Source organism: Lethenteron reissneri, chromosome 11 (genome assembly GCF_015708825.2).
Source record: "Lethenteron reissneri isolate LAM-NWPU_2019-01 chromosome 11, ASM1570882v1, whole genome shotgun sequence".
Lineage (NCBI taxonomy): Eukaryota > Metazoa > Chordata > Hyperoartia > Petromyzontiformes > Petromyzontidae > Lethenteron > Lethenteron reissneri.
The window spans coordinates 5,895,685-6,000,620 of record NC_083789.1 but is presented as its reverse complement, the minus strand read 5'-3'; the positions used below and the strand labels follow the sequence as shown (position 1 = coordinate 6,000,620).

At 49.4% G+C, this 104,936-nt stretch overlaps 2 protein-coding genes across 3 annotated transcripts; both read left to right on the top strand.

Annotated features, from left to right (window-relative positions):
• Positions 1–8,383: 8,383 nt before the first annotated feature.
• LOC133341336 (calpain-1 catalytic subunit-like) lies at positions 8,384–52,353 on the top strand. The gene is made up of 22 exons (XM_061549876.1): positions 8,384–8,970; positions 10,320–10,573; positions 12,541–12,610; positions 23,668–23,786; positions 25,621–25,754; positions 31,595–31,763; positions 33,344–33,427; positions 34,345–34,430; positions 37,840–37,914; positions 38,710–38,870; positions 39,344–39,513; positions 40,316–40,327; positions 41,802–42,013; positions 43,647–43,683; positions 43,932–43,994; positions 44,187–44,244; positions 45,096–45,160; positions 45,472–45,540; positions 46,766–46,844; positions 47,808–47,924; positions 48,312–48,370; positions 49,252–52,353. Exons 2-22 carry the CDS (start codon positions 10,331–10,333, stop codon positions 49,276–49,278), a joined length of 2,109 nt encoding a protein of 702 aa, XP_061405860.1. The 5' UTR covers positions 8,384–8,970; positions 10,320–10,330; the 3' UTR covers positions 49,279–52,353.
• A 9,827-nt stretch (positions 52,354–62,180) lies between these two features.
• Positions 62,181–103,930, top strand: LOC133341335 (tau-tubulin kinase 1-like). 2 transcript variants are annotated; one of them, XM_061549875.1, is made up of 18 exons: positions 62,181–62,683; positions 69,574–69,673; positions 70,300–70,917; positions 75,815–75,980; positions 76,703–76,850; positions 81,600–81,673; positions 82,517–82,657; positions 83,238–83,342; positions 87,328–87,393; positions 88,076–88,168; positions 88,980–89,105; positions 91,049–91,206; positions 91,944–92,205; positions 94,734–94,945; positions 95,396–95,625; positions 95,869–96,497; positions 96,947–98,418; positions 101,310–103,930. In XM_061549875.1, the coding sequence occupies exons 4-18, from the start codon at positions 75,876–75,878 to the stop codon at positions 102,136–102,138; spliced, it is 4,650 nt and encodes a 1,549-aa protein (XP_061405859.1). In that variant the 5' UTR covers positions 62,181–62,683; positions 69,574–69,673; positions 70,300–70,917; positions 75,815–75,875; the 3' UTR covers positions 102,139–103,930. The 2 variants fall into 2 exon arrangements, with proteins under 2 accessions (XP_061405859.1, XP_061405858.1); XM_061549874.1 differs by lacking the exon at positions 69,574–69,673.
• The last annotated feature ends 1,006 nt before the right edge of the window (positions 103,931–104,936 follow it).

Genomic DNA, 104,936 nt, shown 5'->3' with positions numbered 1-104,936 from the left:
ATCAAACTTAGTAACGACGCCCCCATTCGTTCGCCCCGCGCAAGCCATGCGAGAGCGTAGCCAGTGGACAAATCGTCAGCGATGTAGGGACGACCAATTCATTTCGGCAGGATTCAAAGGGGGGGATGTTGATGAATGTTAGAACTCAAAGGGGACAGTGGCCGTAGCTCAATCGATCAAGCGCCCCCCCCCCCCCCACAATATTTGATTTGTCTCGCACGGTGGCACCGAGACACTTGGTTACATCTTCGCGGACTCCTCTTGCCGAATGACGCCGTTACGCTCACGGTCTCGAACATTTTAAACCGCGTTTTGTATCGTTGTTGTTGTTGTTCTTATTCTTTTACGCTGTTGTTGTTGTTCTTCTTCTTTTACATTGTTGTTGTTGTTCTTATTCTTTCACGCTGTTGTTGAAGGTGGTTGTAAAAGGGGCCCCAACTCGGAGCTTTGGCCACCAAAGCCACGCGAACAACGCGACTGCATAGGGGCTTTAAAACATTGTTTTATTCCAGTAGCTTGCAAGCAGGATATATACATTTACATGAGACGAAACAATATCCATCACACTCTTCACCCATCATCATCACCACCACCGCGATCGTTCGTTATGCTGATGACAAAATAAAAGGCGTCCCTTACCCTTTCCGGCAATAATACAGGAGGTGTTCTTGGTTCTTTCGGTAAAGTCACGTAGAAGGGAAATAATAAAATAATAAAAATATAACGCAATAAAATTCTCACGACGTTTCGACTACAACACAAGCATGATGATTGCTTGTGTTGCAGTCGAAACGTCGTGAGAATTTACCGAAAGAACCTTCTTCCTAGCGTTGTTCCCGCTGTGGCGCAGGGTCCGCTTTTCGGCATTGTCTTCTCCATTTGGCTCGGTCCAGGGCATCTTCAGGGGATGCGTTGACCGTCTTCATGTCTTCCTTTATTCGGTCCATCCATCGCTTCTTCGGACGTCCGCGTGGACGGCGGCCCTCTGGCTCAATACGCACGGCAGTCTTGGCCACTGATGACTCTTCACTTCGCATCACATGGCCGTACCACCGAAGCCTTGCCTCAAGCATCTTGTCCGCAATGGGGGCCACACCAAGTCGCTTCCGAACGTCTTCGTTCCTGACACAATCCCATCGAGTGAGCCCGAGGCTCCATCTGAGCATCCTCATCTCCATGGTGTGGAGAGCTTGTTCGTGTACAGTTGTGGCTGGCCAGCACTCGGATCCATAGAGTGCCACCGGTCGGACGATGGTCTTGTATATTTTTCCCTTCAGCCTATCCGGCATTTTCCGATCACAGAGGACTCCGGTGACTTGCCTCCATTTCATCCACGCCGCATTGACTCGTGACCTCACATCAGTCCTGATGCTACCATCTGAGCTGATGGTGGAGCCCAGGTACTTAAAGTCCGTCACTTTCTTCAGATCTTCTCCGTCAATACTGATGGTGCCGTCGGTTTGGGGGCCACACTCCATATACTCCGTCTTTTTGATGTTGAACCTCATCCCGTTTTCGTCCAAACGTTCCTTCCACAGGCGCGTTTGTCTTTCCACTTCTCCTCTCTCTTCATCTGAGAGGAGGACGTCATCCGCGTAGAGAATTGACCATGGGAGGGGCGTGTGCAGGTCGGCAGTGATCGTGTCCATGCACAGGATAAACAGGAGTGGTGACAGGGCCGATCCTTGGTGCACTCCAACGCTGATGGGAAATGGCGGTGATATGCCCACTGCACACCTGACTGCACTGGTGACGTTCTTGTATAGGAGTTGCACCCAATGCACGTAGGTTTCAGGGACTCCATGGGATCGAAGCGAGTGCCAGATGAGGTCGTGGGGGACCCTGTCAAATGCCTTTTCAAGGTCGAGGAACGACACGTGCACAGCTTTGTTCTTCTCTCTGTGCCTCTCCAGCAGGAGCCTCGCCGCGAATATGGCGTCCGTAGTGCCACATCCTTTGACGAAGCCGCATTGGTTGGGTGATAGGGTGATGATGTTTCTAATCCTCGTGTCCAAAACTCGCTCAAAGATCTTCATCGCATGACACAGGAGCCTGATTGGCCTGTAATTCGAGCATTCTGCCACGTCCCCTTTACCCTTCCAAATTGGAACCGTCGTGCTGGTCGACCAGGCTTCTGGGACCTCACTGGTGCTCGTGATGGTGCTGAAGAGCTGGGTAAGGAGGGCAGCACCCTGCCCGCCAAGGATCTTCCAGGCCTCAGCAGGGATATCGTCCGGGCCAGTCGCTTTCCCATTCTTCATTCTCTTGATAGCTTGTTCCACTTCGGTGATGGTGATAGGTGAAACCGGACCGAGGACGTGTTCAGCACTAATAATAGGTGGGTGGGGAAATTCCTGGTTGCAGATTCCAGAGAAGTAGTCGCTCCAGCGTTGAAGGATGGCGGGCGGGTCTCTGAGAGCGCTGTGATTCTCATCCTTTATGCATTTGACCTGACCAATATCCTGAGTCGAACGATGGCGCGCCTCTGCCAGTCGATAGATCTTATTGGCACCTTCTGGGGTGTCCAGTTCGACATACAGTTGGTCGTATTGAGCTAATTTCACCGCTGCAACTACTCGCTTCGCTGCCGATTTGCAGTTTCTGTAATGTTGGTAATCCAGATCTGCGAGCGTTTGGCGCCACTTCTTGAAAGCTAGCTTCTTCTCTTTCACTGCTAGCTGAACCTCTTCGTTCCACCACCATATTTGCTTGTCAATGAAGTGTTTTCCCGGCTTAGTTAGCCCCAGTGCTTCCGTTGCTGCTGTGCACAGTTGGCCGGCGAGATCTTCCCAAATCGCATTCGCCGGTCGGTTGGTGTTCACGTCAATCTGATTAAAGGCAACTCTCAGCTGATCCTTGCATTCCTTCATCCGCCACCACTTAATTCGCTGCTGTCCAGTTGTTGGTGGGCGATGTCGCTGGCCAATGTCCATTTTTATGTCCATGACCAGGATGCGATGTTGTGGGGCGATGTTGTCCGATGGTATGACTTTAGTGTTTGTCACCGTTTTCAGCTTATCCCGCTTGACAAGCCAGTAATCAATCCCTGCAGTCACGAAAGCTTTAAATAAAAAAATAATACAGGAGGTGTTAAGATGTTCAAACACCAAATATACATAATAATCCAAAATAGATCGCGCAGATATATAAATGTGTCGTTAAAACCCGTCACCACCCGACACAGCCAACTAGTAAGGGTTGTCACGTAAACAGAACGTGGCCAATTCGTCACTAGTACAGCACTAACTGGTGTGTTGGAGAGCCAAGCCACAACATTTACAATCTGAGTACGACGTTTCGCCAGTAATTACAACTAGCTTCATCAGGCGACAGCCAAATTTGTGGAAAAGTCTTACTGTTTCGTTCCTTATATAGAGGCCTAGATGTGTTGACCACGCTTCTGCGCTCTTGCGCCAAATATATTACCTATCGCAAAGAATGCTGACGACTTGCGCTTGCCACAAATGAACCACCTTGCTGATCTTGCCAAGGAGCATAAACCGTCACCACGTGATCTCCTTTCATCCTCGCAGCAGCAGCAGCGCCTTTTGGCTAACCATCGAACAAAGGCGGTCACCGCATCGCACGGTTTCAGATGCGTTTCTGCGGCCGTCTGGAACGCTCTTCCTTCCAAAATTAGGAAGCCAGCAGAGCTATACACTTTAAAATCTCATTTCTTTAGAACAGCTTTTTTGTTTTTAGTTTATTGTCTTTCGCCCGTACCTCCGATTAGCACGGTTGGCGACGTACGGTGCGAAAGAAGTTCAACATGCAGTAATACATAATTTTTGCCGGGCAAGGGAAAAGCCATTTACTTTTCATCATCTTGATACCGGCAAAAAGGGGGATCCCATCGATGTGCATTATGCTGTCGAGTACTCTGGAACATCTAACGGACTCAATGCCTGATTTACAAATGCGAAAGAGGCATCAAAGCGACACGCGCCGCGATTCCTCACACGAAGAAGATGCTGTGGAGTGGGGCTGAGGCTTTCGAGATTACTACTGTACTCGAAAATAAATAACATAATACAGGTAGTTTGGGTTAGGATCGCCTCTTTGCGCGATCTAACAAAAAAATGTGTATTATGGATATTGGTTGCGAAAGCCTACGTGTTAAACTGGTTAACTTAAACCAGTTTAACACGTAGGAAATCGCGACTAATATCCATAAAATACAGGTATTTTTGGCTTTTTTCGGTTACATCAAGTAAATATAAATGTGTCATTAAACCCGCCACCACCCGACAATAGCCTATTTAATTTCGATTTAAAGCTTTCGTGACTGCAGGGATTCATCTTCTTGATTCTTTCGGTAAAGTCACGTCGAAGGGAAATAATAAAAGAATAAAAATAAAACAGAATTTTTTTATTTTTTTATTTCCCTTCTACGTAACTTTACCGAATGACCCAAGAAGAATAGCCAATTAGTAAGGTTTGTCACGTAAACAGAAACATGCCAATTCGTTACCAAGTACAGCAACACCGGTGTGTTGGAGAGCAAATCCACAACATACTTAAACCACTTTAGAACATTTTACATATTTACAAAATCCACACCGGGGCGCTATCGGCACACGGCGCGATACTGCGAAAGAGCTGAACTTTCTTTGTGTCAGCCCGCCGCGGTCCAGCAAACTTTGATGATATAAAGCAGACTTTGATGACAACAACAAACGAAATACAGCAGTGACGTGCCTGAAAAGGGGCGTTTTAAATCAGCGGGCATTAGGCCTCGTGACGTGCATCAAAAGCGTGAACGGCGACGAAGAAGAGGGAAAGAAAATAGAAAAAGTTCACAAAGACGCGCCGGCAATAATTGTCTAGGCATTGCGCATTCGGGGAACGCGCGTCCACCATTCATGGCCTTGGAGCATTGCATCTCTTCATGGGCAGAGTTTTTTTTGGGGGGGGGGGCACGGAGGGCAATGCCCCCCCCCCCCAAACTGGGCACTTTTATTAATTTAATTTCAGTACTTAATTTGGAGCTTTCGTGACTGCAGGAATTACTCTTTGGTTCTTTCGGTAAAGTCACGTATAAAGAGAAAGTAATAAATAAAATACTAGCATACGACGTTTCGATTGCAACACAAGCAATCATCATCAGGTATACATGAAATAGAAATACAAATCTAGTATACTTAGAAATGTAATGTGATACAACAGAGAGTCGGATAATATAAGTCAACACCTTACCTGGTTGATTACGTTCTTCCTGAGAATGCTAAATTTGGAGATGGTGGTGGGGCAAGGGCCAACCATTATATACACGGAGTGGTAGCTCCTGCAATCTCTCATTTACTTGATACAGCTGTCGTGGCTGTGACGGTACCACCTGAAGACGGAAGCTTGTGTTGCCTCCGAAACGTCGTGATTTTTATTTTATTTTACTTTTTAATGTTTTTACCTACGTGACTTTACCGAAAAAACCTAAAAATATGAATCATTGCAGTCACGAAAGCTTCAAATCTAGAATACATTCATTATATGCTCCCGCGATTCCTAATGTAAGGGACAAAGCGAACGCCCTCCCCCACACCAAATGTAGAAATCAAACTCCGCCTATGCATCTCTTACATAACAGTCTGGGAATGCGCATTCCTGAATGGTAAGTTGTGAGCCACTGTGGATTCATCTTCATCTATAATTTACTCGCCTTTCAGTACGTACGGTACCGTAACGCATCGCTATTAATAAACCTCACCCTCTCGTCGCCATCATTAGATTTTTGAGGGGTTTTATTGTTTCGATTTAAAGCTTTCGTGACTGCAGGGATTCATCTTCTTGGTTCTGTCGGTAAAGTCACGTAGAATGTAAATAATAGACAGACCTGTTCTCCACCTGAGGACGTCGTGAGAATTATTTTATTATGTTTATTTTTATTATTTTATTATTTCCATTCTACGTGACTTTACCGAAAGAACCAAGAAGAAACGTCGTGAGAATTGTTTTATTATGTTTTATTTTTATTATTTTATTACTTCCCTTCTACGTGACTTTACCGAAAGAAACAAGAAGAAGGGTTTTATTGTTGTTTTGCCCGTGAGTGGCTTCACGCACCAGCTTATTTGCCCGAAATTAGCCGTCGGCCGTCTTCTACCTGATAATTGTTTTTTTACCCTTTTATCTGGCAACAAAACTGACACCTTTTTTTTTACAAGGAGTCATGTTTGCATAAACCACAATACCTGCAGTCGGAATGCAAACAAAAAACATAACTCTGATAATGTATGCACTGTCCTTGAAGTTGATTGGTCCACACCCGAGACAGCTTTCCTTAGAGCCTAGTCTCACATGGTGTTGGACCAGATGACGCCAAAAGGCGCACAACTCAAAGACAATGCACCATCAGAGTATGAGAGCTCTCATACTCTAATTGTGCATTGTCTTTGAGTGCATATATTATCAGAGTTATGTTTTTTGTTTGCATTATGGCTGCAGGTATTGTGGTCTATGCAAACATGACTCCTTGTAAAAAAAAAGGTGTCAGTTTTGTTGCCAGATAAAAGGGTAAAAAAACAATTATCATATTTTTTTACTGGCATATGAGGTTCCAATGGTGTAAACGTCTTCTACCTCTCCACCCCCCACCTCCATCCGCCGTCAGGGACCTCTCACGTTGGAGGCTGAAGAAGCCCCCCTTCCCGTCTATGCCCACCCCGCAGCCCCACTCGCCTCCCCGCAGGCGATGTGGCCCTGCAGTGCGGCGGCCGTGGCATTAATCGTATTTGTAAATGGATATGAGAGAGAAATAAAACCCCATCATAACAGAAAAACAATTGTGCTGGCCGGACAACCATCAGTTTGCATAGTGCAGGCCGGAAATAAGAATCTAATTTTTCCATTATAGGGTTTTCTCGTTATTTACATTTGTGATTGCAGTGTTGGGTGGCATTAACCAAGTTAATTCGCATCATAAGACGTAAGTACTGAAGTTGGGGGGGGGGGGGGTTAAAATTTGGTTCTCATAGTCCAGTGGCAGACTTTGCAGCAGTGAGACTTGGTAATTATACTTTGCTGATGAGGCCTAAACGAAAAAAGAGAGATTAAATCGGTTCCACAGTTGTCTATCTTTGACCGCTGTCAGTCAGTCACTTTCTTCAGCAACCGCTGATGGCTTTTGCATCACGAACAACGGCTGTGTTTTTTCTTCTATAATTAGTTTAAAAGACAATACATATATTACCAGACAATGTTTTTTTTTGCATGTTCACCACAAGTATATATGGTTAATGAAGACAGAATTCCGTGAAAAAGGTTTCTGTTTGGTGTTTTAACATCTTAACGCAATGAAAGGGTAAAACCTATACTAATTTATTGATACTGTCAAGAAAGGTCCAATATTGTAGCTGCTCACCCCGAGATATAAATGCCCTGATAGTGGCATTGCCGATGTGCTGTTCGCCCTTTGGAGTTCTCTGTTCTCTGGTGTAACACTCTTTGAGACTAGAGGGCCGTCCATAAATGACGTCACGCACCTAGGGGGGGGGGGGTCAGACATTTGTGACGATGTGTGACGGGGGGGGGGTTGAGAAATGTGACGTCACATCAAAATGCGAAACTTTAAATACATATAGACAACACGTTCTACTTAATTAAGTAGACTTTTTAATACACGTTTTCTCCTACAACATCAGAGTGCAGCGCCACATTAAATACGCACTACAATGACAATAGTCTAAATCGATTTGAAGCATGTTTTATTTTTTGGGGAGGGGGGCAGAGCTTTGTGACGTCATATTTGAGGAGGGTCTGACTTTTTGTGACGCCGTGTGACCAGGGGGGGGAGGGGGGGTCCAAAATCGTCCAAAATCGCGTGACGTCATTTATGGACGCCCCCTAGGCCCTAAACAAAGCTGTCTCTGGTGTGGACCAGTTCCAAAGACAATGCATATACTACCAGAGCATGTGTTCTTTGGCTTGCATGTTCACCACAAGAATATGTGGTTAATGCAGACAGGATTCCTTGAAAAAGGGTTTCAGTTTGGTGTTTTAACATCTTAACACAACTGTTTTATTGCCAGAAATGGTAAACCCTATTCTCATTTGTTTATTTTTCTCTCTTTCAACTCCTTTTTAATCGGCCGTGGCATTTCGAGCAGAATAGAAATGTTTTTATTATGGAGAACTTCGTTCAGCCACGTCCCACTTTACAGAAGTTGGCAACACTGACTGCAGTTGTCGTTTATTAAACACGCTCTTGCCAACACACACGCACACACATCTGAAGGTTTCTATGTCCCCCAGATCTGGCAACGCTTGAACGTGGCACGCTGATGAGGAAGTCAGTGGGAGCGGGGGAGGCAAGGGGGGTGGACGGGAGGAGATATTCGCGGAGGAAAGGGCGGGTTCCTGCGGTGACGCAAGCCACGTCGTATTGCAGCAGAGACCTCTACTCTGCAGTGAGAGCAGCAGTAGCAGTGGCTACAACACACATCAGCAGCAGTGGCTACAACACACATCAGCAGCAGTAGCAGCAGCAGCATCAGTGGCCACATCACACATCAGCAGCAGCATCAGTGGCTACAACACACATCAGCAGCAGAATCAGTGGCTACATCAGCAGCAGCAGATCATCTCCTGCTGTTCCGCAGCAGCATCAGAATCGGGCAGCAGTAGAAACAACAACAGCAGCAGCAACGAACGACGTTCAACGTCTGTGCCAAGTTGAAAGAGCAGTTTTTGGGGGGCAAGGAACAGCGTTAACAAAAAATAATTGAAACAGCAGCAGCAGCAGCACAACAACAAAAACGACGAGTACAAGCAAGCAAGCATCAGCTGCTGCTGCTGCTGTTTGCTCATGCTGATCTCTCTAAGCAGACGCTGCTGCTGCTGCTACTAACATCACGCGCGTCTCTTCCCAGCTGATGCTGCTTCACTCTTGACAAGTTGCCGAGTCGACAGACAGCGGACAGAGAGAGAGCAGAGAGACGCGTCGGTTGTTGAGAGCATCACAGAGAGTCTGAAACTGTGAGTAAAAAAAACTAAGTCGGGCGTGTGTTGTTGGCACATGTTTGCGATTAATGAATACAATGCAGCGTGTAAAAAAAAAAATTAGTCGTACATTCCATCGTGTTATTTCTTTTTTAAGCGTTACAATTCATGGTAAAGTCGAGCCAACCGTGAGTGGCTTCATTCGTTAAAAGGAAACACTTTTTACAGAAGTGCGGAGGATGGAGACCATTGTAACAAATGTCTGCGTGTAAAATGAGTGTATCTCTTAGAGTCTCATACCCGTTTCTAAATGTTCTTATGTGTACGTATCAGGATGGCTACACTAAAAACACGCTTAGCTGGCCTGGTCCGTGTTATTCCGTGACCCGTTATGTAATCGCTGTCAATCCACTGCTAGATGATGATGATGATGAAGAACCTCCCCCCCATGTCTTTATGGGTCGTGTGAGACTTTGCTGCTGTAAATGTCCACGTGATAAGCCACTTTGTTGAGCGATCATTTGTGGCCAGGTCGCTTCTGAAATAGAAGCTAATAGTTCGGTGGGCTTTACCTGGGAAGATAACAAAATATAGTTTTGTAGTTGTATTTCATGTATATATTTGAAAGTGATTTGTTTACCTTTCCAATAGTGTGTACTCCTATCGTGTTTTTGTTTTCTTGTAACGTTTTGAATCCCACCTACTGGTACGTACGTGTGAAAAAGATCTTTATAGCTCATCGGATTTCTCCGGTATAAATACATTCTGTATTCTGATTCAACGCGAGTTGGTTCAGGGCCGTGGGGCGAGGTTATGTAACAGATAACGATTTAGAGGTCAGGTTATGTCACTTAAATTTCAACCCGTGGACGGGAATCAAACCCAGGATGCTGATTGATCTTCTAAAAACGCGCTAACCACCACACCACCACTCCTACACTCCAATCGCTACCCGTTTGTATAAGACAACACCTTCTGCCAACACGGATCCATCCATGGTCGTAATAAAACACTGAGAGATAGAAAGAGGGACAGACGCATGGATTAGAGAACTCACTCACGTTCATGACATCATCCAACCTGAATATTAAAGTGAGTGGGCTTGGGGCAGGGCATGCACGTGGCTGGAAAGGGATGGCGGATGATGGATGCAGGTCAAGAATAACTACGGAATGTCAGCCGAGGAATGGAGTGCGTCGGATTCGAAGTCCACCGAGGAGACGAAAGCGATGAAATAAACCGGTGGCGTGCCGTTGCTCGGTATAAAGTGTTATTTGCATTTCAGGATGCCGAGGGACGGCGGCGGTGGTGGCTTCGATCCAGCGCCGGATTGAGCACGGCCTCCGATGGTAACGACCGCGACGAATGCCTTCGGTCAATTTCAGAGGGAGACACCATGGTGTACGGCATCACAGCGCGGCTGCAGAGGCAGCTGGACAAGGCGGAAGGCGTAGGCACCACGAGCGAGAGGTCCAGCAAACACCTGGGCCAGGACTTCGAGAAGATCCGGGGCTGGTGCCTGCAGAACGGCACCCTCTTTGAGGACGACCGCTTCCCCGCCACGGCCAGCTCCCTCGGCTTCAAGGAGCTGGGACCCGGCTCGTCCAAGACACGTGGAGTGCAGTGGCGTCGGCCTACGGTGCGTGGTGGTGGTGATGTTGGTGGATGGTTGTGCTTGTTATGGTGGTCTTATTGATATCGATGTGGTTAGTTAGTGGAGGCATAGATGATGATGATAACAGTGTTGGTCGTGGTGTTATGGTTGGTGGATGTTGTAGGATTGTTCTGGTATTGATGTTAATATTGCTGCTGCTGCTGCTGATGGTCTTGGTGGTTGTTTGTGATTGTAATGGTGTTGTTATTGATGGCTTTGTTGTTTGTGGTGGTCGTGTGGTTAGTCATTGGTGACAATGGAGTTAGGCATGAAGATGATGATGGATGTTTGGTAGTTATTGTAATTGTGTTTGTTGATGGTGTTGGTAGGGGTGGTGGTGGTAATCATTGTGTTGATGTTCATGGTAGTGATGAGAATTCAAATTTGAAAGTGATGGCAGTTGTGATGTGTTCATATTCATGGCTGCGGTGGTGAACTTGTGATTATTGTGATCGTGATGTTGATAGTATTAATGGTTGTGGTGTTGATAGTATTGTGGTTATTGGGTATAGTGATTATTGCATGTTTTGACAGATGCCATGGCAATAGTAGCAGTCGTGGCGATTATAGCATCGATGGTGGTAATTTAATTTCTGATGGTAACGCTGAGCTGCATTGGCTTTCGATTGCTTAACATACGCATTAAAAGGTCGCACTCATTACACACTAACCGCTTGCCACAAATAAACCTGCAATACCTTGCTGATGTTGTCAAGGAGCATAAGCCATCACGCGAAATCCGGTCATCGGCTTTTGGCTAGGCCATCGAACAAAGACGGTCACTGCATCGCGCGCTTTTAGATGCGCTTCCGCGTCCGTCTGGAAAAACTCTTCCTTACGATATCAGGAAGTCACTGGAGCTATGCACTTTGAAACCTCGATTGAACACTCATTTCTTTAGAACTGCGTTTTTGTGTTTAGTTTATTATACTTCCCCCCCCCGCGCACCTCCGATTAGCACGGTTGGCTACGTATGGTGTGAAAGAAGTTCATCACACGTATTACGAAGTTTGGTGATTTAATCGTCAATATAGGTAAAAATGTAACACGTCGGCTTTCGCGACCAATATTATTCATAATATAGGTTTTTGGGTCAGATCGCGTTATTTATAAATGTGTCGTAACCCTCCACCACCCGACATGGCCAATCAGTAAAAAATGTGTCACGTTTTCAAAATATCGACCCGGTCTTCATCCTCATGCATTGATTTACAACATGATTTGAATTCTTGGCAATGTCTACATTCCCACCTCAAGGGCCTCTACTCTTGCAATGTGCACGTTGTTTAGCATGGCATTCACTAAAATTATGGATTATGCCTCACGAGGGTTGGATTATATGTGGTTACAGGCTCTCAACTTGAAAAAAAAGATCCATTCTTGGGCGTTGTCATTTTAGTGTGTACAGTGTTGCACAACTACCGGGCATGGTGTGACTCCTAACACTGTATTATGACCGCATAACTTCGTGTCCGTGTGAATGTGCACGTGTGTTTTACATGCATTCATGACTAGAATTGAAACATGCCTTTACCTTGTGTGTGTTTGCATGCTTTTGTCGGCAGCCATAGTGCAGCGGTTAGCAACCGGAGTTCAATCCCCACTCACGGCCAACACCAGTGACGATGATCTGAACAGGTCCTGGACCTCCCCTGTGTCGACTCCGCCTCAAATGAGTACACAGAGTGGCGTGTAAACATCTCCACTGGGGAGACAAAGGCGGCCGGGTCGTGGTGCTGGCCTCCCACCTCCTCATGTGCCGTACCGGCCTACATCGGTGCTAATGGCTAACAGCACTTGCCCTAAAAGTCTGTTCAGGCTATACGGGGGTTCTCTCTCTTTGCCTTGCATGCTTTTGCACGTGTGGGTGTGTGTATAATCTGACCACCCCCCTCCTCTTTTTTTTCTCTTACCTGCTGTGCTGCCCCCTTCACCGCTTCCCTCACTAACAGGAGATATGCTCAAACCCGCAATTCATTGTGGGAGGAGCGACGCGCACGGACATCTGCCAAGGCAGCTTGGGTGAGTTCCAGCGAGCCGCAACCCCATTTGGCATTCCCTTGCCTGCGGCGAGCCTTGCCTTGTCGCGCGAGATATACGCTGTAAAGACAAGCGGGATGCGCTAAGGTGCCTGGTGTAGTTTCTGCCCGGTGCTTGAGACCACGGTGGTTGTGCTGAACGCAATGATTACCGCTCGGCTCCCGCGGTGTGTTCTCAAGTTGTGCCGCGTGTCGTCTCGTCACGTTTATCCTGCAAGACATTGCACCACCATTGAGCATGTTGGGCCTCTGAAGGCCGTCGTGCTCTGTCTCCAGTAGAAATGGAGGTCCACTGCTCGTACAGTTCATGACAAGGCTTGCAAGCTCCACCTTCCGAATGATCGGTTTGCTCTGCATAGTGCCAAATTTTATTTGCAGTCCTCGCTTATTCAGATTAAGAAGCGTAGCCACACGTTGTCTTTTTTTTAATTGTCGAGCGCCTTCTTAAACCTGCCGTGCAGTCGCCCCCCTATCACCGACTATTGAGCTCTGCAAGGCCTTCCTCCGTTTCATCGAAGGTTGAAAATATCCGATCCAATGATTCCTCCACATTGTTTGAATCTGGTCTGGCCGAGTCTCCAGGAACTTTTATGGGTTGCCCATTGGCTCATTTTTCAGGTGTCTCATCGACGGAAATTGCTAGCTCGAAGCCAATCACTTGTTTGTTCGATCCAAATCCCACGGCCCTTCCTGCGCAAGCTACAACACAACCAAACCTAGTTCCCCAGCGTATTTAACAAACTTTCGACCAATCTCGAATCTTCTCTTTCTGTTTCAAGATTCAGGAGTGTGCAGGTTGCAACACACTTGCAAGACCACTGGACATTAAATGGGCTTTTAGAGCCCCTTCCATCGGGTTTCCGGGTTGCGCATTGTACGGAGACTGCCCTGGTCAAGGTCGCAAATGATTTTCTCATGGCTGCTGACTCTGGCGCATCGTGGTGTCCTTTTGCCATGGCCTTGAGGCAACTGTTGGGGTGACCGGCATGGCACGTCTGTGGCTTCGGTCGTATTCGACAGGCCAGAGACATTTTGTGGCCCTAGGCCCATCCTTTTTCTGATACTGGCCATGTCACTGTTGGTGTCCCTCAGGGCATGGAGCGTGGTCCGGCCTTGTTTGGAATCTACGTGCCACCACTCGGTCAGATCGTTCAGCGGTATAGTAGTAAATACCATTGCTTTAGAGATGACACTTTAAAATGTATCAAAGTTGGATATTGCCCTGGCCCTTTCGTCTTTGATGTCATGCTGACCGCTATTCAAGATTTGGTTTCAGTCTGATTTTCTGCAGTTAAGCAGTTGCGAAAATAGAGATACTGCTGAAAGTGGATTCTCAGCATCTACAATTTTGTTTTCGCACTTCCGGTTGTTAAAATCTCCGTGTTATTTTCCACTCGGCCCTATAATTTAAGGCTCGTTAAAAAAACCATCACCATCGCAGCTTTTTTCATCTTAGAAAGATCGCTCGTCTGAGACCTTGTTTTGTCCACTTCTCATGCGAAAAGGCTGACGCAATCCTTTGTGTTTGCAAGGCTCAGTTATTGCAATGAGTTATGTTTGGTGCCTCTGCCCAAGTCCTGGATAAATTGAAATTCGTCCAAAACTCGGGTGCCGGAATCTTTTCAAGAGTCCCGACGTTTGAACACACATTAGTCCGGTCCTAGCCGATCTTCGCTGGCTTGCTATGAAGTTCAGAGTGAAGTTAATGATTCTCCTCTTGACTTTGTAAGGCTCTCAAAAGCGGACAACCAAGTTAGCTCGCATATTTGCTGGCCCCATATGCGTGGCCAATCCCGCAGACTTCGCGCTTCGATAGCCGGTGCCCTAAAATTTCCATTTAAAGCTTTCGTGACTGCAGGGATTCATCTTCTTGGTTCTTTCGGTAAAGTCACGTAGAATGGAAATAATAAAATAATAAAATAAAACATAATAAGATAATTCTCGCGACGTTTCGTCCACAACGCAAGCAGCCGTCCTCAGGTGAAGACCAGGCCTGTCGGGGAGACAGCGTCATTCATTCAGACGCTGTCTCCCCGACAGACCTGGTCTTCACCTGAGGACGGCTGCTTGCGTTGTGGCCGAAACGTCGTGAGAATTATCTTATAATGTTTTATTTTATTATTTCCATTCTACGTGACTTTACCGAAAGAACCAAGAAGCTGGTGCCCTGTGCTTTCCCCGGATTTGGCTCCACACAATGGGTGCTCCTGTTGTGCTGTTTCTGGGTGGCTCTACAATGCCTTGCCCCCAGTGGTGTTTATAACCCTGAAGTGGAAATATTTTCTCTTTCTTTCAGTTCTATAAATTAGCTTCTATTTGTCTCCTTAGTTTTTCTTCCCATTTCTTCGTGATGTATACAGTGCCTTGAGTACCTAGCTTGCACTCAGAAGGTTGTGAGTTCAAATCCTGGTTGAGGGTTTACTCGGCCTATAATTGCTCTGGGGGTCGATACAATGAATTCCACTTTGTGGGGAAGTCAACCATGGTTCTCCTATGGATAGACTCGCCCCCGCTGTAGGAATGTGGAATTTCCACCACCGACTCAGGGCTTTGAACAATAGATGAGGACCGCCTCAATGCTGCTCGTTGAACGGCAAATCACTTTGACTTTGGCTATAAATATACAAATGGGGCATTTAGGTCAATGGAACAAGCAACATTTGGCAAAATAGATATAAAAATCCTAAATAAATACAAACTTTAGATAATTTTTTATTGAATCGTCACTCCAAAATTAATTGCATCGACTCAATTGAGAGACCGATTCAGCAAACTATCAATACATTACCCCTCCGTCAGCTTGGGCCGAACAAAGTCCTCCGCTGTCACGGTCCTGTTGCCGCGATTCGCCAGACTACTTCGGGGAAGTTATTCTCTTAATTCCTTCCCGTCACTCATCTCAGCCCACCCCCTCACTGTGACCTGGTGCCATCTGACTTGCCCCGGCTGTCGCCATTTGCCAGGTGGCGCTTTTGAAATCCAATGACTCCCAGCGATCGGATGGAGTACACTCTCTTTTGGGCACGTCCCCCTGCACCCTCCGTGCATACACTGGGATAGCAACTGGAAGAATGCCGGGTGAACATCGAGGCGCTGCTGGCAAGGGGTGGACAGCGACGGTGGAATGTGACCGCGGAATCGTGAGCCGGAGATGGCACCAGAAGATGAAATCCCGACACTACAAACGGAGCTTCGATTTACTTAGCGTCTATCCCAAGCTGCCGTACAAAAACAGTGTGACGATTATATAAGATGGACACAAGCATGACCTTATAAATATGCACAGGTCTCCTATAAGCAAGACGTCTTTGCCCGTTGCACTGGTGGGTGTAAGTGTGAAACTTCTGATACAAGCACACATCGGATATAAGCACACTTAGGATATGAGGGGTGTGCTCATAGCTTTCTTCAACAGGATGTATATCCTGTATGTTCTGGACAAGAGATGGTTAGAGGCAGAAGCGAAGAGGAAGGTCTGGAGCGTGTTTATGAACAGGGGCATGGTTGTACATGACCCCGGTTCCTGCCGATAGGCACTGATGGAAACCCTTGGCAGGGCAGTGAAAGGATATACAAGTGTTCCCCTTTGCGTAGGCTCAATTGTGTTCACTCGTTTGATTTGTAAAGCTCAGGTTTCACTTATTCACACTTTGTTTATTTGTATGTAAACAGTTGAACAGAGTCGGCGAGTGATTGCATTCGGACGTGAGTGTGCCACCGATGTGGTCGGTCAGAGGAAACTTCGTTTTCATAATGTCGGACCGTTCATGAAAACGGATGCCTTTTGCACGGACGGTCACTCTGCTGCACGCTTTGAGTTACGGTGGAGAAAAAATCCCTGCGGAGAAGCAAGTCGCGGGCGCAAGCGTATATGTCGATGCTTTGGAGAAAAAACGGCACACGCAGCAAGCAGCTTTGGCCGTGTTTTGGCCAAGGTATCGTGCTTTCGGCATCAAGCGCCGTTGATTCTTCCGGCTATCCAACCGACTCGGCAGCACGAATACAAATGAGTCTCTGTCTTCATCTGCTGAGTCCATTAAAAAGCACTTTCATCGGAGGAGTCCCGCTGGTGCCTGTCACTGACGGCGGGTTGTTGTCTTTGGTTCGGGCCCGGTGGCGATGCTCGGCTAGAGGGGCACGGTGGTGGTAGAAAGGCACTGGACAAGAAATACAACCATTATAATGGCAGCATTTTATCCGGGCCTTTCACCGAGTTACCCGGAATGCTGCCCCGGATACCATCGTAAGCAGAGGAGTTGAGCGGGGTTGCGACTGGATAGTGCCTCTGTGGGTGACCACCATTCACAACAAAGATGCCATCGGGCTGAGGTGGCGACTATGTGGGCAGCAGAGGGCAGCGCAGAAGAGTCCGTTGTACTGTACTTGTACGCCCCCCACATCTGTGCTCGCCGCCTGCACCCCCTGCACTGACCGGCGTGGTGAATCGTGGGACATCCCTTATTACAACTGTTTTATTGCCAGAAAGGGTAAAACATATTCCTATATTTTTTATACTGGCAAGGGAGGTCCCATGATGTAGCTGCTCATCCCGAGCTCTCATTACTCTGATAGTGGCATTGTCTTTGTGCTGTTCGCCTTTTGGCATCCTCTGGTCGAACACTGTTTGAGACCTAGGCTCTAAAAAAAGCTGTCTCTGGTGTGGACCAATCAGTTTAAAAGACAATGCATATATTACCAGAGCGTGTTTGTTTGTTTGCATGTTCACCACAAGTATGTGTGGTTAATGCAGACACGGTTCCTTGCAAAAGGTTTCTGTTTGGCGTTTTAACATCTTAACACCTGTTTTGTTGCAGAAAGGGTTAAACATTCTTATACGGCGTGGTGGGGAAAGCTATAAAAAACCCCCAAACTTACACGCAAGGTGTGTGTGTGGGGAGTGCTGTGGATGGACGTTTGTCGAGACATGTTTTTGTTAGGGAGATCCTGCAAGTAGTGGGGCTGGGGGGGTGATGCTTTAGCAACTTCCTTACCGAGAGTATTGCACTTGTTTGGGCCAGGATCCCTAGGAGTGGGCGGGGAATCGGCACAGCAAGCACAGATGGCAAAAAGGTTTACGGTCATTTTAAAAAACCTTTTTGATAGTACAAAATATAAATAAACACGAAATCGTGCGAATAGCCATCATCGATAGCCACCACATAAGTTACTGTAATGGATAAGCAAACGACAGTTTAAAACAAGCAAACGCAGAGCGATTTAAAGCTTTCGTGACTGCAGGGATTCATCTTCTTGGTTCTTTCGGTAAAGTTTTGTTTTTATTATTTTATTACTTCCCTTCTACGTGACTTTACCGAAAGAACCAAGAAGATGAAACGCAGAGCGGTTAATAGTGCCGCGTTCAACTCTTTTGAGTCATTGGCCCATGGCCAGAGTTGCAGGCGATTTGTTTTAAGGTGGAGAAAACCGGTCTGGCTGGCAAGAGTAAACATTCACCAAGCTGATTATTGCTGTTGTTGTTGCTGTGTCTTCTCGAGTGGAGTTGAGCTTGTGAGCGGTGGTGCAGCGGTTAGCGCGCTGCGCTACGAACCCGAGCACCCGAGTTCGACTCCCGCTCACGGCCACACACCCAGTGACGATAATTATCTGAACTGGTCCTGGGCCGCACCTAGGTCGACTCGGCCACAAATGAGTGACCTGGTGCGGTGTGTAAACAACGCCCCCGGGGAGACGAAGGCGGCCGGGCGTGGTGTTGGCCACCCACCCCCTCGTGTGCCACGGTGCCGGCCTTCATAGGTGCTCGCTAACAGCACTTGCCCCGACAGTTTGTTACAGGCTACACGGGGGAGATCTTTGTTTGGAGTTGAGCTCAGCTCGTCACGTGCCCAAGGCAGTGAGCCACACTTTGACACCAAAAGTTGTAGTTGGGGGCGTTTTCTTGATCCGTTATTTAATTATTGTAAATGTTGGTTTATTATCTAACACACCTGTGTGTGCTGTACTAGTAACGAAATTGCACGTTCTATCATATTTTTGTAATGACTCACATTTGACATATTACACAAATTGTCACTTGCGATTACTGTCATAATATTTTATTACACACGGTTTACATGATTTCTCAAGGAACGGTGAATCCCAACTTTTATTTCGTTGACATGTAGCAAGTGGGCATCTAGCGTTTGATGTAGTGATTCAATGACACATCAATGCACATCGATACTTAACATTCACGTAACTGCGCATAGGAAACAAACATTTAAACATTGTAAATGTTGTGGGTTTACTCTTCAACACACCGGTGTGCTCACGTAGTAACTAATTTACGTGACAAACCTTACTAATTGGCTGTGTCAGGTTTGCGGCGGATTTAACGACGCATTTATATTTACGGGATCTAATCCAACAAAAAACCTATTATAGATAATATGGGTTGCGAAAGCCTACTACGTGTTAAACATGATTTAATTATTTGATTGCAACACCTTGGTGGGTTGTCAATGGCGGCTTACTCAAGTGACATTTCATGTGTTTGTGGAGAGATTGTGAAATATCTTTTTTATTTACATTCTTTGAAGGTTTATTTTGTATTTTTGCGAAGAAGTCAAGTTTTATTTATGAGACGAAGTGCCATGTCCAGTCATGGTTAGGGATACTATTGTGACATTTGTGTGTGGTAATATTATTTTTCATGATGCCCCTTACCTCTTTTATGATGAATGACTTTCAAAGTTGTTTGTGCACCATTTCCACCACGTGGCCCTGAGGCCATTTGGGTCAACTCTGCCTTGCCTTTTGGTCCGGATTGGGGAATGGCTTTTCAGCGCTTGTGGGTTTTTTTTTTTGGTAACTATCACCATAACCACGATTGCTTTTGATGCACCTGCTGCCTTTGCCATCAACCAAGTCACACAAGGGATTTTGTTGTTTATTTTTGTCTTCTCCCCCAAATTAATCTGGGGTACGCGTCACGAGCCCCAGAATATACTCGCAACTCTCGCAATAGCAGTTAGAGCGTGGTCCCGCAGAAGCGGATATCACACAACTAAATTTCGATTTAAAGCTTTCGTGACTGCAGGGATTCATCTTCTTGGTTCTTTCGGTAAAGTCACGTAGAAGGGAAATAATAAAATAATAAAAAAAACATGATAAAATAATTCTCACGACGTTTCGGCCACAACGCAAGCAGCCGTCCTCAGGTGAAGAACAGGTCTGTTTTATTATTATTTTATTATTTCCCTTCTACGTGGCTTTACCAAAAGAACCAAGAAGATCACACAACTATTTATGAGATCCCTTCGAGTGACCTTTGATCCACGCACTAACAGGCAACACTTTTCCCACCTGCCCCACCGCAGAGAGTAATGTTTATCACATGACAGTCTCACCAATATTTTTAATTTTTCAGATGGAATATTGCCAAATGAGGTGCAGAACCAAATTTATTTTTATGGGTTTTTTTGTTGTTGTTTGTTATGGGCTGAGACGATCAACTCTTTAAACTTGAGAGCCTGGTTTTATTCCCCGGTGGCTGCCAGGATTCGAACACAGAATTTCAACAGTGCCACAGATCAACGCCCTGACCTCTGTACCGCCGGTTATATTTCACAACCGCTGATTGATTTCGTACCGGGGATATCCCTAACGTCATTAAATTGGGATTATAAACAGGATGGCAATTGTCTTCTCGAATTGTTTGGGGGCCATATATGTTTTTATGGTCATCATTGCCTATCAGGTTTTATAATATTACATGTACATTTCAGTTTATAATCAATATCAGCTCCCAAAGTTTAAAACTATCTTCCTCCTTTAGCTGTGTATCTGTGTGTGAATGTATGCGTTAGGTTTTAATTATTATAATTCTATTACTGGCTTATTTATTGTCGGCATTTTCACGTGATGAAACAAGAGAGACGGTGTGACTTATGTGTCTCCGCATGCACACAAACTCACATCGCTGCATCAAAATGGGCACGTGTGTAGCTGCTATTTAATAGGGCGTTACATCACAAGTCCGCGAGAGATGGCGATGCAGTGGATAGATCGTGACCGACCCGTGTGCATCAATGTTGCACATTCCAAGTTACATTTCTACAACGTTTTTAGTCACAAGCGGGCTTTGCAATTCTCCAGAACCGTTGTATACGACTTTACACATTTAGTTTCACCCACATAGAGACGAAAAAAAAACCAAAGAATCCCCCGTGTAGCCTTAACAGACTTTTTGGGGCAAGTGCTGTTATCGAGTTAGTGTCACCCTATAAAGTTCGGCACGGCACACAAGAGGAGAGGGCTGGGTGGCCACCACCACCACCACACCAGACTGCTTTTATCTCCCTAGTGGCGATGTTTACGCCCCACACCAGCCACTCATTCGAGACCGAGTCGACACAAACACACACACACACGTTTGGGTTGTTTCCTGTTTGGAGAAGTTGAGATAGGTGTTGTTCTTCTTCTAATTGAAACAAGCCCTTCACGAATGCCCGTTCCGTTCGCCACTCCGCCTCGACATTGCGGTGCCCCCAGTCCACGGCCTCCCCCATGCCGCCAACGCCACCACCCAGCCCCCCTCGCTGGGGCCTTCGACTGTACAGGACGCTGTCTTTATTTAGAAACTCGGGGGGGTGCGGCTGCTGCTGCTGCCAAGGGTACAACAACAGCAGCAGCAGCTGGTGGTGAGAGTGGGTGGGGGAGTGGTGGCGCAGCGGTTAGCGCTACGCTGCCACCACGAACCTGGCCGGCCCGAGTTCGACTCCCGCTGACGGCCAAACAACGGTGACGATTATCTGAGCCGGTGAGAAATGTGACGTCACATAAAAATGCGCAACTTTAAATAAATATAGACAACACGTTCTACTTAATTAAATAGACTTTTTAATAAATGTTTTCTCCTACAACATCAGAGTGCAGCGCCACATTAAATACGCACTACAATGACAATAGTTTAAAACGATTTGAAGCTTGTTTTATTTGGGGGGGGGGGGGGGCAGAGCTTTGTGACGTCATATTTGAGGGGGAGGGGGTCTGACTTTTTGTGACGCCGTGTGACCTGGCGAGGGGGGGGGGGGTCAAAAATCGTCCAAAATCGCGTGACGTCATTTATGGACGGCCCCTAAGGCGCTTGCGGCAGATCCGAATTCAACAAAACATATAATCCAGCAGGCAAGGACTCGGAACTGTTACTGAAAAAATAATGCAATCAGTTGTTGAAAGCAATGTTTTTTTTTAAGAATCGATACGTTCGTCAACAACAACTGTGACCTCACAAAAAAAGTACGGTAATAGGCGGACGTTTCAGACAATGGCCCTTTTCATAGCACGTTAAAAAAAAGGGAATGCGTTGAGTCTCGTTATGACAGTATTTGTGCTTTTGCGCACTCCTGCCAACGCAGCAACTTCACCAAGCAATTAGTTTCATGTTGAAAACTCCGCATGTTGGTGTGAAACCGCTATACATGGGGCTGTTTGCCAGTTGAGAAAGATAACAAGTGTAGCTTGTACACCATTGGAACCTCATTTGCCAGTAAAAAATATGATATTTGTTTTTTTACCCTTCTATCTGGCAACAAAACTGACACCTTTTTTTTACAAGGAGTCATGTTTGCATAGACCACAATACCTGCAGTCATAATGCAAAAAAAAACATAACTCTAACCCATGTGAGACTAGGCTCTAAGGAAAGCTGTCTCGGGTGTGGACCAATCAACTTCAAGGACAGTGCATACATTATCAGAGTTATGTTTTTTGTTTGCATTATGACTGCAGGTATTGTGGTCTATGCAAGCATGACTCCTTGTAAAAAAAAGGTGTCAGTTTTGTTGCCAGATAGAAGGGTAAAAAAACAATTATCAAGTGTAGCTTGGTTCGAAAAGCAGCAAGCACGCCGGTTCCCATGGGCACATTACATACACCTCTTGTGGCCTTGGGCTGCAGGTTTTCCCCACCCTTGATATTGAAGAACATTTCCGTAATTTCATGGTCGCATAAAATGATAACGCAGCCATGTGGATAGCACCGCCGCTTCCCGCCGATTGTCAACGACATATCTCATTTGATTTACGATATTGCATAGAATTCACCCACGCGATGTTGTAAACGAACGATGTAGTTTATACCAGCATGTAGGATTCGCTTACGATGTCTCTTGTTGCATTGAGTTTACGTAAGTGATGTTTATCGACAAGCGTTCAAGTATCTTTTCCCGCACCTCCGATTAGCATGGTTGGCTATGTACGATGCGAAAGAAGTTTAACAAGTTCAACATACACTTTCAAGGTATATATTACCTCCGCTCTTCACAAACTGCTGCAGTGCATGTTTACATTTTTTTTGTCTGTACTGTAGTTTAAAATAAGACCAGCCCAAATAAAATCAAACAGATGGTGTCTTGTACATGCGCACCTAGGCTGAGTGTCCCGTGCTGTCCAACACATTATTGATACATTCTTGATTAAATAAAAAATACTTTAAAGTCATGGGCAGGAGCGTCTTTATGGTACTTTAGTGATGTCACAGTCACGTGGCTATGGTATGTGTTAATGCAAAGTCAAAGCAACGACAATACTTACCATGATTTTGAAGTTTTTGGTTTTGTTTTCGTTATTGAAGCTGTAACCTTTTGTTGAATGGCCAGGGGTGGATTTGGCCAGCCACTTGGCAAGTAACAGTTCAGCCACCCAACCCTGGGTTCATGATTCATATCAATAATCAGTCCCTCTCCTGAACTCGTTTGTCCTGTCTTGGTTGTAGTGTACGTCTCGTTTGTTCTATTGATTTTTTTAACTGATGTGTTGATGATGATTGTTTTTGACGGATGCGTTGATCACACATTTTTGACGGATATGTTGATGATTTGGCGCATGGGTTAATGGTAACTTTTTCAACGGATGTGTCGATTTATTATTTTGACGGATGCATTGATGAATATTTTGGGAGGTTTTAGGGACGTGTTAACGATTTATGTATGCATGTAGAACTTCTTTCGCACCGTACGTAGCCAATCGTGCTCATCGGACAACCAGGTGCGGAAGGACAACCAACTTAACACACGTTTTGGCTGGTGCGTTGTCATTCCAGGCGACTGCTGGCTGCTGGCGGCTATCGCCTCCCTGACGCTGAACGAGAAACTGCTGGCGCGAGTCGTACCCTCGGGCCAAGAGTTCACCGGTGGCTACGCCGGTATCTTCCATTTCCAGGTGCGACAACTTCACAATCAGATTCTTATATTTGTGATAAAGAGCTTTCACTTTATCACAGATGGCCAGTAAGGGGTGCGGTGTCAAGACGTTACAGCAACGAACAATACAAAAAAACACGACAGTAGTGCAAAGTACAACAAAGGTGAACAAATCACCCAAAAATATACAAATAAAACTAAACCATCCCCACCCCACCAGGCAAAGCCCACTGAGGTATGAACTTATTTTTTATTTGCAAACTGGCCACAAATGATAGCTCAAAAAAGTGGCTTGTCAGTTGGACATTTATAGCAGCTAAAAAATCTAAATAATAAACGACACATTTATAAATAACGCGATCTAACCCAAAACCTTTATTATGAGCAACCTGTGTTTTACGTTTGTGCACGCAACGATCCACGCTGTAGCTACACTATCTCTCGCCTTGACCCAACCCCAGTGTTTGCACGCACACACCACAATTGTACAAACACAAGAACATGACAGCTGCAAACAGAATGGTGTTAGCCGAAGTGAAATATCAATTGATAAATTATTCTTTGCTCAATAGGACACTGTTACAATCCCTGCATTGATATGTGAGGTGGGCTGTACTGAGCAAACAAAGTGGCAGGGCCTGCTGTGCCCCAGCCGTGAACTGGAGCTCTTTGGCGATGTCCGGGACAACCGCGCTGAGCAAATACCAGTGAGCAGTGGCGGCAGGCGATTGCGTTACATCACCGTAGGCGAAATTGGCAATTGCCGCCATCCAACGATTTCTCAACTGGGGCCGGCGCCGTGGAAAGCCACGGGGAGGCGTTCCAACGCGAGTTGGCCCGAGGAACTGCACGGGGCGTTTTTATTTTCCTCGCCCGTCGTTGTGTCATCGCGTGCCGCGCCGCGCCGCCCTGACCCGCGCTGCGCGATCCCCGCGACCCGGTTTTTTCGAGCTCCCCGTGCGTGCATCACGCAGTCCGCGGTTGTTGCACGATGCCCACCTAACCCAGGCTCTTCATCCTTGGTCGGCTGAGCCAAACATTAAACGCCCATGACCCGCTGCCGTCTTCAGCGACCCGTGAATTAGTTTGTAATGTAGAGCAGCACAAATTTTGGTGAAAAAAAATCTCTTAACGTATGTACGTACGTCTGTATGTATGTATGTTGAACTTCTTTTGCACCGTATGTGGCCAACCGTGCTAATTGGAGGTGCAAACGTGCTGTGGTGTGGTCAACATCACAGCACCACAGTAGCCTCCTGTGCAGCGCCAGCCATGATGGGTGCTTGATAACAGCGCGACCCACAAGAGTGAATCTACAGTCTCCAAGTGGAATTTTTCACTTGCAAATAAATGGCATCATTCTGCCTATACTTAAATAACTATGTCTCCATCTGTCTTGATTTAACCAATCGCCCTCAGCGATTTCATAAAATGTTCACAGTGCTGCATTGCAACTTGATGAAATAATTGATTATTGGTTTAACACTGTTGTGAATATAGCGGCTTCTAATAGTTCGAAGGGCCAAATGAAACTTGTATACAGCGTATACGAAAATGAAAAACATCAATTCTTACGCAGGTAAGTCGATGTGTGCCATGAGCTTAAAGATTCAATATTCATCATTAGATTACTTGTTAAAGCCCTAATATATCTCTCTATGTCGATCTGTCAGTTTATCTACGAGTTCATTCATATATCTACGGTCAACTCTTGATTATCCTGGGGAATGAGAGGCATGACCTGGATAAAAGACACACAGACACACACAGACACGCGTATACCGTATACATTTGAGTGCGTAACGGCGCTTGTGGATGGTGTCTGCCGGTGGCGTGCGTCTCGCCGGGGCCAGTTCTGGCAGTTTGGCGAGTGGGTGGACGTGGTGATCGACGACCGCCTGCCCGTCAAGTCCGGGGAGCTCGTGTTCGTCCACTCGGCCGAAGGGAACGAGTTCTGGAGCGCGCTGCTCGAGAAGGCCTATGCCAAGTGAGTGTGCTCGCGCTCTCGTGCTCGCGTCGCCCCCCCACGTGAGCCTCTGGGCACGTTGAGCAAGTGCCCCTTGGTCCGTCTGCCCATGCGTGAGAGGGGTGGCGCAGCGGTTAGCACGCTGCGCTACGAACCCAGAGACCCGAGGTCGATTCCCGATGAAGACTAACGCCGGTGACGATTATCTGAACCCTCTTTTACGTCCACTCAGCCTCAGATGAGTACTTGGTGTGGTGTGTAAACATAGCCACTAGGGAGACAAAGGCGGCCGGGTATGGTGCTGGCCACCCATGCCCTCGTGTGCCGTGCCGGCCTTCATAGGTACTACCCACTAACAGCACTTGCCCCAACAGTCTGTTCAGGCTATACGGAGGATCGTTGTCTTTGCTGCTAACGAAGTAGGTTTGTGTGAAGGTGAGTCGTTTTGTCAGCTGACGCATGGGTTCGTGGGTACAGTAGCTTATGTATTTACAGATTTGTATGTTGAACTTCTTTTAGCACCATATGTATGAAGCCAACCGTACTAATCTGAGGTGCGGCATGTATGTACATGTGATGTGATTCATGTGCATTTGAAGATTAGCTTGAAGGTGTGTGTGTGTATAAGTAGACTCTAGAAGATATCCTTTATCTCTCTTCAGTTACGATAAACCTGGGGGCGAAAGATAATACAAAATGTAAAAAGCTATTAGGCATTCTGTCGATAACTCGGGTAAAGTGTTTGGGAGCAGTGGCACAGCAGTTAGCGTGCCACGCGATGAACCCGGCGACCTGGGTTTGAATTCTGGCTCCAGCTAATGTCAGTGGTGAGTGGCTTAAAAGAATGGATTAATAACGTCGACATTGACAAGGAACGTTGCACATTTCACCTCGTCATACGAAGGAAGAAGATGTGGCAAGTGATATTTGAACCGGTCCCGGGCCCTCCCCTAGGTTGATTGACCCTTAAATTAGTACCTGGTGCAAGTCTGTAAGCACTGGGGAAACAAAGGCATCTGGGTGTGGTGCTGTCAACACCTTAATTGGTGCTCACTAATAGGATTTGTTCCCAACAGTCTATTTAAGGCTGTTACTGGAGATATTTGTCTGTACAAGAAAGTGGGCCTGCTTGTCTTTTAAGCTGCTTGCCGTGTATAAATAGATCTCTCTTGTAAATAAACCACTCGGTCAGCACTGTACCGCATAGCTGACCATCCCTGTACGAGCTTTAAAAATCCGAAATCAAGTGTGGTCCCTTGGTGCCACGGTGCCAAGATGTTAACTACCTCGCCTGGTAGACAGGAGGTCGTGGGTTTGATCCCGACCCTCACGACTGAATATTTGGAATTTGCACGGTCTCCCTGTGGTCGCATGGATTGTTCTCGGGGTCCCCTCCGGATTTTCCCTCCACATTTAGAGACATGCATTTAGAGTATTTGGCTGCTATAAATGTCCACGTGATAAGCCACTTTGTTGAGCTATCATATGTGGCCAGGTCGCTTCTGAAAAAGAGTTATATCGCTCCGTGGGCCTTACCAGATTAAATAAAAATGATTTGTTTTGTTTTGTATCGTTTTAGAAAGGCATGATACTTAAATGCATTCATTCTTATGTTTTATCTCAAGCTGACGCTACAAACATTGCATTTCAATGAATAAATGCTGTCTGAGATGGGTTCGCGCGATCGCCCCCTTCTCCTCCCTGGCAGCCGCTAGCGGCCGCTACTTCCACCGCACAACATGATAACGACGATAATGAATAGATTCTTGAGTCAAATCGTGACCATGAATCGCCAAACATTCCCGCCAAACATTTCGCCCTCTTAAAAACCAACGTAAACTTTTGTGAAGGACTTTCAATTTCGCAAGCCGGAAGAACCATATTGAGTACGTGGAAGAATCACGAATCCCCCCCCCCCCTCCCGTAGTCAATGGTTGTGTATTCATTAGGTCCAATCTCAGCACTGGAGCATCTGAGCTATAAGCTCAGAGACAAGGAAGACTATACAGCACACGCATGGGGTCCTTTTCTAAACCTTAAGCCAGTCATAAATACCTGAGCCAGAATGGCAATGATGTGGAATGAAAGATATTTTATTTTTAAAAAACGTTGACAACAGCGATACGCGTGGTGTCATTCGGAGACGAGAGAAGACCCGGTGCGCGTTTCGGCAGATCTGCTGAGCAAAAGAGAAACCAACACAAATGATGAAATTAAAATTAATAAAAATTGCCTGCCTCACTTGATGCAGCAAATCTGGCTGTGGCAGTCCCACCTGATGACGGAGACTTGTGTTGCCTCCGAAGCGTCGTGATTTTTATTTTATTTTTTATTAATTTTTATTTAATTTTTTACCTACGTGACTTTACCGAAAGAACTAAGAGTATGAATCCTTGCAATCACGAAAGCTTCAAATCTATAATCAACACAAATGAGTTAACTTATTAAAACCACAGCGACGTCGCCCCCTGCTGGCAGACTGTACGCGTCTGTGAAACCCGGCGCCTTCTTCCACAATCGCCTCGCGCTATGAGAATGGCGCAAATAACAGATGTTCCAAAATTGTTACTAAAGTTCATTTCAGTTTATTTTGAAGTACCCTGTGAGCCAGGGAGCTCTTGAATCGTGTTTCATCAACAAAAACAACACCGCCGCCACTTCTCCGACAAACGCAACAAGTCACAGTAAAATAAATAAAAACCCAAAAAGACAGATAAACAAAAAAATTTCTTGCAAATCCTAAGTGCAATATATATTTTTAAAAATGTAAAACAAAAATTATTTCTAGTTATAATTCACAGTGCAGCGCTTAGCACCAAACATTCTTCTCAGTCCCCCGTGCAGGATGTGCTTCTGAGCCCAAGGCAGCGGCAGAAACACACAGATGGATTTGACCCCCCCTCTCCTCTCTGGCACAAGCGATGCATTTCGCATGCACGGAGGAGCCCCCTTGTTTTGTTTATAGCCAATTGTGCTTCGTGAGCCCTTTGCTCAGAGCCTGCGTTTGTTGCGTTCAAAAATGTTATTTATCTGTTCGCAGTGAGTGTGCCACCCCCCCAGCCACCCCCCTCGCCCCCTGCTTGGTGAGCTAGTTGTGCGTGCATTATTAGCAGAAGCCTTCTTTAAACGTTGGCGTTTCATCTGAATTCTCAACTTCGCTGTATTTTTTAAAATATTATACATGGGTAACAAAAAGGCGGTGTTAGCCGGGCCAAGAAAATCGGGTGCGTTAAAACATCGTTGTTTTTTTCGATTTAAAGCTTTCGTGACTGCAGGGATTCATCTTCTTGGTTCTTACGGTAAAGTCACGTAGAAGGGAAGTAATAAAATAATAAAAATAAAACATAATAAAATAATTCTCGACAGACCTGGTTTCACCTGAGGACGGCCGCTTGCATTGTGGCCGAAACGTCGTGAGAGTTATTTTATTATGTTTTATTTTATTATTTTATTACTTCCCTTATACGTGACGACTTTACCGAAAGAGCCAAGAAGATCGTTGTTTTTTGTCCGAATGCGATGCGCGCTGAATGTGAAACGCGGCCGATCGATGCGGCGAGTAGGACGAGGATGACCACACAGCTGTTGAGAGCTGCTGTGGTGGTGGCGGCGGCGGAGATGACGATTGGAAAGCCCTGACGCAAGTGTGACAACGAGAGGTCGCTGAAAGAGCAAGGTTGCATCCCGTAATAAAAATACAAGTATTTTGGACGCTTAGCCACAGGCGTGGTGGCGTGCATACGTTTAACGTAACGCCGTTGAAGGAGGGAAAAAAGGAATGGATGTAGATGGAGACGAAGCTGGGCAGGTTGCATTGTAAATGTCACCGGGATGGGAGTACAGTACGGTGCTGTATACCAATGATGTCACGGCAAGGCCCAACGTTGCAGAGTTGGGTCGCTTCATCGTTGAGGTCACAAATACTCAGTGATAAGTAGAACGACATGCTATATATATACGCTGTACGTAACAAATGGAATGCACTGTCTTTTTAGCCATAATTTCCCTAAATTCTTGTCCTTAAGCTGTAGCTCAACCTTGTTTACATTTTACCAGTCGGATGAGCAACGGCTTAGTTCGCATTGGAATAATAAAGACTGGCAAATGTAATAAGGTGGACTGTGGTTAGGGCGTGGGGACTGGACTTTGAGAATGTCAAAGTTAACAGTCCACTGCCAGCGGTGAAAATATTCAAACCTTTTTGCTAATTCACCGACTCTCCGTGTGGCCCATACATCTTAATTGGAAACAGATGTCCACTGTGCGACCTTTGGTCGTGCCTGGTGAGGTTTAGGCAAGCCTGGTCCAGCTCACTCCAAAACCAAACCGGTTTTCAGCTGGGGTTACATTCAAAAGTTAAGGAAGAAAAGCAAAACTTGCATCTTTTAAAGTTGCCGCTTCAAACTGGTTTTTGGAAGAAGAAGCAGCGGCGTAGCGCTTGAGCGTATTTCGCCATTAACCCGGCGACTTCAGTCCAAATCCGAGCCATGGCTCACATCAGTGGCGAGCGACATCTGAACCGGTCCTGGGCAGCCATGGCATCAACTCGCCCTGACCGGCCGTGGTGAAATATTGTCAAAAAACACTCCCCTTGCCCAAAACGCGTGGGGAGGGCCTTCATCCAAACCGTTATTAAAAACATCCAACATCTGTTTAACACGTAGGCTTTCACGACCGTTATTATCCATAATAGAGGTTTTACGAGTTCTAACACAAAAAAAACTATTATGGATAACTTGTACTCCTTTCGCAGCCTCCCCTGCTTTGGGTAGGCTGCCGAAGGAAGTTTGTGGGCCTCGTGTGAATTTGTGGGCCTCATGCCCAGTAATCCGGGGACACTGGGTCCGGCCTCGCACGTTGCTGGTGAGAGAGGGTGGCGGATCCCTCGCTGCCGTAGCCAATGACCCCCGTTCACTGTCCGGAGAGAAGCAGTGCTCGGTTTGCTTGTGTTGTCGCTCTGGAGGCCGGGAGATTTTTGGTCACCACGTTGATGGCATTCGTCGTGGGGCCCGCGTAAAGACTGCCATCTGGTTTCGAGCCACTTGGCTGGGCTCATTGTTCTCATGCTGCAGCTGTGTTTTTGTTTTTGTACATTCACGTATGCTTCGTTGCTAATAATAACAAGAATGACAATGTCTTCGAGCGATGTAGCGTGGCACTGCAAGGGTGTTGCCACCGTCTTAGTTTGCACTGTCATTGAAATGCACGCCTTATGATGGTTCGAGAGTCGATGCGCGTCTCTCTAAGTCGTTGGTAGCAGCATCGTCACCATCATTATCAATGTGCATCATCACATCGTAAGGTCAACCTCGTCATAGGAATGTTGAGTTCTCGCAATAAATCTTGTGACCAGCTCACGGAGGCGTTGCATTTGCCCACGGTCCATTTTAAGATGGAGCCACTTATGACATTCATACGATTCTGTGTATGTCGTGAGATTTTTAGAAAACTTTTTAATTAATCTTTTAAAGCAGCAGCGGTAATAGTGTAACCCATATGCGTCGGATACTTAATGTGCTGTGTCGGTCACAACATGTGCCCACGTTTAGCCACCACACCCACACTGTGAGCAAAAGCGTGCTCGCCCGTCGTTGCATCATGCATAAATTAACGAGCTCGGGAAATGTAATATCGCCGTGCGTGGCCCGTGACGCTTCAAAGACCATTACGGCAAAGTTAAATAAACCCCGCCTCCATGGCTTGCAGCAAACACACACACACACGAGATAATGAAAAATAATGTTGACAACATCCACACGTGAGGAGGTGCAGATGTGGTGCAGATCTAAACGCAGCTTTGGAGCAGCAATCCATTTCTCTAACATTTGCCCTCTGCCCTCTGCCCCCCCCCCCACGTGCAGAATGAACGGCTCGTACGAAGCCCTGACCGGGGGCAGCACGAGCGAGGGCTTTGAGGACTTTACGGGCGGTGTCACCGAGACGTTCACCCTCTCCAAGGCGCCCCATAACCTCTGGAAACTCCTCAACCAGGGCGTGCAGAGAGGCTCGCTCATGGGCTGCTCCATCGACGTACGCAAGCCCCGCTCCTCCACTTGCTCGCTTGCCCGCCTCCTCACCCAGTCGCTTGTTTATTATACTCGCTCATCTCGGCCATTCACCCGCCCGCTGACTCGCCTGTTCGCTCACACGCACGCTCGCACGTTCATTCGTTCACCCGCTTATTGACTCGTCTGCTTCCGCAACCTTTAGCTAATTTACCTGCTCGCTCGCTCGCTCACTCATCCGTGCGCTCGCTCGCCTACTTGCCCACTTGCTCGCTCTCTCGCGCCACAGCCAGCCATGCGCACTCACAAAGGCGCCCTTGTTGGACACTTGGCATGAGTGCGAGTGTCTTGTTATTTGGCACGAAGAAACCAGCGGGAATGGAGCGATTCAGTGATAATAATAATTATTAATAAAATCCTATCTGTTGGGGGGTTTTACTGCGCGTGAGGGTTTCTCACTGGCATTCTATAGCGGGCGTCTAGAAAACCATGCTCACACTTGGGGTTTCTTCGAGACTGCTGACGGAACGGCAGCCAAAGGAGGGAGCTTGGTCGAGAGTTCCACCGCGGCAGAGGTGGGACTGCTGAGATCAACTCCGTGAGATGGATTGTGGCATCACGGACACGTGTCGGGTGACAGCGAAGGCATGGAGAGGCCTCTTGACCTAGCAGTGGATAGACAATGGCTGACTATAAAGTCGATTATGATGATGGTGGTGGGGAGGAGGCTATTATCCAGAAGTTAATACACATTTTACTGATTTATTTGTTGTGATCACTTTTTAGTTGTTTGTGATTTTTATTTTGGTGCCATTTCTGAATTTCGTTTTACATTTTGCTTGGTCGTAGGGTTTTCATTTGCTTGGTAGTAGCTGCACATGGGATTTGGTCCTTATATATCATTAATGTACAGCGTTATGGGATGCTTTTAGCATGAATGACGCTATACAAAATTAAAGCATTGTTATTATTATTTTGGGATGTACCACAACGCGACTCACGAGCCTTGCCGCTGGGCTCTCGAGGTCTGTGATGCCTGCCGCTAACCAATCGCGTTGGAATGTGCCGCGAGGTTTGGAACGTTCGCCAACCGGTTCAAGCCTGACTTGACATTATAATCGGTTCGTTCGTGACTTGACAAAAAGCCGCCATGCCATTTTCGTGACTTGCGGAATCAATCATTGATTCTGAAAACGATGGTCGCACATTTCACGACCGCAGTTGCTATTGAAGAAGTGATTTGTATCTGCGCAGTCTGTTTGTGTATGAGGAGCAGTGGTGCAGTGGTTAGTGCACTGCGCTACGAACCCGGGCACCCACGTTCGATTCCCGCTTGTGGCCAACATCGGTGACGGGTATGAGAGCCGGTCCTTGGCCCTCCCCTAGGTCGACTCGGCCTTAAAAACGAATACCCGGCACTGGGGAGACAAAGGTGGCCGGGCTTGGTGCTGGGCACCAACCCCAGCTTGTGCCATGTTGGCCTTTCATAGGTGCTCGCTAACAGCACTTGCCTCAACAGTCTGTTAAACGCTACTGTATATGGTTGATCTTTGGTGCCTTTCAGTTTTAATCGATTCTGTCTGTTCCTGTTATTCCCGCGAACAGATAACGAGCGCGGCCGACACGGAGGCCATCACGACGTGGAAGCTGGTGAAGGGCCACGCCTACTCCGTCACGGGTGTGGACCAGGTGCGAGCTTCTCGGTGGTTAGGAGATGTTACCTACCTCGCCTGGTGTACAGGAGGTCGTGGGTTCGATCCCAACCCTGACCCCTTGTATGTTTGGAGTTTGCGTGTCTATCTCCCCGTGAGCGTGTGGATTTTTCTCCGGGTCCTCCGGTTTTTTCCTCCACATTTAGAATCGACACGCACTTAGGGTGTTTGCCTGCTATACATTTCCACGTGATAAGCCGCTCCGTGGAGCTATCATTTGTGGCCAGAACGCGTCTGAAAAAGAGCCTTGCCCAGTTTTTTTAGTTTCATAAAAAAATAGTTTCTCGCCACACCCCTGGCCGTGATTAATCACCTTCCGGCTGGCGTCCCTCGTGAACGCCGCCTCGACACCGAACGCAAAATGCACCGAGCTGCTGTGTCGGGCAACGTGGACCAGAGAACGGACGCAGCACGGTGACGTTGTCGTGCTGGCTGTTAAGAGAGCATGCGCTCAAGGGGGAGCCGATGGAGAACGCGTCGGTTCTGCAGTTGACGAGAAAAGCCTAACGCAACGGAAATAATAGCGCAGGCTGGAATACCACAAGTTTCAAACGACACGCAAACACGTGTAAAAAGCACAACTGCCTTTGTACATAATGGGAAAAACCATCGGCAGTACCTGAAGAAGCACAGGTTTCCCTCGCTTTATGTGGCAAATGGCGCACAAAGCAAAGCCGCACGAGACAGCCGTCTGCCGATTAGCGCACGGTACACTCGCAATGCTGTCCCACGTCCGACCGCGCAGCCGCACGTGAGTGAATTCAAACCGCACCGTCGAGCGGATATTGGTTCAAATGGGTTAGCCACTTGCACGGTGCGAAAATCGCACTCTCTGGTCTTAGGTCACCTTCAGAATAAATTTTCACAAATTTCTGGCGGCGTGTGTGCGGGCAGGTGTACCACAACGGAGGCATGGTGAAGCTCGTCCGTATCCGAAACCCCTGGGGCCAAGTCGAGTGGGTCGGCCCGTGGAGTGACAGGTATTACTCGTCCTGCTCGGCTGCTCGCTCGCTCGCTCTGCCGCTCGTCGACCGTCTCGCTCCCCCCCACCCCCCTCGGCCACCAATTTGGTTCGCTGCCCACTCACTCACCCACCCGCCCAACCTGCTCGTGCGCCCTGCCTCTGTTGCTCGCTCACACCCCCCCCCCCCCCCCCCCCCCGTGCACATTGCGGGTGTTCGCGAGATATTCCTGAACGATTGGCGCGTTGCTAAATGTTGGCCCGGTTGTATGGCAATGTTTACGCCTGACATGTCGTGGATCATTAGGCCAATGATGACGTCTACATCGTTGGCATTTTGTGGTGATGGGCAGGCCTAATTCTGGGGATGAGAGAACAAATGTTCACATGCTCCGAGGTGTAAATCTCTGAGGAAGCCCAAGGCATCAGCTGTTTGCCTTACAGTTTACGAGGACTTAAAAAAACAAAAGCACGGATGTAAACATTTTGACAGATATTAGCTCATCTGATGTGTGTGTAATTAACTTTAAAATGCTAGATCGTCACGATTAAACATAGAATCATAAGAAGGGTTGTTTCCCTCTTGCTCAGAGGTGAGACTCCTTGGCAGGTACCACAGAAATATCCTGAGTTTCGCATCCAGTTTTCAGCAGTCCATGATTGGATACGTAAACAATCGGCGACGTTTTGGGAAGTAGTCCTCCTTCACAGCATTCTAATTTATATTTTATTTTGAAGGCTGTGGTATTGACAAATGTGCTCAATAGTTGTATTATTCGTGCACCCAAAGCCCAACGCAGCAGCATCACTCTATTAAAATCACTCGAGTTTAAGTGGGAATGTAATTTTACAACGTAATTGTTATTATCAAGTTCTTGGTTCTTTCGGTAAAGTCACGTAGAAGGGAAGTAATAAAATAATAAAAAATAATAAAAATAAAACATAATAAAATTATTCTCACGACGTTTCGGCCACAACGCAAGCAGCCGTCCTCAGGTGAAAACCAGGTCCGTCGAGGCGACAGAGTCTGAATGAAACAGCACACGAGCTTGGAGCATATATATAAGCTGGGCGCATTGACAAAGGAATTTGCATATCAAGAGGAATTTAGCATATTCCCATAAATATGCTAAATTCAAAGGAATTTGCATATCAAGAGGAATTTAGCATATTCCCATAAATATGCTAAATTCCTCTTGATATGCAAATTCCTTTGTCAATGCGCCCAGCTTATATATATGCTCCAAGCTCGTGTGCTGTTTCATTCAGACTCTGTCGCCTCGACGGACCTGGTTTTCACCTGAGGACGGCTGCTTGCGTTGTGGCCGAAACGTCGTGAGAATAATTTTATTATGTTTTATTTTTATTATTTTTTATTATTTTATTACTTCCCTTCTACGTGACTTTACCGAAAGAACCAAGAAGATGAATCCCTGCAGTCACGAAAGCTTTAAATCAAAATGTTATTATCAAGGTTTTTTTAATGTTATTGTGGAATGCTTTGATGTCTGCCGGTCGAGTCGCTCTTGAAAAAGAGATTTTTAACTCTACTGGCTACATTTCTGATTGTGATTCTGAACTATACTGCGTTCTCAAGTGGTGTGAGTTGATGGTCTAAGACCAGTCGCCAATGAGTGCACAGAAGAAGAAAAAAAAACATAATAGCAAATTTTTGTTTGATTTTCACTTAAATTTGCTTAAATTCCAGCTCTGAAAATGCAGTATCGATTTGGACTGTCACATCATGATGATCATTGCTCGGCACAGCGGGGCAGATGGTGACGTTCTCACCCCTGTGGTGTGGATAAGAGGTCACTTGAAAATATTTAGGAAGTGCTTCTATGATATCTCCTTCCACGGGCCATTCTGTAACACGTTGGGGTGATGCACTGGCTCTGCAAGAATTCTGTGAATGGATTTTTTATTAACTCCTTGATAGTCGACAATGAAAGCACAATTAGGATATCATTGCGGAGAAGGAAACAAAGCTCCTGTCACCTTTCCGATGTAACGCACAGCCTGTGTACCATTCGCCTTTGTTCGGTGCTTAAAGGGAACACGAACAACCGATTGAAAGGCTGAGATCACTTTCCACATTAGGAGCAGGCCCCCCGCGGTGTATTTAATGCATGTTTAATGACGTATCCTTTGTACGGAGTGTGCTCCGCAATTGTGGCACTGCAGGTGCACAGCCCATCCCGTCACTGGCTGTCGGGACCTGTCGCCGGGCACTTTGGCCACGGGCCAACTCTGAGTGGGCGTACGGATTACAGAGCAGCCCCGATCGGTCTGCGGCCTGGGAATGTGCATGATGTGGTGTTGAACTACAGTGTGAGCCATTTTTAACATCTCACCGCGGTGGCGAGATGTTAACTATCTCGCCTGATATGCAGGCGGTCGTGGGTTCAATTTTGACCCTGATGCCTGCTGTATATTTTCCATTTGAATGTCTTTCTCCCTGTGGTTGTGTGGATTTTTCTCCGGATCATCCGGTTTTCCCTCCATATTTAGTATCAACATGCATTTACAGTATTTGGCTGCTATACATTTCCACATCTGCCACTCCGTTGAGCTATCATTTGTGGCCAGGTCGCTTCTGAAAAACAGCTATATAGCTTAGTGGGCTATGCCTGGTAAAATAAAAAAATAGTTACAAATAGTAGTTATGTCGGGTTAAGCTACAGTTTGATCCATTTATAGATATCCCACTAACATGAGAAGGGAGAACACTATTGAATGAACGACATTTTATTTCAAAGCCTCTACACATCACTCACAAATCCCAATACACGTGTTCAATTCTTTTCACGCTGTCCCCTGAGATATGAAGTCATCGCTTTCACGATATTCAATTACCTGTAGAGAAGTTCGCAAGAGGATCACTCTAAAGCAGTGGGATATCTGTAAATGGTTCACAATTTCGATTTAAAGCTTTCGTGACTGCAGGGATTCATCTTCTTGGTTCTTTCGGTAAAGTCACGTAGAAGGGAAATAATAAAATAACAAAAATAAAACATAATAAAATAATTCTCACGACGTTTCGGCCACAACGCAAGAACAGCTGTCTTTCCGACAGACCTGTTCTTCACCTGAGGACGGCTGCTTGCGTTGTGGCCGAAACGTCGTGAGAATTATTTTATTATGTTTTATTTTTATTATTTTATTATTTCCCTTCTACGTGACTTTACCGAAAGAACCAAGAAGATGGTTCACGATGTAGCTTAATGGGTGTGTGTGTGTGTGTGTGATGATCATCGCAGCACCATGGCCGTGCGCGGTGCTGGCCACCCGCCCCCTCGTGTGCCGCAGTACCGACCTTCACAGGCGCCACTCGCTAACAGCACTTGCCCAAACAGTCTGTGAAGGCTACACGGGGGGGGGGGTCTTTGTCTTTGTATGTCTGGCTTACGCGTGGCCCCGTCCCTCAGCTCGCGGCAGTGGAACGAGGTGTCGGACGACGATCGGGATCGGCTCATGGTCAAGAGTGAAGATGGCGAGTTCTGGTGAGTGCTCTCCTCCTGGCCATCTCTCCACCCCTTTGGCCTCTTTGGTGTCTGGCAAATTCGTGGATATCATTCGATACTCCTCCGATATGCATCGGATCGTATCATGGGCATTATGTCAGATTTGGTTATTTCAGATCCCTGTAGCCACCGGGCCAACTTGAGGCGCCACCTTCACGGCAGCGTTGAAGAGAAGAAATTGGTTCTTGAATCGTGACCCCAGAATTTATATTCCTCCTCCGTTGAAGTATTGCAGACTAGTGTGGTTTACTGTATGGGCCATAGTTTGGGTTGCATGGCCACAACCGAACTTTGGCCTGTCTTTAATGTATCTCTATGGCTGTCTGTGTATCTCTGTGGGTTTACTATGTGGTCCATAGTTTGGGTTGCATGGCCACAACCGAACTGTGGCCTGTCTTTAATTGGCGACGGCTGTCGGGTGATTAGCAATGCAGGACAATGTTCATCTTCTTCGTTCTTTCGGTAAAGTCACGTAGAATGGAAATAATAAAATAATAATTCAGACGCTGTCTCCCCGACAGACCTGGTCTTCATCTGAGGACGGCTGCTTGCGTTGTGGCCGAAACGTCGTGAGAATTATCTTATTAAGTTTTATTTTATTATTTTATTATTGTATTATTTCCATTCTACGGGACTTTACTAAAAGAACCAAGAAGATGAATCCCTGCAGTCACGAAAGCTTTAAATCGAAATTCAGGACAGTGTTGATAAAAGTGCAAGTGGTTTAACGTGCGTTCCCGCCGCCCGTCCCACCCCCGACCTCTCCTCCCGCAGGATGTCGTACGACGACTTCTTGCGCCAGTTCTCACGGCTGGAGATCTGCAACCTGACGGCGGACGCACTCTCGGACGATAATCTCCACTTCTGGAGCTCCGTGGTGCACGAGGGCAGCTGGGTGCGCGGCTGCAGCGCCGGCGGCTGCCGAAACTTCCCGGGTGAGGGTCGCTCGCTCTGCCTCTCGCTCGCTCGGCAGCCCGCTTTTTCACGCACTGGTTCATTCAATCGGTCACCGTTGCTGCACTTGCTTGCTGTCTCTCCTTCGCATGCTCGCTCGCTCGCTTGCTATCGTGCTCGCTAATTCTCTTGAAGGCGCTCGCTCTCTCGTGCGCCATGCATGTGCACGCGCGGACTCTCTCACTCGCTGTCCTCATGTGCTCATTCACTCGCTGTCCCTTTCACTCGCGTTTCCACTCGCATAGTGGCTCCCGCCCTCTCTCGGACGCTCGCTTGCACGCCGTCTCTCCCTGTCTCTTGCTAGTGCACTCTCGCACTCTCACTCATTTGGCCTTGTTGCACGCTGGGTTTTACGCTCGCTCACACACTCGCTCTTTCCCTCGCGCCGCAGGCTCGTGCCCGTGGGTCCTCGAATCTCATTATTTGTTTTCTTTCTTTACCCGCGTGCCCACAGACACTTTCTGGAGCAACCCGCAGTTCCGGCTGAGCCTGCTGGAGGAGGACGACGACCCCGAGGACGACGAGGAGGGCTGCACCGTCGTGGTGGCGCTCATGCAGAAGGACCGACGCAAGCAGCGCCGGCAGGGCCGCGACCTCCTCACCATGGGCTTCGCCATCTACCAGGTGCTGCGGCCGCCCCTCGCCCACGTCCCCCTGCCACCGCTCAACCGATTCCTCCGCACCTCTCGACCGCGCCGCAGCATCCTCCCTACAGCTCCTCCCGCGGCCGTCATCACCGATCGCTCGGGGAAACGCTGATGCTGCTGCTGAATTCATCCATTCGTTCATTTATGTATCTGTCCAGTCATTCGTGTGTTGATATCAAAAGGGAAAAAAAATGCTGTGCATTCACTCTGCTACGTATTTCAACAGATTTCAAATGGCACCATTTAGCTATAAAAAACGATAGGCAGTGTTGATTGGAAATAATACTTGCTCTATTAAAAATAATATTTTCTCTGGAATTGGCTGAAAGCGAAGTGCCATGGGGGAGGTCAACGCGTCACATTTTCAAAATGATTTTTCACAATGGCTGTTTGTGCTGGAAATGTTTTGTTTTTTCACATGGCCACCATCTGACAAAAACAAGTTTCACTCTGGATCAGCAAATTCAGCCTCTGGGAGAGAACTCGGGCTGCCAACATAAACGTCCTTGTATGTACGTGTGTACGTTGAATCTCATTCACACCGTACGTAGCCAACCGTGCTAATCGGAGGTGCGGGGAAAGGATGACAAAATCGGAGGTGCGGGGAAAGGATGACAAAATCGGAGGTGCAGGGAAGGACATTAGTAACCGCGGATTCATTTCAGCCGAGTTTACACGCGGAGGTCACGGACGAGGTGCCACCAATCGCGCGTGCACACCCCGCCGCGTCTTAACGCTTAATTTCTATTTTTTTCGTTTTTTTTGTTGTTTCTCTGCAGGTCCCACAGTCGGTACGTTCTGCACTGGTGTGTCCACACAGATGTGCCCCTCGGCAGACGTGGTCGGCTCCGCGAGACGGCCGTCGGGATAACGCCACGCCGTCAAAAGCGCCGCACTTGAACATTCACACTCAGCAGACTGCTCAAGTCCCCCCCCCCCCGCCCCAGTTCAAACCCACCACGGTTTCGTGTTCACGCATTCAAATGCCGAGAGCAGTGGTGGGAGCGGGATTGGTGCCACAGCGTTTGGCGCTCCTCACCACGAACCGGGCTGTCCCAATAAGATTTTTGGTCACGGCGAGCATCGGTGACGAGTGGTCGCTGAAACGGTCTTGGGGCGCACTCCCATCACACACTGACCATCGTGGTGCAGTATGGTCCAACAACTCCCTTGTTTGACACCGCACGTAGCCAATTATGTTAATTGTAGGTGTGATTGTATGGGGGAAGCCTTTATCCAGCAGTGACTTGACCATGGGCTGTAAGAATATGATTATTATTGAGTGTTGTTTTCAATTATCTTCATGCCGAGGCAGCATCCAGGATTGTAATCGGTCCGCCAAAGATGCAGGAAGCCGTGAAACCCCGCGGGTTGCTTGTTTTGAAATGGCTCTTGAACCGGGAACCGGAGCTGACGAACTAAAATGAAAAGGCCACCCAGCGAGCAGTGGCCATGGCTTCTAGGACCTAGCGGGGCTTGCTTGGCTGGACATGGGGTAACGGGGAGTCGGATCGCATCAGCGCGAGTGTCCCATGAGTCACATGAACACCGTCTCATTGAAGTATCAGAGCTTTTTAGCGTGCAGGACAGAATTTCACTGGCATGGAAAACGGATCGCCGTGTACAAAAAAGAAAAATTATAGTCAAGTGATTCACCAGTTCATAAATGTAAATTAATGATTACACTTATGATGCATGCCACTGGATTGATTGGATAAGAATAGGTTATTTGTAGAGGTGTAAATGGATGCATGGAGTAATTGATTAATGTTGATTGCGGAGCTCACGATAAGTGCGTCGAATCACGCGTGTAAAAATGTGCGTTTATTGTGTATGATGGGTTCACGTGACGCAACAGCCACAAGTGGTCACCACATTCACAGCAATAAAAAATGAAGTGTTAAAATCCTTCAATTTAATTGTGACTTTAAGTCACATCAGCGTGTCGAATGTACTAAGGGTGTGAATCGTTACACCTCCGATAATTTACAATTGGAAAGCCAATGATATAGCAATGTCATGGAAATAATTGAGAGAGGACCGATGAGACACAATACAAACAAGACGGTAAATAACGAGAACACAATTGATCCCACTAAATGAAAGCTTTACAAACGACAGGCGAAACGCGTCTTGGATTTCCGTGTACCCGACCGCCGCCTGCTGTAACGTTCTGACCCCGTGCCCCTATCGGACATCTGTGAAAAAGAGCTTCATAGCTCATCGGATTTCTCCAGGATGAACAAAGATTCTGATTCTGCGCAGCACGTGGGGCAGCCGCAGCTGAAGCTGAAGAAGGACTTCTTCCAATTCCACGCGTCCAAGGCACGCTCCGAGGTGTTCATCAACACTCGCGAGGTGTCCCAGCGCTTCCTGCTGCCCCCGGGCGAGTACATCGTCATGCCCTCCTCCTTCGAGCCCAACCAGGAGGCCGACTTCATCCTGCGCGTCTTCTCGGAGAAGCAGCAAGCGGTGGAGTGAGTTCTGCCACCGCCGCTAACACCACCACCAGCACGGTCGTTACCACCGCTACGAACACCACCGCCGCCGTCACCAGTACTCTCGTTACCACCACGACCACCAACCCAAGACTACTAAACATCACCACTTCCAACACTACCAACAACACCTCCACCAACGCCACCAACACCACTAACACCACCACCAAACCCAACACTACCAGCTCCAACACTAGCCAACACCACTAGTACCAACATCACCACTACCAATACCACTATCACCAGCACTACCACCACTACCGCCAGCACCACCACTGCCACCATAACGAATACTGCCACGACCACAACTTGCACCTCCTACTATGATCACCACTACTCTCACACCTCCCACTTCAGCACCTAATATCTTGACAAACGTGTAGTACGCTGATGGCTCTACATGTTAATGTGTTTAAACAGACCTTGCTCTGTTTTATTAACACCTTGATAGTCCTCTTTGAAACAATGAATTCCATCTGAGATTATTTTTACTATATTTCAATTACTGAAAGAACCAAGAATAAGTCTACGTTATAGACTGCCAGTATGCTCACTCAGGCTAAGAACCAGGCTACAGTCTACATTATAGACTGCCAATACATTTACTCCGATTAAGAACCAGGCTACAGTCTACATTATCGACTGCCAGTACACTCACCGAGGTTAAGAACCAGGCTACAGTCTACATTATAGACTGCCAGTACACTCACCAAACTTAATAACCAGGCTATAGTCTCCATTATTGACTGCCAGTACACTCACTCCAATTAAGGACCAGGCTACAGTCTAGATTCTTGTTTTTGTTGTTTATTATTTTATTAATATTCTTTTTATTTTTATTCACTTATTTGTTTTATATCTACGTGACTTTACTGAAAGAACCAAAGAATACATTAACATGGGTCTTTAATATTCTCTTTGGCAATGTCCTACTCAATTCGATCGGAGGTGCCGGGGGATGGACGACAAACTAAGCACAAAATGCAGTTCTAAATAAATTAGTTCTCAATCTACATTTTTAAGTGCATAGCTCCAGTGCCTTCCTAATGTCAGAAGAGGATTCCAGACGGCCGCAGAAACGCATCTGAAAGCGCCCGATGCAGTGGCCGTCTTTGTTCGATGGATAGCCAAAAGCTGCTGCGAGGATGCCTGGAGCTCGCGTGATGGTTTATGGTGTAGCATCCCAGTAGAGAGCCATGTCAACCACAAGGTCACCCAGGCCTCCCAGCGGAGTGCACGTGAAGTCATTCCTCCTCGGGTCCACCCTCTCTTAATTTCAAAGCCACTGCTCCCTGGTGGAAGGGTGGAGCAGGTGGAATTGGTATGCCTCTAAATCAGACCAACCCAGATCACAGCTTTCAACACGGAGGGGGCCCTTGAAATTAATTGGCGATCTTTCGATTTAAAGCTTTCGTGACTGCAGGGATTCATCTTCTTGGTTCTATTTTTATTATTTTATTATTTCCCTTTTACGTGACTTTACCGAAAGAACAAAGAAGATAATTGGCGATCGTGTAGGCGAGCGGGGGCTCATCCCACGCCCCTCTCAAGTGCTCGAACGTGAAGCTGTTATCTGTGTGATGCCAGCGTTTCTTCTCCTGTTCTGTTCCAGAAAAATGGACGATGACGTCGACATTGTAATGCCCGAGGTGAGATTCCCCATTCTCTCCTGAAACGTCCTCGTTTTTTTCCACTCTTGAAATGATACAAGTACTTTTTTTTTTATGCCAGCGCCGTTTATTTGCGAGCAGATGTAAGTCGGTCATTATTGTAGAAGAGGAAGGCTATGAAGGCTGGACTTGGAGTAAAGTTCTGTGGAGGATCTTGTTTGTAATGTGCATGTTTGTTTTGTTGTTCCCTGTTTTGTTTGTGCCGCTGCGTGCCGCACATGTTATAGTTGGACTTGGAGGTGCCAGTGGACCCGGCCTTCGTCAATGTGTTTGCCAGGCTCGCCGGAGCGGTACGTCGTGTCAGCTGTTCAGCGCAACACCTGTCACCTTGTCGTGTTTTCACCATCATCGAGTCAATCGTCAGACGGAAAAACGCACAAATCGACCGATCGGCCGAGAGTGCATTTTAAGTTAATTTGTAAAACCGCGCTTTGCTTCTGCTGCCACCCACGCTGACTTCCCACTTTGGTCGGTCGCTGCAGGACAACGAGATCAGCCCCACGGAGCTGCGGGACATCCTCAACCGCGTTGTGGGAAAACGTGAGCGGCGCGCGTGAGCGGCGCGCGTGAGCGGCGCGCGTGAGCGGCGCGCGTGAGCGGCTGCGCGTGAGCGGCGCGCGTGAGCGGCGAGCGTGAGCGGCGAGCCGGTGAGCGGCGAGCGTGAGCGGCGAGCGTGAGCGGCGAGCGTGAGCGGCGCGCGTGAGCGGCGCGTGAGCGCGAGCGTGAGCGGCGAGCGTGAGCGGCGAGCGTGAGCGGCGAGCGTGAGCGGCGAGCGTGAGCGGCGAGCGTGAGCGGCGAGCGTGAGCGGCGAGCGTGAGCGGCGAGCGTGAGCGGCGAGCGTGAGCGGCGAGCGTGAGCGGCTGCGTGTGAGCGGCGCGTGTGAGCGGCGAGTGTGAGCGGCGCGTGTGAGCGGCGCGTGTGAGCGGCGCGTGTGAGCGGCGCGTGTGAGCGGCGCGTGTGAGCGGCGCGTGTGAGCGGCGAGTGTGAGCGGCGCGTTTGAGCGGCGCGTGAGCCTCGTGCTACACACTGGCGATGGCCACGTGACGCTCCATGGGGTGGCGGCGGTTCCTCACCGTGTGACGAGTCTGCCGTCAGTGGTTGAGCGTTTGTCACACGACGAGCCTCCTATTGATCGATGTCTGAGTGGTTGTCACATAGCACGCGTACTGTTCATGTCTGATTTCACTTTCCATTGAAGTTTGTCAAACGACGACTGTACTGTTGATATACAATTGTCTTTCACATGAACTGTGGCCCTGTTGACATTTAGTTGGTTGTCATATAACACCTGGGGTGTCAGTGACATGTCCTGTTGAAGTTTGTTCAGCAGTAATGGGATGCGCGTTGTGGTGATCCGATTGGGTGCCTTGCGACATGCGTACGCCGATCAGATGCCGACCTCAAGACGGACGGCTTCAGCCTGGACGCCTGCCGCAACATGGTGTCACTCATGGACGTATCCTTTCGCAGAATCTCGCACGCTCACAGGATTAGCGCAGAAAACACCGAACAGCAAAGGGAGCACGGCTCCTGCCCGCCCCTCACAGGGAGGTACGGCTACCTCCATAAGTGACGGCTTGAGGGCTTCTCCCCTTATCGTAACTGCGGTGAGGTCCCAATCCTACCGTCTCCCGGTACTCGCTGCAAATGGGATCCATCTGGTGGCCCCAGACGCCGTCGAGCGGCTTTCCGCACCCAAGAAGGACGGCCCATTGACGCGTCCGTCGCTTTTTTGAATGCCCCTTGACATTGCGCCACCTTTCCCAGAGGGACGGCAACGGCAAGCTGGGCATCAAGGAGTTCAACTTCCTGTGGCAACGCATCAAGACGTGGCAGGTGTGGCCGGGGAAGCGAGACTCGGGTTTTTTCCGTCTGAACCAGAGCCGACCCCAACCGCCCCCCCCCGCCCCCCCGTGGCAGCAACGGGGTTCCCCATTGTGTCACAGACACTCGGCTTGTGGAGCTCGTGGTGGTGGTGGTGGCGGTGGGGGGAGGTGACAAGAGAGCGAGGGGGGAGCAAAGGGGACCGGTGGTGGTCGCGTGTGGTTTCGTTTTTTTGCCACACAACTCCGGGGAGCTGTGGGTAGCGTGGTAACGTTATCGTCGCTCGACACGTGGTGAGCGTCCGGGCCGTGGCAGGCGGAGCCCGATTCGTCAACCGTGGCATTACTTTTGAAATCTATTTCACAACGAAAGTCTAATCGCAAAAGGGAGGTTATTTTAAACGCTAAACGACCCGACATGGTGTTATTTAAAACTTACTGTCATCGGCGTTTTAAGCATTTTCCCCTTCAGGATTGTGGTGATTGTGCAGGTATATTTAGACATAATATGTCTATTTTGGTGTGTGCTCACACTTTACAAACAGACACGCGATACAGTTTGTATTTGCCACGTAATTCATAGACGTGAAGATTCACCTGACTTGATACGTTTCCATGATTCGCGATCGGAATTCGATTCGGGAATCTCATTCTCTGTCGGTAACCGAGTGGAGAATATCGTGTTCTTCAGGGGTTTACGTGAACCCCGCACGGAGAGCTATAACTGAATACTGTCCAGTATACGAATCGACATAAATTGAACCTCGCTCGTACGATTCGATGCATGAATCGCGATCTAATTGAACCATCAGCACACTTATAAGTCTTCATCATGTCGCATTTTAAATGACGGGCATGTTACAATTTATCGACTCGCTGTTTTAAGTGGCTTATTACGGTCGCGATACACGCGCATCGAATTCGATTGAGAATTAACATTTTTATCAAAGCGTATTCGCAAATAATTTGCTCATTACGTTGAGGCCAATGGAGCTGAGCGGAAGACGGTTTTAGAGGCAAGACCACGAATGGGAAACCATTCGAATTAGCTAGACAACAGAGACAAAAAAAGACGAAAAAAAAGCAGCATCGATTTCGGGATGGGATCGTGACCGTGGATAGACGACGAATCATCCGAGCGCAGGCAGTGAGAGCAAATCTTTGCGTGGGTGATGAGTAGCGTCGACGATTTTTAAAAAATGGGGTCTTCTCGTTGCGTCCGTTGTCGTTTTCCGCAGCAAATCTTCCGACAGTTCGACATGGACCACTCGGGAAACATGAACGGGTACGAGTTCCGCCTCGCTCTGGCTGAAGCAGGTGGGTTCCATCATCTTGGATGCACTCCATAACAAACGTCCCCGCCCCCACCCCACCCCGAATCACTCCGCTGAACGTTTATTTTAAATTTTTGACTATCTCCTCACCACCAAAGACAAAGATCCGCCGTATAGCCTTAAGAGGCTGATGGGGCAAGTGCTGTTAGCGAGCACCTATGAAGGCCGCACACGGCACACGAGGGAGTGGGTGGCAAGCACCACGCCCGGCCGAATTTGTCTCCCCAGTGGCGATGTTTACGCATCGTAACCGGGTACTCATTTAACGTCGAGTCCACTGAGGCAAGGCCCAGGAATGGCTCAGATATTCTTCACCGATTGACCGTGAGTGAGAATTTTAACTCTGTTCGCCGGGTTTGTGGCCAAGTGTGCTCACCACTGTGCCACCGCTCCCCATAAAACACTGAAGACACACACGCGCGATATTACATAAGGAAATTTGAGAATCGATGCATGTACGTTGTATGCGATCGGTTCATACAAACTCTGTAGGCGTGAAACAGCGAAGCCACGTTAGGAGTCTGTATACACAAAGGGCAAAGAAAAAATATTTGTGCATCAAATATTACGTGTATCAATGTTCTTCAGTGTTTATTGCGGGTTCTTCTTTGACCCTAAAGCCACGAAGAGGCCACCCCATTAACTGCATGGTGAAAAACGAATCGGTTCTCAGATTGAGTCGTCTCCTTGTTTTGCGGCAAGTCGTGGGATCGTCGCGCCCCCGTTAATCTCATCGACGTAATTTTATCGTTTCGCTCGCGTATTTGAGAATCGCCCCACAACTACTTGCAGATTCCTCCTATATCGCATCACACTAATGTTTAACTTTTTTTTTAACACGCATTACTCACCGTACGTATGTGCATTATCGAATAATGTGTAATCTACAATACGTAGTTATACACGTACGTCTCCTTGTTGAGATGCTCTCGCAATCCTTCCACAGGCTTCCGTCTGAACGACCAGCTGACACAGACCATCACCATGCGCTACATGGAGGAGAGCGGAGTCATCGACTTCGACAACTACCTGTGCTGCCTCGTGCGGCTCGAGACCATGTTCCGTGAGTCGGGGGGGAAGTGGAGGGGGCGGGGGTGGTGGAGGGTGCCATCACAGGTCTCAAGGAGACGGCGACCGTCGGAAATCGTCGGCCATCTCCGAAGACCCAGGGGGTGTGCGCCTCCTGTGCTCGAAGACCACGATCAACTTTCAGGCTTTGTAGATTACCTTGACACCTCCAGCTTCTCAACAAACAAACAAATAAACGGCTGAAAACAGAACGTCCTACATTCGCCATGATGGGGGGAAAACGTCGAATTGATTCTTCATTCACGATATTTAGCTAGGGTTAGGCAATTCATTTGGCTATGGCTAGGGGATCCACGTGGCAGGTATGTTTGGCGAGGGTTAAACGTGACACCAAATCTCGTTGCGTTTTTGTATCTTGCAGGGATATTCCAGGCCCTCAACAAGGATGGTGATGGAACAATTAAGCTCAAACTGCCCGAGGTGAGTTGGCTGCGTATTTACGTACAGTATGTTGAACTTCTTTCACACCGTATGTAGCCAACCGTGCCAATCGGAGGTACGGGGGAAGGACAAAAAGTAAGCGCAAAAAACAGTTCTAAAGATGAGTTTTCAATCCAGATGATTTAAAAGTGCATAGCTCCATTGGCTTCCTAATATCGGAAGGAAGAGTGTTCCAGACGGCCGCAGACGTGCGTCTGGAAGCGCCGCGCGATGATGCGCTGACCGTTTTTGTGGGCCCTCACTTGTGCTCGTTGGGGCATACGACGCTACGCATCTTAGCTCGTAAACGTTCTGCTGCCCGTTCAGAGCCTCGCTCACCAGCTCGCTCACCAGCTCGCTCACCAGCTCGCTCACCAGCTCACTCACCGCCTTGCCCCAGCTACTTACCATCGCGACACTTGAACGCCAACCTTCTTGCCCCATAGCTCCTTATCTGCCTGTCCACCTACTCGCTCGCTCACTCTCCCACTCATTTATTCGTCCAATCATCTGCTCGTTAACCGATGTAATGGCCTCCTCTTCCATGTGCCCTCTCACTTAGTTATTTCTTTGTCAATTTTTGTGCTTGGTTAGCATGGTCGGTTACGTATGGCGCGAAAGAAGTTCAACATAATACATACATTTATTTACCCACCCGCTCGCTCTCTCGCTCACTCTCTCACTTGCTTTCTCACTTGTCCTTTCGCCCATTTACCTGCTCACCCACGTCTCTCGCGTTGTCGCTCGCCCGCTCACCTGGTGCCGCGCAGGAAGCCGATTCTTGAGCCTTGTTCTCTCAGGACGAGGATCGGCCACGTGTGAAAGTCGCTCTTCTTGGGTCGTTGATGACGCCCGTCGTCTCGTTTCTTTGCCCCCCGCAGTTCCTGAACCTCACCATGTTCGGTTGAGGAGGGAGAGGAGGCGCGGGGGAAGCGAGCAGCAGGAACGCAGCAGCGACGGCAACAGAGATCGGATGTCAGCTGGCGCATGAGCTCCAGCTCGTGCACGCTCCTACACGCGTGTGTGTGTGTGTCTTCGTTCGCGTGCATGTGTGACAGTGTCGGCGTGTTGCCTACCCGAGTGTGCTCGTGCGAGTGAATGCGTGGGGTAGAGCTGTCGGAGAGCTACAGTGAGTGGTGAGCGTGCTGCGCTGCACACCCAGCAAACCAAGTTCGATGCCCGGCCAAAGTTCACGTCTGTGACTTAAATGTGAATTGGTCCTAGGCCTCCCCTAGGTCGGCTCGTACATAAATGATTACCCTGGTACGGTGTGTAAACGCAAAGGCGGCAGCTGGAAGCGATGCTGGCCACAACACCCCCTTGTTCGCATTGCCTGTGTATGTTGAACTTATTTCGCACCGTGCTCGCTAACAGCACTTGCCTTAACAGTCTGTATGGCCATAAGGGGGGGGGGGGGGTATCTGTTTGTGAGTGAGTCGGTTGCTATCCGTATCGAGCTGCAGAGTGCGAGCGCGTGCGTGCGTTGGGTGAACAGCCGATGGCGGGACACCCACCTCGCCAAAAACCACACACCGTCACGGCGCAGCGCCGGCCTTAATAGGTGCTCGCTAATCTAGCAACTCGTGCCTCACCGGGCCAAATGGAGGCCAAACAAGCGGGGGGGGGGGGGGGGGCAGCATGTCTATGCTTGTATGCTCTGACACATGCTTCTCTTACATGTGTGTGTGACAAGTGCAAGCGAGTGTATGGTCACACCAAAAGTATTTCGGGACGCCGACCGTCATGCATGTGCACAGTCCTAGTAGGCGATTCACGCCGCCTCGAATCGCCGGCGTGCGTGTCTTGTACGTACGTGGGTGGCCAGCCGTGCTAATCGGAGGGTTGCGAGGAGGAGGAGGGGAGGACAACAAACAAAACACGAACGAGCAGTTCTCAATCAGTGGTGGGCAACCGTGCGGGGCCTCGTGCGGGGCCTCGTGCCCTCCCGCGGAGCCCCTCGTGATGGCCCGCCGGTGTCGGTGTCTCGATGTCGATGGCGTGGGGTGGGGTGGGGGGCGGCGGTCACGCTCGGTGCACGACCGCGACGACGTCGAAGCTTTGCGGCCCACCGGGGGTGCAGGAGGGGGGGCCTGCTCGTGAGGCCCGCCGACCATGATCCGGGTTGCCCGCCGATTGTGGTCCGGATTGCCCACCGTGGTTTTGGTTGCCCGCCGTGGTTTTGGTTGCCCGCCGTGGTTTTGGTTGCCCGCCGTGGTTTGGGTTGCCCGCCGTGGTTTGGGTTGCCCGCCGATTGTGGTCCGGGTTGCCCGCCGTGGTCCGGGTTGCCCGCCGTGGTTTTGGTTGCCCGCCGTGGTTTGGGTTGCCCGCCGTGGTTTGGGTTGCCCGCCGATTGTGGTCCGGGTTGCCCGCCGTGGTCCGGGTTGCCCGCCGTGGTTTTGGTTGCCCGCCGTGGTCCGGGTTGCCCGCCGTGGTTTGGGTTGCCCGCCGATTGTGGTCCGGGTTGCCCGCCGTGGTTTGGGTTGCCCGCCGTGGTCCGGGTTGCCCGCCGATTGTGGTCCGGGTTGCCCGCCGTGGTTTGGGTTGCCCGCCGTGGTTTGGGTTGCCCGCCGTGGTTTGGGTTGCCCGCCGTGGTCCGGGTTGCCCGCCGTGGTTTGGGTTGCCCGCCGATTGTGGTCCGGGTTGCCCGCCGTGGTTTGGGTTGCCCGCCGCTGGTCTCGATTGTGGAAATTCGAATCAAAAGGTGGCGAAAAACCCTGGGCGCGAGCCCATCGGGGGAGGGGGGGTCTCTCTGCTGCAGTGCCACACACAAAAAATGGGTGGGGAGGGGGCGTCCGATGCGTTTTGAAAACCTGACAGAGGTCGTTTAAATGCAGTATATACGCACGCGCACACAATGTGCACACGCGTCTACATAGCTACGCAGTGTATTCATGCAAGCGTATATAACGAATAATGGGGGGGGGGGGGGGTAGGGTTTCTTTTCATTTACTGCTTACGTTTGGGTATTTGTCGTTTTCTAAAAAGCACCAATACGGTGCCAATCGCACGTTCAGATTTTTTTTATTTTAGTTTGGTGGGGTTGGTGGGATGTTCATGTGAGCGCGTGTATCATTTTTTTTTAAATTCTCAAAACATCTCAAGTTTTCATTGTCCTTATACCGTGTATCATTTTTTGTTCGTTTGCCATTGTTTAAATTCGGGCTGTGTTTTCCCACTCACCGTGAGAGTCATCCCATCGGCACCCGATTTGTTGAGTAAGCGCGTGTCCCAGTGACATTGCTGAAGCGAGGCTCTGGAGCTCAGGGGGAGTCTCCAGCTGGAACACGTGGGCAGCAGCCCCCCCCCTCCCCCGTAGGAAACTGTTCAGCTGCCTTATCACGCCCTATCTAGAGTGAGGGGGGAGTGTGTGGTGTGTGTGTTTGTGTGTGCGCCTGAAGCACAGGTGGTGCATTTGCAAGTCATCTCAGTCAACCCGTGGCACCTGGGTCTGTCCCGTGACTTCTTGTCAGCGAAACTTTAAAAACTTCAAACGGCTTCAAAGTGCACCTAGCCTGGCACAAGCACCGCGGTGACGTAACCGCCACTTGTATGGGAGTGGAGCGGTTAGTGCACTGCGATACAAACGCGGTGACCCTAGTTAGATTCCCTATTGTGGTCAACACCAATGACGATAATCTGAACCGGTCCTGGACCTCCCCTAGGTCGACTCGGCCTCAAACGAGTACTTGGCGTGGTGTGTAAACATCGCCACTGGGGTGACAAAGGCGGCCGGGCGTGGTGTTGGCCACTCATCCCCATCATGTGCTGTGCCGGCCTTCATAGGTGCTGCTCACTGACGGCACTAACCCCAAAAGTCTGTTAGGGTCTTTGTCTTTGCGTGGTAGAGACCTGCCGTGACTCCAAAGTCGGGCACGAAGTGACTTCCAGCCCAGGCTTCCCAGCCAGGAATTGCACGCAACCTTGTGGGAGGACATGTGGTGATAGCCCAGCACCTACTGGTGCAGTAAACATCGTTGGATTCATTCAGGGGTAAGGACACATTTTCTTCCTGAGTGCCGAATCATCATTGGGGTTTTCTTTCAATATAGTTTCAGCCAATTTCATGAGTGATGAAACAACTGGGAAGAAACCGGAGCACTTTGGAGGAAACGGACACGCGAGAGGGGGCAACACTCGATCCCCGTACAGGTGGAAACAGATTGCGATTAGTCAATTTGCTGTACCGCCTTCTCTTGGCGAGCCAGGGTACAGCACCTCCTGGACGCCAACGGGAAGGGAGCTCCACAACATCTGTGCGGTGATCCATCAATCCTCGCTGCTACCTCCACAGAGGCAGCCACGTGCATAGCCACCAATGTTACAAACCTGTGCACAGTGTGAGCGAAGCAGTTGGACTATTTGTAGGTGGGGCCTGTTCGTTTGCAAAGGTGCAATTGCATTTTCTAGTGAGTAACATTCCTACACGCTTTGGTTCTTTCGGTAAAGTCACGTACGTTACCGAAAGAACCAAAGAGTATGGATTCCTGCAGTCACGAAAGCTTCAAATCTAGATTATATTCCTACAATTACAATTATTCAATTCATTAAAAAATAACCCGAATAGCAGGTCCCGTGTCTGCTTGGGGCCTGGCGAATGCCCTCTTCTGGCCGGTGATGATATTTCACGTGAACGAATGGAGCTTTTATTTGAGGGCTGCTACCATCTAGTGGAGAGAAAATATTAAAAGGACTCTGGGGGGACCATGATGCCACGCATAATGACTATTCACCAAGCTTCGAACTGACCAAGCTTACAGAATAATATTTTTTGAAGAGTCGGCTAGCTGAAAGATGACGTCCGAAAGAAATGCATGGATGTGAAAGGGGTTCAAGGGCTTATCTGACACCCAATAGATGCGTGGAGGAAACGGTTTACCACTTATTGATGGATACGTGTCAACTCGTACATGCATCAATACACTACACGTGCATGCGATAATTAAGAACGGATTCGTTTACATTTTTTTTTGCAAATATGCGGTTATATTCCAGGCGAACCGAGAGACAACTCTGCAAACTAAGCAGATAAACCCCGACACATATGACAAGAAACAGAACTAACATTGTGAGAATGCATATATACATCGATTCGAGGTGAGGGCACGTGAGTGACATCGGTGAGAGGGAGGAGTACAATTGCAATAATGATACTGGTAGGAACCGCCAGGTTACACCAGCCCACAGTGGATTATTGTGTCCGTCCGTCGTGCAGGAAGGGGCTGGGTGGGGAGGGAGGGGCTGGGAGGGGAGGGTGGGGCTGGTCACCCCGCGGTGCCTTTATGAAACTCAACGTTTAACCTACTCACGCCGGCTTGTGCCCGCCCTCACAGTCGGGCATATTTGCGGAATACACCACGCCGCTGTTGACCCTGGCCATTGACCGAGCAACCCAACGTTCCTACCAGCTCCCTCCGCAGGAATGTGTTTGTTCAAGTGGTGGCAGAGGCCTCGTGGTCTTGATGAAGGGCGTGCGTGCTCCTGCCGATTGGGCCACGGTCATCCAGACGGTCTGTACGTGTGCACGTTGAACTTCTTTCGCGCCGTACGTAGCCAACCGTTGCAAATCGGAGGTGCGGTTTCGGCCTGTCGTAGTGGCGGGGAATTACGTCTCATCACACACGCGCATGTCATCGCTACCGTCACGACTGCTACAATTATTGACTTGGTTAAGACTATGGACTGAAGCATGGTTTTATTTACCAATTTATCTCCGTTCCAAATACACAATTTAACCGTTGCACGCTGCACACGCCTGATACGTCGCCACGTAACGTAAGCGAACGCCGATTCAAATTGGAGATACGGGATATAGGCTCGCAAAGTGATTACAATTAAATTCAATTAAAAAGAATAAAATGTATGTAGCGGCATCTAGTGGCTAGATGGGTCACACGTAAAGCCATTTCACACATACAAACATACCATTCGAAACAATATCGTTGCTTCTGACACGAGTTATTCCTATGCTTGCATAAATAGACCGGGTTGGAAGTCCACTCACGTTGAAGCTTTGACTGCGGTGTCGCATCGCCACCTGCTGCCTCGAGAACGTCATCACATGCACTCTGGCTTCGCGTGCCTCAACTCCGAATTGTTTTTAACAACGTGGTGGTGGTGGTGGCTGTAGACAATTAAAGTGCACCTAGCATGGCACAAGCTCCACAGTGACGTCACCGCCACGTAGTAGTGGTGAACAGCGGTTGTTGTTGTTGGTTGACAATGACCTCCAACTCTGCTTACATTACACATGGGTATGATGTTGCTTTGACACCGGGAGCCCTCATCCCACTTACCTTGGCCATTAGGTCGTCTGTATTCGCAAGTGTGTGTTCAGATTTCTCCCGACTAACGCATATTATTTTTGTTCATCATTCATTTTGATACTGGAAAAAAATGGTCCCGTACTCTTTGCTTCTTTCGGTAAAGTCACGTAGGTAGAAAAATAACAGATCACGACGTTTCGATCGCAACACAAGCAATCGTCATCAGGTGGGACAACCACAGCAAGAAGACACTGCTGAAGAGATCTGCCGTGGCACGAGGTTGTATAGGACTCGGCAGTAGGGGGGTAGAGAGAAGTGGGTCCTATACACGCAGCGGCTCAACGCGAGCTATTAATGCGTTGACACGTGCATTGCCTTTGTGCTGGCCGCCTTTTGGCGTTCTCTCGTCGACAGCTGGCGAGACAACGAAGGCTGTCTCAGGTGTAGACCAATCGGTTTCAAAGGCAATGCATGTGTTCTCAGAGCATGCTCGCATGTTTTGCCACGAGTATGTGTGGCTAATGCAGACTCGACGCCTTGCATATAGGTATCTATTTGGTGTTCGAACATCTTAATACCTCCTGATTTATTGCCAGAAAGGCCGAGACTTTTTTTGTTCTCCCGACTGTCCACGAGTATCATCAATCATCTTTACCGGTATCATTAGACTCGCAATAATGTTGGATCGTGATCATCAGCCCCACCATAATCCTTGTCATCGCCACCACCCGCACTATCCACACCACGACCATAATCGCCACCGCCCGCTAGATTCACCATCGTTATTATTAACACGTGTAATGTGAAATTAACAACACATCTTTTTCTCTATATAATAGAGGGTTTTTGGGGGGGGGTTATATGTTTGGAATCAGTGATTATGTGATAAAAAAGCAATACTTTTGAATGTGGGTAATGCAGTACAGTAGTTAAAGCTTAATACAAGAGAAATATATTTACGATAAAATATCATCTGAAATAACACGAATATCTAACCGACTGCACTGCAGTGTATTGAGATGGGTGTGTATGTACCATTGCGGTGTGTAAACATCAGCACTGGGGAGACAAAGGCGGCCGGGCGTGGTGCTGGCTACCCACCACTTCGTGTACCGTGTCGGCCTTAATAGGTGCTCGCTAACAGCACTTGCCTCAAGTCTGTTTAAGGCTAAATGGGTGATCGTTGTCTTTGTAGCAATGTTACTCGGCGTAATGACACTGCCTTAGACTTTCTCGCGTTCGCATAGTGGCAGAACTGAAAAAAAAACAAATGTATCCAAGAAAGCCTCAGTGAGACCCCAAGACTCTTTCGGGAGTGTGCTGCATTGGGGGAGGGGAGGTTTGACCAGTCCAATTCATTGAGGCGCTCATTTAAACCGGAGTATCCGGAGAAACCCCACCACACACACGACGGAGGGGTAATATGGAACGCTCCGCAAAGATCGATTCAGGAATCCATTGCTGTAGCGCCATCTTCTGACCACCTCGTGGCCCAAGTCCCTACCGGCACCTGCTATTGTCAGGTGGTCTCCCATCCAGTGCCATTCGAGTTCAACCCCGCTTAGCTTCCGAGATCAAATGAAATCAGGTGCATTTGAGTCGTTGGCAGATGATGATTAAAAAAAAAACCGGCACGATAATTTGTCTCGCTCGGAGCCCCGTGATGTTCTGGGGGGGGGGGGGGGGGGTCCGTTCCTCGCGTGCTACGCTACGAAGCTACGTTCATTGAGAGCTGCCTGTCCCGGGTGCGTTCCTCTTGGATGACGCCCTTGACTCGTCGTGCGGGACGGTATCTGTCCACATTAAATATTCCGTATCTCACTGGTCTTATTTTTGGGCCGCCTATTAATCAATTCGCCGCCCTTGACTTGTCAAGGTGACCGCACAATGAGACCCGTGATCTGTACGTCTTTGCAAAAGGGCGACGCGCATGAAAGAAATTGTAATAGGGGGCTTTGTAACTTTCAGATCTGGGGGGTGGGAGGTACATGAGCCATGACGCCATGGCAAATAAACCTAGGGCGCCACGGTGGCGAGATGTTAACTATCTCGCCTGGAATACAGGAGGTCGTGGGTTCAATTCCGACTCTGACGCCTGTATATTTGGGGTTTGCATGTCTCTCTCCCCCATGGTCCTCCGGGTTTCCCCTCTACATTTAGAATCCATATACATCTCGAGTATTTGGATGCCATTATTGTCCACGTGATATAATCAGAAACTTCGTTGAGCTATCATATGCGGCCAGGTCGCTTCTGAGAAAGAGCTCAGTGGGCCTTACCTGGTGAAATCTAAACAAAAACGTTATAGTTTCGTAAAATATGCTTCAATTGTAAGAGACTTTTCTTGTATGACTCTCATCTGCTTAACATGAAAGGGGTTAATTGACGGTGGCCTACTCTTGAGAACAGTTTTTTTTGTATATCTGCAAGTAGATAGTTAATGCACCTCGCTCACACGTTCCTATATCCCTTGCGTTTCCCCTCGACCCCTGTAATCACCTCTTGCTTGCGTAGGTTCAAATCTCGCCCGCGGCTAGCGCCAGTGGCACGGTCTGAGAACGTGCTGTGCGCCTCCCTCCGGCTTAGGTGGATGCTGCCTTCAACGAGCAAGTACCTGGTGCTGTGTGTAAACATCCGCACTGGGGAGAAAGACAAAGGCGGCCAGGCGCGCTACTGGCTACACAGCTCTCTCGCCTCGTGTCAGCGGCCTTAATGTGTGCTCGCAGCTTCCCCACCACACACAGCGGGAGCGTCTGTGAATGTAATGTGGACTGGTCTCTATGGACAGTGTAAGTGGACGGTTATCACATGAACATGTTTTACTGGGTAGGGATGATACGAGTCCATTGACACGACTCGACCCACGCGTTTATTGTCTTTGCTTACATCGCCTCGTTTGTGCTACCTCGTTTATACTCAGGCGATGACCATGGCCCAGCGCGTAGCGCGTTGAGTCGCGCGGTGCCTTGCAGAGGTTCAAGGTTAGAATCCAGCGGCCGCTCACTTTATTTTTATCCGCGGGTGTATATTAACCAGGAAAAAAATAGGCGAAGTCTGTTTTAGAGTGAACGTTAAAGATCCAGTCACGTCATTCCCAATAGTCGGCCATTGTGTGCCTGCGCCTTGGTCCAAATTTGGAAGAAAGGAAAAAATGTGCACCGCAAATTATTCACTTGAAATATGCAGTGCATCGCAATCATCACCTTCTACGACTGCGAGACTTGACAGACTTCTCCTGAACTAACACATTCCTGCGGAGGGAGCTGGTAGGAACGTTGGGTTGCTCGGTCAATGGCCAGGGTCAACGGCGGTGTGGTGTATTCCGCAAATATGGCCGACTGTGAGGGCGGGCACAAGCCGGCGTGAGTAGGTTAAACGTTGAGTTTTATAAGGGCATCACGGGGTGACCAGCCCCTCCCGACCCAGCCCCTCCCCACCCAGGCCCTCCCCACCCTCCCCACCCAGCCCCTCCCCACCCTCCCCACCCAGCCCCTCCCCACCCTCCCCACCCAGCCCCTCCCCACCCTCCCCACCCAGCCCCTCTCTCCCCACCCAGCCCCTCCATGCACGACGGACGGACCGACACAATAATCCCCTGTGGGCTGGTGGAACCAGTGGGTTCCTACCAGTAAAAGAGGTCTTGAGACCCAGTGATGCTTTCCTGGGTAAACAAGCGGAATAATCATGTACGGTCTGTCGTCGGAGGTCTGTTCTGTCTCGCTTGGACAATATCTTAAATCGCATATAGCAAACCGAACCCTCTCGTGGCGAGCTTGACCTCGACTTTTATATTTGTTGCCCGAACGTATTGTCATACGCACGAGTAGAGCCGTCTCGCTTGTGTCATCCACGGTGTCCGTTCATCCGTACCGCCTGACATCCGGCGTCTCGATTTGAAGTTTTCGTGACTGCAAGGGTCCATAGTCTTTGGTTTTTTCGGTAAAGTCACGTAGGTAAAAAATAAAATAAAAATAAATTCAATCACGACGTTTCGGAGGCAACACAAGCTTCCGTCTTCAGGTGGCACCGTCACAGCAAAGTTACTGTATCAAGTACCTACGTGACTTTACCGAAAAAAAACAAAGACTCTCCGTCGTCTCCTTTGTACCGATTCGTCGTGGCCCCCGTTCGTTGAACCCATTCGCAAACAAACAAAAAAGTAGACGTTGCCTGCATCTAAGGTAATCGAGTAAGTTCCCCCACTATTCGATGCACGGACGGATCGTGGAGCGAAATAATCGATTGGGATTAAATTCTTCGTTCTAAGGGATTTTTTGTTCCTGGTTCTTGCTTCCCACTTAGCGCCCCCTCGTGGCAATCATTTGCGGGGTGGGGGGCTTGGTGGTGTGACGTCACCGACCTGCATTCAGCACCACGGACAGCGGCACGGTCGCCACAGCTGGGGCTGAACGATTTGGGGCTGAACGATTTGGGGGAAATATCTAATTGCGATTTTCTGACAGATATTGCGATTTGATTTGCGATTAGATTTTTTGAAGTCAAGCTTCAGTTCAATATTCACTGTGTAATAGATTTAAACGTCATGGAGCATTACCACATGATACCATTAAAATATGAACTGCTCTATATATTCTAATGCAAGGATGAGAACTTAAAAGATATGAATTACTTCCAATATGTATGTATTAAAATGTTTAATTGAAAGAAAACAATCAAACATAGAACAATTGTTAAGTAAAATAAATAAAGTTATAATAGTAAATAATAAACCAATTCAATAAAAAGTAACAGGACTTTTCAAATCGCACAAAATCGCAGCCTTTGCGATTTGCTAATCGCATTGTTTCAAATTGAGATTTCAATTTGAAATCGATTAATTGTTCAGCCCTAGCCACAGCCCGTATAACAAGTACACCTCGGCTGCTTAATTCACCCTGCCCCTGGAAATCAACGCCTCTGAAAATTATTCATCCCCAGTCGAAAGCCGTGGCGGGGTGGGAAGGAAGCGATGATTTGCGAAACGTTTTTGTTGTTGATGTGGAGAGACAGATATATGAAGGAGACGTATTGTCGACTTCGTACATCTGGTTTTGAATAGCAATTTAACAATGCACATATTATCCCGACGCTGGCGATAGCTTCATCGAAAGGCGTGGTGTAGATAATCGATTGTTTACGGTGTGCGCACAGTATGTGATGTCGCTACATTTACACGAATGGAGCAGAGCATGTTAAAATATTCAAACGCGATAGCATAAGAATCAATACAAAAATCGACAAAGAAAAATAACCGATTCAAGGAATTAAATCGTGACCTCGAAGAGAGACAGTGGGATTGCTGGGAGGAATCATTGCATACCTACAATGTAAGCAATCGTTTGCAGAAGTCCAATTACTGCTTAAACAAGTCCGACAATGTCCCACTGAAGATAATATCACAGAGCTATCTCTGAGATCAATTCAAGTGAGCTGGTCCACACAGGAGAGGGCAGCACTTTTCCTACCCGTCCTGTCGCATGAGAGTAACGTACGATATTTAAGAGCAGCACCACATTTATTCCTATAGGGGTTTTTTTTGTTGCAGTCATTTGGTGACGGGGCCAAGACTAATCATCTCCCAACAATTGGGAATCCCGCATTCGAATCCAGATTCCCAGCGGTCACAGCTCAGCGCTCTTCTCTCGGAGACAATCTAGCCACCTCAGCGCCGCACACCATTACAAAAAAAAACTTTTATCCAAACTACGAGAGGGCTGGCTCGCCGCAAACCACCCGTGGCCAAATCAGAGTCAATCCAGGACTCAGGCCAATGAATTAACCAAATGTCCCTGAACGCTACGTACGCTCGTTTTTTTTTATCATTTACAATATTAGTCGATGCAGTCATACAATGTCACGTGTATTAGTCAATAGTCGCAGTGACTGCCAGCTCATGTAAGTATTGAGCGTTGCTGAATCGGTGCTATAAAGTCCACGTTCATGTGCCGGGGATAGTCTTGACAAATGACTGCCACTGCTGACCTCCTTACCAATCGGTGCACCCTTACCAGATGGCATCCCGTTTTAATGACCTCGCAAAGATGATGATGATGTGACAGAACAAACACTGGTTGGGATGTGAACTCAGTTACTCACTACTGTGAGTCCTGATGCTTTAGCAAATGAGCCACAATCTAACGGATGCTACGGAACGCTTAGTTAAATTACCAAATGTAGCATCCATTTACTATCCACTGCTGTATACGAGCTTCCCTGTTCCCATACATATTATTTGTATATGCATATACAGTATACACAACGCTGTCTGATTAAAATTAAGAAAAATGCCGTGTCCAACACGTATGCATAATGAAACGTGTGCTTTGAGTTTAATTTGAGTGGTAGAGGGGAGCGCTATCCAACAGAATACTGCTCATTGTGTGGTTCTGTGTGCCAGAATAAGTGAGTGTGTGCACATGTGTATTTGTGGGCGAGTATGATTGTATGGCTGCGCGAATTGACACAATTTTGTGTGGCTGTATATGTATAAACAGCATAGTGTTATATGCCTAGGTGTATGGCTGTGTGGCTCGGTATTTGTATGCTTCCGTGCATAGCTGTCTGTGTGTTTCATCGACTTCATGTGTCTGTGTACGCCTATAGGTTAAGGATAAGCTCCATATGTAAATGTGTGTCTGTCGCATGGTGTATTTGCGAGTGTCGATAGGTTGTCTATGGCTACTGCGGGGAGCGTTCGTGTGTAGCGTTTAATGCGTTTCGATTCGACCCGAGCGACCCGAGTTCGATTCCCGCTCACGGCCAACATAGTTGACGATTATCTGAACCAGTGCTGGGCCCGCCCCTAGATCGACTCAGCCTCAAATGAATACCTGGAACGGCGTGTAAACATCAGCATTTGGGAGACAAAAGGCGGCCAGGCGTGGTGCTGGCCACCCACCGCCTTGTGTGCCGTGCCGGCCTTCATAGATGCTCGCTAAACAACACTTGCTCAAACAGTCTGTTAAAGGTTATACGGAAGATATTTGTCTTGTATAGCTATGTGTGTTTTTTTGTCTTGTATAGTTATATAAGGAACGAAACAGATGGACCTCTCCACAAATCTGGATGTCGCCTGATGAAGCTGGTTGTAATTACTGGCGAAACGTCGTACTCAGATTGTAAATATTGTGGCTTGGCTCTCCAACACACCGGTGTGCTGTACTAGTGACGAATTGGCCACGTTCTGTTTACGTGACAACCCTTACTAGTTGGCTGTGTCGGGTGGTGGCGGGTTTTAACGACACATTTATATATTTACGCGATCTAACCCAAGAAGTCTCTCATGGACGATATTGGTCGCGGAAGCCTACGTGTGCAATAGCAATGTGTACTTAAGATCAGATAGCTCTCTGTGTCTATGGAGCTATGCGCGCGCGCGTGCGTGTGCAACTCATGTGTGTCGGCGTGCGCACGGCTATCGTCCGAATATTAATGAACAGCTCCCTCTCCACGCGAACTTTTTCATCCCGATCGACGCCAGGAGGAGCCCCGAATCATCCGCATTAAACGCCGGTGCATTGTGGGTGCACTTGGAAGGAATAGCTCGACAGAGAGGGCGGAGGGAGCCCGCGGCGTGAGCAGCAACCACAGCAGCAGTAGCAGCAGCAATAGCATCATCAGTAACAGCATCATCAGTAACAGCAGCGGCCACCGCCACTGCATCACCACCATTAGCAGCAGCAGCATTTTAACCATCACTGTAATCAATAGCAGCACCGTTACTGTTAGCGGCAGACATTCACCACCACCGTCATCGGAAGCGACAGTACCATCACCATCCCTGTCATCATCGTCTGTAGCAGCAACAGCAGCAACAGCATCTGTATCGCCGTGATCAGCAGCAGCAGCAAGGACGAACGGGGAGAGTGAAGCGCCTTCATGGAGAGGTAGAGGGAGACAAGACTGGGGGGAGACGGGAGGAGCCAGGAACAGAGAGGAGGAGGAGGAGGGAGACACGGAGAGGTGGCAGTGATTCTGTGTGCCGTGGAGGGTGAAGCGTTTTGCGGCGAGCGCAATCAACCTGAGCTCGGCCTCGCGTGCATAGCGCAAGGTGAGTCCGTGTACCCGTGCGTGTGGTGATGTGATTGCGTGTGTGTGCGTGTATGTCATTGTGTGTGTATGTCATTGTGTGTGTATGTCTGTATTCGTGTGGGGGGCAGTGGTGTAACGGTAAGCGCGCTGCTCTGCGAACCCGGCGACACGAGTTCGATTCCCGTGACGATTATCTTAACCGGTCCTGGGCCTCCCGTGGGTCGACTCAGCCTCAAATTTGTACCTGGTGCGGTGTTTGTCAGCATCGCCACTAAAGAGACAAATGCGGTCGGGCGTGGTGCTGGCCACCCATCATCTCGTGTGCTGTCCTGGCCTTCAGAGGTGCTCGCAAACAGCACTTGCCCCAACAGTCTGTTGAGGCTATAAGGGGCGTCTTTGTCTTTGTCTGTGTGTGTGAGAGATGTGTCATTGCATGTGTGTACGTGTGACATTGTGTACGTGTCTACGTATTTAATTGTGTATACGTGTGAGATGGTGTGTCATTTTATGATGGTGTGGCTGATTACATGTACGAGTATGATTGTGTATAGCTATGCATGTTAGTAGATGTGAATGTGTATTTATCCATGTATGGTTGTGTTTTAGTGTGTACGTGCACGGTTGTATGTAATTATGTGTGCTTGCGTGAGATTGTGTATAGGCGTGTGATCATATATGATTGTGTGTCTGTGTCTGTGGATGCGTATCGTTGTGTATAAAATGTATGTATGCGTAAATGTGTCCGTGCGTCTATAATGCATTATACGTGGGCAACAATGTCTATACATGTGTATATCTACTGTAATTGTACCCGTGTGTGCAGTGTAATTGTGTATACGTATGCGATTGTGTGTGTGCCTGCGTGTGTGCCCTGTGTGTATATGCGTGTGTACCGTTGTGTGTGTGTGGTCGCGCGTGTGTGTGGTGCATGCATTGTCCAAGGGCGAAACTATGGCTTCCGTGGTCATCACAATGCGCTATGAAACGGAGTTGGATTCCCGATCAGGAATAACATCGGTTGGATATCTGAAACGCTCCTGGGCCTCCTTTAGATCGACTCAGCCTTAAATAATTACCTACTACGGCGTGTAGTCGAGTAAAACAAAAGATTAGCGCAGGGAGGGAAAGTGACAAAGACACCATCGTTTCGTGCACCGTGCAGCCCTTAATAGGTGTTCGCTAACAGCGCCTGCAACAACAGCACAGGCTGATGATGATGGTTGCGATGGTGATGCTGCACGGAGGATCCATGTCTTCTCCGTACAGTGCCAGACCATTGCGCGATGTCGCATGCACCACTGTATGCGCAATACACGGTGATGGAGGAGCCGTTGCGATGGTGATGATGGTTGCGATGGTGATGATGGTGATGATGGTTGTGTTCGTGGTGATGGTGATGATGGTTGCGATGGTGATGATGGTTGTGTTCGTGGTGATGGCGAGTATGGTCGTGGCGGTGATGATGGTTGTGGATGGTGATTATGATGGTCGTGTGATGGTAATGATGGTGATTATGATGGTTGCGATGGTGATTGGGATGATGGTGGTGGTGATAGTTGTGATGGTAACGATGGCGATGACGAGGCTTTGCACCGATGCACCGGACAGCAACGGAGACGAGAGACGCGACGGGAATGGGGGGAGAGAGACACACACAGAGAGAGACACACAGACACACACACACACAGAGAGACACAGAGAGAGAGAGAGAGACACACACAGAGAGAGACACAGAGAGAGAGAGAGACACGGGAGAGTTGCCGCCGTTATATGGGGGGATGGATGGGTTTGGTCGACTGCAGCTCACACGGGCGGGTACCCTGGTTTAGGGGACCTCATGCAGCGGGGTAAGGAGGGGCCGGGGTTCAGTGTTCAGTGTTCTGGGAGCCGTGGGTTCGTGTCGAGGACCGCTCCGAATGGGACCCGGACCAGACCCCGACGTTATCAGACGTGCCCCTCGAGCGGCGTGGGTGTGCATGCCGCCGGGTGATGAGTGGAGGTCTGCTGTGTGTGGCTGTGTGTGACTGTGTGTGCAGTGTGTGACTGTGTGTGCAGTGTGTGTGTGTCACTGTGTGTGACTGTGTGTGTGTGACTGTGTGTGACTGTGTGTGTAGTGTGTGACTGTGTGTGCAGTGTGTGTGTGTGTGTCACTGTGTGTGACTGTGTGTGCGGTTGTGTGTGTGACTGTGTGACTGTGTGTGTGCTGTGCGTGTAGTGTGTGACTGTGTGACTGTGTGTGCTGTGGGTGTGTGTGTAGTGTGTGACTGTGTGACTGTGTGTGCAGTGTGTGTGCAGTGTGTGCAGTGTGTGCAGTGTGTGACTGTGTGTGACTTTGTGTGTGCAGTGTGTGTGTGTCACTGTGTGTGACTGTGTGTGTGTGACTGTGTGTGTAGTGTGTGACTGTGTGTGCAGTGTGTGTGTGTGTGTCACTGTGTGTGACTGTGTGTGCGGTTGTGTGTGTGACTGTGTGTGACTGTGTGTGTGCTGTGCGTGTAGTGTGTGACTGTGTGACTGTGTGTGCTGTGGGTGTGTGTGTAGTGTGTGACTGTGTGACTGTGTGTGCAGTGTGTGTGCAGTGTGTGCAGTGTGTGACTGTGTGTGACTGTGTGTGACTTTGTGTGTGCAGTGTGTGTAGTGTGTGTGACTGTGTGTCCAGTGTGTGACTGTGTGTGCAGTGTGTGTGACTGTGTGTGTGCTGTGTGTGCAGTGTGTGTGCAGTGTGTGCAGTGTGTGACTGTGTGTGACTTTGTGTGTGCAGTGTGTGTAGTGTGTGACTGTGTGTGTGCTTGGTGTAGCGTGTGACTGTGTGTGTGCTTGGTGTAGTGTGTGACTGTGTGTGCAGTGTGTGTGACTGTGTGTGCAGTGTGTGACTGTGTGTGCAATGTGTGTAGTGTGTGTGACTGTGTGTGCAGTGTGTGTGACTGTGTGTGTGCTGTGTGTGCAGTGTGTGTGCAGTGTGTGCAGTGTGTGACTGTGTTTGACTTTGTGTGTGCAGTGTGTGACTGTGTGTGACTTTGTGTGTGCAGTGTGTGTAGTGTGTGACTGTGTGTGTGCTTGGTGTAGTGTGTGACTGTGTGCAGTGTGTGTGACTGTGTGTGCAGTGTGTGACTGTGTGTGCAGTGTGTGTGCAATGTGTGCAGTGTGTGCAGTGTGTGCAGTGTGTGACTGTGCGTGACTTTGTGTGTGCAGTGTGTGACTCTGTGTGACTTTGTGTGTGCAGTATGTGCGTGCAGTGTGTGTGACTCTGTGTGTGACTCTGTGTGTGCAATGTGTGCAGTGTGTGCAGTGTGTGACTGTGTGTGACTTTGTGTGTGCAGTGTGTGACTGTGTGTGTGCAGTGTGTGTGACTCTGTGTGTGACTCTGTGTGTGCTGTGTGTGCAGTGTGCGTGCAGTGTGATTGGGTGCGGAGCTGTGTCTGTGTTTAAGTGCAGTATCTGGCTATGTGATAGTGTGTGGCTGTGGGTGTGGCTGTTATATTCATGTGGCTGTGCGTGTGAGATTGTGTGTGACTGGGTGTGTCTGTTAACGTGATTGTATGACTCTGGATGTGTGTGTGACACTTTATGTGATACTACGGTTCGCTCGCTGCGCTACAAATCCGGCGACCCGAGTTCGATTCTCGCTTACGGCCAACACCCGTGGAGAATATCTGAACCGGTCCTGAGCCTCCCCTCGGTCAATTGAGTACTTGGTGCGATGTGTAAACATCGCTACGAGGGAGACAAAGGCGGCCGGGCGTGGCGTTGGCCACCCACCCCCCTGGTGTGACGTACCGATCCCAACAGTCTGTTAGGGATCTTTGTCCTTGTGTCTATTTATATACAGTAATGTATGTGGCTATGAATGTGTATGTGTGCGCTTGTGTATGCACAGCATGTTCATGATGTGTGTATGTGTGATTTTGTGGATGCGTGTGCTTGCCGAGTGTGACAGTTTTGTGTATGTGTGTGTGTGATTGTAGCTGAATGTTGTGTCATTTTGTGTACGTTGCGTGTGATTATGTGGCTGTATGTGTATGAATTTGTCAGTATATGAGATTGTGTGTGGATGTATATGGATGCATGGTGTGTGCTCTTGCGTATCTATGCGTGTGAGCTTGAGCGGTGGCAGATTTGGTTAGCGCACCCGGAGAACTGAGTTCCCGTTCCCGGCCACTCATAACATGAGTAAGCGAATGTCAGAAATGGTCCTGGACCACGCCTAGATCTACTCAGCCTAAAACAAGTGCAGTTCAGAGTACTTGGTGAAGTGCCTGATCGAGGGCAGCAGTGGGGGAAGACAACATCGGGCGTGGTGCTGCTGTTCGACATCGCACTCTTGCGTGTGTCCTGCCAGCCTTAATAGGTGCTCGCTAACAACACTTGCCTCTAACATCGCCTCGCTAAGTCGTAGAGCTCCCTTTGAAAAGCAAAGCGACTAGGCCCGGTAAAAGCGGCCCACGTGGCTCAGCTGAATATTATTTCGATATTTTTTTCTGCGAGACATTTCCACGCGATAAGCCACCTCGTTGAGCTGTCATTTGTGGCCAGGTCGCTTCTTAAAAGTTAGATAATAGCTCATTGGGCTAGTAAGAAGAAAACCGATTGTTCAGTTTTATTTGTATATGTTTGTTAAGTGATTGGTTTACATTTCCTATACAATGCGCTCCAATCGTGGGTTTGTATTTGTTTGTTATTGCAACGTTGTGACCCGGCTTTAATTGGACATCTGTCGACTGATGAGGCTGGTTATAATTATTGTACCGGCAAAATGTCGTCCTCGAATTGTAAATGTTGTGGGTTTACTCTCCAACGCCCCGGTGCGCTGTACTAGTAACTAATTGGCACTTTCTGTTCACGTGACAATCCTTACTAATTGGCTGTGTCGGGTGGTGGTGGGTTTAACTACACATTTATATTTAATCTATCTATCCGAAAAAAAAACCGCTATGGTGGAATTGGTCGCGAAAGCCATACTACGTGTCAAAATGTGACGAAGAGCTTTACTACAAATAAATATTCTGATCAGTCTACCGTGTGTAATCTCGACGGTGCCAATCACAGACCAGGCTGCCTGGCTTCTAGGTGGTCATGGGAACGCCGCATTCAAAGTGAACACTTTGCTCGTTTGCCTTTGTGTACACACACGACTTGTTAACGTGTCTGTATAGATTTAACACCACCGCCCAGATAATTTAAGAAAGCTTCATTTTACACTTTTGTACGTTTAATAAAAAGTGCCGTTTTAAGGGTCAATTAGCGAAACCAGTGACATGACTTCTATAGCCAATCACGGGTAAGGTCGGCGTGCAAGTGGCTCAACCTTGGGCACGTGGCCGTCACTCCCCTAGGGCGACTCGGCCTGAAATGAGCACGCGCGAAATAAAATCAATCGCGCGAGCACCCGCGTCAAATTGTTATGCACTGAGAAGCTTATTAAGAGCAAAATAACGCATTACTGATTTCATGCTCCAATAATTAACGAGCCACTTAAGTCTGTATAGCGGTGCAGAGTTTTGTTATGTGTATTTTTGTCGTGTTAACTTTCTTTTGTTGCACCAAGTGAAAGCAGAAAATCCAATCTCACGTTGTGTGAACATTCAATTGTTGCAAGGGAGCCTTGCGAATTGACATATTACTTTTTGGTAAAAGCCAGTAGTGGCCTCCTCCCACGCTAGCCCGACACATTGAAAGAGGTGGAAGTACCCACACTTGACCCCACCGTAGGCGACCCCGCCGCTGCTGATCGACCACCGTGGCTTTCCAATTTCATACCGCTGGGCCTACAGAGGCGAGGCGGAGGATTTCAGAAATGTGCCCCATTGCTTCCACTGCCGCGCTGGGAGATCGACCACGGAGGAGCTGACTAGACGGGTTTTTCGTGGCTGGGTTATTGGAACTAGACCTGCATGGTTTCACACACGCCACCGCTTTTCAGCCCATGTTTAGGCAGTCTTTCTCCGCACAAAGCACTAAAAACAATGGGCACACGCCGCACGCGCCTGATGATTGGTGAACACGTCGTGGGTGTGGCCAGCATCGCATCGGGACGCCCGGTCGCCTTTGCCGCAAAACTGGGCGCTGATGTGAATCGGCGCACCGTCGCAATGGTGCACGGTTTGGACTTGAGGCTGAGTCGAACTAGAAGGAGGACAAGACGAGGTTTGGCCAGGAATTCAACTCAAGATCGTAGCGGCGTGCGAACAGTAACTTCTGCATCACCGAAAACAAAGATTTCCCATTGTATGCATGTAGGATGACATGCGAGCACTCATTGGGCACACATACCGCACATGAGATGGACAACACACACACACACCAATCAGTACATACACACGCACGCGGTGCATGCACACAGGCTGAGTCAACCTAGGAGAAGCCCATGACACTTGGACTGAGATCATCCGTGGCTTGGGATCGAACTCGGGTTACCGGGACAGTCGTGGACCAGCGAGCGCGCTAATCACTGCACCATAGCTAGGAACGGCGCACAAGGGGTGATGCCGTTCTGTATTCCCCGTGATGATGTTGCAACATAACGCCGGGTACTCGTTTAAGACCGAGTCACTGATGTCAGCCGCGGCCGGGAATCAAACCCGGGTCACTGAGTTTGTAGCGCAGTGCGCTAACTACTGCGCCCCCCCCTCCCACATATGCAGGACACACGTGCACGCACACACGCACACTCACACACACTCACACACACACGCACTCACTCACACACACACGCACTCACTCACACACACTCACACGCACACTCACACACACGCACTCACTCACACACACGCACTCACTCACACACACGCACTCACTCACACACACGCACTCACTCACACACCCGCGGGATACGAAACCCCCACGCGCGCGCGGAGTCTCCGTGGACCCAGGTGCGAGCATTGATCGGCGTGGATTGTGCCATCGTGTTTTTAGGGGAGGTGGTGGAGGAGAGGGTTTCAATTAACCAGGCGCCCAGGCTGCTTGGCCGATCGATGTCCCGGAGCGAGATGGTATCTCCCGGGATAAAATTCACGTAAGTGGAAGGCCAAATATCAAGTTACCCGGAACAGTGTGCGTTCTTGGCATATCTCGCAAGCCAAGCAGGTTACAGCCTGGATGGTGCTTTGATGGGGGGGGGGGGGGGGTGTCATCATCGTGCTCGCGGAGCAGGCGGTGGTGGGCAGCAGAGGGCAGTGGAACAAACACCGTTGTTGTTGTTGTCCTGTCGTGTGCTCATACGTTTGCTCCAGTCTTAACGCTCGCCGCATTCACAACCCTGCACCGCTCAGCGTGCTGAAGTTTTGGTCAAATAACCCCCCCCCCCCTATCCACGGTATGGCGCGTGCTCGTTATACACAGCTGTTTCCTCTGTCCCGGTACGCCAATCGGTCAGCAACAAACAGCACGGTCGAAGTTTGCCCTAGGTTCGCGTTAACGCGTTTGGTGAATTGAGCAAAGTTCTTCTAGGAGCTTTGGAAAAGAGACGACGGGAATGAGAGAGAAGTGAGCAGCAAGTGTCTTGATCTGCAGCAGCACGGTATTCGAACTGTGCGGATGAGACGAAACAGTCTGGTTTTGTGAATGAATCGGTTGAATAATAATTGAACATCGATGTCAATGATCTTTCCCACATATTTCCTCTGTCTCTCCGTTCCACAGGCCCACTGCGTGCAGACTGGATTCAGAAATCTGATCGAGTCGGGTCCGGTCTGCTCTGCATATAACGCCGCGTAGACCGAGATATGGACGGGTTCGATCACACTGGGTGAAATCTGGTCGGGTCAGACCGGATCGTGCAAAATGCATGTATGTTGAACTTCCTTCGCATCGAACGGAGCGAACCGTGCTAATCAAGAGTTGCGATTCGAGTCGGGTTGGGTAGACTCTGAGTTATCTCTAATAAGATCGGGTCGAATCGGGCCGGATCGGGTGAGGTCAAACTGGGTCGGATCGGGTGAGATTACATCGGGTCAGATCGCGTTGTCTCTAATAAGATCGAGTCGAATCAGGTGAGGTCAAACCGGATCAGATTGGGTAAGGTCAAACCGGGTCAGATCGGGTTGTCTCTCATACGATCGAATCAGGTGAGGTCAAACCGGGTCAGATCTGGTTGTCTCGAATAAGATCGGCGTTGGGGTTGGGTCTTGGGTTGGGTCAGACCTCGAGACGACGCAGCAGCGGCAGCGGCGTCGCCTTCTCTCGCGCAAGACTCTGCGACGGCAGGGGTCATGACTGCCACGTCGCACACGCCCTCGGCCAGGTCTCCACTCCCCGAAGGTGAGCGTGCAGATAGAGACATCGGCCGACCTCTGCAGTGCTGCCGCGGTGGTCCACTTTACTCCAGTGACCCGGGTGCTGCTGCGGGGTCAACTTTCTGCCCAGGCTCCCCCCCCCCCCCCCTTCTCTCCCCCTCCCCCTACTGCCGAGGCCTATATAACCTCGTGCCACGGCAGATCTCTCGCCTACTTCAGCAGTGTTTTCTTGCTGTGGTTGTCCCACCTGATGACGATTGCTTGTGTTGCGATTGAAACGTCGTGATCTATTATTTTTCTACCTACGTGATTTTACCGAAAGAACCAAAGAGTATAGATTCCTACAGTCACGAAAGCTTCAAATCAAGATTAATTTTGTTTCGCCAGAGGTGAGAACGGACTCGAGAGGCCAGGGGGGAGGCCATTCTCATTTGCAAGAGTGAACTGGGTCACCAAATAGGGGCAAAAAAGCCAAACAAAATAAAAAGTGTAGCGAAGGAAGCAAATATAGATCGATGCAAACACAACTGTGTCACCTGAGTGATAATATTGCACGCAAAAATACCGCACGGACAAAAATCAATGTTAAATTTAAAATTTATTGCGGGCCGATTGTAGTATAATCACAATTACGTGACCGAAACGTTAAACGGATGTCTTGGTTACTTTTGCACTAATATGTAAACGGACACAGATACATGTCAAATGCAATTTACAAGTGAGAGAATAGGTTTTCCCATTTTTTTGGCAACAAAAGGATGTGAAAACACCAAACTGAAACCTTTTACAAGGAATCATGTCTGCAGTAACCGCAATACTTGTGGTCAGAATGCAAACAAAAAACATACTTTGATAATATATGCATTGTCTTTGAAACTGGTCCACACCAGAGACAGCTTTCTTTTGAGCCTCGTCTCAAACGGTGTTAGACCAGAGGATGCCAAAAGGCGTACACAGCACAAAGACAACCCACGATCAGAGTAATGAGAGCTCTGGGTAAGCAGCTACATCATGGGACCTCCTTTTCCAGTACCAAAATATGAGAAGTGATCATTCATCCATTCGTTTATCTTACCCCATGATCCACGAATGGATTTGTACGCGTGGGGAATCGACACTTTTTGGTTCACCTGTGTACATTATTTTTAACACTGATTGGTTTACGTGACTTCTGCAGCCACTCGAGGCCCTGCATCATTCACAGTGTTCACAAATACTGGAATCGAGTACCGTACTCGAACGAATTGTTACCGTCCCAGTCACCAGTAATACTAACATTACAACATTCATTGTAACTCTGTAAGAAGGCCATTGCATTGGCAATAAAAAAACACATTTAAGTCCATCAGCCTGTCAGCATTCTGGACCATTGTGTTCCAGCAATGTTTATTTAAGCAGGCAAGCCCTGGACTGGTTTTGACATCTTTCTGAGTTTCACCAGCAGGGTTTTATGGCTTATTAAACGTCAACACATTTTCAAACGCTGCTGTTATAGGAACAAGCCCTCTAGGTTTTTTGTTAAGCAAATTATTTTGCAGATGTGTAAGCACAGATAGCGATTTTTAGCAGGAATTGTTCAAATGATCATAAAAGCTTGAAATCTGCCATGGATATGATTGTCATTTGGTTATCTTATAAGGAAAGCAATGATAGCCACCTTGACATCCAATATGGCTTCCATTTTCCAAGATGGCTGCCGATTATTTCCGTTAACGTCGATTTTGGATAGAAACTGTTACCTGATGACTTATCCGAGTGCCTTTGTCCATGCATAAACGAATCGTGCTATCTAGAAATTCTTCCAGTGTTCCATTCCTTTTAAAATAATTTCTGCATGTGCTGATGTAAACTAGGTGTTATCGCATGGTGTGAACAGTGTCATTTGCGTGGGTCTCGTGGTCGAGGGCAGTACCTTTTGCTTCAGCAGTCATCTGCGTCCTCTGCACGGACTGCTGGTAGTAGCGTAGCGCAGCATGAATGCCATGGAACCTGGTGCAATGAATAAAAATGGGGGCCCCCAAATGCCCCCCACGTCCCTCCTCTCCTCACATCTCCACATGCTGATGGCGCATTTCACATGTGCGTGCCTCCAGCGATGTAGACCGTAACTTCTAAGTCTCACGTGAGTGGTCCACATGCATACCACTCCTCCACCAGTCACAGCCACCCAACTGCACAACTTCACATTGTTCCAATAATCTGCAATACCCCGGAGTGATTTCCTACGTTTGTACACATTGAAAGCCAGACCCTTGTCGGCTTGTGGGCCCTGGTGCGGTTGCACCGCATGCACAATTTGATAGCTACACCACTGTCGGCTCTGGATCTCGTAACTTGCGACCAACTCACGCCTCTTAGCTACAAGTGGTTGCCCGTGCCCGGCAATGGCAGCATCCCGATAAGCCGCCGCGTTGGTATCGCGAGATGAAAGTAGGTGAAGGCAGTGTGTGGCGATGATGGGGTGTTTCCAGCTCAAATTTGAAATCCATGCTATCGTCTTTCTTCCTGCGAGATAGCGGCAAGACAGAGCTGCTCCACTTTCGCGCAGATAAATTATCTGGAATAAGAACGACGCGGCTAATAGTGACGAAGGAAGATGGAGAACACGCCATCGACGGCCAAAATGATTCCGCCGAGACGATATGGCCTCGAGTACGTGTGAAGAGGCAGTGCAGTAGAGGGTTGGATATAAGCACACCTGCTATAAGCAGTTTTGATATAAGCAACACATCCTTATATTATACGGGTTTGGGGGGGACAAAGGGCAACTTCTGATACAAGCACGATTCCACACACTCAATCTGCCCTCTTGCAACATGCAAAAGTACATTGCCTATCAGACAGGATACATTGATGGGGGCATGCAAACAGTCTTTGAGCCAGACGCCCATACCTCTTTTCCACTGTGCAACTGTTGTCACAACGAGGCTGTCCTGAGCCAGCCCGTGGCTGAGGAAGCACCAGGTTGTTTGCTTTCCCAATGCAGAAACCGAACCGTGCCGCTGACATCACACGGTGATTAGATGTAGATAATGCGGTGAAGCTGTGTTCTTCACAGCATACCGTGTGACGTGACGCACAATGCATGGTTAGTCCCATCCATGGCCTGCATTCAGATGTCTTATCAACCATGTCTTATGGGACAAATAGCCAGCAACTGAACTAAACTAAACTTTTATTTCACCAGATAAGGCCCACTGATCTATAATGCTCTTTTTTAGAAGCAACCTGGCCACAAATGATTGCTCATGGAAGTGGCTTATCATGTGGAAATTTATAGCAACCAAATACTGGTATCTAAACGCATGTTCCTAAATGTGGAGGGAAAAATCCACACGACCACGAGGAGAACATGAAAACTCCAAATATACAGGTGTCAGGGTCAGGATCGAACCCACGACCTCCTGCATAACAGGCAAGGGAGTTAACATCTCGCCACCATGGCACCCTGGGCTGGCTCAGTTCGGATGTGCCAGTGGAAAAGAGGGGAACCAATGCCTTGCTCTCAGTGGGGATGCAGATCTTTTTGACGACTTACAGCTATTGTGACGACTTGCCAAAACTGACCATGTGGCTGCAAGTGACAGAGTATCATCGTTGGTACAAGCGCTATCGCTGCAGTTTTGGTTACAAAGCGTTCTGAAACTATATGTGCCAAGACTAGCACGGTAATCTAATGAACCTCATCTGCTGATGTACAGATCCACAGTGGTGTAGATTATTTAAAAAAAGGCAGATTTAATATGCCTGGCGAATGTATCCATATCTGTAACTGCTAAGCTCCTCTGTGTTTATGACCGATGTCAGGCTGATAGGACTCGCTGACATAAAACACATCCTGATAATAATAAAAAAACATCCAAGGTACATTTGGAGGCAATTGTTTATCGCGGAATTAGTTTCAGCGTAGTCATATAGACACTAATATTACTTAAAATCAGACAGGTTTGTACATTTCTATGTCAAAAATGGACATTCGCGGAGAAAATTGGTGGCCATCTTGAAAAATGGCACCCATCTTGTATTTGTCAGGGGGGTTCGTCGTTCATTATTTACTGGCCGAATGAGCACGTAACCATTTAACATTTCCATATTTACATCATCATACTCAGCACTTGCTTGACAAAGGGCCGTACAGTGTACGCACGTGATGTCTTGTGCAATGGTCTGTTCTCGGCTACGCTCGAGCTGCCAAAAGGGCCTCCGAGGCTTTCTCAAGCATTCATTTGTGGTTTGCTCTTCTGAGCCAGTGGTGGAGATTCCGCGTTTATTTGACTGGGGGGGACGGACTTGTCCATCCTTAACTCGATCACCTCGCATTTGAACCAAAAGTAGTCGTCCATCTGCACTATTAACTCTGCCTTGTAACAGATAAAATCATAACAGAAAACAATGTATGTGCAAACCTATACCATCCTCATGATGGGGGTGAATGAAAATTATAAATAGCATTGCCAATCCAACCGCACTGTATAAGTGACCTTGTAACCTCGACAGGAGTTGCCCTTCATTCACCACCTTGGTCACTGTTTATACAACATGCGGCACCGAGCGCGGTCCACCAGGTGGCGCAACCTCCACAAACTGAACACACAAAAAATCTGTTCTAAACACATGAGTTTTTAATCTGGCCTTAGAAATCCATAGCTCCAGTGGCTTCCTAATCTCGGAAGGAAGGGCATTCCACACGGCCGCAGAAGCGCGTCTGAAAGCGTGCGATGCAGTCAAGATAAAGTTTGGGGGGGTCAGAGTGGGGTCATGCTGGGGTCAGGGTGGTCACCGCATCCTCCAGGACCCTGTCTTTGTTCGATGGCCAGTCATCGAATTGTGAAATTCATGGTCATGGTTTTTTGGATCACCACCATCATCATCGTTATTTCACACCCCTCTGTGACCTTTTTTCCCCTCCATTGCCCTTCAAGCCCGTACAGGTGACACAGCGCGCAGGTGAAAGGAGGGGAGGCGGAGGGGGGAGGGCCCACCATGCAGTGCCTGGTGCCGGCCAAGGGGGAGGGGGAGCTGAGTGGGGAGGGGGAGCACGTGGACATCCTAACGATCGGCTTCCTCGTGAAGGACCGATGGAAAGTGGTGAGTCCATCCAGCAGCAGCATCATCAGAAATATAATCGGCAGAATCAGCAGCAGTGGTGCAGGGCAGCATATCGTTTTGAGGATCATCATCATCACGAGCTGTAGAATCTTCCATGTCCGCTTAATCATTCTTACGAGCATCAGCAGTATCATTGTCAATGTCATCATCACGATCATCATCGTCTTGTTAAGCTTTCTCATCAACGTCACATCATTACGAGCAGAGCCGTGATCATCGGCGTTTGCAGCAGCAGTTGCATTATCTTTCTGATCATCGTGACGACATTATAAGCCGTGTCGTTAGTAATTGGTGTCACCGACACCATCATCGGTAGCATCTCCAGCACCGTCATTGTCCCCGCTATCATCATCATGATCATCCGAACACTATTATTTCCACATAGTTTGAAAATACTTCACCACTGCTAGTAACGGACAACCGCTGAAATGGAGCGTCTTATACGATACGAGAGGGAGAGCCTTCATCAGAGAGGAGCAGAAAGACGGAGACAAGCAGGGACACCCCAAAGTACTGCTGCCCAAAATATCGGTTCATCCGCCTCTCTCCATCTTTCTCCATCTCTCTTTGCCTCTCTGTCTCTCTCCGCCACTGTCTCTCCATTTCACTCTGTCGATCTCCGCCACTGTCGGTCTTTCACCCAACCCCTTCCACCTCCTGGTCTCTTTCTCCACCAACCCTCGCCCGGGTCCCTTCCCCAGTTCCGCAAGATCGGGGGCGGTGGGTTTGGCGAGATCTACGAGGCATTCGACATGCTGAGCCGCGAGAACGTCGCCCTCAAGGTGGAGTCGGCCCAGCAGCCCAAGCAGGTGCTCAAGATGGAGGTGGCCGTGCTCAAGAAACTGCAGGGTAATCCCCTCCCTCTCCCTGCCTCTTCCCCTCCCTGCCTCACAACTCTCCTCACTTCTCTGCTCGGTCTCTCCTGCGTATTCCTTCACATATCTCCCTGTGTCTCTTCCCTGTTGTCCCCACCGCTCTCCTCACCTCTCACTTGCACCTCCCCCCTCCTTGTTCTTACCTCCTCTCCTTGACTGCGTCTTCAACTCTCCCTGTCTCTATTCTCATGCATCGTTGTATCTTCTCCCCTCGCCCCCTTGTCTACCTCATCGCCTCTCTCCCAATCTGCTGCAGCTCTCATCACCCCTCCCTCTGCTTGCCTCTTCATCTCTCTCCCTCTCTCTGTCCCTGCCTCCAAGCATCACCTAAATCTGCCGGCTTCTCCTACACCCTTGTCACCCTTTCTGCCCGGCTCTTGCCTTGCCTACTGGCTGCAAGCTTCAGTGCCTTCCTGCCTGCCTACCATCTGACCCGATTGCTTTTTTTTCGACCGACTGTCTGACTGACTCCTTGTCTGCTTGTTATTGCTGGTTGTTGTTATTGTTGGCATTATTAGTGTTGCTGAGTGTGCCCTGCACATTATTGATTCGCGCGTTACTTATTGATGTTCCGTGATTGTGTTCCCAATGGACTCGCAAAACCGCATTTTGAACCCCTTCAACCACTCACGCCTTCACCTCCCCCCACGCTCTCCCACAACCCCCTCGTTTCCCACAATCCCCTCGTCTCCCACAATCCCCTCGTCTCCCACCTCCCTAACACCGCCGCAGATCCTTCGACTGCGCTGCTGCGCGCGCAACCAGCCCTTGAGTCCGCAATCACGATTCAATTCGGGAATCAATTCCCTGTACCCTCCCGTCTGTCCCGTCTGTATTGTCTCACATGCTCCATCTCCCTCATCGTACCCGTGTGCCTATACCTGTTCTCTCAGTTGCATTTCCTCTCCAATTTGTGCTCTCCCCTGCTAATTTGCCTCGTCTGTTCTGCGTCGCCTGGATTGTTTATTTTGATTCGGCTGTTTTGTTCGTACTCTCTTCCGTCGACCTGCTCCGCACAATCGGTAACTTCCCCATTCCGTGTGTCTATTTTACAGCGGCTTACTTGTTTGTACCGTCCGACGCATCTGCCATGTCTGTACTGCCTTTATTTTTGTCTTTCCTGACTCCCTCGTTTGTACTGCTTGCCTCGCTTATTTATTGTCTTGATAGGTGCTCCGTGACAGCACTTGAGCCGACTGTCCATCAGGGGGCATGACGGCAATTTAGAAGTTGGGGCGGGTGGCAGAAGTATCCACGAGGGTCCAAGTTGGGCACCTCGGTGGCGAGATGTTATCTACCTCGCCTGATATACAGGAGGTCGATTCCGATCTGATTGCCTTACCTACAGCCATGATTGTGCGGTCAGTAACTGCCCATCCCATCTGTACTGCCCAGTTCCCTTCGACGCGTCACGTTCGTCTTGTACTGTGCTGTCTGTACCAAGTGTCTCGTTTGCCCTCTCCCGTCTGTTCCGACCCTTAAGACCGAAGGAATATCGATTTAAAGCTTTCGTGATTGCAGGGATTCATCTTTTTGGTTCTTTCGGTAAAGTCACGTAGAATGGAATAATAAAATAATAAAAATAAAACATAATAAAATAATTCCCACGACGTTTCGGCCACAACGCAAGCAGCCGTCCTCAGGTGGAGAACAGGCCTGTTATTTTTATTATTTTATTATTTTATTATTTCCATTCTACGTGACTTTACCGAAAGAACCAAGAAGACCGAAGGAATAATTTGCGTGTAGTTTGCACGAATTAAAGAAAAAAAAACTTGATTTAGTGAGTCTATTTCGTTTAACGGCGTGAGAACCGAGGAGACCAGAATCGTGTGGTGCGTGAACAAAACCGACCTGGGGTCGTCGCCAAGATTACAAACGGCAAATAATGCGAAACACGTTTCATAACTCGTTTCTTTTGGGTCGTCAGATCATTGTGGAGGGTATCATGTAAATGTTTAACCCGTAAGCCTCCAACACGCGACAGAACCAATCAAATCAAGTTTTCACGTCACGGGCGAATACGGCCTGTTCTCCTATAATGCGTTAGTTGCGTTCCTGAAGAACACCACGTTTTGGGAAAAATCGCGTTGTCATAAATAATATATAACACAGCGTAAAGCACAGTCCACGGTAACATGTGAGATGCGTACACAGGCTGAACAAAGACAGAGACTCGTGGGTTGCATCTGGAAGCATCCAGCAGCATCCCACCTCGCGTGATGCTACGCCGAGGCAGCCGTTACGGCCGCGTCTTCCTGCTCGCGCGACGTCGTTCTGTTCACTCGATCACGTGATATCCAATTCGCTTCCCCGTTAGAAAAAAAAGTGTGTCCGCTAAATACATTCGCCACGGTATATACAATTCGCGTTGTGAAAACACGTGGCATTGTAGGAGAACAAGCTGTACGCAAATTGATTTGCTTTTGCAGCAAAAACTGGAGGAATGTCGGAAAGCGAACAAAACTTTGACAATTTTGAACACCTAGCTGGAAATTACATCCAGCATCATCAGGTGATGAACACGAAAGACGTTCAACATACATGCATGCACACACGAAAGCTCAGCTTTCGCAACGAAACACTTCCTCGAGGGTTATAGCTACAGATTGACATTATACCTGCACGATCTAAGCAGAAGGCAATGACTTGTGAATCGTAATATTGGTCGTGAAAGTCTACGAATAGAAATATGTTTACGTAAATAAAACGCTGCAAGTGGAATTAAACATAACGGGAATAGAACAACCACGTTAGAGCAGAAATAATCGATTCTCATGGCACGATTCGATTATAATCAATGTAAATTGATGACCCATTATGTCGTGACATTGGCCTACTCTCCACCACCCATTTGACTTCCCTGCCCACCCCCCTCCCCCCACCCAATGTCTCCCCATGCCCTCTCGCTCATCCTGTGCTCTGTTCACCGCTTTAATATTTAAAGGGATTGATGGATGAAGTGGGGGGTAGAGGGGTGGTTGTGGCAGGGCGCGGTGGGAGTTGAGGACATGGGATGGCATTCTCTGGCCCGTGGTGGTGGAGGAGGGGTGGGGTGGTAATGGGGCTGACGTAACACTAGACACTAGTAACCGAAGACTATCCAATTAGGCAGTGTGTTAGTCACTGTGCCTTCTGCGTGCGCTGCTCTGGCACGGCGTGACTCTCTTTGGTTGCAGGGTTCCTGAAAGAACTGGTCCTGATTCAATACCGGTCGGGCTGTGATCATTTGTTTTATTTTCAAAAGTTATTCCTGATTATTGTTTGAAAAATGTATATATATAGAGAGAGTACTGTATACGATATTGCCGTTGTGATATCGGTATTGTGTCGTGCGACAGAGGTACTGTGCACCGTCACATGCCTGGACGTCGCATATCCACCCCGATCAACTGGCCGCTCGTAACCAGTGCGGTATTTTTGCACGGTGCAGTCGGAACCGTCATTTTACACAGATGCTCACGTATCCGACATTTTCACTTGTGTGTCCGCCTAGATCTCGGTCTCCAGCGAGTCGGGCGTTGCTATCATTGCACCGCGTTTCCATTAGCTCTGGCAGCGAGCATTGGCCCAACCACCCTGTGTTGGAGATTGAGCGTGGACGATTGCCATCGTGGAAATAATGCTCAAGTAACTATACTTAGAAGCCTCGTGTATCCCACACTCGGATCACACCGTTTGGATGCCTTGCAAAGACCGTTTGTCAGCATATCAATCAATGAATCAAGTGTTTTCATTATCAGAGTTGGACTTTTATTTAAATTACATGAAAAACCCATATAGTATTTAACATGATGGGTTTTTTATTGTTATACAGCCATGAGTGACCAGGCTGGGCCCATAAACTTACTGCACTACAGAAACTCAGTATATTTACGGGCGGCTAATTACTGGATCCGATTCTAGAATATCAGCAATAAAGGCTTCCCAACCCCTTCCCTCCACCCAGTCATCAAACTACTTAACTAAACAATGTTTATTTTACCAGGTCAGGCCCCACTGAGCTACATAGCTCTTTTTCAGAGGCTATCACAAATGATAGCTCAACGAAGTGGCTTATTACGTGGAAATTTATAACGGCCAAATACTCTAACACGCGTGTTGTTGATTGTAAATGTGGAGGGAAAAGCCAGAGGACCCGGAGAAAAATCAACGCGATCACGGAGAGAGAAACATGGAAACTCCAAATATACAGGTGTCGGGGTTGGGATTGAACCCACGACCTCCTGTATATCAGGCGAGGTAGTTAACATCTTGCTACCAAGGCGCCAAACTTTGACCCTCGTGGATAGTTCTCCCACCCGCCCCAACTTCTGAACTGTCATCATGCTCCCTGATGGACCGTCGGCTCAAGAGCTGTTAGGGAGCACCTATTAAGGCTGAGCCCCCCGCCACCTGTGAGAGAGTGGTGTGGGGGGGCAGCACCTCGCCCGGCCGCCTTTGTCTCCCCAGAGGCGATGTTCACACAACGCACCAGGTACTCATTTGAGGCTGAGTCGACCTAGGGGAGGCCCTTGACCGCTTCAGATAATCGTCAGTGGTGTTGGCCGTGAGCGGGAATCAAACTCGGGTCGCCGAGTTTGTAGCGCAGCGCGCTAAACCGCTACACTATCACTCCCCCCACACAAGATGCACACACACGCACTTCCATCGCGCGTGCTCAACCATAATCCTTTCCATCTCTCCCCCTCTCTACCTCCTCCCTCGAATCCTCTTGCGCCAGGTAAAGATCACGTCTGCCGTTTCATCGGATGTGGGAGAAACGACAAGTTCAACTACGTGGTGATGCAATTACAGGTGAGTGGTCAATAAACAACAACAGCAGCAGCAGCAATAACAATGTCAATTTTTTTTTATGTGGCCACAACGTTTGTCACTAACGACTCGGTGGACTCACCTCGCCTACCGTGCCCCCTTCTTCACCCCCCCCCCCCACCACCACCACATGCCCGAATCCTCAGACCTGCTCGACCACCACTCACCACTCACCACCACTCGCCACCACTTTTGCACCAAAAAAATCGAATGAAGCTCAAAGGACGTAGTCAAAAAACACACACGTGGCATTGATTTCGGAGGTAGGTAGACAGATGGGTGGCCACTTTTAATGATCAGCTGAGAGTCTGCTACCTTCTATTATTATTTACCCAGGAAAGCCTCACCGAGTCTCAAGACCCTTTAGCGGAAGGATCCTATGAAGTTTGTCGCAGCGATGTTGCTGTGTTATCCCAATTTAATTAATTGAATTTTGCGTTTGCATTGGGATGTTTGGCCAATGCCAGGAACATTGTATGTGTTTTAGCTGTGGGAGAAAACTGGAGAACCCGGAAGGAAACCCATGCAGAGCAAGCGGAGAACAAACTTCCCACGCTTACTCACAAAGATCCCCCACATAGCCTCGATCAGAAGACCGTTAGGGGAAAGCACACACACGCACACCAACTTACTCTCACACACACACGTACACTCTCACTCACACTTTGGACAACAGTGGAAACCCATACACACCCCACACGGAAAGGTGTCCGAGTCGGGAATCGAACCCAGGCCCTTCTCGCCGTGAAGCAGGACTGTCGCCGCTGTGCCACGCTGCCGCCCTATGACCAAATGTATCCCTCCTCACCCCCGCTCCCCGTTCAGGGTCGGAACCTGGCTGACCTACGTCGGAGCCAGCCCCGCGGTACGTTCAGCCTCAGCACCACCCTGCGCCTCGGGCGCCAGATGCTGGAGGCGATCGAGAGCATTCATGCCGTGGGCTTCCTGCACCGAGACATCAAGCCCGTGAGACACGGGGGGGGCTGGGGGGGGGGCTGGGTGGGGGGCTGGGTGGGGGGCTGGGTGGGGGGGGCTGGGTGGGGGGGCTGGGTGGGGGGAGCGGCGGATGGGTGCGGGAAATGGTGGGGGAGGAACGTCACGTGGCCAGGGCTTAATTTCAGCTGGGTCCAGATAATATTTCCATACACCCGGCACACCACATCCAGTACACCTCTCACTATGGCTGTGGCTACTACTAGTCACGTGCCACCTACTCAAGTCTACCGGCGACGCGGAAATATATTGAGTGAGAAATTAAAATCGTGATTGCGGGGATACGTGGGAACGCTCGGGGTATTTCTCCGTGCATGTGACTATGCCTGTGTGTCCGACTCATATGAGTACCTGGTGTGGTGTGTAAACATCACCACTGGGGAGACAAAGGCAGTCGGGCGTGGTGCTAGCCACCCACCCCCTCGTGTACCGTTCCGGCCTTCATGGGTGTGCTACTCGCTAACGAGCACTTGCCCCAACAGTCTGTTAAGGCTATATGGGGGATCTTCGTGTTTTTGTGTGTTTGTGTGTGTGTGCTCGCGCGCTTCACCAGTCCAACTTCGCCATGGGTCGCCTGCCCAGCACCACGCACAAGTGCTTCATGCTGGACTACGGCCTGGCCCGCCAGTACACCAACTCGAGCGGGGAGGTGCGACCGGTGAGGAACGTGCCGGCCTGGCTATCTATCCACTGCCGCTCCAATGCACTCCACGGCAACGCCCACACGCTTAGAATATCGATCGGTTCAACTCAGCTCTGCGTCGGTCTCAACTGACCCGTTCGGTAAGAAGCATATATTAATAAAAAATGATGTATAGTCAAGAGACCAGGATGATGAGTGTCGTTTGCTAGAGTGACCCGGTCCACAAAAATTACATAAGCAAAAGAAATAAAATAAAGTACAGCAATGACACAAACAGAAATATCTGTAAAAACAACCGCATCATTTGAGAAATCGAAAATGCTGCAAAAACATAAATCAATGTCAAAAGTATACGTTCCCTGTAGCGTCAGTTGACTTGGACAGATTATCTTTAGACGTATATAAGTGTGCATCGCATGGTTGAGAAAGATAGGGATAGCTTCGGGAGGCCTTTGTCTAGCCGTGGATTGATCATGGCCGATGATGATGATTATACTTAATACATGTGTAATGTAGCACTCAGAGACACTGTCTTGTTCAAGTGTGGATATATATTTATTGTCTATTACGGTCCGCCCGACTCGATGGCATGTTAACGGGCAGATGTGAGTTGACTATGTACAGTGGGTAACTTTATGTAACTGATACACGACGTTCGGAGTAGCAGCTACGGCGACGATATATAATCTCCCCCTGGTTTTCCAAGACGATAAGGCGACCCGCTCCCAGATGGTGAGAATGATCCACTCCTAGATGACGACAGCGACGGCGGCCCAACTTCGAATCCCCACAGCAGCCCTGAGCCTCACTCCGCGCTGCCTTTTATCTCCCCCTCCGGCTCAGCCACGCCCCTCGACTCAGCCATGCCCCGTTTCCAGAACTCTCTCTCTCTCGCCTCATTTGACCCTGCCTGTCACTGTCGCTTCAACTATTATTTGCGGCCACTAGGCCCCGTATTGTCCTTACACATGCTTAAATATTAATGAAGGGGTGGTGGTGCAGTAAAACCAGCGACCAGAGTTCAATTCCTAGCCATGGGTAACACGAGTGGTGAGCGATATCTGAATCGGGTCCTAGGTTCTCTCTTCACTCCCTATCACAAACCCACACTGACCAGTGTGGCGAAGTTATGGCCAAACAACCGCCACAACAAACGTGGTGGATTGACGGAAGGGCATGTGTAAGTGTTTTAACTCACGGCTGGGAACGTGTTAATTTAAATTGGTTCTAGTTTGCGTCTGTTGTTCGCGTTGAAGAGTTTGCTCGCGGTGAGCGTGGCGTTTCTCTTGCAAGTCGCCGGGAGTATGTGTGTGTCAGTCACTGGGTTTCCAATTCACTATTTCCAATTCAAATAAGTGGCGATTAATCAAAAAAATCTACAGGACAGGCAAGAATGTACACGTCCTTCCCAAAAAACGTTTCCTGCTCGCGAAGACATTTAACAAAAAAACCTACGTGTTCTTCACACAGTCGAATGAATGCGCATAGGATGCGGCGAATGAGATTTAACGGGAAATCAGACATACGTGACAAGTTCCGTCCAATCGCAGTCACAGTGAGGACTCTGCTGACCAAACGATTTGTAAATCATGGCCAATGTTGAGACCTTTAAGTGGCCACAATGGAGTAATAACCCTCTTTTGAAAACAACGTGAGACTCGATTTACATACTGCATTTAGATTTGAATGAGCTCGGTTATTAACTCGTACTTCTTAATGAACACCAGCCACGTTGCCGTTCGTGGATTCGTACACGCGTTGAATCGTGTGAGAACTGATTGTTTACATTGTAATAAGGATGATTTTCTCATGCTACATTTAGGCTAAGGGTGCTAAAGCTGTATAAATAAGACACAAACTAACCCAGATACAGTGAAGTGAGACGATAAAAATGCGAGAAAAAATAATTGATGACCATTAAAATCTTAACCCGAATTCATCAAATCGACGTGGATGGTGAATTGTTACAATCGTGAATGCCATGGGGTGCTGGCGGAAATCGCCAACCGATAAGTCACACAATGTACGACGGTACATCCATTATTATTTTAAAATATATTTACAATTGCTGCCCAAATCTGGGCAAATCTGAAGCATGAAAACTACCAGATAAAATCACAGACGTGTGTTCAATATCGCTACACCGGCGGTTGCGTGCCGTGTGTATCAATCACTGCGCGCTAAAAACGCACCTAATTTAGCGAGCCTTTCTTTAAATGAACTGCACACATCCCCGTCACTCTCGCGTCACTGCCGTGCCAAGCTGCCATCCTCGCTCAGACTAAATGCATTGCGGGCGACGAACGCCCTGTGGTTTCCCGTTGTGCGTCGTGGTGTTTGTGGAAAACCCAGCGTGCAAGGGGCAGTGGGAGGGCTTTGACAGCAGTGGGCGCCCCCAGGCGTTGCGGCACTGCAGTGTCCTTGACTCAAAGCGCAGCAACAGCCCCACCTCACTCACTGCACCGAGCCAACCCCCACCCACCCCTCCCCCGTCTACCACCCCCAACACAACCGTCACTCTCAGTACAAGCCTCTGGCAGCCAGCACCTACGTCACAGACACCACCCAAAGACAAAGATCCCCCGTGTAGCCTTTTAACGGTCTGTCGGGGGACAAGTGCTGTTAGCGAGCATATTTTAAGGTCGGTACGGTACGCCACGGGGTGTGTGTGTTGGGGGGGGGGGGTTGGCCAGCACCACCATTTAAGGCCGAGTCGACCTTGGGGAGGCCCAGAACCGGTTCAGATAAAGCATCAGTGCTATTGGCCCGTGAGCGGGAATTCAATTCGGGACGCCAGATTTTATTGCGCAGTGCGCTAAGCACTGCACTGCCACTCCCCACAAGACACTCGTGTACATGCCTATGCATCGACACAAACACATACGTGTACGTGCACACATACAGACGGCTTTAAATCCACACGCATGTATATACACTGACCTACACACATGCATACGTTTGTATGCCCACGCAATGACTTACACGCACAAAAGCATATCATGCCTTTGCACACACCCACACATCCACACACATGTAGTTGCTGCACGCACTTACATATATGAGCTCACACAGTGATCTACACGCTCGGGACTCATTGCTTAAAGAGAGGGTCCTTCCCTATTACGTCTGGCAGTGAACCAGCATCGATTCCAAGAAGGCTGATCCTGCTGGCGAGACACCATATGTCGAAACCGGTCCAGAGTGTTATTGTACTGAATCGATGAGGCTGAAATGATGCACTCCCAGAGGGCCGTTAGGCCAAAGGGTTCTGGAGAAGCACACTTTTACTTTGTTCACATGGAGGAGTCGTATCATCCGCTTGTCCATTTTGTTACGCACACATGCATCCGTGAACACGTGCACATGCGATGACCTACACGCGTGCGTACACACACACACACACACCCTCCCTCACACAACATGTATGCGCGAACATAGCCCTCTCGCACAGACACACACAAAACGCATCCACTCTTATCTCGCACACACACACACGCATCCAAACACCGCCCATGCACATCCACACCCACCCACCCTCACCCACCCACCTCTGCCACACAGAGGTTACAAATTGGCTGCTACTGCTGCTGCTGATTTAGCACTTTTTTTTTTACAGCTCAATGTCTCAGCCAATTCTGCCTCATCACAAATGAGCAAACACTCTGGCACTTGTCCTTACAATGCTGCAATGCTGTGTGCGGCTGCACGCGCGCGTGCTGTGTGTGCTGTGTTGTGTTGCCTATGTGGTCACGGACACTAGAAAATGTACGCAATCTTGTTTATTGTGTATTGGTTCCATCACTGCCCTTTTCTGTAATCTCCATTAAACCTCATCATGTCGACGACGACCATGTGGGTTCTGTCGGTATATGTATGATCTTTGATGATGAGAACGATTTAACTGTTATGGATGATGATGTTGAGGATGTGAGTGCTGTAACTAAAATAATTATATTTGGGGATGATGATGCTGATGTATGTTACCCTTGTTGTTGTGTAGCCCCGTGCTGTGGCTGGCTTCCGAGGCACCGTGCGCTACGCGTCCATCAACGCTCACAGGAACAAGGCAAGTTAGACTCAGGGTTTGAGCTTGGGCTAGTTTAGAACGACCCGCGACTTCCTTTCACACAGCCCGCAACTTCATATCACACAGCCCGTGGCCTACAAGAGCACTACAGTACCCGAGTTGAGTTCCCGAACGCATAGCTATCAACAGTGGCAATTATCTGAAACGGCCTTGGGCCTCCCCTAGGTCAACTCTGCCTTGGATGACATGAAATCATAAGCACTTGAGGAGCAGAGGTCGCAACCGGGTACCCGATACCCGTATCCTACCCGATACCCGGCTACCCGTACCCAGCTGGGTACGGGTAGCCGTTTGCGACCCTAGTGCGGCCGGGTACGGGTACGGGTAGGCCGTGAGTCACTGGTGAGTCACCGTTTGTCACTCATTTCAGGTAGGGTATGGGTAGGGAACGGGTACCCGTACCCGGCCGGGTACGGGTACGGGTACCCATTTGCGACCCTGGTGCGGCCGGGTACGGGTACGGGTAAGGAATCAAAACCCGTTTGCGACCTCTGTTGAGGAGACAAGGTGGTCGGGCTTGACGCTGGCCACACCATCCCTTTGTGGATTGTGCTGGCCTTAAAACAGGCGCTCGCTTTTAAAGCATTTGCCCCAACAGTCTCCATTGTTACGTGAGAAATCGTTGTCTTTACGTGTGTGTGAATTCACGGTGTTTCGATAGGAAATGGGACGCCACGATGACCTTTGGTCCCTGTTCTACATGCTGGTGGAGTTCACGGTCGGCCAGCTCCCATGGAGGAAAATCAAGGACAAGGTTTGTGTCCCAACGTTCGAGGGTAATCGGGATAATTCCGTTCGTCTTGTCGGCTAGAGAGTTAATTGATGTCACCCAGGCCGATTGAAGCGACTTTGGAAGTAGTTCTCTGACGTCATCTCCTGGGAACTGTTGCCCGACTCGGGATGTTTCACTGCTCCTTGCGACAAGTTCGGAAATGGGAATTTCCTTTGTCGCGTGGCATCGTGCCAATAGGATGAATCAAATGCGATTCGGGGCGGGGGGGGAGATAATACAATTGAGATGGTAAAATAAATACGTGTCGAAAGGGACCGCTGAAACGATACGCTTGGTTGAATCGTTTTCAGAGGTGGCCACCATTCGACGGGGACGATCACAAAGGGGCGAGTTTTGTCCATCGGCCACCTGGTTCGCCCCCCCCAAAAAAAACCTCATCCAGGTGCCTCGCATTCTACCGACCAAAGTGGAATGGTGATGATCATAATAATAATACAGAGTGCTTAAAATTGTTTTTATACTTATGAGAATTTGCAACAATACCACAAGCAATGTGCCTCCGGGCTCTGGACACCACCTGGAGAAGATTTCATGCACGTGTTGACAATGATGGCGAACAAGTGGAGACTCTTTGACCTTTTGAAGCTTTTAACATATATCTGTTATCATGTGACGGTGTATTATCCGTTATTTTTCCATTAAAAACGATAGTCCCATTTAAGTGTTACAAATTTTTTGACACACCCTCTATTATTCATTCCACTAATAACTACAGCAACGGTGACGACGATGATGACGAACGGGTGAGATCTTTGTCTCTTGGCGTCTGTAGGAGCAGGTCGGCCTCATCAAGGAGCGATACGATCACCGGCTGCTCCTGCGCCACATGCCCACCGACTTCCACATTTTCCTGGACCACGTATCCACCCTGGACTACTGCACCCGCCCCAATTACCAGGCAGGGCGATCCCCCCCTCCCGCCGCCTTCCCGCAAAACACGTGGATGGGGCAAAGGGGGGCAGGGGGCCATGGACAGCAGTGGAGTTATGAACGCAAAACGTTAGGCGGCCATATAACTTGGCCATGGCGAGGCAAATTGTTGGTTGGAAGAGCATTCATTCCCCCGAACCGCCAATTAGCATGATTGCCTATATGCGGTGCGACGGAAGTTCAACAACATACATACGAACCAACTAGACCTAAGTATGAACGCTAACCATACTTACCAACCAGACCCAAGTATAAACACTAACCATACTTACCAACTAGACCGAAGTATGAACGCTAACCATACTAAACAACCAGACCCTAACACGAGCATTATCCACATTGGCCGTAGGCATATAATTCACCTTCCTTTGAGGAATTGTCATGAGTCAATGTCACGATTCGATTCAGGAATAAATTGTTTTTGTCTTATTTGTTCAACCTCATTCCGTTTTGTTTGTATTGTCCGTCTAGTCTGCACAGTCTAATGTGCACTGTCCGTCTAGTTCTTTCCATTCGACTAAACGCCACCGCTGGAATCGAATGCTCAATTTTGATCGGTGCCCCCTATCAGAAATCGTTTCATCTCCACCGCTTGGTGGTAGGGGGGTGGGGAAGATACATTTTTACACCGAAAACACGTGGGGACACTCACTCAGTGTTCGCTGGAGCGTGACTTGGGGCAGGTAACAGTGGCTCCCTGTACTTGCTGTGGCCAGTGCTGTCGGCGAGCAACCTGTTTAGGCCGATGCGGCGCTCTGCGAGCGGTGTTTGTGAGGCCAGCACCGCCCGTATTTTAGGCCGCCTGCTCATCGCGGGACACCAGGTGCATCGCTTGCAAGGCGAGACCACGACAGCCCACAGTACACCAAGTACGAGCAATGTTTATTTTTGATCTGCCGGCAAGATCACGGGGCGTCGTGGACAGGAATCAAACTTTTGGAATTTTGGAATCCGTGTGTGCACACAGATACACATACAGAGATCTCCCGCATCGCCTTTTCACAGACTGTTCGGGCAATAACTGTCAGCGAGCACCTATGGGGCCGTCCATAAATGACGTCACACACCTAGGGGGAGAGGGGGGTCAGACATTTGTGACGATGTGTGGCAAGGGGGGGGGTTGAGAAATGTGATGTCACATCAAAATGCGCAACTTTAAATAAATATAGACAACACGTTCTACTATAACATCAGAGTGCAGCGCCACATTAAATACGCACTACAATGACAATAGTTTAAAGCGATTTGAAGCATGTTTTATTTGGGGGGGGGGGGGGCAGAGCTTTGTGACGTCATATTTGAGGGGGGGTCTGACTTTTTGCGATGCCGTGTGGCGATGGGGGGGGGGGGTCAAAAATCGTCCAAAATCGCGTGACGTCGTTTATGGACGGCTCCTATGAAGGCCAACATGGCACACGAGGGGGGTGGTTGGCCAGCACCACAGCCGGCCGTCTTTGTATCCCCAGTTGTTTACTCAGTCAATCACAGATGTATACACACACATGTAATAATGTAACATTTTGCATTTTTTCCTTCAAGCGTCTGTCCCCATTTAATAAACTTCATTTGTCTGTCAGTCGCAGCAGCTGAGTAATTGACATCGTAGACATTTGAGCGTGGCTCATATTGACCACAAGGGTCCAGGGACCTATGGTATTGCTGATGAGCTACCCACGTTTAACTAAAATAATTGTCGAGAAAAAAAACATCGCTTTTTTACTTAAAAAAATGCGTGATGTAAGTGTTGATATGAGCACGTATGTTGAACTTTGTTCGCGCCGTACGTCGCCAACCGTGCTAATCAGCGGTGTGTGTGGCTTTGCATTTGTGTGTCTCTGTCCATCACCGCCGGTACCACCACCACAAATATTGCCACCGCCACCGCCACAACCGCCACCACTGGCTGTGCAGCTGCTGATGTCGGTGTTCGAGCACAGCATGCGCGAGCGCAGCATCACCGAGAACGAGCCGTATGACTGGGAGAAGGGAGGCCTCGAGGAGTCGCTGGCCAGCACCACCACCTCCACGCCGCCGCACCACTTCACCCGTCAGACCGCCGCGATGTTCGGGTGAGGCCCCCGCGGTGACGGTCAACAGCGGTGAGGCGGGGGCGGTCGGGCGGGCGATGTTGGTGTGAGGGCCGTGCGATTTCCTGAAACTCCCCCACCCCACCCCACAACTATTTATCGTGTCAGCCAATCATTGAACTGGGTAAGTGGTCAATATTTTGTGTACATATACAGGGTCTTCCTCTGCGCACTGCAGTCTCTAATAACACAACTGAATCATCTCAGTTGCATTGTCTTTGCACTGTTCACCTTTTGGCGTTCTCTGGTCTGACACTGGTGAGACGAGGCCATAAGGAAGGCTGTTTCTGGTGTAGGCCGATCAGTTTCAAAGACAATGCAATATATGTTTGTTTGCATGTCCACCACAAGTACGTGCGGTGAATGCAGACTTGATTCCTTGCAAAAGGTTTCTATTTTGTGTTTGAACATCTCAACACCTGTTTTATTGCCAGAAAGGGTTAAAACCTCTTCTTAATTTTCAAACTATGAATCATCTCAGTCCACATCTTCATTCACCCGTTCATGCCGTCTCGTCACAGTCGGGAGTGCATTGGGTTTGGGCATTCGTCGTAGTCGCCGTCACGCTCGAGGCTTCTCGTCCACCGAAATAAAAAAGAAGCGACGCTTCTTAGGTACATATATTTCACTGCCGATTTCTGCAACAAAAACAACTGCCGGCCCCAGGAGTCTGTACGGCCGTCCAGAGCAAAACCTTTGCGTGGGTGTGCGCGTCGCAGCATTGCGGGGACACCCCAGCCCGGTGCGGACGTTCTGCGCGAGAACACGGACGAGGTCCTGCAGGACGAGCACCTGAGCGACCAGGACAACCTTGGGGGCGGTGGCGGCGTTGTCGGGGGGTCGGCCCAGCCCGGCGGGCCCCCACCAAGGGGGGCCGAGGCCGGCGGGCCGCACCTGCCTCACATGGCCTTCAACTTGGAGGCCGAGACGTGGGATGAGACGGACTTCAACCGCAACCGCCTGCGCATCAACATCTGCAAGGCGAGCCGAAGCGTGATGCCTGCTCGCTCGCTCGCTCGGTCACTCGTGTGCTCGCTCACATACTCGCTCGCTCACTCGTGTGCTCGCTCACATACTCGCTCGCTCACTCGTGTGCTCGCTCACATGCTCACTCACTCGTGTGCTCACTCACATACTCACTCGCTCACTCGTGTGCTCGCTCACATGCTCACTCACTCGTGTGCTCACTCACATACTCGCTCACTCACTCGTGTGTTCACTCACATACTCGCTCACTCACTCGTGTGCTCGCTCACATGCTCACTCACATACTCGCTCACTCACTCGTGTGCTCACTCACATACTCGTTCGCTCACTCGTGTGCCCGCTCACATGCTCGCTCACATGCTCGCTTCATCGTGAGCTCACTCACCTTTTAGTTCAATCTTCCACCTGCTCACTCGCCAACCTACTCACACACTCATTCGCACATCCACTCATTTACGTGATCATTCCGTCTGTCTGCTACTCATTCAATCATTTACTCATCCTACACCTCATCTTATTTTACATTTATGGAGAGCGCCTTTGTTTAAGGCGCTTTGAACATTTTTTTAAAAGTATAAATTAATTATTGAGATGGCAGGGGCATGCATGGAATGAGGAATGGGTGGAGGGGAGGGAAGAAATGGAAGGGTCGGTGGGGGTAAGCAAGGGGAAGAGAATGGGCAATGGAGAAGAGGTGAGCATGTGAGCTTTAAGAGAGGAACGGAAAGGAGGTTGAGGAGGAGGACTCCTTCAAGTTCAAGTTCATTTATTAGGTATAGCCCTGTGAGCCATTCAGCTCTTGAATCGGGTGCAACCGCAACAAACAAAAAACAAAAAACATGAACAAAAAACATCTTAAAGTGAATATGTGACTAAGTGCAAACAGAAAATCCAAGAAAAGACAGCAAAAATATTGCCGAAAAAACACCGTACACCAACGCTGTGTGCAAAAATCCCAGTGGGATGCAAGTCAAACAACAACAACAACCACAAGACAACTTAGATTAAGGCCATCAGTCTAACTCTGTACTACAACAACACAAACATGGCTAAACCAATACACTTTTCGAAATCACCAAAATAAAGCCATGAAAGCAATGAAAAAGCAATCATAGGAACTGTGACGGAATTTTCACAATAAATGGCATAAACAACATGTACTACCAAAACCCTGCAGCCATAGCTGGCTGCATGAGTCACTCCACAACAGCAGGAGCATCAATCGGAGTATTGTAAATTTTCAATGCACCTTTAAGATCAGCACACTAAATCAAAACACAGGTCATACTTTGTAGCGATCATCCAGAGCGAAACATTTTATTTTAGGTCACTGAGTAGCACTGGCAGCTAGGGGTGTACAACTCCTCTAAAGCAGTTTTGAGTGAAGATCTCATAGGTAGTGACTCAAGTTTCAATTTATTTGCAACAGCATTCCAGACCCTGGGGGCATCAATAGCAAAGGCCCTTCCTCCAGTATATGTACGGCAATAGGGAATATTAAGCTGGTAAATGAGTGTAGACCTTAGGTCAAATTTGTTCTTTGAAACAGAGACGAGATCCAGCAGGTAATCTGCAGATTTTTTTGCAAGTACATCATGAATAAATAAGATCTGGTGCACAAGCCGTCGAACATTCAGAGATGTTAAGTTTGACCCAATGTAGAGATCACAGTGGTGAGTCCTATATGGGCAGTTCAATGCAAATCTTAAGGCCGAGTGATACATTGAGTCAAGCTTCTTCAGTACAGTACTTGGGGCTGATTTATACACAATGTCACAGTAATCAAGTAGAGGCAGTATGGTAGCTTTAATCAATTCCAAACGGAACATAGGGGGGAAGCAGTGCTTGTGTCGATATAGAAAACCAATTTTAATTTTTGTCTTTTTCCCAATATAATCAATGTGATCTTCAAAATTCAGTTTTGAATCCAGGATGACCCCAAGATACTTATAGATCTTGACTTGCTCTATTTGATCATTATTTAAGGTATGTAATTGGGGAAAAATAACTTCCCACTTTAGTCCTGGTGAGAAGCATAGCACCTTGGTTTTGGCAGGATTTAGGACTAGTTTAAGAGCAACTAGCTGATGTTGTAGTTTGTTGAAATCACTCTGGAGCTTAGCAATCACGTCATCCGGAGAGCGGCCAGCAGTAATTAGTACCGTGTCATCTGCAAAAAGATTTACCCTGGAATAATCCAGTTCAGTGCCCAAGTCATTTACATAAAGAGAGAACAAGAGGGGGCCGAGAATGGAACCCTGTGGAACCCCTTTTGTTATCTTAACACTGTTTGACCTCCAACCCTCTGTGAATACAGTTTGGGTGCGAGAAAAGAGGTAATTTTTTAACCATTTTACTGTGTTTTTGGAAAAACCGAGGCAACTTATTTTACTAAGCAGGATGTTGTGGTCTAGCACTCAACCGTCCACTCAACCCATTGAATAATTCACCTGCCCATTCACTCATTCACTCACTGCACCACTCACTCGCTCACCCGCCCCTGTGACCGTTGTTGACTGCAGACGCAGTGTGGCACAGAGGAGGACCATAGCCCCGGCGGGGTGTGCGGCTCGCCGCTGGCGCGCGCTCAGCTCGAAGCCGTGCTGCGGGACCGGCTGCCGGGCGAGCGGCCGCTCAGCTGGAAGCTCGTCGGCCTCAACGGGCCCGACTCGGCCGAGCGCTACCTCCTCGCGTCGCTGCAGGCGGCGCGCGCCGACTGTGCCGCCGAGGCGAGGTGAGACCCACGGCGGCGGTGGTCCTCGTCAACGAGCGCCCAGTCATCGCTGGGGGCCGCCACGCTCTCATCCGAAGCAGAGTGGCAGATCCTGTCATCTGCGCATGCCTCTGAAAGTTGTTGTCCATACGGTTAAATGCAAATGTTAAATAAATTGCCCTGGTGCAGATCGGGAGGGGGGGGGGGGGTTCTCCTTTATCAAGAAAGGGAACCGCAAACATTGTAGCAACTCCTCAGGTGTGCCTGCCAGGGTTATCCGACATCGCCTTGTGGAGCCCCAATGTGATTTCTGCCTGGGACCATCTTGTACGGACAGCATATTCTCTCCCTGTCTGCTCCAGTAGAGGATGCCACACAGAGAGACAACCACACACACACACACAGAGGAGTAGGCCCAGCTTAAATCTTCAAGGACAACTTCTTTTCTCTCTCGTGCCATTTTTCCTGCAGGGGTGCGACTGCGCAGGATGATCGGGGTGCAGCGCTCCACGGCTCCGGGTCAGCGTCGGCAGCAGGGGCGGGGTCGGGGTCAGGGGCAGGCCCAGGCTCGGCGGGGCACGCGGAGCGGAGGGCTGGCGGGGGATCGTCGCGCGTGGCCTCGCTCGGCGACGCCGTCGCCCACGGACGCGGAAAGTCCAGCGTCGAGGCCACAGCGGCTGCGGTGCCACCCAGGAGTGAAGGTGACTGCTGAATATATTTCGATGATTTTATGGCGGCGAACTTTATCTTATTCATATTGATGTGGGTGAGTGGCGCTATTGCTGGAGACGATACTGTGGTGTAGCTATTGAGCCTGCAACTGCACAGGCGTCCAGAAGGGAGCATGGGCCACGGCAACTACGCCACACCACTAAACCCATTGTTCACATTTATCCATGAAAATAACTCTATCAAAACATAAATCATTATTATTCCATGTGCAGGCGAGGCCGTGTCAGGCCCCACTGGCGCGGGCGGCGCTGGTGCCGGTGGGGCCGCCTCCCCGGAGCAGGCGAACCCCAGCAGCGGCTTCGTGTCGGTGTGTGGCGGTGCCCCCAGCGACGACTGGGTACTCGTCGACAAGGAGGGCGAACTCCGCGACTTCCTTCCGATCTCCGGCGCCGGCAGAGCGCAGCCCGCCTCCGCCGGCGCCGCTGGCCCCTCGCCATCCGGCCCCGCCGGGAGCGGCGCGGGCCCCGAGCGAGACGTCCGGCGGCCGCTCGCTTGCACGGAGCCGAGCGAGGACGAGGAGGAGCCCGAGGTGCTGCACGTCTCCGACGAGGACCGAGACTCGCCAGGCAACGGGGGGCGGCGAGAAGCCACGTCGGGGTCTGCCACGTCGGACAGGGGTTCCCGGGAGGGCCAGGGTTCAGGGGAGGAGAGGGGAGCAAGGGCGGCGGTGGCGGCTGCGGCCGGCGGGCTGGTGTGGCGGCTGAGCGCGTACCCGGAGCTCAAGTCCACGCTGGAACGGAGTCGCACCACGCTCGGGGTTTTCTACTCGGCACGAGGGTTCGACCCGGCGGGGGCGGCCGACAGGGCCGGGTGGAGGGCGATGGGAGTGCCGCCAGGGCAGGTCGGTAGAGAGGGAATGGGGAGGGGAGGGCGCGAGAGGTGGTGTGTGAGAGAGAAGGAATAAAAGGAGGGACCCCAGAGAGAGAGGGTGAATGAGAGAATGTGAGAGATGGAATGGGTGAGAGACTGAGATAGAAAGACACAATGATGGGTGAATTAATCAGGCAATGAGTGAAAGAACAAAAGTGAATGTATGATGAGTAATAGATAAATAAGAATCAGAGATGACTGGTCTTATGTCATCGACCTCGCTACACTTAAGAATTCGGTTTAATCACGGGTGGCTACAAACCAGTATTCAAGGCCAGGATCTCAGCAATGCTGGCTCGGCACTTTAACACTCTTGACCACATGGCCATCTCTCGGCTCAACTGTTTACAAGCCGTGCCCTGCTCTTCTCCTTGCTGCTTATTTCCCCCCACCCCCACCCCCCCCCCCCCCCCCCCACAGGTGTCCGACATGCGCACACCGCTGGCCGCGATGCGCGCATCCTCCAGCCTGGAATTCGTCTCCCACCCTGGCGGCAGTGGCACGGTCACGGAACGCCACCGCGGGCCGTGCGGCCTAGAAGCGGCGCTCGCGGCCGAGGTGCCCCGCTCGCTGGCCCTGCTCTCCGACCACGGCGACGGCAGCCGCTCCGAGCGCCGCTCGTCCCGCGCCAGCGGCCGCAGCAACGGCGCCATCGACGCCGAGCGGCGGAACGGCGAATCGCTCGGGGCGAGGATCGCTAGCGCCGCCACCGCCACCGCCACCTTCGTCACCGCCGCCGTAAACCTGCCCGCCGGTTCTGGAGGCCGAGCCGCCGTGGCGGCGGCGTCGGGCCGCACGGCCGTCCCCGCAGAAGACGGCGAGCGCTTCCGCTCGTCCACCATCAAAGCGGACGCGGACGACGAGGAGGGCTCGCGCACACTCGTCACGTTCTCGCCGGGCGACGCGCGGGGCGCCCGCTCGCTTGGCGCCGCCCTCGACTCGACGGCGCACGACCAGGAGGCCGGGGCCGGCGCCACCGCCGGGGCGCTCACGCCGCATGATAAACCGTGGCCGCCGGGGCCGCTGGCGGCTGCCATCGAGCTGGAGGTGCCCGGCAGAGACGAACAGAGGGGCGGTTCACCGACACTGTCTCGGGCGGCGCTGCAGCCGGGAGGGCCCGCTGGTGCTGCTGAGAGGCTGCTGCGGCGGCGGGGCAGCACGCAGGCGACCGGGCGTGCCTTCAGCCCCGAGAGGGTGCAAGCGTCACCACCACACTCCCCGCAGCAGCAACGCAAGGACACGACGATGATGGCAATGGCTACGATGTCGTCGCAGGCGGAGCTGCGCCGCAGCTTCGAGGGCGAGTCCAAGAGGGAAACGCTCGCCGTGGTGCCGTCGTCGTTGGCGTTGAGGCCCAGCGTGAGACCGTGCCGCGACGGAGGGCCATACTACGGCGCCAGCATCTCCTTGCGCGCCGGCCTCGTCGACTCGGTCACCACGGCGGCCATGACGACCGTTACGGCTGTGGCGGCGGCAGCGGCGGCCTCCAAGAAGAGCCACATCCCCGTGCCGGTGACGCACAAGGAGGACGGCGCCGCCCTGCAGCTGGCGTCGGCGAAGGACAAGCTGTTCCAGCGGCGGTTGCACCCCGTCGATCTATCGCGCCTGCTCGCCGGCAAGAGGCAGGGCCCCTTCAGGGCCATCCTGCTGCCGTGCGGGCCCGCCGATAAGGCGGGGGCCGATGAGAAGGCCGGCGGGCAGGCGAGCCGCCGGGAGGAGGCAAAGGCCGGCGACGAGAGGGAGGAGAGTGGCAGCCCGCCGCGGTCGCCCACGTGGAGGAGCAAGATCCCGCGGCCCGTGTCGGTGATGGCTGGGAGCCTGCCTGGGTCGGGGCCGGCCACGCCGCAGCAGTCCCCCACGCGCACACCCACCAAATCAGCCTTCGAGGCCAGGTGAGCTGTTGAGTGAAAGTGTCGGGCGGATGTACGTATATTGATTACCCTACCGGTTATCGGTTACTCGGCCAACTGGATAACGCCAGAAGAGTTTGAGGGAAAACGTTTCACTTCCGTTCCAGTGTGTGCTGTGATCAAGATTATAATAGACTACTTTTGGCAAGGTAAAAAAAACACGAAAGTAACTTTTTTTTTTACCAGGTAAGGCCCACTGAGGTATGTAGCTCAAATGATAGCCCAATAAATTGGCTTATAACGTGGACATTTATCTCAGCCAAATCCTCTAAATGCATGTTTCTCATGTGGAGGGAAAAAGCGGAGGACCCGGAGAAAAATCCACACAACCATGGGTAGAACACGCAAACTCCAAATATCCAGGCGTCAGGGTCGGGATCGAACCCCCGCAACATCCTGTATACCAGGCGAGGAAGTTATCATCACCGTGATGATGGGGCAGGGCCTGGTGACATCATTGGCATGGCTTGCAGGGTGTTTCGTGCCTTCACGAGGAAGGATGTGGATGACGAGTGCGTTTTTTAAAAAGGGACCCAAGTAGTCGGCTAATGTTAAAAAAAGAAAAAGTAGTCCATTATAATCTTGATCACGTAATTGACGAGGTTAACGAATCACCCCAGCTCTGCATGTATAATGTTCTGCAGAAAAAGCCCCATTATTAATTTAATTCCGGAATGTCCACCTACAAACTGCTGGGGCACGTTGTGAGGTCACGAACCTGCCCATGGCCCTCCGAGACGCTATTTCACGCGTAGTTCATGCCCGACAATGACACATGCCTACCTCGTACATTCGCAACCCCGTCACTCTCTCCCTTCGCGTTGTCCGAACGCACGCGCTCTGGTGCTCACTCATTTAGCTCCCACTTGGCCCACAGATGGCAGTGAAGTAAGTGGTGGACGTCGAGCTGTTAGTTGATGCCATTGAATTCGTTTTGCCTGCTCCGGTCAGGCCCACTTCCAGAACACGAAGCTGCATTTTGTAAAAAAAAAAAAGATGCAGCATCTTGCTCATTTGTACTACTTTTAATTCTTTACTTATAAATTGGCATGATGGACAAATACATGTCTTCAGTAAATCAATACTGCTATCAATACTGTTATATTTTATGGAATGGTGCTCTTTGAGCTCAAGAATTTACTGGTTAACGAGAGCGCAGACATTAGCCCGTTAATGAACCCGGATTGTTGGAACGCAATTTCACATCGCAAACTCCGTTTTGCTGCGTATAAGAGAGATCGTGAGTGGAGACTTTTTAACGCGTATAAAAACGCGTGTCGAGTGATTATAGCTCATCGCACGCTAGCTCCCCGAGTTTGATTCCCCGCCATGGCAAAAAAATCGGTGACGAGTGACAATACGTATTTATGTGTGTAGTGACGCCAACACACGCTGTACTTTACTCGAAGCCTTTCATTCAGACACAGCACTATATCCAGGCCCGGGCTTCATTCTTGGTGTTTGAACTCCGTCTCCTCTCCAACTGTCCCCTCCCCTTGTGCTATCCCCTTTTATATTCCCCGGGCCCCCTTTCTGGAAGCCTCTCTCGCCCCACTCCCTTCAGCCAATCCTCGTCCTCCTCCTCCAACGGTTGTCAACCGTCGGCCCTACAGTCAACCCTCGTTTCCCGCCTTTTACGTTTTCATCTTTCCTCCAATCCCTTTGAATCTCATCTCCTGACCAATCGACTTTGAGGCCTCCCTGCACCAATCAGAGGCCTCGATTGTCTTCTTGACTGTCCGTTCCCATGTGTACTAATATTAAAGCTTCTGGTTACACCCGACTTCTCCCTCTCTCTCTCGCTCGCGGATGGCGTGTTGTTCTCCGCGAGTTGCGCTGACCCGTGCCACATGGCGCTCGCCCACCCTCCACCTCGCCGCTGGCTGGCGGCGTGCTGAGAGCGGGCGGTGGCTGGGTGGACGAGCCGCCACGTGGTCGATGGAGATGGCTGGGCAGCAGCAACGTGTAGCTCCTTCTTGAATCTTCAATCACCGACCCCGAACGTAACGCTGCCCCCTCTTATATTCCGTTTGCGGGGCTAAGCCCCGCCTCTGGCCACGCCTCTCCTGGAACCTTCTAGAAGGTTCTAGAAGGTTCCAGCAGCTTCCCGGCTAGCTCCTCTCATTAACCTTTCCCCTAGATATAACCCGTCCAACAGATATGACGTAAAGGTAAGCATCGACCAAACAGGAGATGGCGCTCTATCATTACACACGTACGCTTGTGTCAGGTAAGTGGTCTGTTGCCTCGCTCATGACATAGGCTTTTTTATATTTATTTATAGTGACTTGCTTACCTTTTCTCTCTTTTGCACTGACGTACTTTGCATCGTTTGTTGCAACTTGCTGACCTGTTTGGACAAAAAGCTTCATAGCTCATCGGATTGCTCCGGTCTAAATAAAGATTCAAATTGTGACTTCTTAACCAACCTGCACAGACGAGCAAGTGTGGACAAGCAGCCCCTATGAACGACACTGCCCCCACACAGTCCTTCATCCAGCAGTGGATTAATAACATTCTATAAAATATGATTTTCGTTAGAATTCCTGTGTGTGCGTTTTCTGACCATTCAACCCCTCCTCCCAAGAGCTATCACGATTCAGGTTCGTGATAGGATTCCAGACCGCTCTATTTCATAGTGTGGTGAATTGTAGCATCCCCAGTGACTCTAAGCAATGCATTGATGCGTAACAAAATAGTCCTTGGCATCATTGTTCAGACTATCGGTGACGAAATGCATTGAACTGACCAAACGTCACAAAACAAGGCATGCCCGAAGGTAACGCCTGAGATTCAGATTCTGTCTCTGCTGCTTGTTGGCGACGGTCGACTAAACTCCACCGTCGCTGCCGTTAACCACCCGCACGGCGCAGGTCCCCGCAGTCCCCCCGGAGCCCCCAGTCATCCCCCAAGAGCCTGCGGGGTGGCCCTGGGGGCCTCTTCTCGCGCCGCTTGCACCGCTCCTCCCAGCGCAGCTCCTCGCTGCCCCCGTGCAGCCGTGCCGCCAAGCACCACTCGCCGACAGGACGCGCCACCGCCGCCGCCGCTACCGCCGCCGCCTTCCAACAGCAGCAGCAGCACCGCACGGTGACCACCGCCGCGTCGGGGCACTCGTCCTGCTGCGGGCCGCCGGTGACCACCGGGGGCCCGGCGGCGGCCATCGCCGGCCTTTCGTCGCCGCACCGCTACCGGCTGAGCGCGCTCGTGTCGCCGCGCCACGGCCGGCAGCTGCAGGCGCACGTCGCGGGGCTGCTGTCGCCGCGACACGGTGCCTCGCTGGCATTCCGGGATCGCGAGCGGGAAGCAACGGCCAGGTCCGTGTCCCCGTCTTCGCCCTGTCAACAGCAGCAGCAGCAACAGCAGCAACAGCAGCAGCAGCAACAGCAGCAGCAACGTCAGCAGCAGCGGCAGCAGCAGCGACAGCAGCAGCACAGCCTGCGCAGCTCACTGCTCAGCACGCACAAGTTCAGCCGCGAGTTTGCTGCCGTTTCGGGACTGGTGTCGCCACGCCACCTGGTCAGCGGCGGGGTCGGAGGCTTCAGGGTGACCTCGCGCAGGGCTCCGATGGCCACCGCCGCCGCCGCCACCAGCACCACCACCAGCACCGGCAGCGCCAGCCAGCTGCTCATGCGTGCTCAGGAGTCGCCCACCCACAAGAGGGGCGATGCGGCAGGCGCCGACCCCACTGGGCTCAGCAGGTGACGCGGTGGCACAGCGCCGCCACGGGAAGAGAAGTTGCCGTTCGCCCGGGGTCGGTTCCGCTGTCGGGCAGAGCGCAAGCAAGCGCAAGCTTAACGTGAAATTGAGAAGTGAATACATTGATAACGTCGAAGTGGCAGAGAGCTGATTGGTGGTGGTGATGACAACAAGAGGAGCATGGCGAGCGTGAGGTGGCGTGAGCTCGGCACTGCCCGGTGGGGCGATGGCTAGCACGGATCGGATGGGATGTGCGATGGAAATTACGGTCGAAGTCGGCTGCGGTTTTCCAACCACGGCGTCTGAAGGGAGGCGTGAGGATGGGAAAGGGACGGTGCGGCCCAGGCAGAGATGCGCGTCAGGTTTTCATCTGGGCCGGCGAGGAAGCCTGGGGAAAGATGCGGTTTAATGTGCAAACGGTGAAACGCAACCAACAGCTCAAACGCCAACAATCAGACCAAACAGCGTTGCACGGAGACGGGCAGCAGCGTACAAGGGGCAGACCACATGCGTCTCGACAGACAGATCTACACAGAAACCATTGTACGCACATAAGAGATACATCCACGCACACACACAAATATATATATACACAAACACTGACGTGCAATTGTGCGTGCACACACTTTTACACACAGGCACAACTACGCACACATTCAAACCTCGTTCGCACGCAGCTGAACAAAAAAAAATGTGTTTCGACTCATGAAGGCGTCTGACAAAAGGTGGACGGAGAGTTGAATTCTCGTCAATCGGGCTCCCCCTGCCACCCTTTACGTAAATTACCAAGAACAAAGCAATAACTAAATAAGGAAATACCAAGGGAAGGTGAGGGGGTGGGGGGGGTTGCCCTGCCCCATGTCCCCCATCCTCAGCCTAACTCCCACACGAGTGTGAATGCTGTGTATCTGTCAATGCCATCATGCGGTACACACACGTATACAAACTCGTATATATATATGATAATGACGGATAACGATTATATACATAGAGATGATACAGAACAATCCACTCTACATAAAAATGTCAGAGGTCCTGCAATGGCAATGTTATGCTTGCGAATTTGTGATGCACTAGTATGACCCGAGACGGTTATTGTAATGGTTATTGTTAACATATGCAGCCTACGTGCGATTTTAACTGCTCCGCACAGTCACCGTATTCTCAAGCTTATAAGACGCGCCAGAACGTAAGACTCAGCCCCGAAACTTGTGTCCGGTGGATCAAGGTATACAAATATCATCTCACACACACACATATATATAGACGACTATCAGATGCATCCCCCAAATGTTTGCTTTGCAATGCAGTGGAAAAGAGTGCGTCATAATCGTGAGAATACGGTGTACGATTTTTGCGTGTATAATGTACGTTACACACGTGTGTGTATGTACGAATGCGTGCGCGCGTGTGCGTGTGTATATATAAGTAAGCAGGAAATGGCATATGTGTTATGCATTTGTGTTCTGGTATACACATGTATTTGTGTGTATATACTTTATGGCATTTGTGTATATTGCGTACATTTGTGCATATGTATATGTACATGTTGGTTGCCATGTACATAAATATGTGTACATTCTATATTTTGCCGGGAGTGCTAAAACAATTCAGAAGAGCATTTTTTGCTTTTTTTAAGTTGAACAAACCCACTGTTAGAGGCTTTTTTAATTGTTAATAATTTAATGTTTATTTTATTTTTGTACGTGTATTTTTTTATTTCGTTATAGCTTTGAATGAACAACAGTGTTGACGTTACAACAGTGTAATAAATCTTGGCTTAAAGCTTTCGTGACTGCAGGAATTCATATTCTTTGGGTCTTTAGGTAAAGTCACGTAGATAGGTTCAAAGAAACTAACAAAAAACGACGACGTTTCGATCGCAACACAAGCGGTCGTCATCAAGAGAAGGGGTGATGACCGCATGTGTTGCGATCGAAACGTCGTAGTTTTTGTCAGTTTCTTTGAACCTATCTGCGTGACTTTACCGAAAGACCCAAAGAATATAACAGCGTAATATTTTATCCCAATTTGAATGGCCAATTAATAACCAATTAATATTGGGCCAAATAATAACCACAATCCATTCCGTTTCTGTTGAGCAATGGTGTCTTGTCTTCTCATTCAAAGCGTTTGGCAGATCACATCTCTGTTTGCGGGCTTCCATTAACGATGGAAATTCCGCATTCCATAGAAAATTCCCTGCTGACTTCCCCAACAAAGATTGCCTCATTTTATCCACGCTGAAGAAATTATATTAAGTTGATCGCCGATCGGAATAAGTTTTAACTCGTAACCTAAATAGAGCAACGGCCGTTAGACGCGGTACACATTCAGCTTATCTAGAAAATTCCCGTTATTTTGGTTTAAGTCGCCCCCAAAGCGTCCATTGTCACTAAAGTGTTACCTGTATTTTTCTTAATTTACGAAAATATTCACGATTATCAACTCAACTAATTATAGGAAGGGGGGAGAGAGTAAAAAAACTGCGTCGCATGGTAAAATTTGTTGCTAAATTTGTTTTACCAGGGTCATAGGTCAAATGCTGTGTTACATAGCGAGTCATCAGTAGTTCAATATCATAGGACTCCTTATTCCTTTCGTTCATAATCAGCCCTTCCTCAACTCTATACGATAAAAAAAAATACTCAAGAGCTGTCACTGACACACAAATTCCATTTCTTTAGGACTGAATATACAGTAAAGGTATTTCAAAGTCATATTTCGCCTGTTCCTAGACACGTGATTTTACATGATTCACATCTTGGTCAATGCGACCAAAGTGCATCGTAACGCACTGCCCC

Bases quoted from the DNA above. Each gene is read 5' to 3' on its own strand.
- LOC133341336 (XM_061549876.1), top strand. From the start codon at position 10,331: ATGGTGTACGGCATCACAGCGCGGCTGCAGAGGCAGCTGGACAAGGCG. The intron at 25,755-31,594 runs GTGAGTGTGCTC...CCCCACGTGCAG, and splicing joins CTCGAGAAGGCCTATGCCAA to AATGAACGGCTCGTACGAAG. The intron at 31,764-33,343 runs GTACGCAAGCCC...TCCCGCGAACAG, and splicing joins TCATGGGCTGCTCCATCGAC to ATAACGAGCGCGGCCGACAC.
- LOC133341335 (XM_061549874.1), top strand. From the start codon at position 75,876: ATGCAGTGCCTGGTGCCGGCCAAGGGGGAGGGGGAGCTGAGTGGGGAG. The intron at 81,674-82,516 runs GTGAGTGGTCAA...CTCCCCGTTCAG, and splicing joins ACGTGGTGATGCAATTACAG to GGTCGGAACCTGGCTGACCT. The intron at 98,419-101,309 runs GTGAGCTGTTGA...CGCACGGCGCAG, and splicing joins AAATCAGCCTTCGAGGCCAG to GTCCCCGCAGTCCCCCCGGA.